This window comes from Heteronotia binoei, chromosome 15 (assembly GCF_032191835.1).
Source record: "Heteronotia binoei isolate CCM8104 ecotype False Entrance Well chromosome 15, APGP_CSIRO_Hbin_v1, whole genome shotgun sequence".
NCBI classification, from domain to species: domain Eukaryota; kingdom Metazoa; phylum Chordata; class Lepidosauria; order Squamata; family Gekkonidae; genus Heteronotia; species Heteronotia binoei.
In genome coordinates this window covers 17,709,977-17,830,174 of record NC_083237.1, presented here as the reverse complement: position 1 = coordinate 17,830,174, position 120,198 = coordinate 17,709,977, and the positions used below count along the sequence as shown (strand labels likewise).

At 48.1% G+C, this 120,198-nt stretch overlaps 5 protein-coding genes across 5 annotated transcripts; 3 read left to right on the top strand and 2 right to left on the bottom strand.

Annotated features, from left to right (window-relative positions):
• The first annotated feature begins 14,416 nt into the window (after positions 1-14,416).
• On the top strand, positions 14,417-17,742 carry NOP10 (NOP10 ribonucleoprotein). The gene is made up of 2 exons (XM_060255621.1): positions 14,417-14,721; positions 17,287-17,742. Exons 1-2 carry the CDS (start codon positions 14,668-14,670, stop codon positions 17,425-17,427), a joined length of 195 nt encoding a protein of 64 aa, XP_060111604.1. The 5' UTR covers positions 14,417-14,667; the 3' UTR covers positions 17,428-17,742.
• An 8,150-nt stretch (positions 17,743-25,892) lies between these two features.
• Positions 25,893-85,162, top strand: SLC12A6 (solute carrier family 12 member 6). The gene is made up of 26 exons (XM_060255344.1): positions 25,893-26,163; positions 27,334-28,479; positions 58,897-58,941; positions 62,015-62,109; positions 65,567-65,698; positions 67,586-67,732; positions 68,699-68,753; positions 68,896-69,026; positions 69,261-69,502; positions 70,562-70,776; positions 73,933-74,091; positions 75,068-75,166; positions 75,324-75,381; positions 75,770-75,944; positions 76,090-76,208; positions 77,123-77,221; positions 78,016-78,135; positions 78,654-78,758; positions 78,894-79,062; positions 80,044-80,239; positions 80,347-80,516; positions 80,612-80,743; positions 81,831-81,938; positions 82,034-82,218; positions 83,154-83,287; positions 83,384-85,162. The coding sequence occupies exons 2-26, from the start codon at positions 28,233-28,235 to the stop codon at positions 83,473-83,475; spliced, it is 3,429 nt and encodes a 1,142-aa protein (XP_060111327.1). The 5' UTR covers positions 25,893-26,163; positions 27,334-28,232; the 3' UTR covers positions 83,476-85,162.
• A 1,574-nt stretch (positions 85,163-86,736) lies between these two features.
• On the bottom strand, positions 86,737-89,746 carry EMC4 (ER membrane protein complex subunit 4). The gene is made up of 5 exons (XM_060255500.1): positions 89,622-89,746; positions 89,403-89,517; positions 89,063-89,216; positions 87,319-87,479; positions 86,737-87,037 (listed from the first exon to the last, which is right to left on the bottom strand). Exons 1-5 carry the CDS (start codon positions 89,705-89,707, stop codon positions 87,002-87,004), a joined length of 552 nt encoding a protein of 183 aa, XP_060111483.1. The 5' UTR covers positions 89,708-89,746; the 3' UTR covers positions 86,737-87,001.
• Positions 89,747-91,951: 2,205 nt separating this feature from the next.
• SDR39U1 (short chain dehydrogenase/reductase family 39U member 1) lies at positions 91,952-106,595 on the top strand. Its single transcript, XM_060256210.1, has 7 exons — positions 91,952-92,059; positions 96,655-96,761; positions 98,443-98,525; positions 99,837-99,958; positions 102,492-102,635; positions 104,593-105,706; positions 105,976-106,595. The coding sequence occupies exons 1-6, from the start codon at positions 92,044-92,046 to the stop codon at positions 105,006-105,008; spliced, it is 888 nt and encodes a 295-aa protein (XP_060112193.1). The 5' UTR covers positions 91,952-92,043; the 3' UTR covers positions 105,009-105,706; positions 105,976-106,595.
• A 4,523-nt stretch (positions 106,596-111,118) lies between these two features.
• On the bottom strand, positions 111,119-111,931 carry LOC132583223 (arylamine N-acetyltransferase, pineal gland isozyme NAT-10-like). Its single transcript, XM_060254891.1, has one exon. The coding sequence runs from the start codon at positions 111,929-111,931 to the stop codon at positions 111,119-111,121; it is 813 nt and encodes a 270-aa protein (XP_060110874.1).
• Between the last annotated feature and the right edge of the window lie 8,267 nt (positions 111,932-120,198).

Genomic DNA, 120,198 nt, shown 5'->3' with positions numbered 1-120,198 from the left:
ATCTCCTAGAATTGCAACTGAGATGACAGAGATCAGTTCCCCTGGAAAAAATGGCTGCTTTTGAAGTTGATCTTTATGGTCTTACATGCTGCTGGAGTCCTTTCCTTCTCATCCCTAAACCCTATGCACCTTAGGCTCCAACTAGGGTTGCCGGGTCTGACTTTTTAAAAAAAACCCTGCGGACTTCGGAGGTAGAGCCAGGAGCAGGGGTGTGACAAGCATGTCTGAACTCTGAAGGGAGTTCTGGCCATCAAATTTAAAGGGACCACACATGTTTTAACTGCCTTCCCTCCATTAGGAAATAATGAAGGATAGGGGCGCCTTCTTTGGGAGCTCATAGAATTGGACCCCCAGGTTCGATCTTTTTGAAACTTGGAGAGTGCTTTGAGGAGAGGCACCAGATGCTATGCTGCAAATTTGGTGCCTCTATCTCAAACAACAACCCGCCCCCGCCCCCCAGGCCCCAGATACCTGCAGATCAATTATCCATTATACACTAATGGGGTATAGTGGATAATTGGTCTCCATAGGGAATAGTGGAGTGCCCAGCAAACAGTTCCCCCCCACACACACACTTTCTGATGACCCTGAAGCAGGGGGAGGGCCTCCAATCCTGGGGATCCCCCCACCCCCAGCTGGGGATTGGCAACCCTGTTCCCATACCATGGGTTTCATTCTCTAGCCTAGCACAGACAACAGCTGAGGGGGTGGGGAGGGGCGGAGGGCGCCCTCAGCTCTGGGTGACCACATAGACTGAGGAGGTGGGTGTGCGAACACTCCCTTCCTGTGATCAGCAGCCTTCAGAAGGCAGTGTTGCAGATCACAGGGAGGCGGCGTAAGCCATGTTCCATCTAAGCTGCAGAGTCTTGTGAGCAAAAATTCTACTTTGTAAGCTGCTGGCATAAAAGCTGTGAGCTGCTGTGTAAATTAGTGTGCTCTGGGTTCATCCTTCCTGAGCTAAAAATGTGTGAACTGGAGGCTATAAAAATCTCTGAACTAGCTCATGCAAAGAGAGCCAGTTCGGTGTAGTCACACAAGGGTGGGGAACAGTGGCTCTCCAGATGTTTTTTGCCTACAACTCACATCAGCCCCACCCATTGGCCAGGCTGGCTGGGGCTGATGGGAGTTGTAGGCAAAAAACATCTGGAGAGCCACTGTTCCCCACCCCTGGTGGTTAAGTGCTTTGGACTCTTATCTGAGAGAACCAAGTTTGATTCCCCACTCCTCCGCTTGCAGCTGCTGGAATGGCCTTGGGTCAGCCATAGCTCTTGCAAGAGTTATCCTTGAAAGGGCAGCTTCTGGGAGAGCCCTCTCAGCCCCACCCACCTCACAGGGTGTCTGTTGTGGGGGGAGGAGATTGTAAGCCGCTCTGAGTCTCTGATTCAGAGAGAAGGGCGGGGTATAAATCTGCAGTCTTCTTCTAACTCACCTTAGAGGAGACACTGGATGTAAGCATGGCCACTTCCTCTATGCAGTCTCCCCTGGCAAATTGCCAGGCAAGTGTGCGGAGGCAGGGAGTGGAGACAGCATGCTCATACCTGCCCACCCCTCCCCAAGCATCCAGGGAAAGTGTGGGGTTGTTTTCTGTCCTGGGTTACGGGTGTTACCTGGCTGGGTGTTAAGTTCAACTCCTCCTCCAGTTCCTCTGCCAAATCCAAGGGATCTTGACTTTTCTCCGCGGACAGTAAGTCCGCTATAAATTGTGGGTGGATGATGGCTTCTGCCTGCCGAAAAAAAGGAAGCGAAAACATCGCAGCGCATCCTCTTATGCCTGCAAGAACAGAAACAAACATCTCCCCAATTTGGAGCGATCGCAATCCATAATAGACGGGGCCGGTTCCAGCTGTAGGGGGGGTCCCGGCAAAGCATGCCTAGGGCCCCCCCCCCTCTCCTCTTCTGACAGTCACCAGGACTAGGGATGCCAAGTCCAATTCAAGAAATACCTGGGGACTTTGGGGGTGGAGCCAGGAGACATGGGGGTGGAGCCAGGAGACTTTGGGGGTGGAGCCAGGAGCAAGGCTGTGACAAGCATCATTGAACTCCAAAGGGAGTTCTGGCCACCACATTTAAAGGGACCGCACACCTTTTCAATGCCTTCCTTCTAAAGGAAATAATGATGGATAAGGGCACCTTCCTTTAGGGCTCATAGAATTGGAACCCCTGGTCCAATCTTTTTGAAACTTGGGAGGTATTTTGCGGAGAGGCGCTGAATGCTATACTGAAATTTTGGTGCCTTTACCTCAAATATCAGCCCCACCCCCAGAGTCCCAGATACTCGTGGATCAATTCTCCATTATTTTCTATGGGCATAAGTCTCCGTAGGGAATAACAGACATTTCCCTCCCCTCGATAGGGAATTCCCAGCAGACATTTCCCTCCCCTCCCCCCACTTTCCGATGACCCTGAAGCGGGGGGGGGGGCTCCAAACCGGTGGATCCCCTGCCCCCACCTGAGGATTACAGACCAAGAGACAATGTGTTCTTTGGAACTGACTAAAGTCACTTGAACCTTAAAGAACCTGGGGAGGGACAGTGGCTCAGTGGTAGAGCATCTGCTTGGTAAGCAGAAGGTCGCAGGTTCAATTCCTGGCATCTTCAACTAAAAAGGGTCCAGGTAATAGGTGTGAAAAACCTCAGTTTGAGACTCTGGAGAGCCACTTCCAGTCTGAGTAGTCAATACTGACTTTGATGGACCAAGGGTCTGATTCAGTATAAGGCAGCTTCATATGTTCATATGTACAAGCTTCTAATTCATTACTATAGAACAAATTTACTCTGGAAACTAATCCACGCTCTCAAGAGAGCATTTAGAATTATTAGCAAACGTCTGAAAAAAACACGATTTGAAAACAAACTAACAATTTATAAACTAATATGAAACAGAAAAGTCCGTCATACAAAAGTCCACAAAGACGCGCCACTCAAATGTAGCGATGTTGACACGCGGACCTCTCCGTGAAAAAAACAAGATGAATGTTAAAAAGATTTTAAATAAATTTTTATTTCGTTGGATGAAAGAGAAGTATTATTGATTACACGATTTCCAGGTAAAAATTTTGTGTTTCAATCCAGGGCTTCCTCTGATCAATATACTTCCATATTCTGGAACCAATGCTCAATGATAATTTACATGCAGTGATTCAGTTCCTTACAGCGGCATTAACGGTTCTCCAACATGTAAACTATCGTTGAGCATTGGTTCCAGAATATGGAACTGTGTTCCTGCCCCAAAAAAGCCCTGGAGATCAGTTCCCCTGGAGAAAATGGCTGCTCTGGAGGGTGACTATGGCATCATTCCCCTCTGAGGTCCTTGTCCTCCCCAGGCCCCATCCCTAAATTTCAAGGCGTTTCCCAACTAGGGTTGCCAAATCCAATTCAAGAAATATCTGGGGACTTTGGGGGTGGAGCCAGGAGACATTGGGGGTGGAGCCAGGAACAAGGGTGTGACAAGCATAATTTAACTCCAAAGGGAGTTCTGGCCATCACATTTACAGGAACAGCACACCTTTTTAAATGTCTTCCTTCCATAGGAAATAATGAAGGATAGGGGCACCTTTCGGGACTCATAGAATTGGACCCCCTGGTCCAATCATTTTGAAACTTGGGGGGGTACTTTGGGGAGAGGCACTAGATACTATACTGAAAATTTGGTGCCTCTACCTCAAAACACAGCTCCCCCAGAACCCCCGAACCTTCTTCCAAGTAACAAAGACACACCATCCCAAGAGGAAGCCTTTCAATTCGGAGACTGAAGCCTCTGGAGGGGGAAGGCACATGGTCCCCTGGAGGCGGGGCTTCCCCCCGCCAGCCAGCTGACTGGGGGTGGGAAGGAGCCTGAGAAAGTGGAAGAACCCCCACTGGGACCTGGGGATTCGCAAGCCTATTCCCAACCTGGATCTGGAAGCCCAACTATACATTTTACCAAGGAACTGCACGACAAGCCAGTTGACATGTGCTATATAGACTCAAATGCACAAGTTCTTTCTAGTGACACGAAGCAAACACCCCAGTTTGCCCCTCTCACCTTACAAACAAACTCTTCATCGCTGCACAGCCGATCAATATATTGAAGCAAGCTGGGGTCTGGGAATACCCCATCCTCCGGGCCTTGGGGGTCCCTGCATCCCCCCTGCTCCTTCTTCTCCTCGTCTTCTTCCTCCCAGCTGGTGTCCAGGCCTTCCATGATCTCAGCATACTGGTGCACTGCCTCGGCGGGGATCTCCCTGGGCACTCCCGGGGTGGAAGTGCTGGGGGGACGCCGCTGGCGGCGGCGGGGCTGGCGGCTTTTGGAGGCTGACTTCTTTGGGATGTAAACTTGGACGGAACAAAGAGACACCAAAATAAATCCAAAGAGAGGCTGCCTTGCTGTACGCCGATTGATTGGAACGGTGCATTCCTCTCATTGTTGGTGGTGACTCACAAGGGACAAAGCAGCATGATTACAGAGATGCCTTTGTTGTCAACAAATGTTAGGGTTCTCAATAGGGTTGCCTGTCTCCAGGTAGGGCCTGGAGTAGGGTTGCCAAGTCCCCTGCGTCCTCTGGTGGGGGACTTTTCCCCACTATTGTACCATAGAGTTTCCCCTCCCATATTGCTAGAGGATCCAGGAAAACCATCGAGTTTCCCCATAAATGCCTAGAGTGGCCGGCGCACAATGTCACCAGCATGATGATGTCATCCGCAAGTGACATCATCGTTCCGGTGATCTCGGGGGTGGACTCTATGGGGTCTATAATGGAGAACTCCCACCCGGCCCGGGGGCTTGGCAGCCCTAGCCTGGAGATCTCCTGCTTTTACAACTGATCTCCAGCTGGCAGAGATGCGCTCCCCTGGAGAAAACGGCTGCTCGGAAGGGTGGACGATGGCATTGTACTTATGCTGAGGCTCCTCCCCTCCCCAAACCCCACCCTCTCCTGGATCCATCCCCAAAGTCTCCAGGTATTCCCTAACACAGACTTGGCTACCCTAGTTCCCAACCTCCTGGAGATCTCCCAAATGAAGAAATTGCTCTCCAGACTAGAGATTTGATTCCTCATGAGAAAAATGACTGTTTCAGAGGATGGTGTGTATAACATTATCCTGATGGGATCCCTCCCTTCCCCAAACCCTGCCCTGCCCAGGGTATCATGCCATAGAATTCACCCTTCCAAGCAGCCATTTTCTTCAGGGAACTGATCTCTGTAGACTGGAGATCAGTTGTGATTCCGGCTGTGTCACGTGTAGGCCAATACCAAACAAAAATATGTGATGTGAGCAAACTACTAAGGAATGTTCTAAAAAAACCAGGTGCCATCAGGAGGTCCATCAGTGTACTAGCCCCACTCATGGACCTCCTGATGGCACCTGGGTTTTTTGGCCACTGTGTGACACAGAGTGTGGGACTGGATGGGCCATTGGCCTGATCCAACATGGCTTCTCTTATGTTCTTATGTGACACAGAGTGTTGGACTGGATGGGCCGTTGGCTTGATCCAACGTGGCTTTTCTTATGTTCTTATGTGACACAGAGCGTTGGACTGGATGGGCCATTGGCTTGATCCAACGTGGCTTCTCTTATGTTCTTATGTGACACAGAGCGTTGGACTGGATGGGCCATTGGCCAATACCAAATAAAAATATGTGCTGTGAGCAAACTACTAAGGAACTACTAAGACCAGGTGCCATCAGGAGGTCCATCAGTGTACTAGCCCCACTCATGGACCTCCTGATGGCACCTGGGTTTTTTGGCCACTGTGTGACACAGAGTGTTGGACTGGATGGGCCATTGGCCTGATCCAACATGGCTTCTCTTATGTTCTTATGTGACACAGAGTGTTGGACTGGATGGGCCATTGGCCTGATCCTATGTGGCTTCTCTTATGTTCTTATGTGACACAGAGCGTTGGACTGGATGGGCCATTGGCTTGATCCAACGTGGCTTCTTTTATGTTTTTATGTGACACAGAGCGTTGGACTGGATGGGCCATTGGCTTGATCCAACGTGGCTTCTCTTATGTTCTTATGTGACAAGGAGCGTTGGACTGGATAGGCCATTGGCTTGATCCAACGTGGCTTCTCTTATGTTCTTATGTGACACAGAGCGTTGGACTGGATGGGCCATTGGCCTGATCTAGCATGGCTTCTACGTTCTTATGTTCTCTTATCAAAACCTCAATTGCAATCAGTGTATAAGATCATTTCAATAAGTACAACTGACAAGTCTCAAATTCATTCAGGGTCTTTTCACACAGTACAGTTCGTAATCTGATTTAGATCCAGTTTCCCTCAGCCGATTAAAGTGCTTGTGATAAGAATAATTCCAGTTTCCCCTGAATTTTTTCCAAAAATTGTGTTTGTGGCATACTGTGACAGTTTCTAGTTGAATTGAAAAGAAGGGATTTATAGAATGGCATTCAGTCCTCTTTTTGAGGAAGACTTTGGAAATGTCTGGTAGACTCTGTTGGAGGTGGAATCGAAGTATCTTTTCAAGGATTCGAGTTCTACACTTCAAAGGTCTATGAACCTGAATTATTCTTACAGCACACACCCTTTAATTGACTGAGAGAAACCAAACCTAAAAGAGTATGAGCTGTACTTGGTGTCTATATACTGAATGAATTTGAGAGAGCTGCTCTTATTGAAATGATCTTATACATCACAGGTGGCCAACGGTAGATCTCCAGTTGTTTTTTTTGCCTACAACTCCCATCAGCCCCAGCCATTGGCCATGCTGGCTGGGGCTGATGGGAGTTGTAGGCAAAAAACATCTGGAGAGCTACTGTTGGCCACCCCTGTTATACATTGATTGAGGATTTGAAAATAAATCATCCCTTAGTAATTTGTTTACAGTGCATATTCTTGTTTGGTATTATCTTTCTTTCCATGGATCTCTTCTTCATTATCCTCACGTGTAGGCTGGCAATTCGATGACCAAGTGTCGGAGTGTGAGGATTCGGGTTTGCTTTCTCCAGCCATGGGGCATGATCAGAAGGCCTTACCTTGTTGTTGACCAGACTCAGTGGCAGGGGATGGGGTCAGCTTGGTGGATTTGGGGACAGGGGTCTGGAACTGGGAGCAGCTGGCCAAGAGCTTCATCTTCTGGATCTGTTGTTCTTCTTCTGCCTCAAACTCCATGAACCTGAAAAAGGAGAGACGGGATCGTGAAAACGCACAGAGAGAGACCCTCGCCTTCTCCCCCGCTCAACCAGATGCTGATGGCAGGGCCTGTTGGAACGATACCAAATTGGCCCTCGGCCTCTTCTCACTTTTCAGCCATTTCGTAGAAGATCATGCGCTCAAAGTTGCTGCTGTGCTCCCACTCCTGAACTGCGCGGGGGACCCCATCCTCCAGGGTCATGTCAGGACGCAGACGGGCCAATGAACGGAGGACGGGGCTGAAGAGGTAAGAGAAGAGCATCACGTTTTGAGGCATCAGGACGTCTTGATTTTGAAATGCACCTTCACCAGGAACATCACTCCCTATGCCTTCATCTCTACTCATGTCCACTGACCACTATGACTCCCAAACTGCTCCAAAACAAGAGTCTCATTTCCTGGTGTCACTAGACAGCATGTGCTCAGAATAAAACCACCAGACTCAAGTGGATGGTACCATTTCAGGTGGCAGACATGTCTGAATGCTCCCCGTGGAAGAAACTCTCCCTGCCCATAGAAATCTGCTGCCCCCATTGCAAAAGGCTCAAGTTACTATCACGTGTTGTTTTTCTATGTGTAGGATTCTGTGTTCTTTTTTTTTTTTTTTCAAAATAAAAATTCCACCCCCATACACACCCGGCGCTTGTGATGGTACAATCCCGAAAGAGCCTGACCACTTGATTCTTCTGATTGACATGGCCATGCCATGGGCAAACTAGGTGATTGCCTAGGGCACCAGCTTTCTGGGGCACTGAGTTGGGCACCTCCAACATGACTCGGTGACATTACCAGTGGAGTCAGGGGCACCACAAATTAGCTTTGCCTGGGGTGCCAGATAGACTACGGCTGGCTCTGCTGATTGTATCAGATGACTTGTGGATTGTGAAGCTATGAATTGGAATGCCTGCCCCGTCATACCATAACGGTCAGTTTTCATCCCAGGTTTTTCATTGGGGAATGGCTGTGGCTCAATGGTAGAGCCTCTGCTTGGCTCCGAGAAGGTCCCAGGTTCAATCCCCAGCAGCTCCACTTTAAAAGGACCAGGCAGTAGGGGATGGGAAAGACCTCTGCCTGAGACCCTGGAGAGCAGCTGCCAATCTGAGTAGATTGACCCCAAGGGACCAGGGTCTGATTCAGCACAAGGCAACTTCCTGCGATCTGACGTTTCAGGCTCCAGGCCCGGAAAGACGAAATTTCTCACCAATCCATATTCGGCATAGAGACCTTTGCCACCAGCTCCCTCCCATTCGTCTTCTCAAGGTCAATGCCCTGCATTCAACAATTCGATATGCATTTTATTTGGTTTGCACTTGAACATTATGCAGATGGCCAACTCTGGGTTGGGGGAAAACCTGGAGATTTGTGGGGGGGGGGGGGGCGGAAAGCCTGGGGAGGGAGGGGCATCTGGGCATAATTCCATTCAGCTGATACTCCAAAGGAGGAGCCATTTTCTCCAGGAGAACTGATCTCTGAAGATCAGCTATAATTCCAGGAGACCTCCAGACCCTAGATGCTGGCCAGCCTCCTAATGTCCCTTACTCCTGTCTAGGGTTGCCAATCCCCAGGTGGGGGCAGGGGATCCATGGTTTGGAGGCCCTCCCCCCACTTCAGGGTCATCAGAAAGTGGGGGGGGGGGAAATGGCTGCTGACCACTCCATTATTCTGTATGGAGACCGATTCCCATAAGTATAATGGAGAACTGATCTGCAGGTATCTGAAGCTCTGCCCCCCCCCCCCTGTTTTTTGAGGCTGAGAAACCAAATTTGCAGCACAGCATCCGATGCCTCTCCTCCAAACACCTTCCAAGTTTCAAAATGACTGGACCAGGAGGTCCAAGTCTATGAGCCCTAAAAGAAAGTGCTCCTATCCTCCACTATTTCCAAAAGGTGAGCAGTCCCCTTAAATGTGATGGCCAGAACTCCCTTTGAAGTTCAATTATACTCGTCCCAACCTTGCCCTGGCTCCACCCCCAAAGCCCCCAGATATTTCTTGACTTGGACTTGGCAACCCTACTCTTGTCTCCTGGGAGACACCTCACCCTCGTCTCCCAAGCTACGTTCTTTACCACCGTGATCCTCACATGAAGAAACAGGCGAGGGCCTCAGCATCAGGCGTGGCTGGAAAGTGGCGCCTAGCCAAGGCCTTGTAGCGCTGCCAGCGACGGTAGTTCTCATAAACCCCTTTGGAGGTACAGGCAAAGGAGGCGTCACTGGGAGGGGGAGCTCGGGCTGGCGGGACGGTCTCTGGCGCTCTGGGTTTCCTGGCCCCCAGATCCTCCACCGCTTTAGTCACCAGCACGGTGTGGACCCCAGGCCCCGAAGGCCCGTCTCGGCGTGGGGCGGTCCACCCCAGAGGCATCCCGGTAAGGAAGAATGTCTGAGTGCGGGGGAGTTCCTCCGCACCCCCTGCCATGGGTCCTTCTCTTTTGAGCTTGATGATCAACTTGCTTCCTGGAGCGTCAGCCGAAGTGACTAGCAAGGCAGCCCCGGGGAAGGCAGGCAGAAGCAGGGAGGGCGCTGTGGGAGGGCAGGAAGGAGGGCCGGGGCCTGGGATGTGGGCTTGGGAGGCCATGGCCCTCAACGGGCACAGACAGCTGCTCAGAGGAATGGCGGTCCTCTCTCTGTGCCCTACAAAGTCCTGTTAGCCGGACCTTAGCGGAAAGACAGACAGGAAGTGGCGTCACAATGTTGTCGTTTGGTTTCCAAGAAGATCCGGCATTGTCGACTGAGCGGTAAGTGGGAAGGTTGAGTGAAAACAATTCCAGAATGCAGGTATCTTGTAGGTTCCGATAAGGACACTGACATTCTATCTGTTCCCCCTTCCAGCCCAACAAACCTCTGTTTTAGGCTCTGAGATGCAGGGCCGGTGCTGCCACTAGGCAAACTAGGTGATTACCTAGGGCGCTGGCCTTTTGGGGGTGCCAAATTGGGTGCCCCCCCCCCCTCATGTGACTTGGTGATGTTATCAGTGCAGGGAAAGGGGTGCCAGAAGTTAGACTTGCCCAGGGTGCCAGACAGTCTAGGGCCCGGCCTTGCTCAGCTGTTTCCTGAATATCCACACACCCAATTTGTGTCAATGAGCAGCGGGGTGAGATTTCATTCTTGCTCCTGCCCCAGAAGCGTGGAGATGCTCCACCCACTTGTGGTGGTACCGCCAACTCGAGCACCCAACTTTTCAACTGGCCCCAGCTCTTGGGCCTATAACAGTAACTACATCTGAAGGGGTTAGCAAGTGGTAACACTCGTCTCCACGCAGTCAAAACCATCTGATGATGATCAAGCGGCTGTTTTAAAAACACCAGCTAGGGTTATCAGCCTCCAGGTGGGGTCTGGAGATCTCTGGGAGTTACAACTTATCTCCGGACTACACAGACTGGTTCTCCAAGACAAACGGATGTTTTAGAGGGTGGACTCTATGACAACTTGTTTAACATAAGCACCACATAGAATAAATGTCAGATGTTTGAGAGTTGCAAGATATGAACAGGTGTTGAGAGAAGAGGGAGGGAGGGAAGGAAGGAAGGAAGGAAGGAAGGAAGGAAGGAAGGAAGGAAGGAAGGAAGGAAGGAAGGAAGGAAGGAAGGAAGGAAGGAAATAGATGGGGAGAGAGAAGGGAGGGGAGGTGGAAATAACGCAGCTTTTGCTTTAAATACATTCTCCAAGTCACTGGCAGGCTTGGCCTGGAGAAGTGATTTAAAAGAGACAAATGCCTCCTCCAAGCTGGCTCAAGAGCCACACACTATATGTGAAAGAGCCACATGTGGCTCCCGAGCCGCAATTTGATCACCCATGCTTTATAGCATTATATCCCGCTGAAATCCCTCTCCTTCCCAGATCTAATGCTCCATCCCAGATGTCCAGGAATTTCCCAACCTGGAGTTGGCAACCAGAGCTAATCCAACTCATCCCCCTCCTGATGATTTGGCATTCCTAATTCCCAACTAACTAGCTGTTAGAATATTCAGCGGGAACAAGGGGTTTGCTAGCATCAGAACACCTCAGAGATACAAACCTCTTCCAACCTCTGTCCTACCCAAACAATGCCAGTGGTCCCATGCGCCCGTGGACAAATCTAGCCCAAAATCAACTGGTAAGGCCTTAACTACAGTGGTGGTTTGTGAGGTGTGCTTGACTCGTGGGGTCTGCTCTGACATCAAGCAGTTGATGGAGGAGCAGGGTTGCCACGCCTAAAGCCAACCAGCCCCAAGGCTGAAAACTCAAACTGGTTTGGAGCTGTTCAACTGTCATGGCTTCCAGCATGGAATTCTGGGAGATGCGCAGCCTCATCAAAGTAGGCTTGGCAATCCCCAGGTCCCAGCGGGGGTTCTCCCCCAGGCTCCTTCCCACTCTCAGTCAGCTGGCTGGTGGGGGAAGCTCTGCTCCCACAACCACCATGTGCCTTTCCACCTCCGGAGGCTTCAGACTCCTCTTGGAAAAGCTTCCGCTCTTGGGATGGTGTGTGTGTCTTTAAGGCTGAATGGGGATGGGGGGAGCAGGCAGAACAACATGGCTGCTCCCAGTGGCTGTGAAAGCAGCCCAGACCTTCCCTTGGTTGCACACTCTTTTATTTTTTTTATTTTTTATTTATTTTTATTTTATTATATTTATATTCTGCCCTCCCCTATTGAGCTCGGGGCGGCGCGGGGTTTTCAGAAGTTGTTTGCATAGGAAAGGTAAATTTGAACCTTTGGTTGCTCTGCGTTACTTAGAAGAAGTTGGAAGTTCAGCAACTCATGAGTGGAGATGCCAATCCCCTGCTTCGGAGTCATCAGAAAGGGGGGTGAGGGAAATGTCTGCTGGGCACTTCATTATTCCCTATGGAGATCGATTCCCGTAGGGTATAATGGATAATTGATCTGGAGGTATTTGGGGCTTTGGAGGGGCTGTTTTTTGAGGTAGAGGCACCAAATCTTTTGCATAGCATCTGTTGACTCTCCTCAAAATGCTCTCCAAGTTTCAAAAAGATTGGACCAGGGGGTAGGGTTGCCAATCCCTAGGTGGGGGCAGGGGATCGCCCGGTTTGGAGACCCTCCCCCCTGCTTCAGGGTCATCAGAAAGCGAGGTGAGGGGAGGGAAATGTCTGCTGGGAACTCTGTTATTCCCTATGGAGATTTATTCCCATAGAAAACCATGGAGAATTGATCTGCGGCTATCTGGGGCTCGGGGGGGGGCTGTTTTTTGGGGTAGAGGCACCAAATTTTCAGTATAGCATCTAGTGCCTCTCCCCAAAATACCCACCAAGTTTCAAAATGATTGGACCAGGGGGTCCACTTGTATGAGCCCCAAAAGAAGGTGCCCCTATCCTTCATTATTTCCTATGGAAGGAAGGCATTGAAAAGGTGTGCAGTCCCTTTAAATGTGATGGCCAGAACTCCCTTTGGAGCTCAATTATGCTTGTCACAGCCTTGATCTTGGCTCCACCCCCAAAGTCTCCTGGCTCCACCCCCAAAGTCCCCAGATATTTCTTGAGTTGGACTTGGCAACCCTACCAGGGGGTCCAATTCTATGAGCCTCCAAAAAAGATGCCCCTATCCTTCATTATTTCCAATGGAGGGAAGACATTGAAAAGTTGTGCGGTTCCTTTAAATGTGATGGCCAGATAGGCTTCCCAACCTTCCCGCCCTGGCGGGGGACCCCAGGGTTTCCACCCTCTTCCCTTGCTCCCAAAAAAAACAGAAGTGGGGGGAGGGGGGAAAACAGCCCCGGGGAGCATGGCGAGCCGCCCGATCCTGGACGGCGCGCCGCTGCCGCCCCCTCCCCGCCCACCGCAGCTGCTCCTCCAAGATGGGCCCAGTCTGAGCCCATCTCGGAGGAGCAGCCAAGAGGCGGCAGCAGCGCAGGGGAGGGCGAGGCAGGCCAGGAGCATGGCGAGCCGCGAAACTGGGCCCTTCTAGGACCCGGACTTGCGGCTCGCCGCGCCCCCCGCCCACCTCCACCCCCCCCTCCGCTTCCACCCCAGAGGCAGAGCGAGCGAGGCCGCCACACCGCTGCCGCCTCTTCTCCGCTCGCCGTGGCTGCTCCTCCGAGATGGGCTCAGGCTGAGCCCATCTCGGAGGAGCAGCCACGGCGAGCGGAGAAGAGGCGGCAGCGGCGGGGTGGCTCCCCACGCTCCCCGGCGCCGTTCCCCCCCTCCCCCCTAGCTCCACCCCAGTGTCTCCTGGCTCCACCCCCAAAGTCTCCTGGCTCCAACCTCAAAGTCCCCAGATATTTCTGGGGTTGGATTTGGCAACCCTATGGCCAGAACTCCCTTTGGAGTTCAATTGTGCTTGTCACAAAGTCTTCTGGCTCCACCTCCAAAGTTCCCAGATATATCTTGAATTGGACTTGACAACCCAACGCCGGTGGTATCGAAATTAGGGTTGCCAATCCCCAGGTGGGGGCAGGGGATCCCCCGGTTTGGAGACCCTCCCCCCGCTTCAGGGTCGTCAGAAAGCGGGGGAAGGGGAGGGAAATGTCTGCTGGGAACTCTATTATTCCCTAAAGTGATTTATTCCCATAGAAAATCATGGAGAATTGACCTGTGGGTATCTGGGGCTCTGGGGGGGGGCTGTTTTTTGGGGTAGAGGCACCAAATTTTCAGTATAGCATCTAGTGCCTCTCCCCAAAATACCCCCCCAAGTTTCAAAAAGATTGGACCAGGGGGTCCAGTTCTATGAGCCCCAAAAGAAGGTGCCCCTATCCTTCATTATTTCCTATGGAAGGAAGGAAGAAGAAGAAGATGATATTGGATTTATATCCCGCCCTCCACTCCAAAGAGTCTCAGAGCGGCTCACAATCTCCTTTACCTTCCTCCCCCACAACAGACACCCTGTGAGGTGGGTGGGGCTGGAGAGGGCTCTCACCGCAGCTGCCCTTTCAAGGACAACCTCTGCCAGAGCTATGGCTGACCCAAGGCCATGCTAGCAGGTGCAAGTGGAGGAGTGGGGAATCAAACCCGGTTCTCCCAGATAAGAGTCGGCACACTTAACCACTACACCAAACTGGAATTTAAAAGGTGTGCCGTCCCTTTAAATGTGATGGCCAGAACTCCCTTTGGAGTTCAATTATGCTTGTCACAGCCTTGATCTTGGCTCCACCTTTAATGTCTCCTGGCTCCACCCCCAAAGTCTCCTGGCTCCACCCCCAAAGTCTCCTGGCTCCACCCCCAAGGTCCCCAGGTATTTCTTGAATTGGACTTGGCAACCCTAATCGAAATCCCTATTTCCCCGGCATGACAGGTGAGACTTATTGCTGGAGGGGAGAGACTACAATTCCCAGAATGCATTGGGAAACTGCCGACACCTCCGATGTCCGCACCGCGTCTGGAACACCCCGGCAAACGCACTACGGACGTTGGAGAGGGCGGACTTCATTTCCCAGAATGCATTGACAATGCGTCATTTCTTTGGGTGCACTCATTGGAGGATTTAGCAACCTCGTTTCCCAGGATGCCCAGGAGTTAGTGTGCACGTGTGTTGCGTGGACCGAAGTACGTGGTTGTTGTAAGAGGCTGATCTGCATCGTCAGCTGGGAAATCAAGAAGGCTAAATCGCTATAATGTTCCTGCTGTACTATCTCAACGAGCAGGGAGACAGGGTTTACACGCTCAAGGTGAGAAGCTTTCACCGTAACTTGATACCTGAGGACTCAAGTAGAACCAGGTGGGCAGCTGTGCTGGTCTGAAGCAGTAGAACGGATTTTGAGTGCGGCGGTACCTTTTAAGACCAAGAAACATTTGTTCAAGGTATGAACTTTTGTGTGCACGCACACTTATGCGTGCAAACGAAAGCTCATACCTTAAATGAATGTTTCTTGGTCTTAAAGGTACCACTGGAATCAAAAGCTGCGTACTCAGGTATTTGGCATCCCCCTCCCCCCGCGTTCCCCAAATCCTAGATGCTACAGAGCTGATTTGCCTCTGTCCTTCTCCTGTTAATAAAAGAATAGTTGTAGGTATTTGGCATCCCAGTGGGATCTTGGTATGTAGTTTGTCACCTTGATCATTCCCGCTCCTTTCTTTTTCCTAAATGAGTTTTAAGATGTGTTTCCAGTTGTCTTGCATATATGAGAGAAATGTGCTAGATCTCTGTGGTCAAAAAGAAGGGCTGGGAAAGTTGTAAACTAAAGGATGTGGAGGGTTGGTTTTCTTTACGTTCCTCCTATAGCTGTGATCTGTTATATTTAATTTAATGTGCTAACATTATAATAGACAATGATGTGTTAATTCTGTCATTCTCAAATATGTTGGTGTGGAGGAGACACCTCCTTTTGGAAAGTTGGTTGTAAATTAGTCACCGAGAGTGACCCTTGTCTTGTATTGTTTTGGGGCGGGCATATCTGTCACATTACAATAAAAATAGGTCTGTTGCCAGCATTTATAGTTCAACATAACTTGTGGCTGACTTCAGGAAAGAAACAAACTCCTGCTGACAGATAAAAGTTTTGACTTTGGGAAGATGGACTTGCAGTTATTGGGTCTGCATGTATTGATAGGGTGGCCACAGGTGAAATGGGAGGAGGGTTTACAGGCCTACTTAACAAATCACTGTATAACGCTGACTTGTAAGCTGTGCAACTTATGAAAGGGTGCTCTTTGGATTGAAAGAAATGGCTGATATTTGCTTCCCTGACTTTTCTCAGAGTTAAGTTGATGACAGAGCTCCCGTGAGGTATTTGCTGTCCCACCAGGAGGGGATCCAAAACACTTGTCAGAAGCCGGTGAATCTAGGGCAGGAAGGATTCATTTCTTTATGTTGGCAACGGCTTTCACAGCTGGAGTCCATCGGTTGTTGTAGATTTTCTGGGTTGTGTGGCCATGGTCTTGGCATTGTGAGACCTGACATTTCACCAGTAACTGTGACTGGCATCCTCAGAGGTATAACCTGAAAAACAGGAGTTCTCTCTGGGTCAACAACTTCTCAATTTGACCCAGAGAGGACTCCAGTTTTCTGGGTTATACCTCTGAGGATGCCAGTCACAATTACTGGCGAAACATAAGGTCTCACAATGCCAAGACCATGACCACACAGCCCAGAAAATCTACAACAACTGATCCATTTCTTTACGGGTTTGATTCCCCACTCCTCCATTTGCACCTGCTGGAATGGCCTTGGGTCAGCCATAGGTCTGGCAGAGGTTGTCCTTGAAAGGGCAGTGGCTCTGAGAGTTCTCTCAGCCCCACCCACCTCACAGGGTGTCTGTTGTGGGGGAGGAAGATAAAGGAGATTGTGAGCCGCTCTCAGACTCCTGAGATTCGGAGTGGAAGGCGGGATACAAATCCAATATCATCATCTTTATTTAAAACATTTATTAGCTGCTTTTTTTCCCTTACAAGGCTCAAGTCAGTTTACAATCTGGATAAACTACATAAAAATAGAATACATAAAATACATTTTTAAAAACTCTCAGAATTTAACATCACAATTTAGGATTGCTAGAAACTAATCACCTGCAGTCCTGAATAAAACTTATCTTCAGCTGCATCCTAAAGATCAAAAGTGAAGAGGCTGGATGCACTTCACTGGGAAGGTTGTTCTGTACTCGTGGGGCTGTCACTGAAAAGGCCCTTTCTTGTGTACTCACCAGATAAGCTTCTTTATTTGATGCAACATTCAGGAAAACCTCTCCCTGTGGTCTTAATTCCTGGGTAGGAACAGACAGAGTGCCCCCAGTTTATAGTAAAGAAGATCGCTGTGAAATATAAAGGAGGGGGGTGCTTTCCTAGATATATTGCAGGGGTGGCCAAACTTGCTTAATGTAAGAGCCACATAGAATAAACACCAGGTGTCTGAGAGCTGCAGGACATGAATGTCAGATGTTTGAGAGAAGGAAGGAAAATAGGTGGGAGAGGGAGGGGGAAAGAAAGCAACTTTAACTTTAAATGCATTCTCCAAACCACTGGCTGGCTTGGCTTGGAGAAGTGATTTAAAGAGAGAAATGCCTTCTCCAAGCTGGCTGACAGGGCTGTGGATGGTTTGAGAGCCACACAATACGTGTGAAAGAGCCACATGTTGCTCCCGAGCCACAGTTTGGCCACCCCTGATATATTGTATGGTTTCTGCCAAAACTTTTTAGAGCTTCCACAGTGACTTCCAACATGTTGTTTCTAGGAGCAGAAGTCCTGTCTGGACTGCTTTGGCTCACAGATTATCCTGTCTTTTTCTGTATGCTCTGCAGAAAGTAGGACCCTTTGGCCAGCCAACATGTTCGGCTCATCCTGCCCGCTTCTCACCAGATGACAAGTACTCCCGCCACAGGGTCACCATCAAGAAACGCTTTGGCGTCCTGATGACCCAGCAGTCTCGGCCGGTGGTATAAGCCATGTCCCTCCAGCACCAGCAGAAACCGCTGCAGCCCGTCAAGATGAGATCAGCTGCTTCCAAAATCACCTTGAAGCAAGGCACAGCAGAGAGAATAGCCACGCCTCCCTTATGCGGTCTGCTTCTCTGTCGGACTCAGGTTACCCCTGGTGTATTTTACTTTCCTTTCTTTTTGTTCTTTTTTGTTCCGTGGAGCGAAGAAATGAAGGCAGTTTTTGCGAAGAGGGTTTGAACGCCTTCCCCCGTCCCTGTTTGAAATTGGCTGTTAAATTTCTGGCTTCAAATAAATAGAATGCTCTGTTGTTTTATTCTCCATTTGTTTCAGATCAACTTTAACTTTTAAAAAAGTTAGCAGTGTTAGAGCATGGAATCTTGGGTGGCTGGTTTGGTTAACGCATTTGGCACCCGGTGTGAGTGTGTGTTTACACAGCTGGTTTGCAACACTGGGTTACAAAATGTAATGGTGCTTTGGAGCAGGCATTTGTTTTTGACAGAATGAGAATGGAGTGGCGTGTCCTGGAGCTACAGGGAAGAGGAAGTCTGGGTGATGCTTTGAAGGTTCTGAGAAATTGGCACATTTTCCGAATTTTGTTTATTTTGTTTTACAGTATGTGCAAACCCTGAGGGAGACCATCGTTCTTCAAGCAGAGATCTTTTTTTCTGGCCAACCAGGAGGTCCTCTCATGAAAGGCTTTCCGTGTGTGCTTTTCAGCCAGTTGCTAGCCATTTGTGAGATAGTAAATTAAACACATTAATTTGCATCCCTGCATTTCAGAGCAGAGTGATCGCTTGGGGCTCTGTTACACCTTCCTCAGTGTTTATTTTAAACAACCTTTTCCCATTTGCAAATAAGAACATAAGAGAAGCTATGTGGGATCAGACCAATGGCCCATCCACTCCATGTCACACAGTGGTCAAAAAGAACAGGCGCCATCAGGAGGTCCAGGATACTAGAAGCCCTCCCACTGTGGCCCCCCCAAGCACCAAGAATACAGAGCATCACTGCCCCAGACAGAGTTCCAACAATACAATTCCAACAATCCAGCTTCTAGGACTGTTTTATCAGGAAGGAAAGCTGTGTTGGGAGAAAGAGGGAACGTGTTGGCCTTTTCCTTCCTTATTGTTTTTTGACTGTAGCAGCTCTTATTCCCTACCCCATGCTGGGAATGTCTTTACCGGCATGAGTAAGCAGTTCTTTGGGGAGAGGGGGAGTGCTTTTTCTCCACTGTCTTTTCACTGGGAGAAAAAGGTTAATTCCTTCCCTCCTTCCCCCAAAAAACCAGTCTCAGAAACTACATTTGCAAAAAGAAAAAGTCAAAGCAGCCCTAATGAGATTTCAGCTTAAAAAGGGACAAAATAGGAACTAACCTATGTAATGAAGGATATTTGCAATATTGACTTTTTCCTCCCCAAGAGAACATTTGCTTCTGTACTGAATGGCTGGTCCTCTTTGTCTCAGCGAGGCTTGCACAACCACGTGACTCATGAAACTTGCTGGATCTCAAATTGCACATGCAGGGCACAATTATGGAAAAGTAGATGGGATCTAGACTTAATAAAAACGATGCATCAACACCTAACTCAAGCTATTAAGTTTCATTCATTCATTCATTCATTAGACCTTTATTGGCATTAATATAAGAACACAATATAGTTTAAAACCAACGGTAACACTATAGAATATAATAAAACCTTAAAAAACCAGCAAGAGTTAAATGACATAAACTAGCTGTGGGCTATGCATGAGTAAAAGCCTCTCTGATTTGGATCGCAACCTGTAAAAAGCAAGCAACATGAGTAGTGACAAAGTTGTGTTTCCCGTGGAGTAAAAAACGGACCTTGGCACTGTCAGAAAGGCCTTGATGGTCGGAGAGCAGTGCATCTAGGTATCTTGCTCGTGGACTGCTATAGAAAGAGCAGTCCAGAAGGACATGAGGGACCGTTTTGATGACTCCTTGTCTACAAGGGCATCGTCTAAGATTGTAGGGGACTCTGTGGTATCTTCCGAAAAGGATGGCCGATGGTAATGCATTGAATCTAGCCAGCATGAGTGCTCTTCTTTGGTGAGGATCAATTAAAAAGTGGAAATAGGGAGCTAGAAGCCCAGGAGTCTGGGATAAACCCAGGTGACTTGGGGAGCAAGATTTCCGAGCTGCCTCAGTCAGACGTTGCAACTGGATATCTAGTAGTCTACGTTTGATGAATTGAAATACCGCAGAAGCAGAGGATTAAGTTTTGATTAAGTTTCATATTCTGTTCACAGTACAGTTGTGATTCCCAAACTTTTCAGAATGGCGACCCACAAGTCCAAATTTACTTGATGTGATGAGCCATCCAGGGCTGGCCCATGGGGGTTTTTTGGCACTCTAGGCAAATTATGACCATGTGTTTCAGCATTCCATTTTCTACAGTGGCTAGCTAATCAGGTGTTTTTGAGAAACCAACAAACATGGCTACTCCCTCTATGAGCCTGAAGCAAGTGGCATTCTGACATACACAGCCCTTGCATGTGTGGTTACATTCTCACCTACGACCACCTTCTGTTTCTCCATTACTCCCTCTAACCCCACTAAAGTTCTAAGAAACTCACTGTAGAAACCATCAGGACATTACTTGATGAACATATGTCACAGGGCTTTTTTTTTTTTGTAGCAGGAACTGCTTTGCATATTAGGCTGCACTCCCCTGATGTAGCCAGTCCTCCTGGAGCTTACAGTAGGCCCTGTAAAAAGAGCCCTGTAAGCTGTTGGAGAATTGGCTACAGCAGGAGTGTGTGGCCTAATATGCAAAGGAGTTCCTGCTACAAAAAAAGGCTGGACACATTTACGTAGCCCATAAGGGTGAAGTGAGGTCCTTATAGGATTCATGTGCCATGACATCACCAGGGGTCATTTCATAGAAAAAGAGGTGCTGAAGCGCAGCACAACTCATTTGCATATGTCGCACACCCCTGACATCACCGGAAGGTATACTAAATTATGTCAGCTCAGCATCTACTTTAAAATGCTTCTTGAATTATAATTGTCATAATAAAACCTTACTGCATACTTTTTAAAATTACTTTCTCCTATGTGGCCACATTTTCCCTTTTTCTGTGGGGGAAAAGATTAGAAAGTTTGTCTAACCTTAGAGTTCAGCAAAATTCTCACAAGGGAGTTGAACAATGGAACCCAGAACCAAATATTTTTTTAGGGGGGAGGGTTAAGACAAAGAGCACAATAAAATTTAGAGGTTTCCAGAGCTCTGCTCCTGTGAGCTCCTGCCCAAAATGAGGCCTGCTCAGTGGCATATATGAGATCACAGAACCTGAGAGCCAGCTGCTAGTCCAAAGCTGGTTTCTGGGCGGGATTGTTAGCCACATGTTCCAACAGACATGACACGGGGGTTCTGAAGGACACTATTAAGGTTTCTTGTTCGTTGGGAATCCATTACTTGACTGTTGCGTTACTTCACTTTCCGTCTCAAGGTGGGGATGTTTATGGGCCATATGAGGTAAGCACTGGCTCTTTAAAACACCTCTTGCTTCATATCCTGCCACTAAAACCACAACAAAAGCCAGAGGAGCCAAGGAAAGGGCAACAAAAGGGATGGCTGCTTTTGTTTCAGCTTTGAGACGTGAAAGCGAGAAGTGGAGACCACACAAAGTTAACAGTTTGTGACATGGCTCGGGTGCAGCCATGTCACAAAAGAGGGGAGAAATGTTACATTCTTGAGGGGAGAATGCTCAAAACAGGCTGTTCTCTGGGAGGACATGCTGAAAGTCGAGCCTAGTGCATAGTGTGTGTGCTTCCAAGCCAGATTATACAAGGCTGGCTTGGCAATGCTGCCTCACATTTTCCCCAGTGACCAACCCAAGTGGTCAGTGTCTCATATGAGGTACTAATAAGGTTACCAGGTCTGGGGTGGAAAATACCTGGAGACTTTGAGGATGGATCTGGAAGAGGGCAGAGTTTGGGAAAGGGGGGGGGGACCTCAGTATGGTATGATGCCTTGAAGGCCACACTTACAAGCAGCCGTTTTCTCCAAGGGAGCTGATCTCTGTCAGCTGGAGATCAGTTGTAAAAGCCAGAGACCCAAGCCCCACCCAGACGCTGGCAGCTCTAGGTACTAAGCCTCACGTCATATGTAGTGACACAGAACAGTGATCTTCAAATGTCCCGGATTTAGGTGCCATCTTTAACATGCTGAGGGCAGCATGAGATCAGTGGAGTATGTGACAGGAGGTCACATAACCTTCCTGTAATCGCATGACAGAATGAAAGCCCAGGAACGAACCCATCTGTATTAAGAAGGAATCCTCTTCAGTGACTCAGTGACCCTGCCCTGTTTTTCCTCTTGGCACACATATGCATAGAGGTAGCAGGGCAGGGGCGTGAGAAGCAAACCCTTTGTAAAACCAGCCTCAAATGGTGACTTTATATGACCTTGTGACCCATCTCAGTGTCCCTATAAGTACAAAAGCGCCGGTAATAGAACCCTTGCAGTCTATCCTCGCTAGGTATGTTTGATGTAAAATGCGGTCATTCAGGAACTCGGTACATGCAAAGTTTGATTGCTGTAAAGCACTTTAAGCGTGCAGAACATGGGCTTCCAGTGTTAAGAGCACAAACACTGGCTGTTGCCGTAGTTCATTTCAGGGCACATTTCAGGGAGCCAGGCAGGTGCTTATCTTTAGGGCCTCAAGCGGTCTGAGTGCCGAAGGTTTGGAAGACTGCCAATCCCACATGAATGTGCCGAGCAGTTATGATTTCCTATAGCCCTGTGTGTCCCCACCTTCAGAGGTAAGGGGAGTTGAGTTGCCAACTGTGGCTTGGGACATTCCTGGAGATTACGGTTGCCAGATCTGTGTTGGAAAATACCTGGGTGGATCCAGGAGAGGGTGGAATTTGGGGAGGGGAGGGGCCTCAGCACTGTACAATGCCATAGAATCCACCCTTTAAAGCAGCCATTTTCTTTAGTGGAGCTGATCTTTACCAGCTGGAGCTCAGCTGTAAAAGCAGGAGATCGCCAGGCCCCACCTTGAGGCTGGCAACCCTATATCAGGGGAGAGATTATTGGGAAAGGTGGAATTTAGGGAGCGGGAGCATAGTTGGTATGTGATGTAGGGTTGCCAATCCCCAGGTGGGGGCAGGGGATCCCCCAGTTTGGAGGCCCTCCCCCCGCTTCAGGGTCATCAGAAAGCGGGGGGAGGGGAGGGAAATGTCTGCTGGGAACTCTGTTATTCCCTATGGAGATCTATTCCCATAGAAAATAATGGAGAATTGATCCGCGGGTATCTGGGGTTCTGGGGGGGCTGTTTTTTGAGGTAGAGGCACCAAATTTTCAGTATAGCATCTAATGCCTCTCCCCAAAATACCCCCCAAGTTTCAAAAAGATTGGACCAGGGGGTGCAATTCTATGAGCCCCAAAAGAAGGTGCCCCTATCCTTCATTATTTCCTATGGAAGGAAGGCATTGAAAAAGTGTGCCGTCCCTTTAAATGTGATGGGCAGAACTCCCTTTGGAGTTCAACTATGCTTGTTACAGCCTTGATCTTGGCTCCACCCCTAATGTCGCCTGGCTCCACCCCCCAAAGTCTCCTGGCTCCACCCACAAAGTCCCCAGATATTTCTTAAATTGGATTTGGCAATCCTAATGTGATGCCATAGGGTCCACCCTCCAAAGCAGCCATTTTCTCCAGGGAACCAGGTCAGATGTAATTCAGGGAGATCTCCAGGCCGTATGTGGAGGCTGGCAACCCTAAAGCGCTGACCAGAAAAAGGGCCTTTTCGGTGGTGGTGCCTCAGTGTTGGATTATCCATGGTGTTTTACTTGACACAAAGCTTGCTAAGACTTTGGGCACTAGATATAAAAGCAATTTTATAACAACTTGTTTTCCTAGGCACTCCTCCCCTTTTTTTCTCTTATGCATTCTGACTACTGCAAAATGCATATGCATCTTTTGTAGAAATGTGGTTTGGGCCAGTTTTGAACACATGGTATGTTTTTCCTCTTTCCTTTTGAGGTTTCAAAGTGTGTTGTATTCTTTGCTAATGTGTAAAATTATTGTACCTTTCCACCTGGATTGACTGTATTTTTATGATTTGCTGCTTGAGGTGTTTTTGAACTGAGATAAACATACGTATTTTAAATAAGATTAATGGGCAAAAGAGGACTGGGGTTTGTGTGTGTGTTTTCTAATACTGCGTATATCTCATCTGCCCTTAAATGCTCATTTCACCCCCTCCCTTTCCCTCGTAGTCATCTTTCAGTTTCAAGCAAAACAGCCAAATTCAAGGCAAGAACTGTTAAAAGTTGAATCTCTGCCAGGATATTTCCACATGAAGATACAAAATGCTGCGTCTTGAGGATATTTGTCTTTGGCCAATCCCATTTCCAATCTTGTCTCTTCCTATAAAACACTAGGTGGCCTCAGAGAAACCACTTTCTCTCAGTTTCCCCTCTGCAATAAGAGGCTTGGGCCATCCTGCCTAGGGTTGCGGGGTTCTCCCCAGCCACGGGTATAGGGTGTTCCAGGGCCTTTTTTTTTAGCAGGAACACAGTTCTGGCTGGCTCGGCATTAGGGGGTGTGGCCTACTATGCAAATATATCCCTGTTGGGCTTTTCTACAAAAAAGCCCTGTGCGAAACAATGGTGATGTCAGGGGTTGTGGCCTAATATGCAAATGAGTTCATGCTGGGGTTTTTTCCTACCAAAAAAGATCTGGTGTCCAGCTCCAGCTTGGGAAATTCCTGGAGATTTGGGGTTGGAGCCTGGGGAAGACAGGGACCTCAGTGGGGTACAATGCCATGGGGTGTTCACCCTCCAAATTTTCTTCAGGGGAACTGGTTTCTTACAGTCTGGAGCTCAAACTAGAACGATGTTTACACGTTATATAGTAAATCAGGTGGACAAGAACATCACTATCCAATGTATTCCTCTTTTAGCTGTATTGACATACTCAAATAGGGATACTGGCTGTTTAATATAAATTAAATGATGATGATGATGATGATGATGATGATGATTATCTCATTGTATATACTAAACCCACTATATTTTAATGTATTTTTCTTCTAATGGCAAACCATGTTACATATTAAAAGGTAAATTAGTTAGATGGGAAAAAACTTCCGAGAAAGTAATGCCCTCTTTTTTGACCCAGGCTTACATAATAGAGTGATTGACAGACATTCTTACATTTTGACATATTACTGTTTTGTTGCTTTCGCATGCTGGTGCTACTCAGATCAAAAGGTTTGCTCAGTTTGTTAATTTTACTGTTCTGTCATTGAACATATGAACATATGAAGCTGCCTTATACTGAATCAGACCCTTGGTCCATCAAAGTCAGTATTGTCTTCTCAGACCGGCAGTGGCTCTCCAGGGTCTCAAGCTGAGGCTTTTCACGCCTATTTGCCTGGACCCTTTTTTGGAGATGCCGGGGATTGAACCTAGGACCTTCTGCTTCCCAAGCAGATGCTCTACCACTGAGCCACCGTCCCTCATTGGATCTTAAATATGTACCATTTTGCATTCTAAACCACTGCCTACCAGCTATACATAGCCCTACTTACTGTACCCGATTCCTCGTATGATGAAGTGCTTGGAGCACACGGAAGCCTACATTCTGAATAAAACTTTGTTGGTCTTAAAGGTGCCCTTGGCTCTTGCTTTGCTCTACTGCTTCAGACCAGCAGGGATGCCCCCTGGGATCTATCTGGGGCTGAGCTGTAATTCCAGGGGGATCCCCAAGTCTCACCTGGAGGCTGGCAGTTGGCACCCCGACCTTACAGGGCTGTTGTAAAACCTACAAGACGCGTGCATTGTGTGCAAAGCACTTTGAACACTGACTGAAATGTTAAATATTAATAATTGTAAAATGTGGATGTTTGCTTTATAGTTGTTGATGTCTGTGTTCTACATGCGTATTTTTATGACCGTGGATGTAATGGAATTAAAAAAACCCTAAACTTTAGTCGGGAGGGGGTGGAGGGAGGACATGAGTGGTTTCTAGCAAAATTGCTAAACTGCCTTATGGGATAAGGCGGGCTATGCGCGCCTTGTGACTGAGGAATAGAACTTTTTTTAAAAACCTGCATTGAAAAACATGTGGCGTATATTAACTATATGTGAATAAAAATGGTCCCCCATTTGTCAGTGGAGGTCGACGAAAGATAAAACGCATCCCTCAGTTACAATACGGCATTGTACAGAAGTCGTAACTACTCTCCTGATTATTCTTATTTTGCTTGGTCGACACATCATCCTATCATATTTATTCGCTTTTTTGATTTCCTTGCATGCTTGCCTCTTTTCTTGGCATACATATTATTTGCTTTGGAATACAGACTACCTCCCCTCCTGAAAGAAAACTACAGCTCCCAGCAGCCTTTTTGCGCCGCTCTTGGGCTTCTTGACACAGCCCCGCCCCCTCCACCCCGTTCAGCGGCTTTTTTGGAGAAGCAGAAAGCCCGGCAACAGCAGCCGGCGAAATGCTTGCTTCTTCTACGCATGTGCCAAAGCAAGGAGGAGGGGGAGCATGAGGACAACTAAGGAGAGTTCGGCTCATTTTCTCCCCCCGCCCCTCCCACTTAGAAACCGGCATTTGAGGTAGCAGCAGCAGCACAGCAGTGGCGGCGGTGGGAGCTGCAGCTGCAGTGGCGGCAGCGGCGCGCGCTCTTCAGGCAGTTTGAGAGGAGGCAGGAGACCCCCTTCAGAACGTCGCGGGGGAGCAGCCGCGGCGTGCGCCTCAGGTAAACAAATTAACGGTCACCCAACTGCCTTCCCGTTACTTTCTGGGCAACGCGGCGCTGAGTTGGGGGGGGGGGGGGGGAGTGAGGAGATATGAGAGCGCTGCGCACGCGCAGTTTCTTCCCCTTCCCTGGGCAAGGTGGAACACGGAACGCACGCACCTGCGCTCCTTTAGTCTTCTCTGCCAAATATAGGTTTTGGTTTAGTCGCCAAAAATTCTTGTGCTTTTCCTTAACGGTAGTCCACTCTTAGAGTGTGTGAGTGGGTGGCCTTCTAGGACAGACCCTCACAAGCCAGAGGGATATTCTGGCACATCACCGGCACGGTTTGCTTGGTCGGCATTGCTTCACAGAACCATAGAATTGGAAGGGATCCTCAGGGTCATCTAGTCCAGTGGTCCCCAACCTTTTTGACACCAGAGACCGGTTTTGTGGAAGACAATTTTTCCACAGACTGGGATGGGGGGAGGTGATAGTTTTGGGATGATACAACTGTGCGCTTTATTTCTATTATTACATTGTAATATATAATGAAATAATCATACAACTCATGGCCCGGTTGCTAACAGACCACGGACCAATACCAGTCCACAGCCTGGGGGTTGGGGACCTCTGATCTAGTCCAATCCCCTCCCTGCACAATGCAGGAAATTCACAAGTACTTCTCCCCTCGGGGCATAATAGCAGCTTTGCTGTCAGATGGTCATCTAGCCTCTGTTCATATGTCCATGGCTTTATGGGTCATGCGCCTACTTTGTACATTGCCTCCCTGCTCTTGATCTAGCACAGCTTTGGCTTGTGGTGGCTTCTGACACTGTTGTGCTGTGCTGGGGAATTGTTGCGTGCCTTTTGCCATGTGCTCACCATCTTTCTGTCCCCACCCCCCACACATGCACACCCTTGCACCCTTAATGACATCAGCAAATCACATTCTCTGTTATGTGATAATGCGTGATGGTTGAATGCTTCTGCATCGGGTTTGCTCTGTGCTGCCTTAATTGTACTAACCTGCCTTCATTGCCTCTTGGAATAGCAGATGTGTGCCGAGGTATGGGGTCTTCTTGGCACTGGTGTGTTGCATCCGGGGGCCCTCAGTGTATATATGACTCATCCCTGCTTCTTTTTTTGTGTGTGAAACAGCCAAGTTACATACATTTGCTCTTATTTCTCCAGGACCCTATAGAGAATGTGAATCCTCTTGCACCATCAGAACGGTGGTCATTCTGTTCCCCATCAGTTATCCTCTCACGCCAGAACTTTTGAAAAAGGACCAGGAATCTGTGGAGAAAATGCATAGCTTTTACACTGGCCACGTCTCAAGGAGTTACCACACAATCTGTTTTTAACTTCTTGCACCAGAACACTGTGAAATTCTCTTTTCCTTGCTCTGAAATCTGAAACCTCTTTCGTCACTCTTTCTGCACAAGAATATTTAGTGAAATTTCTAGCAAAGATATGTGCTTTCCTTGTATGGTATACTGGAAGCAGGTGGATTGTGATCTGAGACCCTCTGGCCTTTTCCTGCTCTTTGAAGATCTTTGCACTTAAATTTTCCCATGTGGAAAGAAATTACCTCTATGCATTTCGCTGTGCCAAAAATATTTACCTAATAAACAGATGCTTTTGCCATAATCTATGAGACAACTTCTTAGTGGCGTACATTAGTGCCCGAAATTTGTAGGATGGCGCTTTGGCCGATAACGATGACAACTGTCTTTCGTTTGGATGTATAGGCTACCTCTGGGAACATACAACTATGATGTGTTTGCCTGATCATTAGTAAACTTGGAAGCACTTGTCTGTGAAATACTGGTGTACAAAATCATGGACTGTCACCACCTTCGATCATGTTTGCGGGAAATCCACCTGGATATCTAGAATCCACGTTGCTTCAGATCCGTTCATGAATAAATGCTTAGATATGAATCTTTCTCTTAAGAGAGCCTTCGGTAGCACTCTTGTCTTGTGTGTCCTCACAAATGGTAGTCTTCTGATTTCTTAGCACACCAGAAAACTTCTGGGTGACATTGTAAAGGAAGTAATTATTGTTTCCTTCCATTCCGACTGACAAGATGGCTTCTGTCCGGTTCATGGTTACCCCCACTAAAATTGATGATATCCCGGGCCTGTCTGACACCAGCCCCGACCTCAGCTCCCGCTCTAGCTCCCGCGTTCGTTTCAGCTCCCGTGAAAGTGTCCCCGAAACAAGCCGCAGTGAGGGTGTCAGTGATTTTTCGAGAGCAACCACATCTCTGGCCACTGAAGCAGCTGAGCCCACTACTGAGAAGACAGCCAATCCCCACACAAATGGGGCTGAAGGTAGGTTGCCTTTGCTGTATCGTTTTGGAGAGAATGGAAACGCAATGACTGGAGGTTAGACGTAGATTTGAATGTGGTTGTACATGAAGGATGCAGATGTTTAGATGTCTAAGGAGAGGACTTGAGCATACGATGGAATTGCACAACGTTTGGGAAAGTTGTTGTTTAGATTTTGAGGAACTGACAGTTCGACTCCTGGCTGCATTCCAGAGATAAAGGGCTATGTTATGTGACTTGGTAAATGCAAGCTGGATGACAGAGGGGATTCTTGAACAAGACTGACAGATAAATGTCTCCCTGACATGGTCTTTTGGCATGGTGGTGGCATTTTCAGACATGTCTGGATTTTCCTGAGATAGCTTTCCAAAGTAAGTTGGCTTTAACATTTCATCTCCTGATCCCTCTTGCAGGGAAAATACGGTCATTGTCTTAGTTTCTCAAATATATGCTGCCTCCAGGCTATGGCTTCTTCTTGAGGTTCTTGGCACTGCTGATTTTTTTTCAGATCCCTTTTCTTCAGTTTTTCTCTTGTGCCAGGAAATGCTGAGCAAGACTCATGGGAAATGACTCGGGACATTTTCAGTTCCCTTAATCCTGCGGATTCTCTTATCTAATGGATTTTGGGCTTTGCTTAGTCGCCAGTGACTCAGAGTCCTATCTTCCATTGTGAGATATATGAATAGCGACACTGAACCTTTAAAGAGGTTTTTTTAAATCCAGGCACGCTGAGATCTTCTAGTGCAGGGGTGGCTAAACTTGTTTAATGTAAGAGCCACATAGAATAAATGTCAGATGATTAAGAGCCGCAAGACATGAACAAATATTACACATATGTCTTTATTAAAACTCTTTAATACTTTCTTTGCACCGAAAGATAAAATACATATGTATGCTCATTACAACATGGCCATGCTTAGGAGACTTTAAAAAAAAAAAAAGCTGGGAATAGCAGTCCCCGTAAGAGCAGCATAGGGAATTATTTTTTGGCACCAGTGGGGGAAAGAAACACACATGTACCATATAGATCATTGACCACCGTTTGCATCATTATGCATCTTTCTTTGCCTTGACATCAAAGTTAGTAAATGCAGCTCCTACAAGAACTATGAAACTAAGGGAGAACCCTACACCTCTGGTCTTCAGGCAACCTCTGTGGGAGAGGAGAAGAGCTTGCAAACCTGTCTGTTTTCCCCTTCTATGAGTCGGTGCTCAGAGGCTGACTGAGGTTCCAATGTTCCGCTGGTGTACCTGAGAGTAAGCCTGCATTAATTCCTCCTTGACCTCCGGGAGCCACATGTGGTTCCCGAGTCACAGTTTGGCCACCCCTGTTCTAGTGTCTAAAAAAACAGAAGTGCAAATAGACATCTTTCTCTCTTGTACACCAATACTGAAACACAGCATGCTCCATTCTGTCTAAAATTATGTTCACTGTGATGCAGTCACAATTTGAGAATTAGAGAGAATGAATGCTGTATTGCACAAGAAATAGTAAGGCAATGGATGCAATTGGTATCTTAAATTCAAAAAGTCCCATATAGAGGACCATTGATCGAGCCTTGGAAATAAGCTACTTGCCTTACTTGCTACTATAGCACGTAAGAATCACCTGTGGGCAACAAGAGAGTTTATAAACAGAGAATTGATCTTGATTTTTGTCCAATTCGTTGTTGTAGTCTCAGCTAGCTGACATAAGTATATGCAGGCCAGTAGGCTAGTAAATCTTTGCATGGCTGGTACCTGTTGTAGGCGCTCTTGCAAGGTTGTCAGTGATGGTAAGAGAATATTTTTGTGTGAATATCTGTATTTCTGGAGCCTCAGAGGGACATGCAGTATTTAAAATGTCTTCCAATTGGGCCAACCGTTTTTGCCCATCCTTCCTTATCCTCCCTATGTCCATATCTTTCATAGGCGTATTCGTTCTTCAAAGAATGACAACAAATTCCCAATCAAACGCCTTTCATCTATGTACCAGTTGAGTGCCATCCACATATATACTCATGCATAAGCAATCCAAATGTTCTCCAAGTGTTCCTGCGGGCTTCTAGAGGGAGAAAAAAACCTGAGGAGGAATTATAACTTTACTAACCCACAGTAGTAAGTTCATTGGTTGCAAAAAGCTCCTCATGGGAGTGAATACAGTAGGATAGTGGCCCCCAACCTTTTTGGCACCAGGGACCAGTTTTGTGGAAGACCATTTTTCCACGGACTGGGGGGTGCTGGGGTTTTTGCTGCACAGACTGCCCCCATGCCCACACCCCGTCCTGCCCCCCCCCTTGAGGGTCTTTAAATGAGGAGCAGGCAAAGGTCTCTGCCTCACTCCGCGGCCCAGTTGCTAACAGGTCACGGACCAGTACCGGACTGGGGGTTGGGACCCCTGCCATTGGAAATTGGGTTTTAGAATTCTTTGGATGTGTTTTGATGCTGTTGTTTTACTACTGGTGTGATACCAATTAGGCTTGGCACCTGGTTTTTGGTTTTTTGTTAGTGACCCTGTTCTTGTACCTTCAGTAGCATGCAGCTTGATGAAAATTGAACAGGATGAGATTTTTCCATTATTTGATTGGCGTGCTATAAAAATATAAATATTATGGGCACAGCACCTGTAAAAAAAAAAGTTGATAACCTAGTATTTTAGTCCTTGGCTGTATCTGTACGTCTCTCAGCAGTCCCTGTTAGGCATGCACTCCTGCAGTCCATTCATGTGCCTTTTCTACACTGTAGCAGATTTTCATGGAACAGGCTGCAGGAAGTGGGATGCGAGGTTCCCTCTTTATTTGGGGCCCAGTGGTAAGTAATAAAAACCTCCAGAATCAAGGAAGGAAGGTGTGACTCTGTGGTAGAATACCTGCTTTTGCATGCCGGGGGTCCCAGATTCAATTCCCAGCCTCTTCAGTTGAAAAGATCAGGTGCCAGGTAATGAGAAATCCCTTACCTGAGACCCCGCAAAGCCATTCCTAGTCAGAGCTGTAGACGCTGTGAGCTTGATAGACCAACGGTTTGGCTTATTGCAGCCCAGTTTTCTATGTTCACGCATAGCGGCCTTTTAGAAAGGCCTGCAAAGCTTTTTCTGTAAGACTTCTTGCCTTTTTTTCAAGCCCATCTGCTGTTTTTTAGTAACTCTTTTACTCTCTGTTGGCTGGTATTTTGACATTTGGAGACTTTTATTCTGTCAGTTTTACTGCAATTGGTAAATTGCATTAAACCCATTCAAAAGGCAGGGTTAAAATAAATAACACTTTGCCACAAGAGCTGTGGAAAATAAATGGGCATCTCTATGGAGCACATGCTTTGCGTTATACACTGTATTTTCATAAATGTTCATTTTTTTTCCTTCTCAGATGATGTATCAGCGGGATTTATTTTTGTTGAGTGACTGATGTATCTAAACTCACCACTAGAGCAGCCACCTTTTCTCCAGCCATTAGCTGTGCCTGCCCGCATTTCAACTCTCATGCATTATATCTGCAAGATGGTAACGCTCTACTTTGGACTGACTGCCAGAGCAAGGGGCAATTAAGAATATCCCTGTACATTTGTGAATTTGGGAGGTACCCCATATACTCGGCAGAGTGTTTCACATTGATTGTGATGGAAAATGAGCACGGAGGCAATTACATTAGGATTTATGGAATTTCAGCGCGAGTGAATTTCAGTTGAGCTTACTGTAATGCTGTTGTGGTCAGAGGTGGAGCTGCAGAGTTCTAGTAGTCACTGGAGAGGCTTCAAGAAGCAGAAGAAGCAGGCCATGGTAGAGCTGGCAGCCAAACCCTGTGTTTGCTGTGTTTGAAGGGCACAGTAGGATACTGACCAGGTGACTTACCTGGAGGCAGGTAGAGAGCTAATATGGAAACCCCAAGCTGTGACTCCTTTCAGCAACAAATAGCCAGGCTGAGTGAGTGGATTGGAGCTACACAGCACGTAGCTGTGTGGTGGGTCACCCAACTCTTTCCAGGAGAATTCTGGTGTTTTGTGTTGCAGCTTGCAGTGGCAGCAGTTTCACCTTCATTTCTTTTTTCTTTTTCTTCTTCTAAATTTTCAAACTTTATTTCACAATCAATATAACAAAACCATATACAATAATGATATATAAAATATATCCGCAATCTATCAAAACAGGTAACAACAAATGAAAAAAGGTATGACATGAAATGATATGACTGCTGAGAATACAGTTCACCAACACTAGACTGTAAGACATACTCAAAGTTAAAATAAGGCATTGTTTTAGTTAAGAAGCTAAACATTTCTGATGGTGGAGTGAGTACAGCAGCTTAGACAGAATCCTGAAGGGCCTTAAAAACAGCTTCTTGCATCAGCTAGTCCCACCCATACCTGTGACATATGTTGTTTCAAAGAAACAGTTCTCTACATTGCTTTTTGATGAGCAAGTTTTGGTAGCTGGGTGATTTTTTTAAAAAAGCATGGGTCCTTCTTATCTTGCGTGGTCAGGCTGGGTTCCCCCTTTCAGAACAGGAGAGGAGGACGTCATTGATCTGTTTCCACTTTCTATTGGGTTGCCAAGTACAATTCAAGAAATATCTGGGGACTTTGGGGGTGGATCCAGGAGACATTGGGGACGGAGCCAGAAACAAGGGTGTGGCAAGCATAATTGAACTCCAAAGGGAGTTCTGGCCATCACATTCCAAGGGATGCCTTCCTTCCATAGGAAATAATGAAGGATAGGGGCACCTTCTTTTGGGGCACATAGAATTGGACCCCCTTGTCCAATCTTTTTGAAACTTGGAGGGTATTTTGTGGAGAGGCACCAGATGCTACGCTGCAAATTTTGGGCCTCTACCTCAAAAAACAGCCCCCCCAAAGCCCCAGACACCCGCGGATCCATTCTCCATTATTTCCTATGGGAATACATCTCCATAGGGAATAATAAAGTTCCCAGCAGATATTTCCCTCCCCTCCCCCCGCTTTCTGATGACCCTGAAGCGGGGGGGAGGGCCTCCAAACCGGGGGATCCCCTGCCCCCACCTGGGGATTGGCAACCCTAACTTTCTAACTCTGTGCCTGTGCTTGTCCATCCCCCTGCTGATGTCCTTCCTACTTACTCATCCCAGTCACATGCCTTCTTCCTTCTCTGATTTGCTTGATTCCGACTTATAAGGGTTGATGTGAATTCTTAAAAGTAGCAAGACTCAGAAACAGTGTCTGGATTCATGTCCCTCAAATCCTAGTGCAGTTTTAAAACAAGTACAAAATAGCACTGGCTTTCATGTTGCCAGCCACGGAAATGGATAAGAGGTCTCCTCTCCCTGTTGGCTTCTGTAGTTCTTTGCCTTGCACTTTTGAGTCCTACAGTGCCATCCCAAACATAATTGCACTCATCTAAACTCAGCGACTGGATTACACTGTTAATCTTCCAGGAGGGTGAAAGCATTTGCAGTCTTTTACTGGTACTGCTGCTTTACGTTGTTTACACTTAAATAGGTGGAGCGGAAAAATTGATACCGTAATTATAGCACACCCACAGACTGTGCATGATATGCCATGGACATGGGGGTCTAGTTAACTTATTTTGGCAGAATTTAACTCTCCTCCATGGTGATCAGCAGGCACCACATCAATCATGTTGCTTGTTAATTTCTTACTAGATGCTTCATAAGAGTTTCCCTTCCATCATATGTGAGAAAATATGCATATGCGTATACATGTACATATATGTGTAGGAGTTGTACCTTTGGTTTTGATTTTGACCTGACAATCAAGCTCAAAACTTGGTTTTTATTTGGAGGATACCTAATGGTGGCCTGATTCCACCCCCCAACCTACCCCTGATTTACAATCGGTAAAACACACACGTACTGTTTCACGCATCTCCGAGGGATAGTAATCTGGGAAATATTAATTACATCTCTAAAACTGCCAAGCTGGCCTGATATTGTATCGGCAATGGCATCCATTCACTGTTATTAATTTTATGAAACAATGAATCTGTATAAGTTGACATTTTTCTATGGGAAAACAAAGCGCTGGAAATTTCCCCGCAAATCTGGCTGCATCCCCCCCCCCCCCCTCTTTCCTAGGCACCAACTTATAGTAGACGTTTCTAGTTTTACTTCTTCAGATCACACTGATATTGTATGCTGACCTGCACTGCAAATGTAGGCCACTTCACAATTCATCATCTTTCTCTGTTAGCGTTCATCTTGTAATGGCCCAATACAGCTGCCGGCATTTTTGCCATTTTTCTCTAGCTGAAAACCCTCTTAGGACCCAGCATCTCTGAGGTTACAAATGGAGCCTTGTCTCCCTTCCCCCATCTCCACATTTCACAATATGAGAGGAGATAGATTATGTAGCCAGTAAGCCAGTGAGCGCCTCAGGGACTCTATGTCCCATCCTCCTCGCCTAGTTTATTTCCTGGGAGATGCAGTGACTCCCCCCAAGATGTGTGTGTGTGCGAAAGGAAGCCAGACATTCTGTGTAGGCGAACATATGCTGTGGTCCCGCTTGACCCCCCTTCCAGTATGCTTTGACAATCTACAGAGACACTTCGAGGGCTTGGTATTTCCTGCATTTCTAGAGACTTCGTTTACACAGCCAGAGCTCACTTGACTTTTTAAAATATACATAAGTCTGGGGAACAAACGCAATGCAGATTGTTTAATTTTCTGAAGATACCAGTTGTCAGGGCCGGCTGCTTTCTCCTGTGTAGGTTTGAAAATATGTAGCTTATACCGAGTTAGATCATTGATCCGTTTAGCTCCGTATTATTCACTCTGACCAGTAGCAGCTCCCCAGGGTATCACATACAGATACCCCATCCCAGCAGCTGTTACTTGAGAGCCTTTGAACTTGAGCAGCTGAGACCAGAACCTGGAACCCTCTGTGTACAAAGGATATGCCTTGCCACTCAGCCACAGTCCATTGGAAAGCCTGGCTTTATGTATTTGCACATCTTAATTAGAATACATACAGTAACAAAGGAGCACATCATTGAATATTTCTGTAGTGGCTTTGTAGAGTGTGTGTTATTAGCAGGGGTTGTTTTGTAGAAAAATAGGTGGTGGAGCTCATGCAGATATTATTATACAGCTGCACCTACTATTCAGTGGACAAGGTGGGGAGGAGGAAGGGGAACCATCAGAAAGGTTCAGGAGTAGGGTTGCCAATCCCCAGGTAAGGGCAGGGGATCCCCCGAATTAGAGGCCCTCCCCCCGTTTCAGGGTCGGCAGAAAGCGGGGGGAGGGGAGGGAAATGTCTGCTGGGAACTCTATTATTCCCTATGGAGATTTATTCCCATAGAAAATCATGGAGAATTGATTCGTGGGTATCTGGGGCTCTGGGGGGGCGCGGTTTTTTGGGGTAGAGGCACCAAATTTTCAGTATAGCATCTAGTGCCTCTCCCCAAAATACCCCCCAAGTTTCAAAAATATTGGACCAGGGGGTCCAATTCTATGAGCCCCAAAAGGAGGTGCCCCTATCCTTCATTATTTCCTATGGAAGGAAGGCATTGAAAAGGTGTGCCGTCCCTTTAAATGTGATGGCCAGAACTCCCTTTGGAGTTCAATGATGCTTGTCACAGCCTTGATCTTGGCTCCACCCCCAAAGTCTCCTGGCTCCACCTCCAAAGTCCCCAGATATTTCTTGAGTTGGACTTGGCAACCCTATTCAGGAGCTGTGCTCCTGTGAGCTCCTGCTGAATTCAAGGCCTGGTTATAAGCAAAGTATGTTAGTCTGCATACTAGTTTTAGTCTTTTTCTCCTGTACACACAGTTCCCATTTTCTGTAAACTGGGAGGGTTGTTTTTGGAGAAGTCTTGTCAAAGTACCAAAAGTTATCATTCTCTATATAGCAGACAAAGCCATCTTGGAAAAGAAGGAGTGGGGGGAGGACTTTTCCTCATGAAAAAGTCTGCCTTGCATGTAAATACACACATTTGTGGGACTGCTAGAAATTGTATTTAGTTGGAATTCTAGGGATTCTGCTTAATTGTTTGGTTGATACATTAAATGCTGTATTTGTCTGTGACCTGACTGCGACCAAACCAATTACTCAGACAATATAATGTGTTCCGCTAAACTTCCTCTGTACTCTTGTTGTTTATACCAGATACTAATCTGCTTTCTGCCCTCTTTATTCCCCCCCCCCCTGTTTTTTCTCCTTTGAACCTGTAACAAGCTGCTCTTTTGCTTTCCCGGCTTACGGCCCTCATCTGTTCATTTCACATGCACTGTAGAACCCCTGAGCTGGGTTAAGTCTTTCTTTCTCAGATGTACACCAAAGCCTGCAATCCCAACCATGATGTAGAAGGGGTGTAGTATTCCTTCCTTATCAAAAGGTATTCAAAACACATTCAGGGTTAATTTGCTCGCTTTAATGCCTGTGAGAAACTTGTCTGCTGTGCTCTCCCATCAGAAATATCTGCTCCCTTCGGAGGAGGATGCTAGACTTGGAATCTTCAGACATTTTGAAATTGTTCCCCCACAGCAGCCATTTTATGACTAGTCCAAACTCACATGGCATCCAAGTGTGGTGGTGCCCATTATACTTTATCAAAATTCCCAAACCACCCAATGTGCCAAAAAGGTTGAGGAAGGCCTCTGAGTTAGATTAAGAAAAGTCTTTTGCAGGTAGGAATGCCCTGTATAAATCTATGGTGCAGCCTCATTTGGAATACAGTTCTGGTCCCCATGTCTCAAAAAAGACATTGCAGAGCTTGAAAAAGTGCAGAGGAGGACAACCAAGACAATTAGAGGGATGGAGGACTGTCCCTGCGATGAAAGGTTGAAGACTTTTCAGTTTAGAAAAGAGATGACTAAGGGGGACATGATAAAGGTTTATAAAATTATGCAAAGGGTGGAGAGAGTTGACAAAGAGATGTTTCCCCTTCTTCTCCCAAAATACTAGAACTCAAGGGGATCCAATGAAAACTGATGGGGGCAGTAGGTTCAGGACGGACAAAAGGAAATATTACTTTGCTAGGGTTGCCAAGTCCAATTCAAGAAATCTCTGGGGACTTTGGGGGTGGAGCCAGGAGACACTGGGGTGGAGCTAGGAGCAAGGGTGTGACAAGCATCACTGGCACACCTTTTTAAATGTCTTCCTTCCCTCCACCCTCCCCTTCTCTGCTTTCACCTCATAGGCGGAGCGGGCGACGCCGCTGCACAGCTGCCGCCTCTTCTCCGCTTCACTGTAACTGCTCCTCTGAGATGGGCTCAGGCTGAGCCCATCTCAGAGGAGCAGTTACGGTGAAGCGGAGAAGAGGCGGCAGTGCAGCGGCGTCGCCCGCTCCGCCTATGAGATGAAAGCAGAGAAGGGGAGGGTGGAGGCAGGCCAGGAGCATGGCGAGCCGCGAGTCCGGGTCCTAGAAGGACCCAGATTCGCGGCTTGCCACACTCCTGGCCTGCCTCCACCCTCCCCTTCTCTGATTTTACCTCAGAGGCGGAGCAGGCGATGCCGCTGCACTGCTGCCGCCTCTTCTCCAGTTCACCTTAGCTGTTCCTCCGAGATGGGGCGGCTCGCCATGCTCCTTGGCGCCATTTCCCCCCTCCCCCTGCTTCCGTTTTTTTTGAGAGCGGGGGAAGACGCTGTAAATCCTGGGGTCCCCCGCCAGGGCGGGAGGGTTGGGAAGCCTATACTTTGCCCAGAGAGTGATTAAAATGTGCTGGAGGATGAAGTGGTAGCCACAGAATAAACAGCTTTACAAGGTGATTAGATAGATTCCTGGAGGACAATATCAGTGGCTACCAGCCATGGTGACTGAGTGGAATCTCCACATTCAGAAGAATGGACTATGAACCAGGGTTTGTTGTGCGTGGTGGGCATGTTTTACAGCTGAACGGGTGGTAGTAAAGCTGCCATGCAGGTATATCCATCATTAGCAGAGTCCTTTCACCTTCCTTGTTTACCTGACCATTGGATTTCTTTTATTAATTGTTTTGTCACCTTCCACAAAGCAGCATCACCTGTCCAGTTCATTTGATGTATAAGAGCGTGCATGAATCAGCCAAAGACAAAATGTGTGGGTGGGAGGAGAAATGATGGAAGAGGTGGTGGAGTCGGATGCAGTTGTAATGGGGGGGGGGGATGGGCTCTTCAGTGATAAAACTACCTTAGTTTTTGGTTCTCTGGGTAAAATAAATCTTCACACATCTTCTAGCCTTTCCACATACCGTTTGCCTTCTAGATATTTTTCAGCATTCTTCTTAAACTGCGGTACTCTGAATTCAGTGTAATAGTATAGTTGCATGGCTACCAACAAGCTCTATCACTGTAGCTACTGGCCCGAGACAAGTAAAAATTCGTTATCCGTGAGTTGCTTTGAAGGTGTACAATGATGAATAAAAGAATGGTGAATAAAAGCGTGGTGGTAGACATCTAATCACAAGAGCATTTTTATTTCATCAAGACAACAGAGCCCTAGGCAGAGATTGTTAACCTTTGTATAGAGATAAGGTATGTTGTATGTGTGTTGGAGTGGAGGTATAAGATAGTAGCAGCAAAGGTAGAAGGATCAGGTACTGGTTAAAATGGAGCAAATTGTTACACTTCCCTCCTCCCCAAACTGTGTGATATGTGTCAATATGATGGCTGAAATGGTTTTTAACAGGACAAATGTCTTGTATATATTTTGGGGACATTCGGAACGTTGAGCTCAAAAGAGGTAGACCTGGGATTTTCGGTAGTTCCTTTTTCGCTGTTTGCAATGGCTTTTGACAGTCAGCAGAGTACAGTGGTTTTATACAGCTACCCCACCCAAAGAGAAAATCCCAGATCCTAGATGTCTCCCTAGGCGCTTTAAAAAGGTGGCATACAACAAACAGAAATTGAACAAGAATGCCTGCTTTTCTGTGTGGGGCAAACCCCAGCAAAAATGATACTGTTCCGTCTGTGAAACTAATTAGATATGTGTGATGAGCTTCCAGAAAGAACACAACAGAATGGGCATTGTAAGAGTAACAAAGGCAAGGGAGAAACAGGTTCTCCAAAAATTGGCAATTAGGCTCAAGTAGAAATTGGCACTTTAAAAAAAAAAAACTTGTCTGGAGTCCTGTTTCCTAACTTTTTACTTGTGGCTTGGGATTCACTCAAAATGTTGCATGCTTGGGCAATAGCGGATTAAAGGTTAAGAACTGTTGAATGGTGAATAAAAGAGTGGTGGTAGGCATACAATTACCAGAGCATTTTTATTTCATCAAGACAACAAAGCCCTAGAGATTGTTAACCTTTGTATAGAGACGCTAGCTGTTTTGGTTCAGTCTGAGCAGTCTAAGTTATAGGGAATTGGTGTAATACTGCTATGTACTTAATTTTTTGCGGGGTTATCAGACAATTCGTAGAAAAGTTAGTGAGTAACTTGCTATTCTTCGGAAACAAGCTGAGTTAGAGCTTAAAGGCAACATAAAAATATTCATGGCAAAACGGAAAGCTAGATATTACTAGCTGTTAATTGTCTAATCATGCTAGATAAGGTTGCCCCATTGGAGAATAAGATGAGGCAAAAGCTGATCAAGTGGTCCAAATTTGAAGTTAACCTTGGATGGAAGAAGAAGTAGAAGAGTTGGTTTTATGCCCCACTCTTCACTACCTGAAGTGAAGGAGTCTTGGAGTGACTTGCAATCCGCTGTGAGATAAGTGGGGCTGATGAGAAGGCTGATGAGAAAGCTCTGATGAGAACTGTGACTGGCGCAAGGTCACCCATCAGGCTTCATGTGGAGGAGGGGGGTATCAAACCCGGCTCTTCAGATTAAAGTCCACCGCTCTTAACCACTACACCAAGCTAGTTCTCCAAACTGGAACTTCTTCTTTAGTAAAATTAAACATCTTGCTTAAATTTCTGTTCCGTTTGCTAAGTATAGCAATAAAGTACAGGGGAAAAAAGCATAGCGACTTGGATCCAATCTGCTTTTCTGCTGGTAAAAAAATAGAATCCCCTTTGACCACCTAAAACTTCTGTGCTGGGGATCATGGGACCTACACGTACAGAAGCCATGTAGAATGGAGGCTGTAGTAGGGAGAGGAATTGGACGACATTGGGGTGGGGGAACTGGTTGGAGCCAACCCAATATGTGGGAAGAACTGATTTACTAGATTTTATAACTACGCGTTGGAGACTGATGTATGATGATGTTCAGTTCCAGCACTTGCAAATGAAGAATTTATTTTTAGGATTGCAGACAGATCAAAGAGTGACTATGAATTTCACTTGCTTTCTTCAAAATCTAGTACAGTTGAAGTATTGCTATGGCCTGCAAATGCTTTACGAGGTATTGAGAGTTTTGTAGTCTGAAAAATACAGGAGGGCAGTGTGAGATACATCAGTATTCCTGTGGCAGAGTGGAAATGTATTTGTATAACAAGGTTTGCCATTTCAACAGACATGGCAGTTAAGGATCGTATAAAAAATGCAGAACAAAACGGGGTTATTTTTGAAATATTTGAATTTTAGCTGGATGCAGGTTTCTCGAACAGTGGTATTTAATTTGGTGCTGCTAGAAAGCAGAATGCTATTCTTGAGCCCCGACAAGTTAGAAGCTTGTGTAGCTAAAGTTTATCCAGTGGAAACATTTGTTCAGACCTGTGTAGTATTTTCTTCCTCTGCATGTGATATGCTAACCTGTCTCCTTTTCCTCTGCTATGGGACATAAGTTTAGGTCCAGGCTTATACAGGCAACGATCAGTAAGGAATAAATAATAATAAGAGATTCATTTCCATGCCAGCACTGATCGATTAAATGTATTCTGGAGCCTATCACTAGGAATCCTTGATTCGGGATGAAGAAACAAGCTAGTTAATCTTCCAGATTAGTGTCTGCTCTGTGGGGAGAGGTCCGGCATGTGGGATATTTAGATATTTCTGTCTCTTCTGGTTGTACAGGGTACAAGTATCTGGGAGAGGTTCTAGCAGGCAATACAGGAAGTTACAGTGTTTGGGAGATTAGAGATAAAAAACACACCATGCATTCAAAATATTTGCTGTTGTTGAATTGCAGTTCAAAATATACACACTGTAATAAAGATCTCTATTATCAAACAATAACCCTAACCCTACACAATATATTCCATCTCACATCAAAAAGACTCCAAGCTTAAATATACAATATCTCACCAATTTCTACAACAACGGGAATGTCCGAATTCACAACATATACAATTCAACAGGTAAATTCAACAGGAGAATCCAATGCAGTACATTAGGTAAGTTAACTGATTTTACAAGTGAAAATTCAACAGGAGAATCCAGTGCAGTGCATCAGGTTAACCAACCCCCATTCTACTAATAAGTACCAGTTTTAAACAGTAACTTGACACGGAGTTGTCACAATATTTCACCCAGGAACCTTAATAGGCTATATGCTGGTAACACAGTGTCGTCTTCATCCTTTGACTTCTCTCCATTTAATTATATTAGCTTTTATTTTGCCTTAGTAATTTCACTTCTGGTTTATATTTTTGCCTTAACAGGTACTCAGGTAGCCCCTTATTTTTTCAGAAGCCATACAAATTGATATTATTTCAAACAGATAAGCCTCCAATTGATATTATTTCAAACAGGAAGAAAGCCTGTGTTCTTCTCAATCAGATTCTCATTGATGACTAATCTACCTTGTGAAGAAAAACTCTTAAGCTGCTGGCAGGTGCAATTTATTGTTCAAGACTGGTACTTATTAGTAGAAATCTCTGGGTCAACTTATTGTTTAAGGGTGGTTCTCATTAGTAGAATGGGAGTTAATTTACCTGATGCAATGCACTGGATTCTCCTGCTGAACTTACCTGTTGAATTTTCACTTGCAAAATCAGAGTTGGTGTACTGCATTGGATTTTCCTGTTGAATTGTGTATGCTCCTGTTGATATGGAAATTATTGAGATCTTGCATATTTAAGCTTAAACTAGAGTCTTTTTCGTGTGAGAGGGAATATATTGTGTAGGGCAGTGGCCCTCAACCTTTTTGGCACCAGGGACCGGGTGGAAGACAATTTTTCCACAGACCAAGGGTGGGGGGATGGTTTTGGGATTATACAATTTTGCACTTTATTTTTATTAGTTTGGTGTGGTAGTTAAGTGTGCAGACTCTTATCTAGGAGAACCAGGTTTGATTCCCCACCCCTCCACTTGCAACTGCTGGAATGGCCTTGGGTCAGCCATAGCTTTTGCAGAGTTGTCCTTGAAAGAACAGCTTCCGGGAGAGCTCTCTCAGCCCCACCTACCTCACAGGATGTCTGTCTTGGGGAAAGAAGATAAAGGAGATTGTGAGTCAATCTGAGACTCTGAAATTTGGAGCAGAGGGCAGGATATAAATCCAATGTATTATTATTATTATTACTACTACATTGTAATATATAATGAAATAATTATACAATTCACGGCTCGGTTGCTAACAGGCCACGGACCAGTACTGGTCCACAGCCCAGGGGTTGGGGCCCCCTAGTGTAGTATATTGTTTGATAATAGAGACAGAAATTAAGTGTTTGATAGAATAGAATTTTATAGATATCAAGACACATGATGTATTGCTTATGAAAATCTTTATTACAGTTTGTATATTTTGTATGCACAGTGTGATTTGTATCTCTAGAGGTTCTAGCAAAACCTGTCAGGCTGTCCTTCTTTCTTTAGAGGCCCAGGAGATTTACAATTAAAGTAAAAAGGAATCTTATCACAATGATACAAATGAAAAACTAAATAAAACAGCCAGGAAATCTCTGATTAAACAGTGAGATGCCATTAAATGCCTGGGCAAAGAGCAACGATTTTAGTTGGTGCTTCAGGGCATACAAAGCTGGTGCCGGACAAATACGTCTGTGGAGGGGTGTTCCTGAGGCTACGGCTTGGATCCTGCCAAAATTCACCACAGACAGTAGGATTTCCACCCATGAAGCACTGCTTGCTCACCTCCTTCCTCCTCCTGCAGTCCCAAATACCCCCTCCCCCAATATTGCTCCCGGGGGGGGGGCAGTGGACCCCCTAGGAGTAGCACGAGGGGTTGCTGGAGGGCTGATATAAGAGGAATCAGTGAAAATCACTGTCCCTTTCGTGTGTGGATTTGCTTGACAAATTCCCACCCTAACTGTACCTTGTTAAGTAAACAGTTCTAATCCCAGTTCGCATTCTATTTTGTACCATCTGGGTTGGAATTCTAAAGTTAATTTCTGGTACTGAGCCCTGATCCAAATTAAGGTGCATTCACAGCACGCTGCTTTTTGTATCCTACATCTGCTGGTCATATTTTTCAAAGGCATAACGGGAAAGTGGATTTATGTGCATTGCTGGAATTCTTTGCTGTTGTTCTTGCACTCTGAACTCAGACAAAATTGGGATTTTTTTGTTGTTGTTGAAACACCAGCCCAATCTGTTCCTTCCACGTCTACTCCTCTGTTGTATTCTTCTAAAAATTATGTAAGTGCAGTATGTTTTTAGGTCATCCCTGGGGGCCAATACATATTAAATTCTCATTGACATTTAATGGTATTAAACAAGACATTTTAAAATCCTCTCTTCTTGTTTATTTTATGATTAATTTTGAGATGTCGTTTGCTCAACAAGTGGTCCACGTAATAATTCTGGTTGCTTTTGAGGATTTTGCATGTAGTTGGCTGCTTAGTTCTTTCCACAGGATGCCTTCATTGGCAACATGCCCAAGAGCAGAAAATGTTTGTGGATGGGATGGGAATGAAGGTTGTAGTGTGTTTCCTCTCATTGGATAGGATCCAGCCAGTTTCCCCCCTCAATCTCACCCAACTCTCTTCCTTAATATAGTCTCTGTTCTTGTTTTGCGTGATCACAGAGGACCCCTGCTTCCTTTTTTACTAGCTGAAAAAGCTACTTGGATTTAACCAACTAAATGGACTCTGTCCACCATATGCCTCACCTTTTCTCCTGAGCTTCAGCTGGGAGTATGCCTCTCTACGCTTATCCTGGGCTGCTTCCACACAGAGATGATTCTGCATGTAGTTCTTGTTTCTGCTCCAAATGCAGAGGTGTTCACAGTGGCAATAAAACATCCCCGTGGAAGTTTGGCCCATACTTTTTCTGGCCCAGCCCTCCATGGCTGCCACTTGCCTCCTACTACTGGAGGGCGTTTCATTGCTTAAAAAAAAATTAGGACTTTTTTCATCACTATAGCATTAAAACTTTGTAACAGTCCATCTCAACAATGCAGTAGTTCCCAGCTTTTTTTCTTTTCTTTTTTAAAAAGTCTATACAGATAAGTCATTGCCATTTGGATGTTATGAGGTGAAATGTGCAGCCAGTACCTTTCCCCTTATAACTCTGGATCAAAATTGTTCAGAGATTTACTGTTTTAAAAAACTGAAAGTTGGCAACTACTGCAATATGTCTGGAGAAACACCATTTTGTGTGTGGGTTTAACTGTCTGTGGGTTAGATGGGAGGAGACTATCAAACTTTAGAGGAGGAGAAGTAGTAGTAGAAGGAGATATTGGATTTATACTCTGCCCACCACTCCAAATCTCAGAGTCTCAGAGCAGTTTACAATCTCCTTTACCTTCCTCGCCCACAACAGACACCCTGTAAAGTGGGTGGGGCTGAGAGAGCTCTCCCAGAAGCTGCCCTTTCAAGGACAGCTCTGCAAGAGCTATGGCTGACCCAAGGCCCTTCCAGCAGCTGCATGTGGAGGAGTGGGGAATCAAACCCAGTTCTCCGAGTCCACGCACTTAACCACTACACCAAACTTGGCCTAATCTCCTTATTCCCCCCCCCCCCTCTCCTGTCTTCTACCAGTAATCTGAGGGCAACTCCTTATAGGACATCCATCAAGGTTAGAGGAGTTCTGCCCCAGAATGCTGCATGAGGGAGAGCCAGTTCCTGGGTGGGAACTGCTGTTTATATGATTGAGTTTGGGGGCAGGAAACCAGGTGGTTGTCAGTTGAAGCTTGCCACAGACAAAGGCAGGTCCTGGGCCAGAGACGGTGGCCATTTTGGGTATATGTTTGACCAGCTTACCCCAGAGTGCCTGCACTGTGTACCACCTAGACAGGGCATGATTTAGAGTAGGAAGAGAGATGAAGTGTTTTCATCTACATTGTTTTACTTCTTCCATTCCCTTCTGATATGCCAGTAAATAGTTCTGAGTTTAAAATAAAGCCTTTGATTGTTGAAGGAGCGAAGTCCCTCTGTACCACATAGTTCACCCAGCAGCTTGGAAACACTGGCAGTGGGTCAGGGAAGCCCTAGGAAGGAGAAAAGTGATAAAATGGCCAGTTGCCAATTCTCTAAGGGAGCCCCAAAGATCCCTGGGAATCCCTGAAGGGCGTTCCTAGTGACACCGGTGGGAGGTTAGGAGGCTGTCCCACCTAACTAGAGCCTACGTCAAGGACAGTGGCGGTTGCAATATCCTGAGGCAGTGGAGCGGAATGGCTTCTTCAGGATCCCAGGAGGGGTAGGCAGAGCCAGGGCCTGCCAGCCGACGCAGGCCCAATTTGTCACCAAATCCATTACCACTTTTAAAAATAACAGCCTGACAAATGCCCTCTGGTATGTGTATGGGGCGGGGGGTGGTGGTGGTGGTGGCTGCCACAGGGACTGAGCTAAGGAAAAGGCACCAGAAAAAAACCCCTCACCTTCCCATGCACCCAGCATCCAAAGGTGCTTTAACTGCACTTTTCCTCAAAATATTACCTTGAACCAACTTTGACAGCGATTCCAGCCAAGCAGGGGAAAGCATGGAAACAGGACGAGCCGAAGATCACATCTGGTGGATGCTTCCCAAACCACGCTGAGGTAAGGAAGCCAAGGTGGAGCAAAACGTCCAAACATCCATGTGGAAAGGGCACCGGAAGCCAGCCGTGATAGATGGTCCCAGTCTCACAGATCCCTGGCACGTGGGGAGCTTGTTCCGGGAACAACTTGAGACACTGGCTGTGGCTTCCTTCTTCAGCTGACTTCTAAATTGGTTATGGCCTCGGTCCTAATCTCTGCCTCTTGAGGGTATAAATAGCACGGGTGAGATTGCTGTATTTAAAGCCAGAGCAGCTCACTGCTGGATTCACTCACTCTTTGAACATATTAGGCCACTGATACTTCTGTTAAAATCAGATCTGGTGGCAACAAGGATGTACAAGAGAGAAGCAATGCACTTCTAGCCCTAAGGCTTGGGATCTATGTCAAGCCAGGGCTTTTTTTGTAGCAGGAACTCCTTTGCATATTAGGCCACACCCCTCTTATGCAGCCAATTCTCCAAAAGTTTACAGGGCTCTTAGTACAGGGCCTACTGTAAGCTCCAGGAGGATTGGCTACATCAAGGGTGTATGGCCTAATATGCAAAGGAGTTCCTGCTGCCAAAAAAAGCCCTGTGTCAAACAAAGAGAGGATGTAGAAATGAAGGATACATGTCTGACCAGAGAGTGCATGTTCAGATTCAACAGAAGTCCTTTCCTGAAGTCGCAGGCCTTGAGGAAGGCTGGGACGTGACTGATACGGTTTGTCAAACAGAAAGGAGCGGCTGTTTCCAGCCTAAGCTTAGGTTCCTTATCTCACTGCTTTCTCTGCTTTCCCCTCTCCACTGTAGAAGTCAAGCACATGGATCTCAGCTCCCAGACTTATTTTCTGTTCCAGCTGAATCCTTCTGTTTTAGAAGACCTGAAAATGGGAATGCTGGCCCTTGCTCTCCCTGCCCCACTGCCTGCCATTCTTCAAAAACCAAGAATAAAACTCAGGAGGTCCATGTCAGCCTTTTTTTTTTTTTTTTGCCTCATATTATTTTCCAAAAATTCTGGGGGTGGTTTCATAGCGAATCAAAGCCCTCCGTTGATAGTTCTCACCATGCAGTCTTATGCTTTCTGAGTCATATGATGGCTTTGGGAAAAGGCGCGTTGCCCAGACTAGATTGTCTTCTGATGTTGAATTGCCTGGATGGCTATAGAGTGTTTTTAGTTCTTTTACATAACGCATTTCTTATCCCCACAGGCACTCCTTGTGCCTTGGTCATTCCTTTGTTTGTAATTTGTAATTACTTCGGCTGTCTCCTTAATTATAGGCTGGTTCCTGCCCCCGGAGACATGACCTTCGCAACTCCTCCCAGTCCTCCAGCTCTCTTACTTCCAGGGAACCACGTTAATGGTGTCATGTAGGTGCTAACCAGCTCTTCCAGCGTTACAGTCATAAATGAAAGGTTTCTATGCAACTGTTATCTGCCTGCTCCATTTCACAAGGTGCCTGCAAATCCGAGCTGTGCGCCTGCCAGTCTGCGTCCACGTTTTCCCAGTGTGCTGAGGGCAAGCGATGCAGGGGGGGCGGGGAAGGGGATAATCCTCTCCACGCCCGTGTTAAGACTTTTGCTGGCTTGCCTACACTTGGACACATGCACGCACACACCGGCAGAGGTGTGTCAACACAACACACGTGCACACACCCTATCCCTCCCCTTTCCCTGGGGGCTGCCGGTCACCTGATCCACCAACACTTTTAGTTCTTCCTTTCCTGACCTGAGAGAAAGTTTTGCCCTGAACATGCCTCAGTTCACTGTGACCAAGGTGGAAGATGATGAAGAGGGGGAAGTGGATGAAGGTGGGAACAAAAGAGTCGCTACGGGGCAGATCTGGAAACCCAGCGATACTACAGTGTCGGGTGAGCGACCTAAATTGGAAGATTTCCTCCCCCCCCCCCCCCTCATATGGCAACTCTTCCTCCTTACCCTTTACCCTCCCCAGTGGTGTTTCACTCGAGAAGTTTGGGTAGGAAGTAATGTTTAATCGCTTTTACCTGGCCTTGTTTCTCATCGGCTCTTTCTGTCTTTGCCGGTACTTGCCTCTGCTTCTGTTTCTAGCTCTGTTAGACGGCCAGATTTTCCATCTCTGAATGCCGTGGCTTTTCTTTTTGGTTCCCATCCTTTCCACCTCTGGGCCTTGTGTAACCCGTTGACAGCTAGAGCTCCCCTGCGAGAATTCTCTGGGTTGACCTTTAGTCAAACAGTAACTGAATTGCAGGGTGACTGACTGCTGAAGTGGGACAGAAGTGCGGTTGAGTAATTAAAAGCCATGTGAGGCTAGGAGCTTCACTTCCTACACTTGGAAGCAAATGGGATCTTGGAAGCAAACAGGATTCTGTGGGGCAGCCCAGGCATGCAGGGTTCCTGGGCTCTGGTTTCAACTTCAGGAGACCAATGGAGTCTAGGCTAGAGTAGTCAAAAGCTGTGTTGTGATTCTTGTGTTGTCTCGGGAGTACAATCTAGGAGTCAGAGCAAAGTAGAACTAGGAGACAGGATTAGCTGATGTCATTAATTACTGAAAGAATCCGAAGTAATGGGCTCAAAACACAAGCAGAAAGGTACCGGCTGGATATTAGGGACATTTTCTTTTTATAGTCAGAGTAGTTCAGAGGTGGAACCAGCTGTCTAGGAAGGTGGTGAGCTCCACTTCATTAGCAGTCTTCAAAATGCGGCTGGATGATTGTTTATCAGATGCTTTAGGCTGATGCTGCATGGAGTAGGGGGTTGGACCAGATGGTCTGTAAGGCCCCTTCCAACTCTGTGATTCTATGATATTCTGTTGTGCCTTTCTAGGTCCTTCCTTTTGCATAGATTAAGCACTGAAACACTTGGTTAGCAACTGGGCCTCAGTATGAGTTAGGCCAGGGGTCCTCAAACTATGGCCCGCGGGCCAGATGCGGCCCGCTGAGGACGTTTATGCGGCCCGCCGGGTTATGGCAAAATCAGACCGGAAGTGACGTTCGACCTAAACTCGCGTTAGCAATGCACACCTCCGGCACTGGGCTGAGGCGGCAGAGACAGAGTGTGAGGTGATACCGAGGTGAGGTGAGTTTCCAGGCCGGGGTGTGTGGTGTGGGGAAGGGAGAGAGATGCAGAAGACGGAGAACTGACGGCCCGCGGCCTTGTACAGTAAAGGCAGTCCGGCCCTCCAACAGTCTGAGGGACAGTGAACTGGCCCCCTATTTAAAAAGTTTGAGGACCCCTGAGTTAGGCTTTCATTCCTGTCCACATTTTCCTCTATTCTGAGCATCTTCATGTATTGCATCCACAAGTATGTTCCACATGACCATGTCCCCTCTCTGATGTTTGGCTGCATGTCTTTCTCTAACAAAACACTACCTGTATGTTTTCTCTTCCTAAAGTAATGTCTGGTTTGTCTGAGATTCTCTCGTCTGTCTTGTTGGCTACAACGGAAAGCCTTTACGTGGAGTAGGAGTCCAGGCTCTCTGCTACTGTTTCGCCTCTGAAGAAGGGGCAGGCAGCACAGTGGATTTTCAGAATGGCTGTATCTCTATTCTTTTCTCATTATCTCCTTTAGCCCATTCCAGCCTTTGCTCCCCTGATCTCTGCAGGGTGGGAACTGGCCCTTAGCATCTTAAAATCGTTCTCCTGCTGTGGGCGCCAGCAGGGCCTTTAGTTTGGTAATTGAAAGTTTCCCTTAGGGCTACGTGCACACTTGTTGCCATCTCTTGTTAGGTGCCTCATAAAAGTCCCCCTGCCACAGCCTGAACCTTCAGATGCTCTGGCCTGGGTAACCGGGAAGCAGAAATGATTGAGTTTTATATTTTATAGCTCACTGAGAACAGGTGGACTATAAATGAAATAAATACACAGACATTTTTCTTCTGTGCATTGCCCACTGTTATTGAGGCTATAGAAACGATTCGTTTGGGATTGGTTCCCCCCCTCCCAAACCCAATAAAAGACTTCTCTAATTCATCATTGCAACAACCCAGTGCCAGTTCCTTTTTATTCACATTTTACTCATAGGCATTTGCGGTTGGGAGACACTGACTTGTCCAGGAGCACCCATGAAGTTTGGGATCTGAACCCAGATTTCCCGAGTCTATCCCTGGGGCTTCTGTGGACCAAAGCCTGACACTAGGTGTGGTTGGAAGCAAGATATCTGGGGTTATTTTAGTAACCATGAGAGGAAAGGAAGTCTAGAGGGCTGTAGCAAATGCATCTAATTTTGCTGGAATTCTGGAATTTCCCCAGAACTCACCTTTAAAAAAAAATTCATTCAGATTTGCCAAACGTGGTCTTCTTGTACTCATATGTACCCACAATTATACAGAAGAACTAGTATGTAAACGCAAAGTACTTGCAGGCACCACAGTTACATCTACTAGGTGTATAGCTGGATGTCTGCTGTGTCTATGCAGACAATATGCAAAGGAGCATTGAAAAGAAGCCGGTGTCGGAACCCTTGATTAGTATGTGTTTTGGTGTTTGCTTTGGGTATTGATGGATGGGGTTGGAAGTGGAACCTCATGCCATGCAGCAGCCCAACTGATTGGATTTGGGTTCCAGCCAAGAAAGCTGTGATCTGGTGTGAGAGATTTTATATATAGATAAATTATATAGTTATCTATATATTAACAAAAAGTCTCTCTTAAGGCCTGGCCTTGCTTACAGCTATCACAGATGTCAAGAATAACCTTTTGGAATGGGAACTCATCTTGGATCATGGGGTTTTCTGTCCTGCTGGGAGAGTGAAAGGTTCTAGCATGTTAAATATGAGATGGAGGAAAGTGTAAAGTGGCTGAAACAGGGAAAGAGGGAGATTTTTCTCAAGTTGTAACCAGTTCTGTTTCAAGAGCTGTAAGTAGGTTATAACAATTGAATAATGAGCATGGGAGCTGAGTAAATGAAGCACATACAGCGTGTGGAGTCAGGGTCCTCTTAGGAGAGGAGGAGAAGGAGAAGACGACGACGACTGTAGATTTATACCCCACCCTTCTCTCTGAATCAGAGTCTCAAGCGGCTTACAATCTCATTTATTTTTCTCCCCCACGACAGACATCCTGTGAGGTGGATGGGGCTGAGAGAGCTCTCCCAGAAGCTGCCCTTTCAAGGACAAGCTCTGTGAGAACTATTGCTGATCCAAGGCCATTCCAGCAGTTGCAAGTGGAGGAGTGGGGAATCAAGCCTGGTTCTCCTAGATAAGAGGCCTGAGCTAGCAAATATTTTATAAGGGTGGTGAGCAAATATTTTTGTTAGCCTAACAATTTCTGTGGGAGAGACGGCGGCATGGTATAACTCAGCCAAATCTCTGAAGCTAAGCTGCGTCAGTCATTGGATGGAAGACCAACAAGGAAGACTCTGAAGAGGAAGGCACTGGCAAACCACTTCTGCTTCTCACTTGTCTGGAAAGACTTGGTTGATCCTATCCCTTGTCCTGTGGGTACCCTAAAAACCTTTTCCAAGCAAAAAGAAAAGAAAAAAAGTAATTCATTTGCATTAGTAAACACGTATTTTCAGTTTGCTCTCTTATGCCAGATATTAGTAATCCCGATAACCACCTACTGGTTCTCTGACTCTTTTGATCAACACTGATTACAATTGTCTCTCTATACATAGGTATTGCAATATCTAGCTCTATGTTATAGGTTCCGTGTTTCATATTGTTAGCCATCTTGGGTGCTTTTCCTAAACAGAACGGTAGGATATACATACTGTAACTAAATATAATTGAATACGTGCTTTAGATTTGTTCATGGTTATTGAGTCCTTGTAATGCATGTGTTGAATGGCGCGGAGAGCCTCTTGAACAGTGAACATTAACATTGCTACAGAAAGTTGCTTCTGGATTTAAAGCCTTAAGCTCTGAACTGTACCCAAAGAAGAACAACCACTCTCTGAACACTCTTAGGATGAGTAGTGCATTTGTATACCCCTAGCATGACAACCTTAAACCCAACCCTTTCCTCTGTTTCTCTGAAATGCCATGTTTTCTAACAAGCTTATTGTTAGCCTGCTGAGGGCAAGTTGGAACAGAAACTCCTGGTCAAACCAAGATGTCATGTATACACCCTTCCCGGCCGGAAATGCCCAAATCCCTTAAAATCTCTATAAAAAAATCTCCATTCATTCTAGGCGATTTGAATCCCTGCGTTCAGACAATGAACTGGAACAATGAGCTCAGTGTTGTGCACTGGTACTGGCTCAGCAGACAAAGGCTGCTTCTGCTGAATCTAGGTGGCTGGAAGCCAAAACATGCCAATGGGGCAAGGGAATCTGCCAAGGTTAGGGGTCTGACAGGAGTGAGAAGAGGCTGGGAGTGTAGCATCTGTGCATGATCTCACATCAACAGGTCTAGCTCCTGTCTCTCCCAAATGACTTGCCTGTTCTGGTATCCCTGTGTGCTTTCCTTTTCCTTTCCAAACTTGATTGTTGCGTTATTCCTCTCTCTGGTCTACAGCTAGATCCTTCGGTCTTCAGTTTGCATCCCAACTGCTCTATGGAAGTATAATAAACACCTTTACAGTCCTGGACTCTTTATGGAAGTCATTCTAGACCCATATGCCTTTACACTTTGAAGAAAACTCCAGAAGTTTCCCTCCACCCCATTTAATCAATAGGCATTTTTGTCATAGGCTTTGCCACAGAGTATTCCTCCCCTGTTCTGGGCCTAATCCAGGCTCTTGAAGGGGCAGGGGAACATAAAAATAATTGATTTGATTTGATTTATATCCCGCCCTCCCTGCCGAGGCAGGCTCAGGGCGGCTCACAAATTTGAGGTCACACAGTTACACTGTGTGACCAAATAAAATAAAACAACAATAAAAACATAAAACATAAAAACGATTTCTAAAAACATCTGCTTATATTGGTATCAAGGTTTCAGACGGCGATCTGAATGGTGGTCAGCCATTCTAAGAGCTTCTAAGATCACGATAACATAAAGAGGTAGACCATCGGTGATGTTTCTATGGGCCAATCCTGCTACTGCAGATGCTTGGCGGAAGAGTGCCATTTTGCAGGCCCTGTGGAACTGTGGAAGCTCTTGCAGGGCCCTGATCTCTTCCGGCAGCTCATTCCACCAGCTAGGGGCAGCAACGGAAAAGGCCCTGGCTCTTGTTGATTTGAGCCTCGCTTCTCTGATGCTGGGGACTGTCAGCAGGTTTTGAGAGCTGGACCGAAGTGCTCGCTGGGGCATGTGCAGGGAAAGGCAGTCCCTAAGGTATGCAGGACCCTGGCCATAGAGGGCTTTAAAGGTAATAACTAGCACCTTGAAACGAATCCGGTACATTATTGGTAGTCAGTGCAGCATTTTCAGCACAGGCTGAATGTGCTCCCATAGAGGAACTCCCATTAACAGCCTGGAAGCAGCATTCTGCACTAGCTGGAGTTGCCAGATTTGGGACAAGGGCAGCCCCATGTAGAGGGCATTTCAGTAATCCAGTCTTGAGGTGACCGTAGCATGGATCACTGTCGCCAAGTCGTCGCGTTCGAGAAAGGGAACCAACTGCCTTGCCATCCGCAGATGGTAAAAAGCTGTCTTGGCAGTGGCAGCTACCTGGGCCTCCATTGTTAAAGAGGAATCCAAGAGCACCCCTAAGCTTTTAACCTTGGGCGCCAGCGTAAGCCGAGCTCCATCGAAGGTCGCTATGCAAACCTCCGGTCTTGAACTGCGACAGCTCAGATATAGGACCTCCGTCTTCGTCGGATTTAATTTCAGTCCACTCAGCCTGAGACACCCTGCCACAGCTTGCAATGCTGCGGACAGATCTTCCGGGGTAGACTGACTACCCATCAACAGATAGAGCTGGGTGTCATCAGCGTACTGGTGACAACCCAGCCCATACCTCTGGGCAATCTGGGCAAGGGGGTGCATGTAGATGTTGACTAACATCAGAGAAAACCGTTCCCTGCGGCGCCCCACAGATAAGTGAGTGTCGTCGGGACAGTTCATCTCCTTCGCCACCCTCTGTCCCCAACCCTGGAGAAAGGAGGAAAGCCACTTCAAGGCCAGCCCCTGAATCCCAGCATCTGCAAGGTGACAGGTCAGTAGCTGATGGTCAATCGTGTCGAATGCTGCTGACAGATCTAGCACTGCCGAGCCACCTCTATCCAGGTGCCTCTGGAGGTCATCTGTGAGGGCAACCAGAACTGTCTCTGTCCCGTGACCCGGACGAAAACCGGATTGATGTGGGTTGAGCATCATCCAGAAAACTCTGAAGCTGCACCGCTACAGCCCTTTCAATAATCTTGCCTAAAAATGGCAAGTTAGACACCAGCTGGTAATTTTGCCAATTGAGCCAGGTCCAAACATGACTTTTTTAGAAGAGGGCGAACCACGGCCTCTTTAAGAGTCTGGGGGAAGGTTCCTTCCAGAAGGGACCTGTTGACATTTTCCTTTAGGGGGATCCATAGTTCCTCTCGGCCAACTTTTATTAGCCAGGAGGGGCATGGGTCCGACCTACAGGTGGTTGGGTGTGCAGTGGAGAGGGTGGAGTGGAGTGGAGGCTGTGTGGAGTGAAAGAATCCAAAACTTGACTTGGATATAATATATTGCAGTGAAACGAACACATATAAATAGCTGCCGGTGGGCAGTCATGTTGGTCTGAAGTAGCAGAACAAAGTTTGAGTCCAGTGGCACCCTTAGGACCAACAAAATTTAATTCTGGGTATAAGCTTCTGTGTGCATGCCCATGAAAGCTTTTACCCAAAATTAAACTTTGTTGGTCTTAAAGGCGCCACTGAACTCAAACATGTAAATAGTGATGGATTGAAAGCTAAAGGAAAATGACAGCAGTCACACTCAGTGTAGTAATACCAGTGGGTCAGTAAAGCCCTCAGCAGCACTCACAGATCATCAAAAGACTCTTTGATATAAAAAAAGCCTTTAAAGGTAATCCCCTGTGTAAGCGCCGGTCGTTTCCGACTCTGGGGCGATGTTGCTTTCACAATGTTTTCTTGGCAGACTTTTTCTGGGGTGGTTTGCCATTGCCTTCTCCAGTCATCTACACTTTCCCCCCAGCAAGCTGGGTACTCATTTTACTGACCTCGGAAGGGTGGAAGGCTGAGTCAAGCATGAGCCGGCTACCTGAACCCAGATTCCGCTGGGATCGAACTCAGGTTGTGAGCAGAGCTTGGACTGCAGTAGTGCAGCTTTACCTACTCTGTGTCTCGGGGCTCCTTCAAAAAAAGCCTTTACCAGGTACATAAAAGCTAGCAGCGGGTGGATCTGACAGGCCTCTTCATCCTTAAACATTTCAAATTGATTTGCAAATGGCAGCAGAAAGTGAATTACAACAGATCCCCCCCCCCAAAAAAAAATACATGAATAGGTCAGTGTTAAATGCCACTTCCCAAACTGCTTTACCAAACTGTCCCTCTGAGGTTCAAGCAACATTCAGATGCCGATTGTTTCATCCATCCTATATGATGGAAGTCTGTTATCCCTTCCCTACAGCATGCTCTACTGACCCAGAAAGAATCACCTACCTCTTGTCTCTCCCCCACTTTTCATGTCAGCATCTAACCCACCCTCAAGCTGTTTCACACACACACAAAAAACGCTTGCTGTAACTTTCCCTCAGATATTCACTGTTAAATCCCTCTATCCTGTGAGACCGCTGTGTTACTGCACTGTATCTTTACAGTACTATAACCTGCCACTCTTAGCTTGTTCAGGCCGGTTGAGGGGACAAAGAGACCTGCCGGGCGAAATAGTTATGTTTCTCAATTCTTTATGAGGTCTCTTCGCGGTTAAGGGAGGTGGTCATCTGCCTGTTCCTGTGAGATAAAATAACGCTTTAGGCAGCTTTAGGCCAGTCTCGGTTCTTCTCTTCGGGGAAGGTAGCTGAACATGTGGTAGCAGATCAGTTGCAGTCACAGCTGCATGGGACATCCTTCATCAATTTAAATCAAACTTGCAACATTGGCATGGGACTAAGGCGGCATTATGATTCACGTTGGACAAACTGTGTCTGAAGTTGGCAGTTGCAGCTCTTCTCTTTTGATATTTTTGGACTACTCCGCTGCTTTTTAACATCGCGTACCATGTAATTCTATTAAAGGGGCTTGAAAATTGGCAGGGCTGTTGGATCTGACGCTTGCGCTGTTCTTTTCCTGGTTGTTGGAGCGCTCTCCAGCACAACCGAATGCAGAGTTTATTCTAGTCACAACTAGCCTTAGAGCGGAGGAATTCTGCATAGGGTTGTGCTGTCGGTGTTTTATTATTAGTGTTAGTTCAGCTTCCCATGCATTCCGCAGAACCAGGGGGTTTGGGTTTGTTTTAAAATCTCACATACTGTTTAACTTCTGTATGAAGACGTCCGGGGAGAAGTCATTCGGCTCCGTAGGCTGATGGCTCGCCGCTGTGTTTCATTAACTAAGCACTTAGGAATAATCCAGGGTTTTTTCAGCAGTAGTCAAGCGATGAAATTAAACAGTCGAAAACGGAAAATCTACAAGAGTTGAAAAAAAAATTCATGCTGGTAGGTTATCTTGTGCTTTACGGAGGGAAGGCCTCCCTGGTACAGTTGCTGTGGAAACTTCCCTCCTTAATCTAGTTAGCCCGGTGATTCTGTGGCGTCCACTTTACTCCAGGATAGACAGGAAGCAACAGCAGTCGCATGTACTTTCTGTCAACATCATCCGTTACATAAGCTGTTCCCCTTTCCGAAGAAGAGAGATCTTGTGCTTACCTTTAGAGATGACTGCCATGCATGGCTCCCTTTGACGATGACTCAGGAGCCACAGTTGGCTGCAGGTGCTGCTGCTTACTGCTTGGGGTGGCTCAGGAGGCAGAAACATAGCCAACCTATTCTGTAGGATCCAGGGCTTTTTTTGAGCAGGAACACAGAGGAACGTGGTTCCAGCTTGCTTGGCGCCAGGGGGTGTGGTCTAATGTGCAAATGAGTCCCTGCTGGGCTTTTTTTTTTCCCCTCACAAAAAAGGCCTGTGCAAAACAATGGTAGCACCAGGGGGTGCAGCCCAATATGCAAATGAGTTCCTGCTGGGCTCTTTCTACCAAAAAAGCCCTGGCAGGATCCGCCATGTTAGTTTCTGGGCTATTGAAAGTTCTTGTTTTATTTTGCTGGGAGCCATCTCAAGCTTTGGGCAGCTTAGTATAATTTCTTTTTTAAAAATTCATAATAAATTCCTGTAGTTTTGATGGTCTGCTTCCAGGCCTGAGGTTCTTGTGTTTTTGTCATAGGCAGCCTTGCCAAAATGAAGTTTGCTGTATTCCAGGGCCAGGCAGCTCAGTAGAGAATGGAGGCAGTGCAGCAAAGTCCTGAGCGGGAAGACATCAGGAGAATTAAGCTGAAGGGGATTATTCTGTTGGTCCCCAGGATCACTGACTGTCCCAGTTAAGGAGAAACATCGCTGTCAAAACCATACTAATGAAGTATGTAACAATTACTCTGATGGATCACACCAAAGGTCTGCCTAGTCCACAGTCCTGTTTTCCATAGTGATGAGCCGTATGGATCTGAGAAAAACACAAGTAGGATGCGGGCATCAGTCTTTGTCCATTTTTGCCTTCCTGATATTTGATGTTCGGAGCTAGTGTCCCCACCCTTTTTGGAGCCTGTGGGCACCTTTGAATTCTGGCTGAGGATAGTGGGTGCAACTACAAAATGGCTGCCATGGGAGGTGGAGCTGACCGCAAAATTTCAGAATTATGTATAATTGTCATAGTAACTCTTTAACATTTAAGGCAGAAGTTTTAATCTGAGACAGCCAATCAGAAGCTGGGTTTGGTACAAGTCCCATCTGGCCCTGCCCGCTTTCTAAAAAGACTTGGCAGGTGCTGAGAAAGGTATTGGTGGGTGCCATGGTGCTCATGAGCACCATGTTAGGCACCCCTGGTTCAGACGTTTGCTGCTTCTGATCATGGAGATTCTATTCTGACCTCATGGCAAAAAGCCACTAACAGATCTGCCTTTTATGAATTTGTCTCATCTCCTCCTCCAGACTTCTTAGTCAGTAGCCAGCATCACAAGGTCTGGCAATGATTTATGTAAGTTAACCATGTGAAGAATTATATATATATACACATACATACACATATATAGGAGCCCCGTGGCGCAGAGTGGTCAAGCTGCAGTACTGCAGTCGGAGCCCTTTGCTCACAACCTGAGTTTGATCCCAGCGGAAGCTGGTTCAGGTAGCCGGCTCCAGGTTGACTCAGCCTTCCATCCTTCCAAGGTCGGTAAAATGAGTACCCAGCTTGCTGGGGGGAAAGTGTAGTGACTGGGGAAGGCAATGGCAAACCACCCCCCAAAAGTCTGCTGTGAAAACGTTGTGAAAGCTACCTTTTTACCTTTTTTGTGTGTGTATATATATATATATATATGTTTGCATCTCTCATAGCAACAGTTTGTGCCTATGGGGGAAAAAATGAAAGGGCAATATCCAATTCTCCCAGTAGCCCACCTCTTTAGAGCCTGCAAAACAACTCATCCTCTCTGTACCGTTGGATTATTGACTCTGTCTGGGAGGGAGAGGGCGTGGAGCATGAAAGGACCTCTGAATATTCTCAGCTCTTCTTTCCATCATTACGGCTATTTTTGGTTTTGGAATGGCATCAAGGGTCCATTATCTTTTTATGCTGTTCCTTTTTTCTTTGCTGATGTGGTTGTGGGGAAGAGGAAAGCCATTTTTGAGGTGAGGTTCCATGGGGGTGGGGTGGCGGGGAAACCTGGTCAATCCCTCTCTTTTCTCATTTTCTCTTTATTTTGCAATTCATTTTCTTTCCCATCTTTTTTTTTATTTTTCAGATGTGAGTCAAACCTCCATCACAGGGGAACAGTATCAGCTCTTAGGTACAGTATTGCAGAGGTCTCTTGCACGTCTGTGGTGTGTGTGTGTGTCTGTGCTTGTCGTCTATTATTAAGACTCTCAGAGGTGCATGTAGATAGATTCAGGTGGGTAGCCTGAATCTGAAGAAGTGTGCTTGCCCACTAAAGCTTATACTTTGAATAAAACATGGTTGGCCTTAAAGGTGCCACTGGACTCAAACTTTTGTTAAAGTAAGTAAGTAAATTTTTATTTATACCCCGCCCTCTCCACTGAGGCAGGCTCAGGGCGGCTTACAGAGCATGTGTGAGTTAAAAGATACATGTGAGAGTGCATGTTTGTTTCTTTATTGCCTACAGCTGTGCTGGTGATAGGTGATGGGTTCTGTGTGTTTGTGTTGTTCAATGAAGGAAATAAAAGCCCCTCTGGGATGGGTTGTATCAGTAAGGTTGCCAAGTCCAATTCAAGAAATATCTGGGGACTTTGGGGGTGGAGCCAGGAGACTTTGGGGGTGGAGCCAGGAGATATTAGGGGTGGAGCCAAGATCAAGGCTGTGACAAGCATAATTGAACTCTGAAGGGAGTTCTGGCCATCACATTTAAAGGGACGTCACACCTTTTCAATTCCTTCCTTCCATAGGAAATAATGGATAGGGGCACCTTCTTTTGGGGCTCCTAGAATTGGATCCCCTGGTCCAATCTTTTTGAAACTTGGGGAGTATTTTGGGGAGAGGCACTAGATGTGATACTGAAAATTTGGTGCCTCTACTCCAAAAAACTTCCCCCCCAGAGCCCCAGATACCAGCAGATCAATTCTCCATGATTTTCTATGGGAATAAATCTCCATAGGGAATAATAAAGTTCCCAGCAGACATTTCCCTCCCCTCCCCCCGCTTTCTGACGACCCTGAAGCGGGGGGAGGGTCTCCAAACCGAGGGATCCCCTGCCCCCACCTGGGGATTGGCAACCCTATGTATCAGTGTTTGTTCTTGCAACCCTTTTTTACACACAATTTGTCTCCAAGCCAGTTTGGGCAGGGATCCTGGAGGTTTTTTTTTTTTTTTTGCCATCTTCTGGGCATGCAGAGGGGGTCACTTGTGTGTGTGTGTGTGTGTGTGTGGGAGCTATTTGTGAACTTCCTGCATTGTGCAGAGGGTTGATGACCCTGGAGATCCCTTCCAACTCTTATGATTCTGTGATTCTGCTGAGAACATATATGTGGGCAGGGACCAGAGAGCAGCTTGCTGGAAGAAATAAAGGTTGTCTCCAGGCAAGCAGGCAGGAAAACTTTGCAAAAGTGGGTGTCCCGTTCTCCCCTTTCAAGGCACAAATGACAGGCATGAATATTTAGAAGAAGAAGATTGGATTTATACCCGGCCCTTCACTCTGAATCTGAGAGTCTCAGAGCGGCTTACAATCTCCTTTACCTTCCTCCCCCACGCCAGACACCCTGTGAGGGCTGGTGTGGGGGAGGAAGGTAAAGGAGATTGTAAAGGTGAGGCTGAGAAAGCTCTCCCAGAAGCTGCCCTTTCAAGGACAAGCTCTGTGAGAGCTATGGCTGACCCAGACCATTCCAGCAGCTGCAAGTGGAGGAGTGGGGAATCCATACTTCACCTGGAAATCTTTGAGCCACGTGCCATTCCTGTACATAACTGCCCGCAGTTCTAGTCTGTTCCATGCAGATAGTATGAGAAAAGACATCTCATGTGGTTTATTGTGCCCTTTAGTTGTGGAGGGGAGCAGGGCAGGCTGTAAATCCAGTCTAGGCAGATGCCTGGATTCCATGCCTGGAGCTTGTTGGGTAGGGCTCAGCGGTAATTGTTCTGCTTGTTGCTTGGGGCGAAGCCCGTGTCTCTCATTTGCTTACATTAAGAAAAGTATTTGTTAGCCTCACCCTCAGTCTTCTCGCTTATCCGCCTCATGGGGTGGAAGGGCGGAGGAGAGAGAAGCCTTTTCTCCCATGTGGAGCAGAAACGCCAGGGGCCAGCGCATGGCCGAGGAGGCTGGGCAGCAAATCTCTGCGTCTCTGTGTCTGGAAGGGATTGAGCAGGGGGAAAGGCATGACAGGGAGCTGAGGTGCAAATGGGACTCCTGCGGCTCATCAGCTTTTTCATTAAGCAGTAAAAATCTGGGTTTTTTTAAAAAAAATCTATTTTCTACCCTGGAGGGTTCCATCAAAACTGTCTAAATGTCGCAGAATGCAAAAGACTCCTCAGCTAGTAAGGAGCTGTCTAGCTCCATTAGCTTTCATGAGTGAGGTGGTCCCCTGCCTTCTCTCCCACCCACCCCTTTCCACTGACTCCAGCTTTTCAGAATTAGAATATTGTAGGAGTGTGGTGTGCCGCTCAGCCTTCATTCGGCATCGGCTAGGGCGATGCCTAAGGTGCCGGCCTTCTGGGAGTGCCAAATGGGGCACCCCTGTGTGACTCAGTGATGTTTTCAGTGCGGGGGCGGGGGGGGGAGGGGCCGGAAGTTAGCCTTGCCTCGGGTGCCAGACAGTCTAGACCTGTCCCCAGTCCTGTCCTCCTGCCTCCCGTCTGCAGTGCAAGCATGCTTTCAGGTGGTCTGGAAGAGTAGGTGCGCATTATCTTCGGTTCCACCCACACGGACATCGTTTTCCTTGCTAATTTTTTTAAAGGCTCCAAAGCAGCTGCTGCTGGAGGAGAAATGGCAGCCAACAAGGAGCGGAGGCGAGGAAACCTCTGGGAAAACTGCTATATATGTATGCTCCCTTGCCGTTACGAATGACTCTGCTTTTGCAGCAGCGGCAGCAAGAGCTACATGGAGAATTGCCAGCACATGAAAGCAGCCTCGCTTTCCAAATAACTTTTCCTTTGCACCCTTACCCTGTGGTCAACACCGATCCTGCTCTCTTTGAGGGCACAGCAGTTGCCCTGTGCGAGTTCTTATCACTAGCTGAGTAGGCAAATAGCTGTTTGCACTCTTGGGAGGATCTGGAATGTTTCCTTTGCTATTCTGAGGGCCCCGAGTGCCTGCCCTAGAGCTTTGAAGGTCAGCGCTGGGGAAATACTGAAAAAGCGCTCGCTGCCAGTGGGACCCCTCTTTCCTTCCCTTCTGAGTTCTCTCATTTTTGCCACAGATCCTGGGCACAAGAAGGATCCCCACGCCTATCTCAACAACGCCAACTACGAAGATGGCGATGAATTCTTCGACAAGAATTTGGCACTCTTCGAGGTGAGAGAGCATTGCTGTTTGCAGGCAGCCGTGGCCGTCCTGCCCCCCTGCCGCCTCTTCAGCTATATTTGTTCTTACGTGTATCCATCCATCCTTGTATAATTTAACTGCGAATTTGTGGATTCACAAGCAATCGTGGGGGGAAAGATAAACCACTGGGAATGTTCATCTCATCCCTAATCCAGATTTCTCCCTCTAGGGAGCACTGAAGTGCTTGAGGAGGCCGATTCCTTGCTTTCCTGTAAAAAAAAAATGTTTAATGGACTCTCAGGGCAACGAGCACGTTCTGTCCTCCTTGGGTCATTCTTTTGTAAGGGAGTGGAATTCCTTTTTCACAATTTAGGAATGATTTTTTTTTAATACATGGGGAGTCTCCCAGTTATGCAGAAATCCTAAGAACATAAAAAGAGCCCTGCTGGATCAGACCAGTAGTCCAGCTAGTCCCGCATCCTGAGTGACACAGTGGCCAGCCAGTTCTTTTGGAGAGCCAACAACAACGTAGGAGGCTGAGGCCTTCCCCTGATGTTGCCTCCTGACTCTGGGATTCAGAGGTTTAGTGTGCCGGAAAGTGGAGGGTTCCCCTGAGTAACCGTGGCAAGTAGCTATTGATAGAATTATTCTCCCTGAATCTATCAACCCCCTTTCAAAGCTGTTTATTCCTATGGCCACCACTTTGTCCTCTGGCAGCAAATTCCACATTTTATCCACTCTCTGGGCAAAGTAGTATTTCCTTTTGTCTGTTCTAAATCCGCTGCGCATCAGTTTCGTTGGATGCCCTTGAGTTCTAGTATTTGGGGAGAAAAATTTATCTTTGTTGACTCTCACCACCTGATGCATAACTTTATAAACCTCTGTCATGCCCCCCCCCCCTTTAGTCGTCTGTTTTCCCAACGGAAAAGTCTCAGCTTCTGCAGCTTTTCCTCAGAAGAGAAGGTGCTTCAGCCTGCTAACCCTCTTGGTTGCCTTTCTCTACATTTTTTCAAGCCCCGCAATATCATTTTGGAGACATGATGACCGTTACTCTTTTTGTTAAATTTTATTAATTTTAAAGGAGACATAATTTTTAAAAAGGATGCATTACAAGCACACCCCTCCCCTGAAAATGAAGGGGGGAAAGGAAGTGTGTGTGTGTGTATACATATACATGCACTCTCTCTCTCACACACACGCACATATACATATATAAAGAAGAACCAATCTACAGAGAACATATAACGACAACCAAACTGTGCACATTATTCCAAATGAGGTCACACCATAGATCTATACAAGGGCATTGCAGTTTTATTCTCAGTCCCTTTCTTAACAATGCCTAACACAGAGGTTGCCTTTTCCACCTCTGCAGCACACTGGGATTGACACTTTCATTGAGCCATCTGCTATGGCCATAGGATCTTTTTTTTCTTCTCACTCTGCAGGTTCAGAGCCCATTAGCCTGTACTTGAAGTTGAGATTTTTCAAGTAATTGTGTATGTGGACCATCTCATGTTGCTGCCTACTGTCTACTGTTAGAGGGGACAAATGGAGGGCTTTCAAGGAATTACAGGAAAGAGTGGAGGAGCAGGATAAAGTATTTGGAAATCCCCTCCCCCCCCCCCCAAGCACACCTCCAAACCTTCACCAGGGTTCTAGAAGCTCCCGGTAGCTTAAATAGGCCAATTCTTCCCCCTCCCTTTTTCCTTCCCTACCAATTGCTCTCAACATTCTGTTCCTCTTGAAGCACACTCTGCCCACATCGGGCAGTTTTTATATGTGGCAACCCCTGCCTCACCTGTGGATTTTGCTGCTTTTATTATTGCTATGACCCCTTCACAATACTACTGGATCTGGTAATGCAATAGTGATATATCACTCCATTATCCCCAAGAGTGTTCTGCAGAAGCTTGGGAATAGTGCAGGATTGAAAATGGACAGGTAATTCCGCATCCTGAAAATGCTGGCTTTTTTTTTTTTTTAAGCATGTTTCTCCTCCTAATGGTTGCAAAGACAGTGCTTTGTTGAAATTTCCAAAGGCCAATGAGGATTCCGGTGGTTAAGGCAGGATTCAGGTCCCTGCATTGCTTCAACCACAGAAGTAGTAGAAACAATAGAGTTTATGCCTAATTTATATAGACAGCACAATTATAGCTCCCAGGGCACTCCGCCTGCTTTATATGCCTCCCCTGTGCCTCCTCTGCCCTGTTTCTTTTCTCTCATCTGTTTTAATTTGCCTTCCCTTGTCTTCCTTCCTTCCTTCCTTCCTTCCTTCCTTCCTTCCTTCCTTCCTTCCTTCCTTCCTTCCTTCCTTCCTTCCTTCCTTCCTTCCTTCCTTCCTTCCTTCCTTCCTTCCTTCCTTCCTTCCTTCCTTCCTTCCTTCCTTCCTTCCTTCCTTCCTTCCTTCCTTCCTCCCACTGCGGTCGCAGTAGTGTCTGATGAATCCTGATTTATCTTTCTTTATACTCTTTAGATCCAAATATAAAAACCTCCTCCAACAACAACAACAAAAACTAGACCGCGCTAAACTTTTGTGGCATGAATTAGATCTGGCAGTCACAGAGCAAAGAGAGAGGCGGTTTGGTATATACCCCCTCTTCAGCTTGAAGTGCAAATCTCAAAAAAGGATTGGCTTAGCAGGGGTGGCCAACGGTAGCTCTCCAGATGTTTTTTTTTTGCCTACAACTCCCATCAGCCCCAGCCAGAATGGCCAATGGCTGGGGCTGATGGGAGTTGTAGGCAAAAAAAAAATCTAGAGAGCCACCGTTGGTCACCCCTGGGTTACAGTTCGGTGTAGTGGTTAAGTGCGTGGACTCTTATCTGGGAGAACTGGGTCTGATTCCCTACTCCTCCACTTGCACCTGCTAGCATGGCCTTGGGTCAGCCGTAGCTCTGGCAGAGGTTGTCCTTGAAAGGGCAGCTGCTGTGAGAGCCCTCTCAGCCCCACCCACCTCACAGGGTGTCTGTTGTGGGGGGAGAAGATATGGGAGATTGTAAACCTCTCTGAGTCTCTGATTCAGGGAGAAGGGTGGGGTATAAATCTGCAATTCTTCTCCTTACGTGCTTTAGCAATATCTGTGGAGTACCCCTGTCCTTACCCTTGATAGATGGTTCACAGAGGCAGATATCCCCTTTTGAATTTGCTGTATCACCTGACTGGCCACCGGTCACCGAATTTGAGGTTAAAGGTCTTATTGCCTCTCTCGCCTTGGGAAAATCTCCAGGGGAGGATTTTATTCCTCTGGAATCGTTTAAGTCTTTTCCTGATCGGTGGTCAGTAGTGCTTGCCAAGGATTTTTTTTTTACACCCAGATTAATGAAACTGGTGTCCCTCTGGACGGAGACTGAGCATTGTAGTTCGAATTCGCAAAAAAAGGCGATAAAATTTATAATTAAACAAACAAACAAAAATGTATCTTTCTTAAGGGGATTTTTCATAGCCAGTCGCAGTAACTTCTGCTACTCCCTCTCTCTTGCTTGGCAGGAAGAGATGGATACCCGGCCCAAGGTCTCCTCCCTGCTCAACCGCATGGCCAACTACACCAACCTGACGCAGGGGGCCCGCGAACATGAGGAGGCCGAGAACATCCCCCAGGGCAAGAAGAAGCCCACGAAGGTGAGGAGCTGGATGACCAAGACTGGGGGGTTCTTTCTTAGCAACGAGAGGCTAGAGGGGGAGGCACCTGGTGTTTAACACTGGGATGGCAACCTGGTGATAGTTTCTCAGGAGCCCTGTTCCCAAGTTACAGTTAACAAAACATCTGTTGGTAAGGAACAGTCAGCTCATGCTCACCAATGAAACTAGGGGAGGGATGGTGGCTCAGTGGTAGAGCATCTGCTTGGGAAGCAGAAGGTCCCAGGTTCAATCCCCGGCATCTCCAAAAAAGGGTCCAGGCAAATAGGTGTGAAAAACCTCAGCTTGAGACCCTGGAGAGCCGCTGCCAGTCTGAGAAGACAATACTGACTTTGATGGACCCAGGGTCTGATTCAGTATAAGGCAGCTTCATATGTTCATATGTCACACATAAGTTTTTTCTACGGATCAGTCCCTAGATAAATATAAATATGAATAAGTAGGCTTACTCTCATGTTAAGTGTGCTTAACATCGGGACCTCAGTCAGCCTCTGAGCACTGGCCCATAGGTAGATGACTATTTCCACCATGTGTGAAGCGGGGAAGGAGGAGAAAATAGGCAAGCTTGCAAGCTCTCCTCCTTAACCACAAAGGCTGCCCAGAGACTTAGAGCAAGGAAAAACAGCACAAGAGCCAAGGGAACCGCTGGAAGGAGGAATGGAATTAAAAAGGGTGACCCAGGGTTCCCCTTTAGTTTCATAGCTCATGCAGGAACTGTATTTACTAACCTTGCGTCAAGGCAAAGAGAGATGCATAATGATGCAGATGGTGGTCAGTGATTTATATGGTACATGTGTGTTTCCTTCTCCCACTGGTGCCAAAAATAATTCCCTAACTTTTCCCTATGTTGGTCTTATGGGGACTGTTATTCCCAGCCTATTTTTTTTTAAGTTTCCTTCTAGCATGGTCATGTTGTAAAGTGCACACATATGCATTTCATCTTTCCATGCAAAGAAAGTATTAAGAGTTTTAATAAAGACATGTGTCTAATATTTGTTCATGTCTTGTGGCTCTCAAACATCTGACATTTATTTTATGTGGGTCTTACCTTAAGCAAGTTTGGCCATCCTTGCCTTGGAGCCAAACTACAATTTGGGTTGGATCCAGACTGATTTTCCCGGTGGCAGAATGGAACTTCGCCACCCCACTGCAGTCCACTGATTTCCATGAAAAGCTGCTTTTGGGGGATAGGGGAAGAATGACATAAAGGGGGTGGTGGTCTGCAGCAGGAAGAGGTAATTGGTGGGAGTCATCTGTATGGTCTGGATCCATCCCATTACATATAAGATCCATGATTGATTCTCCCAGCCTTTTCTGTAATGTAAAAAGACAGCAAAAGGAGTGGAGAAGGTTGAATCCCCTCTCTGCCACCACAGTTTTCTTGCTAGAAAGTCCAGCAGAACAACTGTTATCCCCAGTCCAGTAGGGGAAAAGACAGGTATTGCAGCTTCAGGGCTAGATATTTCACACAGGAGCTGGGGAGGGGGTGGAGTGGAGAGTTCACCTCCATCCCACTTCCCCAAAGTGCAGCTTGGGTCCAAATTGGGTACCTTCTGGCTCCTTTTCAGCATTAAAAAAAAATCTGAAACAAACATTGAGAGCCGTGATTATAGATACAGAGCACATAGTGTGTGCATTTTAATATAAACATTCTTCGGTTGTTCTGGCCAGTTCAGCTGCCTGAGCCAATCGTTTGCCTGATTGGGCTTCTCTTGAAATGAAGACTGGCGTTCTGGCTGGGTGGGTGGCCAGAGAGCTTGCTTACTGAAGAGTTTTGGGCCAAGTGAAGGGTGGAGTGCAAAGCTAGGGTGAACGAGGAGAAAGACTGGTGCCCCAACTCAGCTGGTTCTCTTCCTGTCCTCCTGGCAGACTCCACAGATGGGCACCTTCATGGGCGTCTACCTCCCCTGCCTGCAGAACATCTTTGGGGTGATTCTCTTCCTGCGTCTCACCTGGGTGGTGGGAACAGCTGGCGTGTTGCAAGCCTTTGCCATCGTCCTCATCTGCTGTTGCTGTGTGAGTTCCCCTTCCCTGCCTTCCTCGTCACATCTTAGTATTAACTTTGGTCTTTGACGTCCTGTAGAGGAAGATTGTGGGAGGGAAGAGGGGAAGTCAACAGTTTCTGACTCACCTGGGCCACAATGAAGAAGACTAACTTGAAAATCATGTCATATCCTTAACAAGTGTACCCGACTGGGACTCAGAAGCAGCACTCCCTTTGCAGCTGTTACAGGGCTGGCAGTTCTAGATGTCAGTTTGCAGTAGGAGGGCTTCTAGTGTCCTGGCCCCACTGGTGGACCTCCTGATGGCACTTTTTTTTTGGCTACTGTGTGACACAGAGTGTTGGACTGGATGGGCCATTGGCCTGATCCAACATGGCTTCTCTTATGTGACTCAGAGTGTTGGACTGGAGGGGCCATTGGCCTGATCCAGTGTGGCTTCTCTTATGTTCTTATGTGACACCGAATGTTGGACTGGAGGGGCCATTGGCCAATCCAACGTGGCTTCTCTTATGTTCTTATGTGACAGAGTGTTGGACTGGATGGGCCACTGGCCTGATCCAACATGGCTTCTCTTATGTTCTTATGTGACACAGAGTGTTGGACTGGATGGGCCACTGGCCTGATCCAACATGGCTTCTTTTATGTTCTTATGCTCAATTGGATGAATCGCATCTGTGTCTTTTGCTGTGCTGCCCATTCCCATCTGACGAAAGCGTGGTTGTTCATCCCACTGAAGGAAAGGAGTCGTCCTGCCCCAGCATTGTAACTGAATTGCCCACAATAATGTCCTGTAGGAACAACATAAAGAGAAGACGTAAAACCGGCTTGCTTTTCATGGGAAACAGATCAGAAAATGAAACTAGAAATGTTCAGATAAGATTTAGAAATTGCAAGAAGGATGCTCTCTGCTTTTTTAAAATTATTTTTCTTCCATAATCCTCCCCCCCACCCTCCCGGTTCCTGCTCACCTCCTTTTCAGACCATGCTGACCGCCATCTCCATGAGTGCCATCGCCACCAATGGGGTTGTGCCTGGTGAGTAACTAATCTGCTCCGTTGCAGGGCTTGCAGGGAGGGTAGGAAGGAAATGAAAGCTGCAAGATTGCTTCTCTCCTCCCCCCCCCACCCGCCCAGTTCTTCCATCCCCTAAGGCTGCTTCTTTCTGTCTCGCCTGCAGCCGGAGGCTCCTACTTCATGATCTCACGAGCCCTGGGGCCTGAGTTTGGAGGGGCCGTGGGACTGTGCTTCTACCTGGGCACCACTTTTGCCGCCGCCATGTACATCCTGGGAGCCATTGAGATCTTCCTGGTAAGTGTCGAGCACCTTGGAGATCCATGCAAGCCGGGGGTGCCTTCCTGTGTTAAGCAGGCTGCATGCCACTAGGTTGTAGCCCGCCTCCATGTGATACCGAGGCTTCAGCCTGAGGCAGCCCACATCTAGGCAAATACCTCCCGGGGTTCAAAAACCTTGTCCCTGTTCAGATCCAGCTGGTGCCAGCCGGTTCTCCTCCTAGCGGTGATGTGCGTCCTCCCTCTCTCACAGATGTACATTGCCCCTGAGGCGGCCATCTTTCACAGCGAGGATCCTCTGAAGGAACCAGCGGCCATGCTGAACAACATGCGAGTGTACGGCTCGGCCTTCCTGACGGTCATGGTGCTAGTGGTGTTCGTGGGCGTGCGCTACGTGAACAAGTTTGCCTCGCTCTTCCTCGCCTGCGTCATCGTCTCCATCCTAGCCATCTACGCTGGTGCCATAAAGTCCTCCTTTGCACCCCCCAACTTCACGTAAGAGACCCGGGGGAGGGATGACCTTTTACCTCTTTTCAGATCAGCCTCATAGGTGGCAGCATCCCCTCAAGGAGGCTGGGAAATGTAGTTTTGTGATGTTCAGAGTTCTTTGTTCTGCTACGGGGCTGAGGAATCTCTGTCGACAGCATGACCTGTACCTTTCTCTGCCCCAAGGCTTTTTTTGTAGCAGGAACTCCTTTGCGTATCAGGCCACACACCCCTGATGTAGCCAATCCTCCAGGAGTTTACATGGCTCTTAGCACAGGGCCTACTGTAAGCTCCAGGAGGATTGGCTGCATCAGGGGTGTGTGGCCTAATATGCAAAGGAGTTCCGGCTACAAAAAAGTCCCGCTCTGCCAGTTCATAAATGTCACGGGCTGGGGCCAGGTCAGGCAAAGTCCAGGAGCAGCTCAAGACCTGCAGCTGATGAGACAAGAGGGTCCAAAGCAACAAAACCAAATCACAGTCCAGGTATCGCAGGTCAGAGGTTCAGAAGCCAAAGTCAGGGGGTCCAGAAGTCAATGCCAAAGTCAGGGGGGTCCAGGAGTCAAAGTCAGAAGCCGAAGTGGATGCTAGAACGTCAGGTAGGTGACCAGTTGCTTCCACAAAGCCTCCTCCCAAAGCCCACAGCTATATAGCCCTCTGCTGTCTGTTGCCCATTTGGGCTGATTGCTAACCCAGAGAGGCGGCCAGGATCCTGCTGAGACTCAAGCACCCTCACTCCTGGAAAGGCCGGAATCCTTTTAAAACTCAGGGCTCAGGGAGCGTCTTGCTCGTGAGCGTGCCGCCCTCCTCCGATCCCTGAGGTCCCGATGAAGGCGGTCACGCACATGAGCCACCCAAGAGGGCAAGGCAGGGGGGCTTGGATCTTCTCCAGCAGGAGGCAGGGGCACTGGTGCAGGTGGCAGGGGTACAGTTTCTTTCGCAGGCTCGGCTTCTTCCGCAGGGTCCCCAGCACCCATGACAATAAAGCCATTAATTCCCCATGTCCTTAAGCAGTGGGGACTAAGGATCCTCATATATATTTGAAACCGTTTCAATCTCCCCTTCGCTTAGTGTGTGCATGCTGGGGAACCGCACCCTCTCCCAGCACCACATCGACGTCTGCGCCAAGACGCAGGAGCGTGACAACGTCACCGTGACCACCACCCTCTGGGCTGCCTTCTGCAACTCCAGCGATCGCCTCAACGCCTCCTGCGACGAGTACTTTCACCACAACAACGTCACCGTGATCCAGGGCATCCCGGGGCTGGCCAGCGGCGTTATTGCTGGTGAGTTCTTTATTTTTCCTCCAACCAGTGGCAGCGTTAGGTTTCCCCATACCTGTGAGGCTGCCTCCATTCATATGTAATTTTGAGGAAGGAAGAGATTTAGTCCCTTTTTTGCAAATGGGGATGATAATGCCCAGTTTCCATCCAGTAGGGATCCAGGCCAGTGTCATTAATTCATGAAAAAACTCTCACTCACATGGGAGTCCACCGATCCGGAAAAGCTTTGTATACCTCTGGGGGAATCAAATCTTTCCCAGGTGATTTTCCAGGTGTCAGAGAAGAAGAACAAGACGACTGCAGATTTATACTCCGCCCTTCTCTCTGAATCAGAGTCTCATAGCGGCTCACAATCTCCTCTATCTTCTCCCCCCACAACAGATACCCTGTGAGGTGGGTGGGGCTGAGAGGGCTCTCACAGCAGCTGCCCTTTCAAGGACAACCTCTGCCAGAGCTATGGCTGACCCAAGGCTATTCCATCAGCTGCAAGTGGAGGAGTGGGGAATCAAACCCGGTTCTCCCAGATAAGAGCCCGCACACTTAATCACTACACCAAACCATCTCTCCTTGGTTTAGAGAGGCTAATAAAGTGCTAATCTCAGATTCCAAGACAGGGTCCCGCTTTGGAAGATTCTCTGGAGGGGAATTCACAGCTCTTCCAACACTAGTTCAGCCAGAGAATTAGAGGATTGAGAGCCATCGTTATCGCTATCGTATTGCCTCTGTTCTACCCTGTTGCCTTACTTTGTATGTTCATTAGCGTCTAGTTTCCTTGAGATTTTTGTAGACTTGTAACAGCCAATGGCTAACTGCAATAAATGAACTTACTTGAACATTCCTATATGTCCTCAGGACAGCTCCGATCAGCAGGGCAGGGATGATCTGTTGCTCCCCCACTCTGATCAATGCAAACCCCGACTGCCCAGGCTCACGGCTTCTCTCTTATAAACTAGACCGGGAATACGGGGAACAAAGAAAGCCCAAACCCACAGTGAAAAGCCCAACAAACCAACTGTAACGATATGGCTGTGTTAAGATTTTAGATTTTTATCGTTTTTATCATTACAGTATGCATAATACCTATACCATAGGGAAAAAAAACCCTACAAAAATAGCCCAACGGTATACAATTTGTATTATTCAAAACCACCCAGCTATTAAAGAGATGTACAACCATGACTCCAAACGAATTCAAAAGCACATACTGCCCCAGTCTAGATACACAAAGTTCATAGATTGGTCACAAATGAGAAATAGCCCAACGGATCGTCGGACCTCTTGTCCATTTTGGAGGAACTCCTTTATCCAGGGCTCATTAATATTTCTTCAATGTACTCCTGGACAGTCTCCTATAAACCTTTATATCAGGTGCCACTATTTCTTCACGCCGCTGGAGTTTCAAGAGCAAGTCATGAAGGCCACTACTAATCAGCCCATAATAAATTAAAGCCCAGCGCTAAACCTGGTAGCTCTAAACGCCTTGTGTGCCTGGACTGGGATAGTATGTGCTTTTGAATTTGTTGGGAGTCATGGTTGTATATCTCTTTTAATAGCAGGGTGGTTTTGAAAAACACAAACTCTATACCAGGGGTGTCAAACATGCAGTCCAAGGGCCGAATCAGGCCCTCGGAGGGCTGCTATCAGGCCCACAAGTAACTCAGTCATCTGCTTCCTTCTCCCTCTCTCTTGCTTCCTTCTGCATCTCAGCTTGCTTTGCAAGGTTTGCTCAATCGCACAAGAGCTACAGAGCAAAACCGCTATTTTATTGGTTGAGGCTCCTCTGCCTGCTGGTCCCCTGGGGAAGGAAGAAGAGAGCCAGAGCTTCCTTTGTCCAGTTCCCTGGATCCCATGGGAGAAATACAAAGAAAGCACCTTTAAGACCAATGAGTGCTAATATTTTAAGTATGTTTTATTTTAAGGGGCTTTTTAAAAAACATTTATTGTGTTTATCTGTGTCTTTTATAAAGTTTATATCCCTACTGCCTGATCTTAACTAGGTACACACACGGCCCAGCCCAACATGGCTCAGCCCGACAAGGTCTCGTTTACGTCAGATCCAGCCCTCATAACAAATGAGTTTGACATCCTTGCTATGCTGTCGGGCTATTTTTGTATAGATTTTCCCCCCCTATGGTATAGCTATTTATACATACTATAATTATAAAATTATAAAAATCTAAAATTTAAACACAGCCATATTGTTAAGAGTTGGTTTGTATGGCTTTGCACGGTGGATTTTCTGTATCACAGCTTCTCTGTGGCAGCACAGGATGTGAAGAAGTCCCTTCTGTATCGGTTCTGGAACTCCTGTCCGTCAGAACTTTCGATGACCCAAGAGTGAGGATTGTGCCTTGCTTCCTTTTTGTATTTCTGTTGATGGAATTCTGCATTTGTTTTTTTGGATTTAATACCAACCATTTTCAGTCCTGTTGACTGGGGAGAAAAGAGGGATATGAATAGAAGAAGAATTGCAGATTTATACCCTGCCCTTCTCTCTAAATCAGAGACTCAGAATGGCTCACAATCTCCTGTATCTTCTCCCCCCACAACACACACCCTGTGAGGTGGGTGGGGCTGAGAGGGTTCTCACAGCAGCTGCCCTTTCAAGGACAGAGTCTCAGAGCGGCTCACAATCTCCTGTATCTTCTCCCCCCCACAACAGACACCCTGTGAGGTGGGTGGGGCTGAGAGGGTTCTCACAGCAGCTGCCCTTTCAAGGACAGAGTCTCAGAGCAGCTCACAATCTCTTATACCTTCCTTCCCCACAACAGATGCCCTGTGAGGAGGGTGGGGCTGAGAGGACTCTCCCAGAAGCTGCCCTTTCAAGGACAGAGTCTCAGAGCAGCTCACAATCTCCTTTATCTCCCTCCCCCACAACAGACACCCTGTGAGGTGGGTGGGGCTGAGAGGGCTCTCACAGCAGCTGCCCTTTCAAGGACAACCTCTGCCAGAGCTATGGCGGACCCAAGGCCATGCTAGCAGGTGCAAGTGGAGGAGTGGGGAATCAAACCCGGTTCTCCCAGATAAGAGTCCGCACACTTCACCACTACACCAAACTGGCTCTGTTTGTTGAGAGATTGCTGGAATAGCTTGAGTGAAGTTCCACACAGTATCTTGCTAACCCGCCTGTCCTGATTTCCGCTGCTTTTCTAATTGCAGAAAACCTGTGGAGCAGTTACCTGATGAAAGGCGAGATCCTCGAGAAGGCCTCTTTACATTCGGCAGATGTGTTGGGAGCCCTCAATCAGCAGTACGTGCTGGCTGATATCACCACTTCCTTCACCCTTCTCGTGGGCATCTTTTTCCCCTCCGTCACTGGTAAGTGCTGGGCCACTGCTGGTCATGGTTCAGATGTGGCCCCAGAACCAGATCGCGGCTGGAGGGAGGGTAAATAGCTCACCTTAACTGAAGTCTTCTCTCTCCCACAGAGTCGTGTGGCTTTGAGGTGGTGGGCTCTCCTTCCTTTTAAACATCTGACAGCAATGCTGATTCTGTGAATTAGGCAGATCCTGAGAAGGAGGGCAGGAAGGGCAGCATCAGAGCTTAGTTATTGTGGCCCATTCTTACATGCCCAGGGAAATGCTGATTGCCACTTTGCGGTTGGTCAGCATTTTTTTCTCCAGGCCAGATTGGCAAGGGATCTTGGAGGTTTTTGCCACCTTTTGGGCATGGAGCAGAGGTCACTGGGAATTTGTGCGGGGGGAAGGTATTTATGAGATTCCCGCATTGTGCAGGGGGTTGGGCTAGATGACCCTGGAGGTCCCTTCCAACTCTATGATTCTAATCAGCCTCTTAGACTGGGGAACAGTAAATTATGGTTTTATATGTTTTATTGGAATTGATTGTATTATATAATGTTGTGAGCCGCCCTGAGTCCGCTTGCGGAGAGGGCGGGATATAAATTGAACGTAATAAATAAATAATAAATTGATTCTGCCTGGTCTTAAGCCCAATGCTGTGCCTACAGCGGGATGGAGGTTTTTCCTGTTTTTTGTTTTTGCTTTTTCTTCTTCTAGTCCACTTTGGGCCGCGACTCTAAGCTTCCCTCCGCCTCCATATTTCCCATCATAAAACCAAACATTTGTTGCCTCATCAGAGTGTTGGTTCCGCTGCAGAAAGGCTTATGTAAAAGATAAACATAGTTCCTTACTATTTAACGATGGAATGGTTTTTACACTTTCTGATGGGCGCTGGATCAAAGTTGAGGCGTAATAAAGCATTTTTTTTTTGGTTTTCCCGTTTCGAACTACGAAGCGCCTTTCACATTTGGCGCCTCTGTTTTCCCCCTCCGCAGGGATCATGGCTGGATCGAATCGTTCTGGGGACCTGAAGGATGCCCAGAAATCCATCCCTATCGGTACCATCCTGGCCATTCTCACCACCTCCTTTGTGTGTATCCTTCCCGGCAGAGGGGTGGGGCCCGGAGGGTAGAGGGAGGCAGGCAGGGGGAGGGACAGCTTTCAGGTATGGAAGCCCCCACACCTTCTGTGCAGGAAACGGCTGTTTCTTACCCTGACTTCTCACAGCTCCTTAACCGCTTAACACACCAGATCTCAGCAACGTGGTGCTGTTTGGGGCTTGTATCGAAGGTGTTGTTCTCAGAGACAAGTAAGTGCGATGCTTTGATTCCTCCTAGTGCTGTAGATGTAAGGAAGGGAGGGGTTCCCCCAGGAAGCACCCTCATGCCAAAAGTGCCCTTCTGGCCTGTCTGCCTACATTCATATGTCTGACTGATGGTGACCCCAGCAAGGGGCTTCCAAGGCGAGTGAGAAGCAGAGGTGGTTTCCCATTGCCTTCCTCTGACGAGACTGGGCAACACCTTGCCGCCTTCCCTTCCCTCGCTTCCCTGGTCCTCGCTAAATATTCTGCACCTGTAAACCATGGGTTGCTCAACTATTCCACTATAAATAGACATCTGATTTCACTCTGGATGCAAACTGTACGTTTTCTCGGCTGACCGCGTGCAGTCTCATTCTGTTGTTCTCCTCTCGGGTAGGTTTGGCGACGCAGTTCACGGGAACCTGGTGGTGGGGACGCTCTCCTGGCCCTCTCCTTGGGTCATCGTCATCGGCTCCTTCTTCTCCACCTGCGGGGCAGGGCTGCAGAGCCTCACTGGCGCCCCCCGACTGCTGCAGGCCATTGCAAAGGACAACATTATACCCTTCCTGCGGGTAGGGGTGGCAACAGCTTCTGCTTTGGTCAGGGATAAATGGCATATCCATAGTGACCTCTCTCTTTCATTTGCACTCACGAAATTGCTAAGGCCGCCTGGTGTCTTTCTGTCTTCTCTTCTCCCACTCCACCCCGGCCATGCAGGTCTTTGGCTCCAGTAAAGCCAACGGGGAGCCCACCTGGGCCTTGCTCCTGACGGCAGGCATTGCAGAGCTGGGGATCCTGATTGCCTCTTTGGACATGGTGGCCCCCATCCTCTCCATGTAAGTGGCAAATTTATCACGGGGCCAAACGAAATGTGATGGCAGCCGTGCATGTGTGTTAAGTGCTGTCGATGGGGCTTTTTTGTGTAGCAAAAGCCCAGCAGGGGCTCATTTGCATATTAGGCCACACCCCCTGACACCAAGCCAGCCGGAACTGTGTCCCTGTGCGTTCCTGCTCAAAGAAAAGCCCTGGCTGTCAGGTTGCTTTCGACTTAGGGCGGCCCTATGAAATAATGATCCAAGTGTCCTGTTTTGCAAGGTCTGAGATGATCAGAAGTGGTTTATCGTTGCCTTCTTCTGCACAGTACTAACCAGAGTTAGCTGAAGTGGCGCCGCCATTGTCTATGGAAGATCTGCCACTACTACTAGAGCTGCTCAGTAGCCACCTCCCAAGGATTCCCCTGCCCCATCTCCACTGGGACTGACCATTCTCTTTTGCTGATGTGGCCACTAGTCCATGAAGGAGACAGAGTCTAAACTCTTCACAGCAGTGCTCTCAGCTTCCCTGATGCACACAGGCCCCCTTGCCGTATTAAGGTGTGCGTCCAAGAGGGGGAGAAGCAGTTGTAGGGTTGTTTTTTTTTAATGACTGCAAGGCCCCAAACCGAATCAGTTCCACAGCGCAGTGACCCCACGTGCTCTTGTCTCCCCCTCCCAAAAAAACAAAACAGGTTGTTTCTGCACTTGCAAAGGTACTGGGGTGGGGAAGAAGAGCTCTTGGGGCTTCTGCACCAAGTGCCCGATCCAATTTGGGGCCGCACAGCAATTTTGAAAGAACTACAACTGCTTATAAAATGGCGTCATCGGCCACAGGATGGATCCATGGCTGCCGTCGTGTTTATTTCGGCTCATAGTTTGGGCTCCCTAGAGGAACGCAGACTGCAGGCCTCCCTTGACTTCGACCTTTCTCCTAGGTTCTTCCTGATGTGTTATCTCTTTGTCAACCTGGCCTGCGCCTTACAAACCCTACTGCGCACTCCCAACTGGAGACCACGCTTTCGGTATTATCACTGGTAAGAGCCTCAAGGTAGCAGGAATGGGGTGGGGGAGGGGGAGAGAGAAGGATGGATACGAGCAGAAGGTAGAGCATGTGTGGCAGTGGTGGGAACTGAGACTTCCGAGTTCTCTCTCTAACTGTACAGGAGGGTTGGTGAACATATGAACATACGAAGCTGCCTTATACTGAATCAGACCCTCGGTCCATCAAAGTCAGTATTGCCTTCTCAGACTGGCAGCGGCTCTCCAGGGTCTCAAGCTGAGGTTTTTCACACCTGTTTGCCTAGGCCCTTTTTTGGAGATGCCGGGGACTGAACCTGGGACCTTCTGCTTCCCAAGCAGATGCTCTACCACTGAGCCACCATCCCTCCCCAAGGATTCGTTGTAGAGTGGGATGGGTTAATGTGGAAGCAAAAAGTTTTGCTTGGGGGTTTAGATCCCTTGGTTATCCTAGGACTGAATGTATTTGGCACGTTTGGTGACAAGTATAGTGACTTCTGTCTGGGTGATGTGATGACAACCATCCCATTCTTAAAGTTTGTCTGCCTCCAGGCTAAAAAGTTAGTCTTGGTCTCCATGCCTGTGTCTTACGTTTCTGCCTCCTATCCCACTTACTAAAAATCAGAATCTGAATTATTTGAATACTTGAGTTCATGGAAGCAGAATAAATGATGTGGAACCAATATATACAGTCTTGCTAATTCAGTGCGATTGCAGAACTTGCTTGTTTTTTTACAAAAGCCCACAGGGCTATAGAAAGAGGCGGGACTGCTGGAAGTCCTCAAATGAACACATCTGTCTCTTCTCGCAGGGCACTTTCCTTCATGGGCATGAGCATCTGCGTGGCTCTGATGTTCATCTCTTCGTGGTATTACGCCATCATTGCCATGGTAATTGCTGGAATGATCTACAAGTACATTGAGTTCCAGGGGTGAGTGACTTCAGCTTTCTGGGGTTCTGGGTTCCCAACCCTCTCAGCGCAGTCTTAGATAGTAAAGGGTTGACAGACCCCTGGAATTCTTTGCTTCAGACAGTCTGTGGCACCATTGCTGATATTAACAAAGTTGCTTATGGATTTCTGGGAATCATATTCTAAATGTAGTACTCCGCTTTTGGGATCTGTTCCTTTTTTAAAAAAAATATTCAGGTAGGGGAGGTCAAGACTCCTTTCCCTTCCCCCACCCAGCATATCTGTTCTGTGAAAAACACAGATGAAAGGCATTCGTGCAGCCTTGGAGCATCTCCCTTCACTGGCACACTTAGACTGCAGTGAGGGCCAAGGGCTGAGACCCCCCGGATCTGACTTCCTCCCTTGAGGTGGTTCTGCCTTTGTGGTTTCTCCTTCCCACAACTCCCCTTCACCCAGTGCTACTGGAAGGGATAGGGTGCCCCGGGGAACATGGCTCTCTTCTCTTGGGAGTGGCTGACTGCTTTGTGCTTCCCTCGCAGGGCCGAGAAGGAGTGGGGGGACGGCATCCGTGGCCTGTCCCTGAGCGCGGCCCGCTTTGCCCTGCTGCGCCTTGAGGAGGGGCCACCCCACACCAAGAACTGGAGGTAGGGGAGAGGTTGTCTGCTCCTTGGCCCTGCTGGCCTCATTGTGGGGGATGCGCAGAAGGAGCAGAACCCTTTTTTGGGTGTACATGTTGTGCTAATGACTGCTCTGCGCGTGGGCCTCCTTGTCTCCCGCAGGCCACAGCTGCTGGTGCTGCTAAAGCTGGATGAGGACCTTCACGTGAAACATCCGCGCCTGCTCACTTTTGCCTCCCAGCTGAAAGCTGGCAAGGGCCTCACCATCGTAGGCTCAGTCATGGTGGGCAACTTCTTGGAGTGTTACAGTGAGGCGCTGGCTGCTGAGCAGGTAAACTTGGGAGGAGACACTTGGGCTGTGGCCAGTCAAGCTGCAAGGAGGCAGGGATTCAGTGTGTGCTCCAGTATGCCTGGGCCCAGTGAAGCCTGGCCTGCGGCACTGGCAAAGGTTGCACTTTCAGGGCCTGGGAGCCTGTAGACCAGAGGTGTCAAACGTGTGGCCTGTGGACTGGATCAGGCCCCTAGAGGGCTCCTATTAGGCCCACAAACAACTCACTGTTGCCTGCTTCCTTGTCCCTCTTTTGCTTCCTTCTGCATCACAGCTTGCTTTGCCAGGCTTGTTCAGTCAAGGTACAGAGCAAAGCCTGTATGTTCTTCATTGACTGGCCAGCCCTTGAAGCAACAGGAACAAAAGCTCACAATGCCCAGCCGTTTCATGCTTTCCCCTGGGTCTTAGGCTCAAAGCATTGACCATGAGATTTCTGTAATGAATGTCAGTAAATGAAAAGTAGGTTTGCAGCTTGCAGACACACACCTGAACAGCCTACTCAAGGCTTGCTGCAGCACAGACATTGCCTCCAGATTTCGATGCAATAATTCAGAGCAAAAGGTGTCAGTTATCAGAGACTGCGAAAATATTGCAAGTGCGCTACTGTTTTAAGAATCTTTAATTGTGGTTGTCTGTGTCCTTTACAAAGTATATATATCTGCTATGTGGCATTACATTTTATGGCACAGCTGACCTGTCCTTAGAAGGTCTCATTTATTTCCGATCCGGCCCTCATAACAAATGAGTTTGACACTCTTGCTGTAGACTGTTTTTTAGGAATGGCTACCTTTTGTAAATGCATGAAAATCCCCGTGTTTCCCAGGGGTCAGTTAAACCATATTTTAGCTTTTGTTCCTGTCCTATGGATGTCCCAGAAAGCTCCCACCAGAAACTCATTTTGATAACTGGTTAGGACAGGATAGTTAGGGGGTGGGCTCCAGCATGCCTTCCCCCTCCAGCAGCCTGACGGGTGTGTCGTTTCAGACCATCAAGCACCTGATGGAGTCGGAGCGGGTGAAGGGCTTCTGCCAGATTGTGGTGGCTGCCAAGGTGCGAGAGGGCACCTCCCACCTCATTCAGTCATGCGGGCTGGGTGGTATGAAGCACAACACCGTGGTGATGGGCTGGCCTAACGCCTGGCGCCAGAGCGAGGATGCCCGTTCGTGGAAGACCTTCATTGGTAGGGTCTCTCCCAAGGGCGGGGAGGGGTAGAAGGGAGGCAAAGGGGCTTTGTCTCGGGGGTGGGGAGACCGTGTTGTGCGGTTTTCAAATCCTGCTCCCCTGCAGGCACCGTGCGAGTGACAACGGCGGCCCACCTCGCCTTGCTGGTGGCGAAGAACGTGACCTTCTTCCCCACCAACTCGGAACCCTTCCCCGAGGGCAACATCGACGTCTGGTGGATCGTGCACGACGGCGGGATGCTTATGCTGCTCCCCTTCCTCCTCAAGCAACACAAGGTGTGGGCGGCGCACGGGAGCAGGGCGGCCAATCCGAGGGAAAGGGGGGGTGGCAGCTGGGGGCCCACTGACTCTGACTCCTCCTCCCTCCAAAGGTGTGGCGTAAATGCAACATCCGCATCTTCACTGTAGCCCAGCTGGAGGACAACAGCATCCAGATGAAGAAGGACTTGGCGACCTTTCTGTACCACTTGCGCATCGAGGCGGAGGTGGAGGTGGTCGAAATGGTGAGGAATGTCAAGGGGTGGACAGTCTACAGGAAGCTGCCTTTTTTTTTTTTTTTAGTCACTGTCTTGGATGGGTGCCAGGAAACAAAGGCCTGAGTGATCAGTTGGTGAATGGGGAAATGAAACAGGATGTGCCCAGGGCCACTCACAGCCTCTGACTTTAGCAGTCACTGCTCTCCGCAGTTGTGAGGGCCAGTTGCTGGGATCTGATTTGCTGAACACGCTTCTGTCTTCAGGTAGATAGACTGTAGTGCTCTAGCGTCCAAGACGTGGCAGTAGCTATGCATGTTTGGCAGAGTGTTCCAAAAGAAATGTGCACCAATCCTGAACATAAAATCCAAAATATTACAACGGTCAAAATAATGTGCACTACCGTTCTGTATGTTCAAAAAGACTGTACCATACAGATAATTCTACAGATTGGTTTTTTCAAAGGGCATAAGGAAGGAGTTAACGTCCCTTGAAGAAGACAATTTGTAGAATTATCTGTATGATACAGTCTTTTTGAACATACAGAATTATAGTGTACATTAATTTGTAATAATATTTTGGATTTTTATGTACAGTAGTGGTGCACAGTTCTTTTGGATTACTGTTCTTGTTACTGTGTAGCTCACCTTTTGTGTTGATGCATATTTGGTAGGCAGACACATACAGATCAACTGGAGAGCCAGTTTGGTGTAGGGGTTAAGTATGCGGACTCTTATCTGGAAGAGCCGGGTTTGATTTCCTATTCCTCCACTTGCAGCTGCTGGAATGGCCTTGAGTCAGCCATAGCTCTCCCAGAGCTGTCCTTGAAAGGGCAGCTTCTGTGAGAGCTCTCTCAGCCCCACTTACCTCACAAGGATGTCTGTTGTGTGTGTGTGGTGGGGAGGGAGATAAAGGAGATTGTGACCACTCTGAGATTCAGAGTATAGGGCGGGATATAAATCCAATATCATCTTCTATCTGCTACATGCATACATCTCTGCCAGACTGAGAGCTAAGGAAACTGGGCCCAATTGCCATGACTCAGTCAGAGATGGCTGTATCTGGTGTGTCAGGGTTTATGCTTTCTCTGTTCCTTTTTTCCCTCCTGCCTCTCTAGCATGACAGCGACATCTCCGCCTACACATACGAGCGCACCCTGATGATGGAGCAGCGTTCCCAGATGCTGCGTCAGATGCGCCTCTCTAAGACAGAGAGGGACCGTGAGGTGAGCTGAGCTGGGTTGAGCCAGGGCGGGAGGGGGCGGGTGGCCTTGCCAACACTTCCTGGTTGCACTTTCAATGACCCCCTTTTTCCTACCAGGCCCAGTTGGTGAAGGACAGGAACTCCATGCTGCGCTTGACCAGCATCGGCTCGGACGACGACGAGGAGACAGAGACTTACCAAGAAAAAGTGCACATGACGTGGACCAAGGACAAGTACATGGCATCCCGCGGGCAGAAGCCCAAGGCCCTGGAGGGCTTCCAAGACCTGCTGAACATGCGACCGTAAGGGCTTCAGGAAGCACTGCCCCACCTACAGACAACGATCAGGAGCATCCTCAGACGTTCTCCTCCAGTTTAAACAGAATTCCTGTTTCCGTTGCTCTATAATAGGGGAGGCCAAATTGTTGCTCGGGAGTCATGTGTGGCTCTTTCACACATACTCTGTGGCTCTTGAAATCTCCACTGCCCCACTGGCCAGCTTGGAGAAGATATTTCTCTCTTTAAATTACTTCTCCAAGTCAAGCCAGCCAGTGGCTTAGAGAATGCGTTTCAAGTTGCTTTCTTTCCAACTCTTCTTCCCTACCACATCTATTTGCCTGCCTTCCTTCCTTCTCTCAAGCATCTGGCATTTATTCTACGAGGCCCTTACATTAAGCAAGTTTGGCCAGCCCTGCCCTATAACAAAGAGTCTGGGGGCTGCCTTAAAGACGGACACCTTTGTTTTGGCATAAGGCTTTTGTGAGGCTTTTCAGATGACCACAGCTTATGAAAGCTTTTCCCAAAATAAACACGTTAATCTTTCAACGACGGCATTTTGACAGCAGCTGATCAACAAGGGCAGAGCATGTGGTGGAATGAGATGATTCATCCCAAATCCCCCTCCTGCTTGTGGCAATGGACCAGTGGATCCAACCCAAGGCCTGCATTTTTATGTTTCTGACTCCCAGCATGCCCTGTTTGTCTGTGCTATTGCTGACAGCTAATTCTGGACAGAGAAGGTCCCCTGCAGTGTGCCTGGCCACTCCGTTTGGCCTACCTTGCAGGGCTGCTGTAAAGATAGAATGAAGAACGGTGGGAGGGAGGGAGGGAGGACCATGCCCAAGGCCCTGAGCTTTTTGGAGGCCAGGCGGGAATTTTTTAAAAACCCCACGTAATGCAAAAAATAAGCTTTATTCTATGCTGGGTCCCGATGCCATCTCCTTCCCTCCTCTCTGCAGGGATCAGTCTAACGTGCGGCGCATGCACACGGCCGTGAAGCTGAACGAAGTCATCGTCAACAAGTCCCATGAGGCTAAGCTGGTGCTGCTGAACATGCCGGGCCCGCCGCGGAACCCTGAAGGAGATGAGAACTGTATCCTTTCCGGTGGTGGTGGCCATGGGGGGCATTGGAGGCGGGGTGCGTGACTTCCCCGGGCAGCGCAGGCTCCTTGACTGCCCTCCCTCGCAGATATGGAGTTCCTGGAGGTGCTGACGGAGGGGCTGGAGCGGGTGCTGCTGGTGCGAGGGGGCGGCAGCGAGGTCATCACCATCTACTCGTAGGGAGAGCCAGGAGGGCTCCCTGCGGCTGGACCTTCGGGGCAAAGCAACGTCCGCTTCCTGCCTGTCACCACCTGCCACTTTTTATCTCCTAAGGAGAGCAGCTGTCTGTACACCACCCCTCCCCACCCCTGCTTTCCCCCGCTGGGAGCTAATGGAGGCTGGAGATGTCCGCTCACTGTCCCTGAAGGGAGACTTTCTCGGAACAACAGAAGGGCAGAACGAGAGGGAGGATTGATTTTACTGAGTGGGGGATAGGGACTTGTCTCCCCACTCAGGACCCAGAATAGCAAATGTCGTTTTGAAGGGAGGGGGGGGGGCTAAGGAGTCAAATTCAGGAAGGCTCTCCCGTCCGCCCCCTTTTCTTCCATCTTGGGTTGCTGCTGCCCTCTCCTGGCAACGACCAGAATTGAGCAGCGTGATCTTTCTTAGGGCACCATGTTCTGGAGCAGGTGAACAGGTCATTCGGTGAGGGGAAGCCCTTGGGTGGTTCTGCCACAGGAAGGGACGGGGAGGGAGAAAGGCGACAGTGCCAGGAGCCCTGCAGGGAGGGAGATGCAACTCCAACTCTTCCGTTTCCTCCTCTGGGCCAGTGCCAAGGTCTTTCCGCCTTCTTCAGCATTGAAGGGAGAGGGGGCGCGTGCAGCATTTAGCTTCTTCTCTGGGCCCTCGTGGCCACTTTGCCACCCCAAATTCCTTGGTTGTGCAGGAAGGAGGGAACCCCTTGCCCCCTAAATCAGGCTGATGGATAGAAGCATACAGGGCTTTTTTTTTTTTTAAAGCAGGAACTCCTTTGCATCTTAGGCCACACCCCTCTTATGCAGCCAATCCTCCAAGAGTTTACATGGCTCTTCGTGCAGGGCCTGCTGTCAGCTCCAAGAGGATTGGCTACATCAGGGGTGTGTGGCCTAAGATGCAAAGGAGTTCCTGCTACCGAAAAAGCCGTGGGAGAATAGATGCAGCTGCCCTCCCCGTCCCTTCCCAAATGGTTCCGGCAGGCTCACCTCGCCAAGGCAGGCAAGCTTTTGTTTTCCTACTTGCTGTCTGCAGTCGCTGGCTGGCTCTGGTACGGAACCGAGGGACAGAGCTGACAAGGTCGCAGCAGCTGTTGGCTGGAGGCAGCCTGTGGGTAGGGAACCCCGAGGGGCTTTCGGAAACAGACCCTCCCTTCCCCCTGCAGTCTGCTGCTATCCTTTCTCTCCCCCACACTCAGTTGAGAGAACTCCGTCTATGCCAAATAGTTAAGAGTGATCCTTTTTGTTTAGAACAGGCATGCAAGTTGTGAGGACTCACCTTGTACTGTATGGTGAACTTTGGAAAAAGTATTCCTCCCGCCACCCCAAACTTGGGTGTGTGTGTGTGTGTGTATGTGGGGGTGATCCTACGGTTGTCATTCTCCCTACCTGCAATGATGGAAATCTGATTCTCCACACCTCCCTGACTCGATAAGCGCGCAGGGACCACTCTCCTCGGAGTAGCCTTAAAACAGATGCGTCTCCGGCCTCTCCTCCAGTTGCGTTTTGAAAGGGAATCTCACACAGCCGTTTCTCATCTCTTACGTCGCGAGAGGCTTTTTTAATTTATTGGGGATGTGATCTTGTTTACATAGCATCAAGTTTTAGGGTGTGATTTTTTTTTTTTTTTGGCTTCCTGAATTATGTAAGAAATAAAAACTTTTTTATATATATATTATCTTTCAGGGGTGTGGTTGCTAGCAAAAGGTTTCTGATCAAACCGGGAGAGCCAGTCTGGTGTAGTGGTTAAGTGTGCAGACTCTTATCTGGGAGAAGCAGGTTTGATTCCCCACTCCTCCACTTGCACCTGCTGGAGTGGCCTTGGGTTAGCCATAGCTCTGGCAGAGGTTGTTCATGAAAGGGCAGCTGCTGTGAGAGCCCTCTCAGCCCCACCCACCTCACAGGGTGTCTGTTGTGGGGGAGGAAGGGAAAGGAGATTGTGAGCCGCTCTGAGACACTTCGGAGTGGAGGGCGGGATATAAATCCAATATCTTCATCTACCTCACAGGGTGTCTGTTGTGGGAGAGGAAGGTAAAGGAGATTGTGAGCCGCTCTGAGACTCTTCGGAGTGGAGGGCGGAATATAAATCCAATATCTTTATCTACCTCACAGGGTGTCTGTTGTGGGGAAGGTAAAGGAGATGGTGAGCCGCTCTGAGACTCTTCAGAGTGGAGGGCGGGATATAAATCCAATATCTTCATCTACCTCACAGGGTGTCTGTTGTGGGGAAGGTAAAGGAGATGGTGAGCTGCTCTGAGACTCTTCAGAGTGGAGGGCGGGATATAAATCCAATATCTTCATCTACCTCACAGGGTGTCTGTTGTGAGGGAGGAAGGTAAAGGAGATTGTGAGCCGCTCTAAGACTCTTCGGAGTGGAGGGCGGGATATAATCCAATATCTTCATCTACCTCACAGGGTGTCTGTTGTGAGGGAGGAAGGTAAAGGAGATTGTGAGCCACTCTGAGACTCTTCGGAGTGGAGGGTGGGATATAAATCCAATATCTTCATCTACCTCACAGGGTGCCTGTTGTGGGGGAGGAAGGTAAAGGAGATCGTGAGCCGCTCTGAGACTCTTCGGAGTGGAGGGCGGGATATAAATCCAATATCTTCATCTACCTCACAGGGTGTCTGTTGTGGGGGGGAGGAAGGTAAAGGAGATTGTGAGCCGCTCTGAGACTCTTCGGAGTGGAGGGCGGGATATAAATCCAATATCATCATCATCTCATCATCAATCTGTTCATCATTTAACCTACACATGCATGCTACAGCTTAAGTCTTTTCATCATTAACGGATTCATACGCCGGAATGTGTGGGGGGTGCTAAAAAAAAGCAACAACATGCTTGCCCCAGGAAGCTCACTGCTGCACTCTGTGAATGTTGATAATTGGATTATTTGTAACAACAAGGGAAGATTCAGACACATTAATTATGTGTCCATTTCAACTTCTGTATGTATGCAGCGCCTTTCAACACGCACCTCGTTCTTTCGTCATACGGCCCCTCGCCTCTTGGGGGGGAAAAAAACAGCGGAACTCTTAAAAAACCAAGCAGTGCAAATATTTGTGCAAAGAGCCCTGTGACCTCACCATGGGGTGCTTATTTTGAGTAACTTCTGCTGGCATTAATAAAAAGGGAGCACTAGAAGACCCCCCGCAAAGGCCCCAAAGCCCCTTTCCCTTTTCCTGTCGGGCTTCCACCCGTATCGGGTAGTCCCTCACTCCTTTCCGAAGGAAGAAAACCGAAGCAGAATTTGAGTCCCCTTCCCAATCCTTTATTCTGAGCACAACAAAAAATGGCAGGCGGGGAAGTGGGAGGACATGGCGGACTGACTCCCCACTCTTCGGAGGCAAAAATACAGTCTTTTGTGGTTGCAGCCGTCTGCACAACTGGCCTCCGACTGAGCCAGACCTACTTAAAGCTGGTGGGCCCCATCAGTGCGTTGAAAGGAGAACGGTATTCGGTGGGGGTGACCCAGACACCTACAGCAGCAGCTGGCTTCAAGGACCGGTTAAGGTCATAACACGAGACCCCCACCAGTGAATTCCATGCGCTAGAAGAGAAGGAAGGCATGTCATCCACAAAGCTGAGCAGACCTCTTGACCAAGCGATATTTCCTTGCAATCAGGCTCCAAAAGGACTCAGAAAGTTTTGCCTGATCGGCCCTGTGCTCTGGTAAACTGTCTACTAGCGGCGATTCTCCATAAAGGAAAAGGACAAGTGAGCCTAGTCCTTAGTCACCCGCTCCAGGCTTCAGTGGGTATGCCCCTCGCCTGTCAAACCCCCACCCCCTCTTTCTCTAACATCTCAGCCCCAAACTCTTCTCTCGCTCACCTCGGGGGGCTCAATGAAAGCCAGCCAGTCGGAGGCATGGGTTGGCAGCAGCCCCATCGACTGACACTTGTACACAGCCAAAGCCAACCCAAGGAGGTTGCCGATTAAATACACCAGGCCCTGCAGGAACTTCTGGCTTGAGCTCTCCAGCAGTTTGAAGGCTGTGGGGGGGAAAAAAGGGAGGAGAGAACAAGTTGGCAGCCGCAAAGCACCTCCCCTGGCCCCTTCGGAGCTGAAGACGTGTTTGACACCTCTTGGGGATGTCAAGCGACACGTGAAACCTGTAGAGAGCGACTGGACTCCACTTCCACGAGCAGCAGCCTGCAGCAATGCTCCCTCTAAGCTGTGGAGTCTAGTGAGCAAAAATTCCACTTTGTGAGCTACCAGCATTGAAGTTGTGAGCGACTGCATAACATTAGCTTGCTCTGGGGCCATTTTTTTCCTGAGCTAAGACAAAAACGTGTGAGCCTGAAGCTAAAAAAAGCTGCGAGCTAGCTCACACTAACTCAGCTTAGAGGGAACACTGGTCTGGAGCGCAGAGGAAGCACAGCTGCAAAGAGGCATCTCTGACCGCAGCCCCTCCGCCAGTCCAATCCACACTGCGCAAGCTTGGGCAAAGGCTCACTACTACTGGGGGGGAGGAATGGAACACCCGCCTTGTCCCAGGAGGTTACCCTGAGAACGAGTGACTGATTTTGAAGAAGCCCTGCGGAGCGCCAAGTTGAAGCCTCCCAGTAATCCTACACTCTCAGCCTTCCACCACGCTGGCTCTCCTTTGTTTCATCTGCTGTTCCAAGTGGCAAAACTGCAAGGGCCAAGAACAACACTGAGAGTCCTGATCAAGAATACTGCTCCAGGTGGAAATGAATATACAGCGCCAGTTGCTCTTGGCACATCCCTTGAACATCTCCCAACCAAAGAGATCACCCAAGGACATGAAAACACACCCTTTGTTCACATGAACAGCAAATGAGGGAGCTGTTCCCAGATTGGACCATTTTAGGCTGTGGACGATGGACTGTATGCAGGCAAATGTTCTCTTTATAAAACCAGACATCATCAGGGCTTTTTTTGTAGCAGGAATTCCTTTGCATATTAGGTCACATGCCCCTGATGTAGCCAATCCTCCTGGAGTTTACAGGAGCCCCTGTACAAAGAGCCTTGTAAGCTCTTGGAGGATTGGCTACATCAGATGGGTGTGTGGCCTAATATTGCAAAGGGGTTCCTGCTACAAAAAAAAAGCCCTAGACATCAGGAATACACAGTGAGAGGTTCTGTAAGTGCACTGAATTCCTGCTCTTTTCTTTCATGGGAAAATACTCAACCATATCTCTCATCTGTGGTGGATCCAATCCAGGGACAATTTTACCAGGCTTTTTTTGTCTGAATGAGGCCTTGTGAGCTATACAAACTGCAGCTATGTACATTATCAACATAAGAACACAAGAGAAGCCATGTTGGATCAGCCCAATGGCCCATGCAGTCCAACACTCTGTGTCACAGTGGCCAAACCCTCCCCACAAAAACCAAAACCCAGTTGCCATCAGGAGGTCCACTAGTGGGGCCAGGACACTAGACGCCCTTCCACTGTTCCCCCATCACCACCCAGAGCAGAGTACGCATAAGGTTTTCTGCTATGTTCATAGTCAAGAAGCATAAGGGAGAAAACGGAGGGAAGATGGAAGAGACGACAGCAGGAGCTAAGGATGTTGATTGCTGGGATGTTAGGCGGCAATACACTTACTGGCTGAGACAGACATGAGAGCTTGGATGGGCCTCCACGCCATCATGCAGACCATCATGGTGGGGAAGATGGAGATTGTGTTGCCTGCCATATACATGATGAACAAATTCATGGGGATTTGCTTCAAGGGGCCCAGGGCTATGTCCCAGCAGCGCTGAAAAGGTAGGAGAGAGGAGAAAAGGGCTGACTCCATGATACAATCGGCTTCAAGTTTACGCCTCACTTTCCTGAACACCCCCCCACCACCACCACCAGGAGACTCCTGATGGTTCTTTCTGCTCACCCTCTGAGTCCCCCAAGGAATCCAGCTACCGGCCCTGCCCTGTCACTCTTGCTGTACCTTTTCCACTAGGATACGATCTGTTTCTTGCACGCTCGTGTCCGGCACCTGTTTGTCTGAGTAGCCTACAGGGTACATAGCATCCCCTTGCCCACCGCCTCGGTCGCTCCGGCCCCTGGGGAAAGAAGAGAGGCGAGATGCGCTGGAGCCAAATTCAGATCCACCCCAGGGACGCGGCCATGTCTAAGGTCCGCTGACACAGGGAGTCCAGGTACTGACCTACTGCCACTGCCTGGGCCGCTCAGCTCAATGGCCCATTTGAAGCGCCGTCCGCGGTTGGTCACAGCCCCCCCTGGGGTGCTCATCTCTTGCTGGAAAAAAGAGGCAGGCAGGCAGATCCAGGATGAGCCAGAAGGGGCCTGAGGGTGCTTCCCCCCCCCCTTTGAGAAATCACACGCTTCCTCCCTCCAAACCAGAGAGCAGTTAGAACTCCTCGATTCAAAGGTGTCCAGCCTCTCCAAAGGGCTTAGGTGGGACTGTCAGCTCCCACTGTCCCATGTCGATTTCATTTAAACCCACCTTTGCTGTCCCCAAAGCATTGTTGTCCCCATTGTGTAACCATTACACCTCTCCTCCACTTCCCTCACACCAATTGCGAGGGAGATGAGGCTGAGAGTGTGTGACTGGTCCAAGGTCACCCAGCAGCTTCCCTGGCAGAGCAGGGGATTCAAATCGAGGTCCCCCGCAGCACTTCAGCCCTCCAGCCGCTCCCCCACACTCCGAGCGGTACACGTTCTCCAATCAGTATAACCTCCATCGCAAAGGTCAATGCATATTAACAGTGTTTCTTAATAGCAACCCATGTTCTTCCCCTCCTTCTCAGAAAACCGCCCAGCCCCTTTACAGATTCACCCTCCCCTTGCACAAACTTCTACATCTATCCCCAGCCTGTGGGTGCCACAATTCCGCCCCCCCCCCACACCTCTGGAGTTCTCTGTTCCCCATTCAGCCCCCTATTCTTCCATCTGCTTCCCTTAAGCATTTGCTATCCTACCAAGCAACGTTCCCTCTACGCTGTGGAGTCTTGTGAGCAAAAAGTTGTGGCATCAATTAGCTTGTTCTGGGGCCCTCCTGCCTGAGCTAAGACAAAAATGTGTGAGCCGGAGGGTAAAAAACTACCCTATGCCCACACGACCTCAGCTTAGAGGGAACACTGCTCCCAAGCACCGCCACTGCCTTGCCAGATGCCCTTAAAATCCTGCAAAGAAACTTGCTCCCACGGGTATGCATGTTCTCAGGTAAAAAGGTAAAGGTAGTCCCCTGTGCAAGCACCAGTCGTTTCCAACTCTGGGGTGACGTTGCTTTCACAATGTTTTCACAGCAGACTTTTTAGGGGGTGGTTTGTCATTGCCTTCCCCAGACATCTACACTTTCCCCCCAGCAAGCTGGGTACTCATTTTACTGATCTCGGAAAGGTGGAAGACTGAGTTAACCTGAGCTGGCTACCTGAACCCAGCTTCCACCGGGAATGACCTCAGGTTGTGAGCAGAGCTTGGACTGCAGTACTGCAGCTTACCACTCTGCGGCATGGGGCTCCTAACACAGGCATAAAGGTAAAGGTGCAAGCGCCAGTCCTTTCCAACCCTGCGGCGACGTCCCTTTCACAACGTTTTCATGGCCTTTTAACAGGGTGGTTTGCCATTGCCTTCCCCAGCCATCTACGCTTTCCCCCCAGCAAGCTGGGTACTCATTTTACCGACCTCGGAAGGATGGAAGGCTGAGTCAACCTCGAGCCAGCTATCTGAAAACCCAGCTTCCGCCGGGGATCGAACTCAGGTCGTGAGCAGAGCTTAGGACCGCAGTACTGCAGCTTTAACACTCTGCGCCACGGGGCTCCTTACTTTCTCAGGTAGCGGCCCTCTATCTTACCCTCACAACAACCCTGCCAGGGAGGCTCGCCCGTGAGAGAGGGGCAGGGAGCAGAATCGGTGAAGGGGGCTGGATCTGAACCTTGCTCCCAGAGCAGTCCTCCCCCCCCCCCCCATGACTCTGCATCGCCCAACAAGCAGGGAGAATTACGGCGCTGCAACCCACCCTCGCCTCCCTCCCCAGTCCTTACCCCCTCCACTCAGCCGGCTGCAAGCAGAAGCCGCACCAAACCCCACTTCCGCTGTGGCTCTCACAGCCGCTTCCGGTGACGTCACCCACCGATTTCCCCCCCCCCCCCCGTGAGGAATACCATAGAGAAGGAAGGGAAAGAGTGACACCGAGACGGGGGATTATTTTGCTTTGAGGGTCGGGTGAATGTTGCAAAGAAGCACTTGGCCGCGGCTCTCTGCGGGGTCCGAGTGGCTTTCCGTCAAGCTTCGTCCTTTAGAAAAGAGGCATCTTCGTGTCGCTCTGGGGCCTGACAAGCTATGGTGAAGCGCCTTTAAAAAAAACAACCTCCGTCACCAGGGCGACAGGGCCGTAGAGAAGAGATGCCCAGGGCCTAGAGCGACCCCACTCGGCTCCCTGAAAATCTTGGCCAATGGCGGGTTTCTGCGGTTTGCCGGAAGTGTAGGCTCGGGGACACTCTATTTCCCCCCTGGCTCTATGATACAGTCCCTGCGTTACTTTTTCTGCCTCTATGGTCTCTCCCCTAGCGCGCTTAGAGGAGGAGTAAGGTCTCGTTGCGCCTGCGCAGTCTACAGCCTTGGCCATGAGAGTGGTCATCGGTGAGTGTATGGAAGGAGGAGGCGTGCAAGGAAAGGTTGAGTCTGCAAGCCTCATCGGCTCGTGTTTGTTGCAGGCGGGCCCGCAGTTTGGGTTGGCCTTTGATGGGCAGGGGAGGGAGGGGCCGCTTTGAGCGCATTTATTTAATGCAGCAGCTGAAGCTGCATTAGGGTTGCCAAGTCCAGTTCAAGAAATATCTGCAGACTTTGGGGGTGGAGCCAGAAGCAAGGTTGTGACAAGCATAGTTGAACTCCAAAGGAGTTCTGGCCATCACAAGTAAAGGGACCACACATCTTTTAAATGCCTTCCCTCCATTGGAAATAGTGGATGGGGGAACCTTATTTTGGGGCCCATAGAATTGGACCCCTTGGTCCAATCCTTTTGAAACCTGGAGGGCATTTTGGAGAGAGGCACTGGATACTACTGAAAATTTGGTGCCTCTATCTCAAAATACAGGCCCCCTCCAGAGCCCCAGATACCCACAGATCAGTTCTCCATTATACCCTATGGGAATGGGTCTCCATAGGGAATAATGGAGTGCCCAGCAAACATTTCCTCCCCCCCCCCCCCCCCGCTTTCTGATAATCCTGAAGCAGGGGGAGGGCCTCCAAACCGGGGGATCCCTTGCCCCCACCTGCGGATTGGCAGCTCCATGCTGCACATCTCCCCCCTTCTTTATTTGACGATGTGAAGTAGGTGAGGCTGAGAGTGGCTACTCTCCAGGCCACCCAGTCAACTTCCATGATGACAGAATGAGGATTTGAACTCTGATCCAATTCTAAGCAGCACTGCTGCAGAAGGCAAACCAATTTTAAGCCACGGGAATCTTCTTTACAGCTCCCCTGGAGAGGGAATGCTGTTTTCTTTCCAAGCAGCCAGTCATATTCCAGGGATCTAATCATTGCACTGCACAGGTGCTCTCCGGGGTATGAAGTTAAGAAGATGATGTTGGGATGTGTTTGATTGATGGCCATGGTGTCTTTCCATGAACCGTGTTCATGTTGCCGTAAAACGATAATACGCTAAATGCGAATGAACCTAACTAACAATCACCAAGAGAAAAGTCAACAGAAAAAAAGCAACATCCTTAAAATCACCATCGGCTATAATACAGTAATGCAAAACAGCATTCACAATCTTGGATAAATGACACAGTGTGCTGTGGCTGCTGTACCAGATTTCATGCACTGTTATCCTCAAACCATTCCCACTCCTTATATTTTTACATCAGCATATCTCTGAAGAACTGGAAGATGCATTTCATTAAGAAGCAATCTTGCCAGGTAAGGTAGCCCAAGAGAATATGTCTGGGCCGAGATCATCCAGCAAGCTACCACGGCAGAGTGAGATCCTAGTCCCAATATTTGTCTCTAACCACTACACCAACCTAGTTCTCTTGGTTAAAGGGAGCGGAACTGTATGGTTGATGATGTAGTTGGTTTATTTGGGGATGAGCATATGTAATCAGAGAGGGCCGACTTCAGTTGGTGGTGCTGTGACTTTATCTTATTTTAAGGCCGTTGTGTTTTGAAGTTTTAGAATAGGAAAGAAAATATACATTCGGAGGGTTTCTAAACAAAATTCTGGGGATTTATTGGCTTTACGTTGTAATATTTTAATTGTGACTCATAAGCTGCCTTAGATCCAAGTGGAAGATGGGATATTTAAAAATGAATATGTAAATGGCAAATTACTTTCCATGAGCTCCAGTATATTAAAATACTTTGTCTAGCCACAAATGTATATACATGTCAATTAACAAATGAATAAATTCATGAAGGTTTTGATGGCCAATCGGCTAAAAACATGATAATTGTCCATAGAAGAAGATGACATTGGATTTATATTCTGCCCTCCACTCAAGAGTCTCAGAACAGCTCACAATCTCCTTTACCTTCCTCCCCCACAACAGACACCTGTGAGGTGGGTGGGGCTGAGAGGACTCTCACAGCAGCTGCCCTTTCAAGGACAACCTCTGCCAGAGCTATGGCTGACCCAAGGCCATGCGAGCAGCTGCAAGTGGAGGAGTGGGGAATCAAACCCAGTTCTCCCAGATGAGGAGGAGGAGAAGACCGCCACAGATTTATATCCCCCCCTTCTCTCTGAATCAGAGTCTCAGAGTGGCTTACAGTCTCCTTTATCTTCTTCCTCTACACAGACACCCTGTGAGGTGGGTGAGGCTGAGAGAGCTCTCCCAGAAACTGCCCTTTGAAGGACAACTCTGCAAGAGCTATTGCTGACCCAAGGCCATTCCAGCAGGTGCAAGTGGAGGAGTGGGGAATCAAACCCGGTTCTTCCAGCTAAGAGTCCGCGCACTTAACCACTACACCGAACAGCCGTATAAAACTAGGACCCTATCAGCAGCTATGGATTGGTATTTTAGTTGAAAGGGGAAGAAGAATAGGTGGATTTTGCAGTGCAGCCTTCTGCTTCCATTCCCTATTATATTTAAATTTCATGTATTTATATATAACATATATTTTAATGTTCGTCCTTGCTTTTCTTCCAAGAAACTCAGGACAGGGTGCAGGGTGTACTATGAGCCCTTTTGTTGCTGTTGTTGTTCAGTCGCACAGTCGAGTCCAACTCTTTGCGACCCCATGGACAAAGTCACGCCAGGCCCTCCTGTCTTCCACCATCCTCTGAAGTCTCTCTTAGCCCTTTTAAAAGGTAGTCCCCTGTGCAAGCACCAGTCGTTTCCGACTCTGGGGTGACGTTGCTTTCACAATGCTTTCATGGCAGACTTTTTATGGGGTGGTTTGCCATTGCCTTCCCCACTCATCTACACTCCACCCCCCCCAGCAAGCTGAGGACTCATTTTACCAACCTCGGAAGGATGGAAGGCTGAGTCAACCTGGACCAGCTTCCGCTGGGATCGAACTCAGGTCATGAGCAGAGGGCTCCGACTGCAGTACTGCTGCTTTCCCACTCTGCCCTTTTACTAAGGGCAAATGTGAAACTGGTAGCTACGTTTGCATCCTCGGGCTGGGAAAACCTGGGTTCAGATCCCTGTCTTTTGCTGAAGAGCTCTCAGGGAGTTGCTGTCAGCCAGCTCAATCCACCTCACAGGAATTTATAAAATGGGAGAGGAGGGGGGAAATGACCTTGAGCAGCCTGAGCTCCTTGGAGGAAGAGCAGAAAACGTCACACACAACCAAAAAAGAGCATTTTATCGAGCACTCTTCACAATTTCAAACACGTTGCACAAAATTGCCTCAGAACCCTTCCAGCAGCCCTCTCGAGTATGCCAGTCGTGTTATCTCCTTGTTACACATAGTGGGCTGAGGTGAAAAAGAGCGCCACATCGAAAGCCCAAGAGTGAGTTTGTGACAAGGAGGAAATTCTCATTCAATCCACTTCACCGCTGTGCCTCACCAGCCACTGTCAGGACAGGACAACAGCAGAGGTTGCAGAGCACCTTTAGTGTATGGACAGAGCTATAGTGTTAGATCAAGGCAGGTAGCTGTGTTCGACTGTCTGTAGCAGTAGAAAAGAGGAAGAGTTCAGTGGCACTTTAAAGACTTAGAACATTTGTGAACGTGTTTCTGAAAATTCACAAAAGCTCATTTTGTTGTTGTTGCTCAGTCACGCAGTCGAGTTCGACTCTTTGCAACCCCATGGACAAAGTCATGCCAGGCCCTCCTGTCTTCCACCATCCTCCAAAGTCTGCTCAAATTCGTTTTTGTTAAGAACATAAGAGAAGCCATGTTGGATCAGGCCAATGGCCCATCCAGTCCAACACTCTGTATCACACAGTGGCCAAAAATAAATATATATATACACACACACACACACATAAATTCCACATGTTAATCACCCTTTGGGTGAAGAAGTACCTCCTTTTATCCGTTACATCCGTAACGCTGTCCAGCCATCTTATCTTTTTTCCATCCTCTTCTTCTTTTGCCTTCTGTCTTTCCCAGCATCAGTGTCTTCTCCAGGGACTGCTCCCTTCTCATTTGGTGGTCAAAGTATTTGAGCTTCAGCTTCAGCATCTGACCTTCCAGGGAACTGTCAGGGTTGATTTCCCTTAGGACTGACTGATTTGATGTTCTTGCAGTCCAAGGGACTCTCAAGATTCTTCTCCAGCACCACAGCTCAAAAGCATCTATTCTGCGCTCGGCCTTCCTTATGGTCCAGCTCTCACAGCCATACATTACTACTGGGAATACCATCATTTTGACTATACGGATTTTTGTTGGCAGAGTGATGTCTCTACTTTTTATTATACTGCCCAGGTTTGCCATAGCTGTCCTCCTAAGGAGCAAACGTCTTTTAATTTCATGGCTACAGTCACCATCTGCAGCGATCTTGGACCCTAGAAATGTGAAGTCTGTCACTGCTTCCATGTCTTCCCCTTCTATTTGCCAAGGAGTGATGGGGCCGGATGCCGTGATCTTAGTTTTTTTGATGTTGTGTTTCAAGCCTACTTTTGTGCTCTCCTCTTTCAGCCTCAACAAGAGGTTCTCCCCTGCCACAAATTGTGTTAGTCTTTAAGGTGCTCCTGGACTCATTTCTAGAGCCGTATTGTGTTAACAGCATTGTGTTGTAACATAAAACGTGTATTAACAAGAGATCGTTTCTATGTCTGAATTAGGGGGCGGGACCGGATTTGTGGGCCGAGCTTTAACACAGCTACTCAGGAGCCGTGGGCATGAGGTGACCGCCGTTTCCCGCCATCCTGGGAAGGACCGTATCACCTGGGTATGTGACAAAGTCTAAGCATGACCCCAGGACTTGGTGGGGGTTCTCTGAAGTGTCTGCTGTGCGTGAGAGCCACCGTGGAGGCGTAAGGATCAGAGTGTTGAGCTTGAGGTCTGGGCAACAGGTTCACTTCCCTGCCAAGCCAAAACAGGACTGTCAGTCCCTCAGCCCAACATGCTTTAGTGAGTTGTGGAGACAGAATGAATGAGAGAGGGGAAATCATAGGCCGATTCCCCACTAGCCTTACGCCGCTCTCACTCCCCTCTTCTCCTTGGGGCTTCTGTCGGATTTCACACGATCTGCCCCGGGGCTGCAACTAGCTCTGCCTCTTTCGCGCAGCAAACAAGATCCTCTACAAAACCGGTTTCTGTTTGCTGCACCAAAAAGGCGAAGCAAGTTGCAGCCCCGGGGCAGATAATGTGAAATCTGACAGAAGTCCCACGGAGAAGAGCATGAGAGCGGCATAAGGCTGGTGGGGAATCAGTCACGTCGTTCTGAGCCCTTAAGAGGTGCTTAGTAAGTCTCAGCCAACTTGTGGCTATCCCAGCAGGAGGTTTTCAAGGTAAGAGATGGTTTGCCATTGCCTTCCTCTGCAGAGTGTTCCTTGGCGGTCCCCCATCTAATTGCTCCTCCCCATGGCAGGGCCTTTTCCAGAGTGGCACCCCAGTTCTGTAATGCTCTTTACAGGCACTTTGGTCAGGCATTCATTGCATTTTTCATTGTCTGTGGTTGCTTCTGCATGGACATTTTTGCCCTCTTTGGTTTCCAGTTTGTGTATGGGCTACAACACTCTTTGGTTTCCAAGCTGGAGAGGTGCATTCAAGGACATCCGCAGGACTTCATCCGCTTCCCGGGCCTCCTCCTCCTTGCCACGCTTCTCTGCAGACCTGGTTGACTATGGTGTTTCCTGAAATAGTGCAGCCCAAGCACTTTAGAATGGGGTCTGGCCAGGAGGCTGTCCAGTTTTGAAGACCACGCCTGCATTGATCCCATTTTCCTTCCACCAGCCCATATTTTCCCTGCCGTGCCACCAAAGGGCTTCTTGAGGCCTCCCCCCCACCCCGCCCCCAAATCAGTGATTTCTTTGGAGCGACAATAGTTCAGCAGAGCAGAGGGTGGGGGGAATGCATGGGAAATGTTGGCAGATGGAGGACTGTAGATTGAAAACTCTTGTAGGGAGGTTCTGCTGCCCTCGCCTTTGTAGCGGTTTAATATTCCAAAGCCTCTGCCTTTAAACAGACCACAATAAAAAACACAAGAGTGCACGCAGACGCTTTTAACATAGCCTCTTTTCTCAGACAGTCTGCACAAAATGAATCCAAACAGTCTGCATAAAAAGAAATCACAGAGCGCACACAGGCACTCTTTAAAGGTTAAGAGTCTGATTGTGACTCGTAAACCCAAATCGTAGGAAACAGCCTGTAACGAATTCTTTCATCCAGATGGCACCCAGGCACTTTATCAAGCAAATTATCCCACTTCAGAGTCTTGCACTTCCAGTCCACTGTTGTTTCAGCGAGGTGTTGGGATAAAGAATAAGTTCATCCACAGCCCTAGTGGAGGTCTCTTGCGACTACACCGTGTCACCTCTGGCAGAACTAAGGACGGATTTGGACTGGGTGGGAGAGCTGTGAGGCGGGAGTCGTTTGAATGACTGGTCTCTTCTTCCTTCTGTCCCCAGGATGAGCTTTCCCGTGTGGGGCTCCCCCCCTGTGAAGGTGCTGTCAACCTAGCTGGGGAAAACGTCCTGAACCCCCTGCGGAGGTAAGTCTCCAGAGAAGCGTAACTTCCAGATGAGTTCCCCATGGCAGGGAGACGTTGAATATAACTTTCCAGCTGCTCTTCTTGTCGTGTTAAGAGTTGTACTAGTGAGTCTCTACTGTCTGATCCTCTGACAGAACGTACTCAAGAAAAATTTACGGTGTTCTGGTTCCAAATAGTGGAATATCTCTCCAAACATAATATTCTCCCCCCAAAAAACGTTTTTTTTATCATGATACGTTCTTTGTAATATGTTCTGGGCTCATTTTCGCTCCTCCGGTCTGAATACAAAAATTGTGAGCTCTAAATAGTTGAGTTTGTTTAATTGGATGTCTTAATATAATATTGAGACAGTTATCTGTACATTCCTACAGTAGAATCAGTCAGTAGAATATCTTTTCACTGGATGCTCTTCAGTGCAAAGAATTGGGCTTCAGTTATGAATTGGACTTTTATGAATTGTTTGCTGCTCTGTGATCGTTATAAATAAATTCATCATTCAGCCCACTATTGTTTCAATGAGGTATGACTGCTCCTTCGTTCTCTATTTTATGGGTTACTCTTTCTTTTTCTTGGGTTTTTTTTTTTAAATTGTAAATTATATCCTCACTAAGGCTGCATTATTTGAGGTGACAGATTACAGTGTTCTTCCTTGTGAACTGAAAATTTGTAAATAAAAATCTCTTTTTCTTCAAAAAAGAAAAAAAGAGAGAGAGAGTTGTACTAGTGTAAGGCTAAAAGGACTTTAGTTGTGATGAGTGGGGCAGGACTGGAGGAATCTGCGGCCTTGTTGAACCCGTGGCCACTGGCCCCTTGTGGAATTCTGACAACAGACGGTGGGTGCCCAAGAGAAACGGTTGGCACCAATACTCCCTCTAAGCTGTGGAGTCTTGTGAGCAAAAACTGCTTCGTGAGCGACTAGCATTCAAGTTGTGAGCTACTGCGTAAATTAGCTTGCTCTGGGGCCATTTTTCCTGAAGCAAGACAAAAATGTGTGAGCCAAAGGCTAAAAGAAACTGTGAGCTAACTCATACTAACTCAGCTCAAAGGGAACACTGGTTGGCACTGTGGAGGAGTGGGCACAACCACAAAACCTCAGGCTGTTCTACAAAACTTGAGGGGGTTCCCAAACTGCTGTGATGCGCTGCCAATTTCTGCAAAAAACGCAAAACAGACCTTTCCTAGGAACCGTTCTTCTCTGTGTTTGTCACTGGGAGGACAGCTTAGCAGGCTGCTCTTGGGAGTGTGTATGCCGCCAACGCCAGCTTTAGGATGAGAATGGTTGTGACACCGTGATGGTCTCTCTTGTTGCAGGTGGAGCGAATCCTTCCGCCAGGAGGTGGTTGCCAGTCGGGTTGAGACCACAAAGACTTTGGCAAAAGCCATTGCAGAAGCTGAGCACCCGCCTCGCTCCTGGGTCCTGGTCACCGGCGTAGGTATTGAACCCCATGCGGAAGTGTAGCTTTGCTCCCGATCGGTTGTTATTGGCAGAGAACTAGTGTCTGTGGTATAATGCAGCTTCTAGACCTTAGTGGGTGCTTCTGTGGTTTCATGTGAATGGTCTGATGGACCGCAAGAAAAACATTTTCACTCAGTGGCTATTAGCCACAGGGTATAGATGGAACTCTCTGTCTTGGGCAGTGATGCTCTTTATTCTTGGTGCTGGGGGGGGCGGCAACAGTGGGAAGGCTTCTAGTGTCCTGGCCCCACTGGGGAACCTTCTGATGGTACCTGTTTTTTTGGCGACTGTGTGACACAGAGTGTTGGGCTGGATGGGCCATTGGCCTGATCCAACATGGCTTCTCTTATGTACAGGTTTGATTCCCCACTCCTCCACTTGCAGCTGCTGGAATGGCTTTGGGTCAGCCATAGCTCTTGCAGAGGTTGTCCTTTAAAGGTCAGCTGCTGTGAGAGCCCTCTCAGCCTCACCCACCTCACAGGGTGTCTGTTGTGGGGGAGGAAGATAAAGGAGATTGTGAGCCGCTCTGAGACTCTGAGATTTGGAGTGGAGGGCGGGATATAAATCCAATATCATCATCATCATCATCATCATCTTACGTAATAAATGTTTGGAACTCACTTCCACAGGCTCTGGTGTTGGAAAAGGAAAGGTCCCCCGTGCAAGCACCAGTCGTTTCCGACTCTGGGGTGACGTTGCTTTCCCAACGTTTTCACAGCAAACTTTTTACGGGTCGGTTTGCCGTTGCCTTCCCCGGTCCTCTATGCTTTCCCCCCAGCAAGCTGGGTGCTCATTTTACCAACCTCGGAAGGATGGAAGGCTGAGTCAACCTTGAGCTGGCTACGTGAAAACCCAGTTTCCGCCGGGGATCGAATTCAGGTCCTGAGCAGAGCTTGGACTGCAGGACTGCAGCTTTAACACTCTGCGCCACCGGGCTCTTCACTCTAGTGTTGGTCGCTAACTTAAATGGCTTTAGAAGAGAATTAGGCAGATCCGTGGAAGACAAGCCCAAGGATGGCTGTAAGTCTCCATGACAAAATGGAACTTCTGTGTTCAGAGGCAATGGAATTCTGAGTCCCACTCGCTGGAGAAACAGCAACAAAAAGGAAGCTTTGGCATCCCTGCCCTTCTCCTTGGAGGCTTTTGGGAGGCCTCTGATTGGCTGCTGTGCGAAACAGGATGCTGGTCTAGATGGACCAACAGAGCTGATCTTTTATTCCACTGGATGAAAGCACAGTGTCTCTTTTGCCCCGAGTACAACCAGTTTTAAACATGTAATGCAGCGAGGGTGGGGGGAACCATTAACAACCCTGATGTCCTGGGCGGAATGCTGGCTGCAGCCTATCCCTTGCCTGTCTGATAGCCCCCCCCCCCCGCCCAATCATTGCCGAGCCACTGTGATGCCACGGGATGCTCACAAACATTCCACCTGTGCAGGGTGAAGGTATCAGCATCAAAATGTTGACTGATACCCTCACGTAATAGCGTAGGCAATGTAAAGGGCTCTGTTTGAATGGGGGTTTGCTTAACACGGGGCCTTGGAGAGAAAAGAGAGGATTGTTGATAGGGTCACCGAATGGGAAGAGAGTCTGTCCAATTGGGGATGCCGAGAGAAGGAAAGCCCAGGAGCTGGAGCCCTCGATGCAGTAGACATAAGAAGGATTTAAAGGAAAAGCAGAGGCCCATGAAAAAGCCCTGGAGCTTAGAGAAAACCTCATGAAGGGCCAGGTGAGAGAAGGAGAACTGCTCTGTTGGCAAGGGGAGAAGGAAGCTCTGGAGGATACAGAGGTTGTGGTCATGAAGGGCAAGAAGCAGACAAGAGGAAAGGCTGAGTCAAACTAATCAGGTAGACCGTAGGCTTGCAATATTTTCTACACCTTCTGTTGGGGGGGATACACATGAAACTGCCTTATGCTGAATTAGATCCTTGGTCCGCCAAAGCCAGTATTGTCTACTCAGACTGGCAGCAGCTCTCCAGAATCCCAGGCAGAGGTCTGTCCCATCACTTAATTTCTAGATGTTTTAACTGGAGATTATCAAGGAGCCCCGTGGCTCAGAGTGGTAAAGCTGCCAAACTGCAGTCCAAACTCTCTGCTCATGACCTGAGTTCGATCCCAGCGGAAGCTGCGTTCAGGTAGCCGACTCAGCCTTCCATCCTTCCGAGGTCGGTAAAATGAGTACCCAGCTTGCTGGGGAGAAAGCGTAGATAACTGGGGAAGGCAATGGCAAACTACCCCGTAAAAAATCTGCCATGAAAACATTGCAACGTCGCCCCAAAGTCGGAAATGACTGGTGCTTGCACAGCGGACTACCTTGACCTTTACCAGGGATAGAACCTGGGACCTTCTGCATGTCAAGCAGGCACTCTACCACTGAGCCACAGTTCCCCTCGAGTCTTAAAAGAACGGGTGGGTCTTCCAGAAATTACCTGTGCCTCAGGGGCAAACGGGAAGGTCTGTTCTACTACAGCAAGACACTGACCATCTTCCTGTGTCCTTTATCCCACCAAGGCTATTACCGGCCGAGCCACACCACCAAATACACCGAAAACAGTCCCGGCGGGGACTTCGACTTCTTCTCTCGCCTGGTGACCCGCTGGGAGGCAGCGGCTCGAGTCCCCGGCCAGGCCACACGCCAGGCGGTGGTGAGATCCGGCAAGTACATCCTCGGAGGTGGAAACGCTCTTCAGAGGAAGCAGGCAGCTGAGCGGCTCCTGATTGGCTGATGACCCCGAGTCCACTGAATCTTGCGCTGGCCCCAAGTTAAAGGGGGCCGTACCTGGGAGAGGGGTCTGGATCCTCTTTGCTCTGGTTTTATCTGAAGCCGTTTGGTTTGTGAGACACCTCCCTGTCTCTGGTCCACAAGCCTCTTTTGTCGTACCTGGGATAAACCCATAACACAGGCCACCTTCCCCAGTCCTGTCCCATACATGCATAGTTCTGAAATTCCGTATGTGCATCATCAGGACTCATTTTGTGGCAGGAGCTGCTTTGCATATTAGGTCACACCCCTGATGTAGCCAATCCTCCAGGAGCTTACAGAAGGCTCTGTACAAAGAGCCCTGTAGGCTCTTGGAGAATTGGCTACATCAGGGGTGTGTGGCCTAATATGCAAAGGAGCTCCTGCTACGAAACGAGCCCTGTACATCATAAGTACATTCTTTCTGAAATTCTGTAAATATACCCTGCTCATGGATTTGTAAGAGCCCCTTGGTGCAGAGTGGTAAAGCTGCAGTACTGCAGGCCGAGCTCCGCTCACGACCTGAGTTCAATCCCAGTGGAAGCTGGGTTCAGGTCGCCGCTCAAGGTTGACTCAGCCTTCCGTCCTTCCGAGGTCGGTCAAATGAGTACCCAGCTTACGGGGGGGGGGGAAGCGTAAAAGACTGGGGAAGGCAATGGCAAGCCACCCCGTAAAACATCTGCCATGAAAATGTTGTGAAAGTAACGTCACCCCAGAGTCGGAAACGACTGGTGCTTGCAAAGGGGACTACCTTTACCTTTTTAATGGATTTGCAGGTGAATACTGAGCTACTGGGGAACTTTCCAGGCCGTTATAAAGTGTACCCATTTTTTTCCTTTTTGTATTTTATGTGTGTGTGTGTGTGTCTGCACCTGAATATCATGGCGACCTCTGGTGACTGACCCCTACTGGGAGCCTGGAGGATATTCAGAGAGGTGGCTGAATAGAGCCCGCCCCTGCCCTCCCGACTGCTGGTATTCCAAGGTGGTCTGCCAGAATTGACCCTGCTTAGCTTCCCAAATCGGGCTTGCCTGGCTTACCCAGGTCAGGGTTAAAGTGTACCTGTCGTCGCGTATCCCCTGCCTGTTCCCTACACTGATGTAGGATAGTGGTTCAGAGACTGAGCAAGAATCTAGGAAGCCTCTAGTTTTTTTTTTTTTGCCTACAACTCCCATCAGCCCCAGCTATTGGCCATGCTGGCTGGGGCTGATGGGAGTTGTAGGCAAAAAAACATCTGGAGAGCTACCGTTGGCTACCCCTGCTCTAGTTCAAATCTTATCCCCGTGATGGACTCACTGGAGAGGAAGGGGAGCCTCCCATTTAACATTCCTTCTCCCCTAGGTCAGGGCGACTGAGGTTCAAATGCGCTGTGTGATTTACACTCTCTCGGCCTAACCTGCCTCACAGGATGGTGGTTGTGAAGGACAATCTGCGTGGGGAGAGAACAGTATCGTCAGTTGCTGCAGTCCTGATGGGGAGAAATGTGGGGAGCCACCCTCCTTCCCTAGTGGACAGAAACTAGAGCTAGCGGGAGGAGGCAGCGGAGGAGGGAAGCTGGAACAGCTAGTGAGGAGAGAAATAAAAATCCATTTTTCCATCTTTCATGGCTCCTCATTGATCTCCTGAGCCAGTTTGGTATAGTGGTTAAGTGTGCGGACTCTTATCTGGGAGAACCAGGCTTGATTCCCCACTCCTCCACTTGCACCTGCTGGGAGAGCCCTCTCAGCCCCACCCACCTCCCAGGGTGTCTGTTGTGGGGGGAGAAGATATAGGAGATTGTGAGCAGCTCTGAGTCTCTGATTCAAAGAGAAGGGCGGGGCATAAATCTGCAGTCTTCTTCTTCTGATCCCCCTCTCCCAATTTTGTTCCCAGGTGTCGTGTTAGGCCGAGATGGCGGCGCCATCGCCCAGATGTTATGGCCCTTTCGCCTCGGCCTTGGGGGAGCCATCGCGTCGGGCCATCAGCCTTTCCCCTGGATCCACGCGATGGATTTGGCTGGCATCGTGGCGCATGCCCTGGAGCATGAGGGCGTCAGCGGAATCCTGAACGGTGTCGCTCCTTCCGCAGTGACCACCAGCAACAGGGATTTCACCCAAGCGCTGGGATCGGCCCTCCGACGCCCCGCCGTGTTGCCCCTGCCCGGCTTTGTGGTCTCCGCCGTCTTCGGTTCAGAGCGAAGCATCATGTTGCTGGAAGGGCAGCGGGTGGTGCCCAAGCGGACCCTGGAGAGCGGCTACCATTTTGCTTTCCCCGACTTGCCCTCTGCCCTCCGGGACATCCTAACCTGATGCAAGGGGAAAGGGGCGGGGCCTAGATTTAATAGCGTTTTCTCCGCAGGCTATGAAAGAAGGGAGAATCGAGGGCGGTTTCCTTTCTTTGTGGCTGTGACTCCACCACCATACTTCATATGCGTAGTGTTTTATTAAACCGTTCAGGAAGGCTGGTCCGCTCATGACCCGTTTGTGAAAAAAACAACCCTTCTCATTCTGGAACCCCCCAGCAGCTTGCTCCAGGGCAGTTTCATTTTGAAGAATCAAATGTGTCGGCAGTAGAAATAGGCTTGCAGGAAGCGTTATCTGCGGGGCCTTTTTCTTTGTAGCAGGAACTCCTTTGCATATTAGGCCACACCTCCCCGATGTAGCCAGTCCTCCGAGAGTTTACAGGGCTCTTAGTACAGGGCCTACTGTAAGCTCTTGGAGGACTGGCTACATCTGCGGGGTGTGGCTTAATATGCAAAGGAGGAGTTCCTGCTGCAAAAAAAGCCCTGGTTCCGTTTGCTGGTCATACGAATGTTCTAACCTTCCATATACCGAGTTACACCCTCGGTCCATCTAGGTCAGCATTCTGACAGTGATCAGCTCTGTCTAGGGCAGAGAAAAGCCCTGCCCAAATCCTTGAAAACTTAACTAGAGGGCGACAATTGAAATTCAGACCTTCCGTGTCCTCAACATGGACTCTGCTATCTCCCCCTAGTGGTGTTTGTGCTGTCTGCCTACCACGTAGCGAAAGTTCTTCCAAGGGGGCACAAAGTGGAGAAAGAGCGGTAGTGGTGTAGGCGAGTGGTCTTTCAGGCAAGCTTGTCTGCCATTACTAATCTCAGGGGTGGAATTCTAGCAGGAGCTCCTTTGCACGTTACGCCACACACCGCTGATGCAGCCAGACCTCCTGGAGCTTACAAGGCTCTTTTTTGTAAGCTCTCGGAGGATTGGCTACATCAGGGGTGTGTGGCCTAATATGCAAAGGAGCTCCTGCTAGAATTCCACCCCTGAATAATCTCCTGACTAAAGAGACCTTGCTGTGCTTCAAAGGAACCTTTTCCCTGGAACTAAGTTTGAAAAGCACTGTTACGAGCGCTGCCCAGGCAGGAGTTCCAAACTAGTTGACCTTAAATGGAAATAAAAGATGCCTCTCGGTGCAAAGAAGCTTTTAGAAATGCCATATGCTGCTTGAAATCTGCTATGGAGATAGGATGTGTGTATCCATTACTGTAGTGCTAGTTGTGAATAGGGACAGACAGTTTCCCTCTTTTGTTTCCAAAGCCTCATTTGCTTGGTTGTATTTATTGGTTATAAGTCCTTTGTTTTTGATTTGCACTAAGTGTGAGAACAACATTTCTGGTTGAAACTTTTTGGTCTGTTCGATTTGGATGGAATTTTCAGGGATCGTTATCTCTCATCGCTCAAGAGAAGCCTTTTTCAGACAAATCTCAGACAGACAAAAGGCACCCTGTTTTCTGGGCACTTGAAGGCAAAACATGGAGAAATAAAATGAAATGAATATCATTCAACCATCCATCCGTTGCTTCTTGTTACCTAATAGGTCTTTTCGGTTTCTTTTCTTCATTAGTTTGAAAATAAAGGAACATTTCATTCCCAGCTATGGACTTGAATTGTTTTATGCCATAAAGTCTTCTGCACTGTTTGCTTTATAGCCCCCGTGCCAGTGGTTATTGCTGGCTTTGGCAAATGTTGTCAATGTTTTGTGCCCTCCATATACTGTACATTTCAGTCTGTGCCGACACAAAGTACCTTTGGCTTAAACTTCAGCTAAGATCTATCTGTGTAGTGCTGGAGGAGACTCTTGAGAGCCCTGGACTGCAAGAAGATCCAATCAGTCAGTCATAAGGGAAATCAACCCAGACTGTTCCCTGGAAGGTCAGATGCTGCAGCTGAAGCTCAAATACTTTGGCCACCCAATGAGAAGGGAGCACTCCCTGGAGAAGACTCTTGAGAGTCCCTTGGACTGCAAGAAGATCCAATCAGTCAGTCGTAAGGGAAATCAACCCAGACTGTTCCCTGGAAGGTCAGATGCTGAAGCTGAAGCTCAAATACTTTGGCCACCAAATGAGAAGGGAGCACTCACTGGAGAAGATCTTGATGCTGGGAAAGACAGAAGGCAAAAGAAGAAGGGGACGGCAAAAGATGAAATGGCTGGACAGTGTTACTGATGTAACAAACACGAATTTGAGCAGACGTCGGAGGATGGTGGAAGACAGGAGGGCCTGGCGTGACTTTGTCCACGGGGCCGCAAAGAGTCGGACTCGACTGTGTGAATGAACAACAGCAAAGATCTGTCTCATAAACCTTGCAGGCCAGGTGCTTCTAAATCTTTTATGTATGCTCATACCAAAATTAAATTTAAGAGGACAACATATAAGACCGAAAGCCTACGTAGGCCAGCAGTTTGTTTCAAATAACAGCAAACCAGAAGCTTCCTGAGAACTCAGAAGGACAACACAAAAGTGACATCCTCCCCCTACACCCAACATTCAGTGGTATTCTGTCTCTGCGCTCGACTTAACTCTATTTAAGGAGCAAAGAAATAATTGGGGGGAGGGGAGTGATTTCTGTTGATTCTGCCCTTCTGCTCCGTCCCCTGTGCTGATTCCATGCGGATATGCTGGTTCCCCGCCCTCCCGCCCCCCAGGAAAAAATTCAGGGTCTCAAAAGGCTGCCATGGGAGGGCAAAAGTCCAGTTCCATGAGCTAAGTTGGCTGCAGCCTGGTGGCATTTCCCCCTCACCAAAGATCTATCCCATGAACCAGAGTCTCAGAAGCTCTCCGAACGTGGAGCTCCATAGAACTCTCCTCACTCCCCATTTCAGCTTCCAATGTCAAAGTTCTGACATGAAGAGCCAGGGACTTTTGTTTCACCACATGACATTTCTGGTAAAATACCAAAAAACAATACAAAATACCAACAAACCATGTTGTAAATATATCCAGTCATGTGTAATTCATGAAGTGTTGCTACTTTCCTGTTCGGAAGGATGAAGAGCTCAGTGAAACTGGAACGCCTGCATGCTCTTTTCCCGCAGCCTGAAGGTAGTCCAAGGAAATGGTGCCTGCTTTACAAATCTCCACTGCTCCTTCAATCACGCCAAATGGATTTAGGTTTGGCACCATCTGAATCCCACTTGCATTCTGCAATGGGCTGCTTTTTTGAATTTATATCACCACCTTTCACCTCAGGTTCCCAAGGCAACGGTTCAGTGTGCTTCTCAATTGGCCAGTTAAGTACGGAATACCTTCTCAACCAAAGATGCCCATTGTCTATTAAGAACGTATAAGAATGTAAGAGAAGCCGTGCTGAATCAGGCCAATGGCCCATCCAGTCCAACTCTCTGTTTCACACAGTGGCCAAAACCCAGGCATCATCAGGATGTCCACTAGTGGGGCCAGAAGTCCAGAAACCATCCGCTGGTGCCCCCCAAGCACCAAGAAAACAGAGCATCACTGCCCCAGACAGAATGTTCCATCTATACTTTGTGGCTAATAGGCACTGATGGCCCATATGTTTATCCAATCCGCTCATGAAGCTGCCTATGCTCATAGCTGCCACCACCTCCTGTGGCAGTGAATTCCATGTGTTACTTGCTCTTGAAGGATTTCTTTTTATTTGTTCTAAACCTGCTGCTCATCAATATCATTGACTGCTCACAACTTCTTGTACTGTGAGAAAGGGAGAAAAGTACTTCTTTATCTTCTCTATCCAATGCATAATCTTGTAAACCTCTCATGTCATTTCTCCAAGCTAAAGATCCCTAACCTCTTTAACCTTTCTTCATACAGACAGCGTCCCATTCCCTTAATCGTTTTAGTTGCCCTTTTCTGCACTTTTCTCAATGGTATGAAATCTTTTTTGAGGTGCGGTGACCAGAATTGTACACAGTATTCCAAATGAGGCCACACCGTCAATTTATACAGGGGCATTATGATACTGGCTGATTTGTTTTCAGTTGCCTTCCTAATAATCCCCAGCATTGCATTTTCCCTTTTTATTGCAGTCGGACACTGAGTCAGCGTTTTCAAGGGAGTTATCTACAGTTACTGCAGTTCAGACCCCATCCATGTATATTTATAGTTAGGATTTTTGGCCCCACTGTGTATTTATTACTTTGCACTTGCCCACATTGAACCTCCTTTGCCATGTTGACACCCATTCGCCCAGCCTTGACGGATCCCTCTGGAGTGCCTCACAGTCCTCCCTGGTTCTCACCACCCTGAACAACTCAGCAGAGCGCATGAACCTGTAATAGCTGCAAGACAGACAAAAATAAGGAGGTGTGTGTCTGCCCTGCAGGGATGAAAAAAATCTTGAATTCCTACCTGTCTTGCAGGACTTAGAAGTTCAGGAGCCTTCGAAAGAAAGAAATGTGGGCACCTCTTCCCTGCTTTGTCACCCGCCCCCCACCGATCCCCCTCCCAGCTTACAAGGCTCTTTTTTTGTAAGCTCTTGGAGGATTGGCTACATCAGGGGTGTGTGGCCTGATATGCAAAGGAGCGCCTGCTAGAATTCCACTCCTGGTTGCTAGGACTTTTTTTGTAGCAGGAACTCCTTTGCATATTAGGCCACACACCCCTAATGTAGCCAATCCTCCAGGAGCTTACAGGGCTCTTAGTACAGGACCTACTGTAAGCTCTTGGAGGACTGGCTACATCAGAGGCCGGTGGCCTAATATACAAAGAAATTCCTGCTACAAAAAAAAAAAAAAGCCCTGGGACTTGTTACCCACAGCTGCACTCACTTTTTAGTCATGACTTTAGCAGTTCTGTCCCCTTGGTCTGCTGGTTTTCTGCTTGCACAGGCTTTTGTTTAAACACACCACAAATAGGGAATGGGATGATAATGAACAAAGGAGAAACAAAAAGAAACTACACCACGTGTCTAATAATAGAAACATATTATTTGCAGTCACCTGTATAATCATTCAATGAATTTTACACAATAAATTTTCCATACACTCATTAACAATATGCATTCAAGTTCACATATTCTGTTGTGGTCCTTAAGATTATATCGAGGCCTTTAAGTGCAACTCGAAAAAACTGTGAACCGCACTAGAAAAATGATCAAATTGCTTTGGAAAAGGACCAGCATTTTTTTTTCAAACAGACTGCTGCAATGGTATCTTTCCAAAATATCACATCGGATGCCTCGAAGACAAGGGAATATTCAGAACTGAAACCCCGGCCTCCTCATGCCATGCCAGGCTCGCAGCTGCCAATCCTGGGAGCTTTTGAGGGGTGGGGCTTGGCGGGAGCACCTGGGTCACTGTGACATCGCTTGCAGATGAACACTTGGAAGTAATGTCACAACCCTGTAGGAATTTCCCCAATCTGTATAGTAAATACCATAGAGATTGGGGGGAATTCCTCGATTGTCACAGACAGGATGGCCAGCTTCCTGATGGGGCCTGGAGACTTCCCAGAATTACAGTGGATCTCCAGACTACAAAAATTAGTTCTTCTAGAGAAACTGGCTGCTTTGGAAGTGAGGGGGCCAGGCGTAGTAGGACAACCAGGTGGAGAAATGTGAGGTGGCCTGCAGCGACAGCGTGGTGCCACCTCTCTAGGAATTTCCAGAACCTCTATGGCAAAACCATAGAATTTCCAGCAATTCCTAGATACGACTGGCATCATGTTCAGGGTTTCTTGGACATGATGCCACTCTCTTGCCAGTGGTGATTTTTTTTTCTTTCTTCTGCTGGCCACTTGGAGTGACAGAAGGCAAGAGCCAATGGGCGGTAGGAGATCTCCCATCCGCAGCAGTCACATGGCAACCATACTTGGGAGGTTAGAGTGTATGGTGTTATACTCCACTCCCCTCCCCAAACCCTGCCTTCCACACACTCCATCCTCAAATCTTTCGCTAGTTGCTTCTTGATTAAAACAACGTGGAGGCAGCTCCACCTTGCTGTAGGAAGACAAAGCACCATTTGGGAATCATGAAACAACAAAATTGACTGCCCCTCCCCTTTCTGACGTTAGAATGTTCTGGAACATCCTGTGATATGACATCAGTTCTGACAGAGACTGAAACCTGTGTGCAAAGAGATGATGTATCATCCAGTTTCTAGCCTGTTGTCCAAATCGGAGACCCGTTTCCCTTCTACCTTCTCAGCCTTCTTCAGGAGGTGGCATGATCTTTTTGTCCTTTGGCTCGAAGTCCCTCTCCAACTGAATCCCAAATTTCTCACGTAGGACGGCTGGGATCTCAGAGCTTTGCAGTGGGGTCTCCGTACGTTTCTCCCCCATTGTGGAGATGAGACGCCATCCCATATAGGTAAGGCACCCACCGTCTTCCTGATGCAAGGAACAGAAGGATTTGCAGGGGAAGATAGAACTGGGCGAAGTCTGGTGATAAACGCACATGTCAGCAAAATCCTCCAGCTTCTTCTTCTCAAGGGTGAATTGATACAAAGGTCTCCCTTCCTTGCCAGGAACTTCCCGGCGCTCCAAGACCCAAACTCCCCCCTTATTGCCGAGCCAGAAGATGCCTCCATCTTGGACTTGTTCTGAGTCCGGCTTCAACTCCAGTGGCTCTAGAAAGGCTTCCCCAAAACCGACATCGCAGAGGAAGGAGCGTCCATGCAACTGGACCAAAATCACCATATGGTGCAGAGGGGGGCCATAGTGCCCCGTGAAAGGGTTCCGGACGCGACCGGACACTGCTTTGGTGTCATATCCCAGCGTCTGCAGCAGCCACAAGAAAAGCCCGTTCAGCTCGTAACAGAAACCATCCCGGTGGCACCGGACTGTCTTGTCGCAGAGAAGGGGCAACGCCAAGGAGATTGGCTCCCCACAGTGGATGCTCAGGCTCCCAAAGGGCACGAAGAGGAGATGGCAACGGTAGAGACGGTGCAAGGTCTCCAGAGAAGGCTGGGCGGGACCCTGGTACCCGACCCGTAATAGATATTGGCTAACATCCATGTTGTCCTGACCTGAATGCCCCGGCAGGCCTGGTCTTGCCAGATCGCAGAAGCCTTGAAATCCCGACAAAGTCACCTACAATTAAAATAAAAACAGATTTTTTTGGGGGGGGGGATTCTTTTGTAGTAGTAGTAGTAGTAGAAGAAGAAGATGATGATATTGTATTTATACCCTGCCCTATACTCTGCATCTCAGAGTCTCAGAGTGGTCACAATCTCCTTTACCTTCCCCCCAACAACAGACACCCTGTGAGGTGGGTGGGACTGAGAGAGCTTTAACAGAAACTGCCCTTTCAAGGACAGCTCCTACGAAAGCTATGGCTGACCCAAGACCATTCCAGCAGCTGCAAGTGGAGGAGTGGGGAATCAAACCCGGTTCTCCCAGATAAGAGTCCACACACTTAACTGCTACACCAAAGTGGAACTCCTTTGCACATTATGCTACATCTCCAAGAGCTTACAGGGCTCTTACAGGGCTCTTTTTACAGGGCTTACTGCAAGCTCCAGGAGAATTGGCTACAACAGGGGTGTGTGCCGTGGTGGGATTCAGCCTTACCATAACTAATACTTCAGCAAGCCTTACTATAACTAATGCTTCAGCAAGCCTTACCATAACTAATGCTTCAGCAAGCCTTACCATAACTAATGCTTCAGCAAGCCTTACTATAACTAATGCTTCAGCAAGCCTTATTATATCTAATGCTTCAGCAAGCCTTACCATAACGAATACTTCAGCAAGCCTTACTATAACTAATGCTTCAGCAAGCCTTACCATAACTAATGCTTCAGCAAGCCTTACTATAACTAATGCTTCAGCAAGCCTTACCATAACTAATGCTTCAGCAAGCCTTACCATAACTAATGCTTCAGCAAGCCTTACCATAACTAATGTTTCAGCAAGCCTTATTATATCTAATGCTTCAGCAAGCCTTACCATAACTAATACTTCAGCAAGCCTTACTATAACTAATGCTTCAGCAAGCCTTACCATAACTAATGCTTCAGCAAGCCTTACTATAACTAATGCTTCAGCAAGCCTTACCATAACTAATGCTTCAGCAAGCCTTATTATATCTAATGCTTCAGCAAGCCTTACCATAACTAATGCTTCAGCAAGCCTTACCATAACTAATGTTTCAGCAAGCCTTATTATATCTAATGCTTCAGCAAGCCTTATTATATCTAATGCTTCAGCAAGCCTTATTATATCTAATGCTTCAGCAAGCCTTACCATAACTAATACTTCAGCAAGCCTTACTATAACTAATGCTTCAGAAAGCCTTATTATATCTAATGCTTCAGCAAGCCTTATTATATCTAATGCTTTAGCAAGCCTTATTATATCTAATGCTTCAGCAAGCCTTATTATATCTAATGCTTCAGCAAGCCTTATTATATCTAATGCTTCAGCAAGCCTTACCATAACTAATGCTTCAGCAAGCCTTATTATATCTAATGCTTCAGCAAGCCTTACCATAACTAATGCTTCAGCAAGCCTTATTATATCTAATGCTTCAGCAAGCCTTTCCATAACTAATGCTTCAGCAAGCCTTACTATAACTAATGCTTCAGCAAGCCTTATTATATCTAATGCTTCAGCAAGCCTTACCATAACTAATGCTTCAGCAAGCCTTATTATATCTAATGCTTCAGCAAGCCTTTCCATAACTAATGCTTCAGCAAGCCTTACTATAACTAATGCTTCAGCAAGCCTTACCAAAACTCATGCTTCACAAAGCCTTATTATATCTAATACTAGCAGTAACCATGATGAGTAAACAGTTTAAAAGCAGCAGGAAGTCCTCGTTCACAAAGTTTGAGCGCTCGTGACCTGTCTGCGCCTCAGCAGTTGTCGGGGTGCACTCGCCCCCGGTGCTTCCTGATCCAGCCTCGCAGCCGCGTGCCGATATTTTTGCGCTGCCTTTCGCCTCTTGCAGCTGGGCTGCGCTGTTGACTCCTTAGGGATGACCGGCTAAAGACGTTGCGGACCCACTGAAAAAAGTTGGTGACACTCCGGCGGGACGTGGGTGCGGCGGACGGGCAGCTGGGAGCCGGTGGGGTTGGCTCTCCTCTATTGGCCACTGCTGGACTCTGCAGGAAGAAGAGAAGTCATTCTCACAGCCAGGGCTCTGAACGGAGGGATTCTTGGAACTGGAGTTTTAGCAAGCAGCTGCTTGAAGGCGGGGGGGGGGGGTGCTGTGCTGACTGCAGCAGTGGCCTGCTTTGGTTTTGGTTTTGCCCATTGCTTTGTCCCTTACAGGTCACACTTTGATGCTCACACTCTATGGACTCTGGGACTGCAAAGGCAGCAGTTCCTTATTTATGTAAAGGCATTAATTTGCAGCTCTACAATATTCCTTCACCCAGGCTAAAAAGATGTGGCCTTGTACTTTCACACTGATCAGCTAGGCCACTTTAAGGATGCTTTCTAACAAGCTTGCGGGGAGGTTAGTATAAAAGCCTAATATAATAAATAAGTAGGCTTGCCAATCCACAGGTCCCAGCGGGGGGGAGGTTCTCCCGCTTTCCCAGGCTGCTTCCCCCCCCACACTCAGCTGGCCAGCAGGGGGGGGGGGAAGCCCCATCCCCACAGCCCCCATGTGCCTTTCCCCCTCCAGAGGCTTCAGTCTCCGCTCAGAAAGGCTTCCTCTTGGGATGGGGTGTCTGTGTTACTTTGAAGAAGTTGGCAGCAACTCATGAGTAAAGAGGCCAGTCCCTCACTTCGGAGTCCCCAGAAACAGGGAGGGGGAGGGAAATGTCTGCTAGGCACTTCATTATTCCCTATGTGGAGATCGATTCTCATAGGGTATAATGGAGAATTGTTCTGTATATATCGGGGGCTCTGGGGGGCTGTTTTTGCGTTAGAGGCACCACATTTTCAGTATAGCATCCGGTGCCTGTCATCAAAATACCCCCCAAGTTTCAAAATGATTGGACCAGGAGGTCCAATTCTATGAGCCCCAAAATAAGGTGCCCCTAGCTTTCATTATTTCCTATGGAAGGAAAGCTTTTAAAAAGGTGTGCTGTCCCTTTACATGTGATGACCAGAACGCCCTTGGAGTTCAATTATGCTTGTCACACCCTTGCTCCTGGCTCTGCCCCCAATGCCTCCTGGCTCCACCCCAAGGTCTCCTGGCTCCACCCCCAAAGTCCCCAGATATTTCTTGAATTGGACTTGGCAACCCTATAAATAAGTAAATTTCTGCACAATGAGGACTAGAATCTCTTTTACATGATAGCTGACATCTTCCAGACTTCGTCTATCCCACACAAAATGAGCATCCCTTGGAATAAAAGCAAAGGCTGGCCCCATTTGACATAAACTGGGTCTTTTCTGAGGTGTTTTTTGCCAGGCACTAAATTTGCAACCCAACGTGGGTCCTTTCTGCTGGGAGGCTGTACCAACAGAAAAACTGGCCTCCTGAATTCAACAAATTCATGGAATAGTGAACTATTTAGAACTCCTGCATACAGGAGCAATCTATCTCTGGAATTGGGCACAAGCAACAAAAGAGGGCCGACATTTTTGTGCCCTGCTCCAGAACTTCCCTGAGAGGTCTGGCACTGGAACCCTTCCGTGTGATGTGACCAGGAGGCATCTTGCATTCTTCTCTGCACTGGCCCTGTATTCCCAGCAGGCCCCATTCCTCAGACTTTCTAGAGCTTGCCTCTAGCACCTCCCTCGCTGTGCATTCCCAAAGCCCCTTGCGGGCTGGGCAGCCGGGACCCTTTGCCAGAGTGGGGCTTCTTCACCTTGGCCTCTTCCCCTCTGGGGCTGCCTTCCACTCCTCCTTCCTTCTCGCTGGCTTTGTCCTGCAAAGTGCCCTCAACTTGGAGGCTGGCCTCAGGACTGGCCGGGGGGTCTGGAAGTTCATCGTCGCTCTCAGACTTGTAGGGGGGGAGATTGCTGTAGGTGAGGTAGCAAGGGAAGTAGCCCGTGGAAGCACCAGAGTCCTGGAGGAGGTCTTCACGGTCTGTGAGGTAGCAGCTCTCTTGTGCTAAGTAGTCACCGTCAGGAGACTCTGGCCTGGGGGTCTGGGGGCTCTCTGTCACCTGCCCATCACTGTCCTGGCTGTAGACAGAGGTCACCTGGAAGGGAAACACCATTTGAAACCAAAAAAACACTTCAGGTGACAGAGGAATGTTTTTTGTGAGGGGATCAGGGCCATCCCCAGGGGGTCTGGCACCCAAGGCGAGGTCCTACCCTGCCACCCCTCACCCCACAGCCTGCACCCCTCCTCCCTCGCCCCCAGTGAGGGTGAGCACCACAGCAACAGTGCGGCCTAGCGCCTGCACTTCAAAGCACAAATGCCTCCCGGCCGCCATCGTTCAGCCTGTCCGCCATCGCTTCTGGAAGCTTTCACAAGGGATGGTGGCTGGGCTGAGTGACGGTAGCCAGGCAGCACATGCACTCTGAGGTGCAGGTGCCGTGCTCACCCATTTCCCTCGCTGAGGGCGGGGGGAGGACCCAGCCCAGTACCCCCCCTGGATGGCACCCTAGGTAGTGGCCTAGGGATGCCTAATGGAGAGGGCTGGCCCTGCAGCTGGAGAGCCAATGGAAAATGCTGAGCCAGATGGACCAACTCTCTGACTCGGCATGAGGCAACTCCATAAGCTGACCTGGTTTCCCAGCAACCATTTGATAGGAAGCAGGGCCCATTTCTCCATGGTCAGAGGCCAAGACTTCCATGCAGCAGGTCTCAGGTTATTTAAAGAATTTCAGGCAACAGCAGACATTGTGAAGGTCTGCAGAGCCGCAGCCAGTTAGAGTTGGCAATACTAAAGCTAGGCAGGCCTAGAGACTGACTCTGCATAAAGCAGCTCCAGATGTTTCTGGAAGGTCCCATAGCTCAGTGGTAGGGCACCATGTTTTGCACACACAAGATTTAACTCTGGTGCCATAGAGACCCCACGTTCTGAGGAATAATCTGGGAGAGCTCCAACAAGTCTGAGCAGAGAAGACATCTGCTTGTTCTAGTTTCTCATTTATTGATCTCCAGGACTGAGAGGATTATTGCCTGAATTCTTCTCTCACCCCACTCCCCTCCCGACCCCTTATTAAACTAACTTTTCTGTTTATCTGTCCAGCTTCTCTCTCTCCTTTGAAGATAAGTCCTATTTCACCCAAAGGGTGATGAACACATGGAATTCACTGCTACAGGAGGTGGTGGCAGCTGCAAGCGTAGACAGCTTCAAGAGGTGGTTGGATAAACAGCAGAGGTCCATCAGTGGCTATTAGCCACAGCGTTTTGTTGGAACTTTCTGTCTGGGGCATTGATGCTCTGTATTCTTGGTGCTTGGGGGGATGCAGCAGTGGGAGGGCTTCTGGTGTCCTGGCCCCACTGATGGACCTCCTGATGACACCTAGATTTTTTGGCCATTGTGTGACACAGAGTGTTGGAATGATGGACTGTTGGCCTGACCCAATATGGCTTCTCTTATGTTCTTAAGACTTACCACATTTACTATGACCTCCAAGGGTACTTTGGGTTGTTCATCTGGCGAAGGCGAAGACTCCTCTGGGGAACTAGAAAGCAAAGGTTCGTCTACTGCCCCTTCCTCCACAACATTTCGACTATCCTGAGAGGCTTCCTCTTCTTCCTGTTCCTCTTGCTGCCTTCTGTCGATGTCTTGGCTCTGAATAATGGAATATAGCATTACTTTCTGGACCAGAACTGGAAGACAGACAACAGTAACATCTTTTACCACCTGTGCATATGCACTGGATGCATGATTTATTCCTGAGAGGTCTCTTGAACATTCCTGTCTTGTGCCTACTGATCTCTCTTTGGAAAATTCCTTTTTTGGTCCAGTATTGTTATAATGGTTGTTGTAGATTTCCCGGGCTGTGTGGCCATGGTCTTGCCATTATGAGACCCGACGTTTTGCATCCTCAGAGGTGTAACCCAGAAAACTGGAGTTCTCTCTGCGTCAAATTGAGAAGAAGATGGTAGGCAGGTAATTTGTATCTACTCAGGAAGGTAGGGTAGGGCTGAGTCATTATCTTGTGGGAGCTTTCTTTTTCTGGGTTACACCTTTGAGGATGCCAGTCACGTCACGGGCAAAACATCATGTCTCAAAATTCCAAAACCACGGCCACACCGCCCAGAAATTCGACAACAACCAATGGACTCTGGCTATGAAATCCTTTGACAACATGTTGTTATATTCTTTGCTAGTTCTTTGTAACAGTTCTTTGTAATATGTGCCTATTTGTACCTCAAACTTGGTGGGGGTTTTTTTGCATAAACAATTTTTATTGGTAACATATGGTAGCAAATCTATATCTTTATCTTACAACTTAAAAAAAGAAAAATTTATCTACCCCATATCTTACTTTCCCCCCACCCCTCCCCCCGTTACTTGACCCCCACCAGTGTTATTTACTTTAAAAAACACAAATATTAAAGGTACCCTTAACTATTAAAAAACCAAAAGTTATATTCTTGTTTTAAAAACTTAATCATTATCAAAGATTGTCCAATGTCCTTTTATTTTCCACACTTTTTCTACATATCTTCTGAAATTCTTCCACTCCATCTTAAAAACTTCTAAGTCATAGTCTTTTAATATTCTTGTTAATTTGTCCATTTCACTCCATGACATAACATTTATAATCCAATCCCATTTCTCTGGTATTTTTTCTTGCTTCCACAACTGCGCATACAATGTCCTAGCAGCTGAGAGCAAGTACCAGATTAAAGTTCTGTCTTCTTTTGGAAATTTTTCCATTTGTAATCCTAACAGAAAAATCTCTGCAACTTTATTAAACTCGTATCCCAAAAAAAGATTGTGAGAAAAAGATTGTGAGGGAAAAAAGATTGTGAGCTGCTCTGAGACTTTGTCCTTGAAAGGGCAGCTGCTTTTAGAGCCCTCTCAGCCCCACCCACCTCACAGGGTGTCTGTTGGGGGGGGAGGAAGGGAAAGGAGATTGTGGGCCACTGTGAGACTCTGTCCTTGAAAGAGCAGCTGCTGTGAAAGCCCGCTCAGCCCCACCCACCTCACAGGGTGTCTGTGTGGGGGAGGAAGGGAAAGGAGATTGTAAGCCACTGTGAGACTCTGTCCTTGAAAGGGCAGCTGCTTTTAGAGCCCTCTCAGCCCCACCCACCTCACAGGGTGTCTGTTGTGGGGGACGAAGGGAAAGGAGATTGTGGGCCTCTGTGAGACTCTGTTCTTGAAAGGGCAGCTGCTTTTAGAGCCCTCTCAGCCCCACCCACTTCACAGGGTGTCTGTTGTGGGGGAGGAAGGGAAAGGAGATTGTGAGACGCTCTGAGACTCTGTCCTTGAAAGGGCAGCTGCTGTGAGAGCCCTCTCAGCCCCACCCACCTCACAGGGTGTCTGCTGTGGGGGAGGAAGGGAAAGGAGATTGTGAGCTGCTCTGAGACTCTGTCCTTGAAATGGCAGCTGCTGTGAGAGCCCTCTCAGCCCCACCCACCTCACAGGGTGTCTGCTGTGGGGGAGGAAGGGAAAGGAGACTGTGAGCTGCTGTGAGAGCCCTCTCAGCCCCACCCACCTCACAGGGTGTCTGTTGTGGGGGAGGAAGGGAAAGGAGATTGTGAGCAGCTCTAAGACTCTGAGATTCGGAGTGGAGGGTGGAATATAAATCCAATATCATCATCATCATTGTGTATATGTCATTCGTATTTTGTTACAAGGCTTTCATTGGGCATATATATATATATATATATATATATATATATATAAAAAACTTTTTTTAATTAATATGTGTATTTTTATTATAACAAGTATATATGAGGTTTTAACTATTGGCCCTCTGCTACGTTTATTTCTTACCTTTTTTGGTTCTTGATTTAATTTAAGACCCTCATCACAGCTGGCTTCTCCACGAAGAAGCAAGAATGCGTATTTCACCTCCTTTATTTTTCATCTAGTCCATTTACCCCCAAGTGGTGACCCCGGGCCCCAGGTTCTGTGGCAGGAGTTGTCACTCTGGCCTCAGGGGGAGTAGCTTTCTCTGCCCACGGGCTGGGGAGCTCCTCCCATTCAGAGGAGACAAGGTGACAACGGGAACAGACACTCATGATCCAGCTTCCCAGGGAAATCTCTGGGCAGCTGGGTGGCCCTCACATTCCCTCTCGGGACATAGACCTCTAACTGCGCCTTCTCTCATTCCTCCAGCCCCATAGCCAACCTGTGCCTCTGATTAACTGTCCAGCTTCTGTCTTTCCTTTCCAGACTCACCTCATTTGCTGAGCACTCCAGGTTTCCTTCCGGGCTCTCGCTCGGCAGAGGACAAAGCTCCTCCTG

Coding starts and splice junctions, on each gene's coding strand:
- SLC12A6 (XM_060255344.1), top strand. CDS start 28,233: ATGGCTTCTGTCCGGTTCATGGTTACCCCCACTAAAATTGATGATATC. Junction 67,733..68,698: donor TCCTCATCTGCTGTTGCTGT/GTGAGTTCCCCT, acceptor CCTCCTTTTCAG/ACCATGCTGACCGCCATCTC. Junction 79,063..80,043: donor AGGCGCTGGCTGCTGAGCAG/GTAAACTTGGGA, acceptor GTGTCGTTTCAG/ACCATCAAGCACCTGATGGA.
- LOC132583223 (XM_060254891.1), bottom strand. CDS start 111,931: ATGGATGTTAGCCAATATCTATTACGGGTCGGGTACCAGGGTCCCGCC.
- EMC4 (XM_060255500.1), bottom strand. CDS start 89,707: ATGAGCACCCCAGGGGGGGCTGTGACCAACCGCGGACGGCGCTTCAAA. Junction 89,217..89,402: donor ATCGTATCCTAGTGGAAAAG/GTACAGCAAGAG, acceptor CTACCTTTTCAG/CGCTGCTGGGACATAGCCCT. Junction 87,038..87,318: donor CTTTCATTGAGCCCCCCGAG/GTGAGCGAGAGA, acceptor CTTCTCTTCTAG/CGCATGGAATTCACTGGTGG.
- NOP10 (XM_060255621.1), top strand. CDS start 14,668: ATGTTCCTGCTGTACTATCTCAACGAGCAGGGAGACAGGGTTTACACG. Junction 14,722..17,286: donor ACAGGGTTTACACGCTCAAG/GTGAGAAGCTTT, acceptor TATGCTCTGCAG/AAAGTAGGACCCTTTGGCCA.
- SDR39U1 (XM_060256210.1), top strand. Junction 96,762..98,442: donor GGAAGGACCGTATCACCTGG/GTATGTGACAAA, acceptor TTCTGTCCCCAG/GATGAGCTTTCCCGTGTGGG. Junction 98,526..99,836: donor GTCCTGAACCCCCTGCGGAG/GTAAGTCTCCAG, acceptor CTCTTGTTGCAG/GTGGAGCGAATCCTTCCGCC.